The 144,179-nt window shown below is 40.9% G+C and overlaps 3 protein-coding genes across 11 annotated transcripts; 1 reads left to right on the forward strand and 2 right to left on the reverse strand.

The window, feature by feature from the left end:
- The first annotated feature begins 59,017 nt into the window (after positions 1–59,017).
- On the forward strand, positions 59,018–64,141 carry LOC306973674 (homocysteine-responsive endoplasmic reticulum-resident ubiquitin-like domain member 2 protein). The gene is made up of 9 exons (XM_079570663.1): positions 59,018–59,092; positions 59,475–59,768; positions 60,855–60,932; positions 61,320–61,424; positions 61,580–61,698; positions 62,131–62,244; positions 62,348–62,632; positions 63,015–63,123; positions 63,404–64,141. Exons 2-9 carry the CDS (start codon positions 59,622–59,624, stop codon positions 63,569–63,571), a joined length of 1,125 nt encoding a protein of 374 aa, XP_079426789.1. The 5' UTR covers positions 59,018–59,092; positions 59,475–59,621; the 3' UTR covers positions 63,572–64,141.
- A 3,604-nt stretch (positions 64,142–67,745) lies between these two features.
- Positions 67,746–109,794, reverse strand: slc4a7 (solute carrier family 4 member 7). Of its 8 annotated transcripts, none has more exons than XM_079570862.1 (26): positions 109,640–109,794; positions 97,411–97,492; positions 96,309–96,452; positions 93,826–93,964; positions 92,275–92,435; positions 91,997–92,185; positions 90,664–91,014; positions 86,911–86,990; positions 85,188–85,345; positions 84,648–84,735; positions 84,101–84,247; positions 83,700–83,806; positions 81,554–81,728; positions 79,210–79,343; positions 77,574–77,819; positions 77,269–77,377; positions 76,654–76,815; positions 75,421–75,534; positions 74,044–74,205; positions 72,801–73,052; positions 72,481–72,549; positions 72,070–72,243; positions 71,649–71,792; positions 70,761–70,840; positions 69,660–69,755; positions 67,746–69,004 (listed from the first exon to the last, which is right to left on the reverse strand). In XM_079570862.1, the coding sequence occupies exons 1-26, from the start codon at positions 109,679–109,681 to the stop codon at positions 68,920–68,922; spliced, it is 3,690 nt and encodes a 1,229-aa protein (XP_079426988.1). In that variant the 5' UTR covers positions 109,682–109,794; the 3' UTR covers positions 67,746–68,919. The 8 variants fall into 8 exon arrangements, with proteins under 8 accessions (XP_079426988.1, XP_079426991.1, XP_079426986.1 ...); XM_079570860.1 differs by having other exon boundaries at positions 67,747–69,004; positions 86,875–86,990; XM_079570867.1 differs by lacking the exon at positions 109,640–109,794 and adding an exon at positions 104,374–104,692 and having other exon boundaries at positions 67,747–69,004.
- A 10,665-nt stretch (positions 109,795–120,459) lies between these two features.
- On the reverse strand, positions 120,460–124,322 carry eomesa (eomesodermin homolog a). Of its 2 annotated transcripts, XM_079571125.1 has the most exons (7): positions 123,449–124,322; positions 122,977–123,131; positions 122,313–122,434; positions 122,062–122,220; positions 121,716–121,777; positions 120,894–121,609; positions 120,461–120,742 (listed from the first exon to the last, which is right to left on the reverse strand). In XM_079571125.1, the coding sequence occupies exons 1-7, from the start codon at positions 124,132–124,134 to the stop codon at positions 120,729–120,731; spliced, it is 1,914 nt and encodes a 637-aa protein (XP_079427251.1). In that variant the 5' UTR covers positions 124,135–124,322; the 3' UTR covers positions 120,461–120,728. The 2 variants fall into 2 exon arrangements, with proteins under 2 accessions (XP_079427250.1, XP_079427251.1); XM_079571124.1 differs by having other exon boundaries at positions 120,460–121,609.
- Between the last annotated feature and the right edge of the window lie 19,857 nt (positions 124,323–144,179).

Raw genomic sequence — 144,179 nt, forward strand, 5'->3', positions numbered from 1 at the left:
CATTTGTCTTCAGCATTCGATCCATTCAACCAGTGCCTCAGGACGAACCATCTGGAGCACTGAGCCACAGCAGTACAGTACAAACTTCACACAGGAATCTGTCCCTTGATCAACGGATTCGCCACAATGCTGATGAATAAAGATGTTTGAGACTGTCTCCATTCTTTTCAGCTATACTCGCTCAGACTACTTGAAAAACAAAGGTTCAGTACACAATGTGCACAACGTTTTGCTTTGTAGTCTCTTTATCGCCATGTTATAAAGGTGATGTTAACTTCAAAGCCGTTCTCTATTGTCAGTCATCGGGATTTCAAACCTGTAGAAGCGTAAATGACTGATTGCAGTGACCGTGCTGAGTTTAATGGGGTTGCTGTGATGTAAATAAAATCCTTTCCCACAATCACTCAGTTTTATTAGATAATGTCGTCCATTACCATAAAGCGCACCCTGCTTAACTCGACCTGAAATCTAGCTCTCTACATGAGGGCAGAGTGTGTGGTGTGAGGAGAGACGCCGCAACACTTAATGGGATTACAGGCTGATAAATATGCATCGGCTACAGTGACGAGAATATGCAGCATTATCACATTGTTACAGAAATAACACGAGAAAGAGCTAAATGTTACGAAGATGCTAAATGTTTACGTCAAGAAATTACGTCAAATCACTGACTATTTTGGCATTTCTTTGTGCGTATGTCATGTGTATTCATGCGGAACAGTGAAGAGGTAGTTCATTAGTATTATAGTAGCGGTGGTAGCTCCGGTAGGCCCAAAAGTTCACAGTTCAGTCCCATTGCTCATCAGAACATATTTCTGAGGTGTCAGGACACTTCATGGGCATTTCCATCTGTGTGCATTGATATTTTAATCTAAGTGTTTCCTTGAACGCCTTGAGAAGACTGTATGAATTGATACCATTTACCATTTAATGAAGCACACAGTAACAATACATGAGAAATACTGTGTTTTAAAGCAATTGCATAAGATAAAATATTCACTGGTCCATAATAGTCCACGAAGTAAAATGTTGTGTTGATTTTTTGTTACTCCAACTACTGGTATATTCAGTGCAAATCATTAGGGGAGAGCACAAACTTTTGCTCTGAATTTGCTGCTGATTCGCTCAAGTAAACTTTGTCTAAGTCGCAAAAAACTGCAAAACTGCAAATCATGTAAATACTTTGTTACAACAAATGTTATAGTGTTTGTAATAAGAGAAGAGGAGCAACACACACCAAAAGTGGCATCAGAGGTGCAGATGTTGAGGAAAATCTTTATTAATGAAAAAAACAACAACAGAATCACACACATCAAGTAGCTGATGTCCAAAAGTGAATTTATTCAACATAACGTTTCGGCATCGCCTTCTTCAGATCATTTCTTTTTTCTGTTTTGAACCACAGTGAACAGTGTTTGTAAGTCACATACCTTGTGTTATTCCCTCTTCACCACATTGTTTCAATAAAAGTGCTTCTTATAAAAGTGCTTCTTATTGTTGGCAAATGCTACACCCGCCTTTCACTCTGCAATACTGCCATGTGGATTTAATTTTTCAATTCTTCTGGGAACCTTGAGCGAGGTTCATAGTCAGGAGCATCTGGAGGATTAACCAACTGTGCAGGTTTTGGTTTGATGGGGGAAACCGGAGTGCCAGAGGAAACCCATCCAAACATGGGGAGAACATGCAAACCAAACAAGAATGGCATAACGATTGAGCTACTGTGCTGCCAAGTGATTTGCTCCATTTTCTGGTGTTGACAGTTGTGCTGAGGTTATACTGGGTCATATCAACAAACTTAGCTTCAGACACAGACAAGCTCCAGAGGGTTTGTCCTGCTGGCAGAGTCTGTCTCAAAGAGTTTAGGAGGATTAGGTTTTCTAAAACCCTTCTGGAATCCACTGCCTGCCTGTGACTTAGCATTTTAGAAGCTTCCACAGCTGAGAAGCTACAATCTGCAGTCTCACGTTTTTTGGATATAACAAAGTACAACAAGTAGCACCAGTGCATTAGTGAATAATACAGGGGATTTAGCTTCCAATGATCTTCATGTCAAGTTACTGCCTGGTTGGGTTGTGAGAATCAATTAGTAGCAGCTTCAGAATATTCAGAAATATTCAAAGCTAAGATGCTAAGATGTACTAAACTAGGTCAAATACATTTTTACTCAGTTCTTAATCTTTATGTAAATTCATTGATTGTCTTTCATTCACATACTATACCAAACAATAGTAGAAGTGAATTGATGACTTTCTGTTCATGTGAATGGCAGATACAAAACAAAAAACAAACAACAGCTCCTTATAACTTCAAGTGTGAACGAGGCGTATTGACGTGATCTTATGAACGGCTATTTTAAAACGAGCCCCTGAAATAGTTGTGTCTCATGCCACTCTTTTATTTCACTGTGTTGTATGACACTCATGTCCATGGACAATCTGCGCTGCCACTGGTGAGTAACTCTTTCTCAATGTGTAAAAGATCAGAGCGCTTATACAGTATGTGACACATGTACCAGACAGAATGTTACCCAAGTCATTCAGGGCCCACAGCTAATTACTCCCCCGCTACTGGTTGAAAGTGCACAGAAGTTCTTCAAGCTTGCAGGTCTTCCGAAGTACCAATATGAATCCAGTCCTGGCCTCCTTGGCGAACCATATCTCTGACGTCCCTCACTCAAAGTGCAAAAGACAGGACATCTGCTGTTTTCTATTCAAAACAAGCCAAAGTTCTGCACTGTACATGTCGCTTAAAATACATTTCAAGTACCTGTTTCCAAGTTTAACCACTCCACAGTTTAACCTACTGAATCAAAATACTGTCATGCATTGTTTCCTCCCGCTTTCATGCCAAAACTTGCATGAAACTTGCAACTGACTCCCACTATACTGCTTCAGCCCTTCCTTGAGTGTGGAGTGGTCAATATTATTTTAAGGGAGCCCTATGCTACATTTCAGTCATCAGTCCAGGTAACTAATATTTCAGTTGTTTACCTCTTTATTTCAAGACCAGCTCTTGCATGATGACTCTGTACATTTGGTAATGCTGCGTCTGCTATGTTTCTGCTGACATTATACATTCAAGCTTGATCAAGATTTCAGTGCAAAGAGGAAGAGATCCATCCTATTGCGGTGGTTTAGTTTTCCGCTCTGCTCTTGTAACGGTGGGAGTGTGACAAACGTTTCTGACCTCTGAAGGCGAGCGTCAGAGCCCAGTAAGGTGAGCGGGTTCACGGTTCAGCAGAAGACCTGATAAATATCAATGACATATGACGTTTTCACCAAATTTCACAAAAGTCCTGGGGTTGAAACGACTAACAGTTTCTTAGTTTTGTGTTTGTGCTCATATTCCCTGCACCACAATAAACCACAGGCCTTAAATAACTGGGGGAATTCATGTATAATTTTGTCCGGCTATTTCAAAAGAATGGCACCTATTTTTTTCCCAAATTCAAATATAGCACATGTTAAATAAAAGAGAAACCATTGTGGGTGTTAAGAATTGTGTTCCAGGCCTCTTGTTACGTGTAGCTCCAATTTCCATCAAGTTTTGACACTTCTTTTCACAGAGACAAGAATAGATGTGTGAGTGTGGATTAGACATATCTAAAACGGGAAACAAAAGAGGTGACCATCAATGAATGAATGTATGAATGATTTCAATGTACAGGTCGTTAGTGGATATTGTAGTTGCCATAGTAAGAAGCTCATAATAATGTATTGTCGTCTTTGATTAAAAGATTAAAATGGGTTTAATCATAATGAGACAAGAATTGGCCATTCCTGACCTGTTCAAGACCTCCGTGTCCACATTTCCACCATACAGCAGGGCATAATCATCCTATGACGCATACGGTTCTGAAGATGCAGTGACAATGGACCAGTAATGGACTGGGGGGGCGAATGTGGTGCAGATGGTAGAGCGGGTCGTCCCGTGATCGGAAGGTCGGGTGTTCGAATCCCCCCTCCTGAAAGTACCCCCAGTGTCTGCGTGCATTGGTGTATGAATGAGAGTATGAATGGGTGAGTGAATCCTTGCTGTAAAGCGCTTTGAGTGCCTAATGTAGGTGGAAAAGCGCTGTATGAGTTGAGACCATTTACCAAGAAGTACTTCAGCATTGTTAAAGTATTTCAGGATCACCCCTATCATTTCTGTTGCATGTTTAGTTGATTGTATGTTATATGTGGCCTATGCTATGCCCAATCCCGTCAGACCTTGGAAGCTAAGCAGAGAAGGGCCTGTTCGGTACTTGGATGGGAGACCGTTTGGTAACACTAGGAAGCCTAGCGAATGTAATGTGTGAGTGAGTGTGTGGTGGTGGTCAGAGGGGCCGATGGCGCAGACTGGTTGCCTCGCTTCCGTCAGTCTACCCCAGGGCAGCTGTGGCTACAATAGTAGCTTACCACCACCAAGTATGGAGTGAATGAATAGTGCAATGTCCACAAAAGCGCTATATAAAACCAATGCATTATTATTATTATTATTATTATTATATGATTAAAGCATTGCAGTAGGGCGGCACAGTAGCGCAGGTATGCTCTTGTGCTTCATAGCAAGAAGGTCCTGGGTTCGATTCCCATCTGGATGGGGCCTTTCCTAAAAATATGTACATTAGGTTACCCTCTGGGGCCAGGACTCCCCTGAAAAAGAGATTCTTAATCTCAGTGGGACTTTCAAGCAACAAGCAAACAAGTAAAGGTTAAATTGTAATAACTGTAATTATGCTGTTAATTATTTATTTACACTCTTTTAATTCTATAGCTTAATCTATTCTTACCGAAAAATCTCTTCATCTTTGTTAGTATGAATATTTATAGTATCATGCAACAATTATTGCTATCTGGCTTGGGTAAAATTGGTTTTGATAGCCACACTAACCCTGTTGGGATACACAAGTAAATCCGGTTGGTCCTAAGATTAACCCCTGAGGTACTCCCTTGAATCATTGTGTCTAGTTTGGCTTTTTGCAGTTGGAGGGCTAGAGCAAATAAATACATAAATGCATAAACTTGTTTATGAGAAGTAGAATGCGCGGATAATAAGCTCTCGCTTCAGCTTCTTCTCCTTTTTGGCTTTCATGACTGTGAAATGAATATATGTAAAAAATAATGCAACTGTTCAAATAAAATGAAATGAAAATACATTCAGAAAGAAGAAACAGAAAATTACCATGAACAGATCAGGGTCTATTATTCCTTAAATGCCAATAATTATGCAAAGACACACGCAGATGATTGCCAGAGCACTGGCAGATTGACATTTACACAAAGTTATGCCTCTGTGTAGATTATAATAACCTATAGCAACAGGTAATTACACAATTTAAAAGACATACAATGTTTAGTCTCTGAAAAGGTCAGAAGAAACAACTCAGAGATCAGAGTTCTGTGAAACGAGACACATGTAATTGGTTTGTCTTCTTCTGTCAGCTGATGTCAAGAAGTTCCACCAACACATACAGTTTGTCCAAAGACTAAAATGGCATCATGAAACTAGTAGCAGCCATAATAACTTTTAAAAGTTTATAATATAGTCCCTTAAAACACTTCAACAAAAAACTAAAAAATATACAGTATATATTGTCCTTGCTTATGAGACCGACTTTGTATTGTTCATGGCAGCTTTCTGTTCCTACACTATTAAATAAGCGATTTTTTTTCCTTACTAACTTAGTCACCAACTACTACTACTCATTCATAAAAAGCATTGGAAATAGCAACATCGTGTCCTTTTGGCAAAGTAAAGAACAGTACCACTACAGAAATAGAGGTGCAAGTTTCCCTGACGTCAGTCGCGTCTCCTTATGCGCGCTGAGAGAACAATAATGTGGGCTTTGTTCTTGGATCCAACAGCACTGTACACCACCATCACAACAACAAAAACTAAGATGTCACTCAAGACTGACTCATTCTGGGACTCGAGAACTTGTTTTTGCACCGAAATTGCGTGCAATGTAAAGAATAGAATCTATAAATATTGTATACTAAAAATGGTTCTGTCAATCATCTGGTCTCGATCTCTCTGTGCTATTGCCCTTTAAGGTCATGACAGTCCCCCTGCACCTGAATCCCAGAGTGCTTTAAAAAATACTTTAAAACACGCCTTGTTGAGATCCATTAGGAAGTATATGGCTCATAGAAGTAAAAATAGCAGAGGACATGGAGAGGTGGGGCTAAAAGGGGAGGTAGTAGACATGTACATGGATAAAAGACTAATGTAGTACCTTCTACAGAAGCACTCAGTGGTTATTTACAGCAACAGTAAGTTACTAAGTTATTCTTCCTCGAAAAGAGTGAGAATTACCTTTTTTTTTTTAATCAATGACACACACCCAATGTGATATTCCACAAACACAACTATGTACTTTAGTTGGCAACTGCACAGTGAATGAAGTAAAAGTAATATATGACCAGATCAATGGATATATACCAGGTGACAGAGATTGTGCACCACATACGCTCTGCTTATGATAGGTGTAATTAAACTCTGTCAAATGGTCCAACGGGCCTCTGTGTTGGAGAACATTAATGTTCTCCAACACATGTTCTCCTCGTGTCATATATGTACAATAGATTCCTGATTAAACAAAGGTAAAAAAAAACAACAACATACATTTGGCATCAATGACAAAATCTTCTTCCTCCGTGACATTTTTTTTCTTCTATGCACATTAACTCATAACTCCACCATTTCTGTTTTCTTCTAACATAACTTTTTTCCTCCCTCACACTCTCTTTTCTGTTAATGCTTCAAAGTGCAAACCGAAAGCATGATTTCTTGCGTGTGTGCGCGTGTCAACTTGTGTATCCAATAATCACTAAACAAACTCAATAAATAGTTGAAGCTTTGCTTGGAGCTGCAGCCCGGCATTTGAATGTGTTGCTATGGAGACTGTTTTGGCCACTCATGTTTTCTCATTAACATTTATCTATTCATGCCAGAGGTCTCATAATTCCCCTAAGCAACTATCTCTCCGAAAACTTCTGCCCTTACTTCCATTGCTGAATACACTCATAATACTATCTTGCTGTCACTGCTAAACAAGTGCTCAGAGTTATGCAAACGGTCCTCAAGGATGATATGTTGGGGGCATTTTGTAATTTGCAAATTCTAGTAACCCCACGAGGATTTGTTTTCACTGTCTATTTAATCCCACTGCACGTGTGTGGATGAGGGATACAACATTTCGTTTGTTGGAGCAAATTAAATCTTCCAGCATGCATTGAAAAGTGCCAGTGACGTAAATGTGAAAAATCTAATACACAAGAGAAAAGGATATCTGTGAAAAGAGGATTTTAGCTACCCAAACAGAACAGACCCACTTTGAGACTAGAGACAAGGACAAAAAAATAGAGATATTATCAAAAGGTAGAGAGAAATGGTGAGCCGGAAATGGTGGGCGAAGCACCGCTGCCGACAATTTGTAGTTTTGGTGATTTAATAGGGAGGATTTTTTGATATGAGAAGAGGAGCGGTGAGAGAGAGATGATGAGAGACCAACCGTCAGGGGATCAAAACAAGAGCTTTGTGAAGGACGCGAGGGCAGCGCGAGGGCTGCAGAGGTCAGACAATCTGTAATGAGTGTATTATGCACGGTCATCAATTAAGTGGAGCAGAGAGCGGCGGAGGGAGAGTAGCTTTCAGGCAGATCCCACATAAAAGACCAGGGAGGACACATGTTTGGGATTCTGGCTGTTTACAACAAGTTTGTTTAAAAAAAAAAAGGGGGGGGGGGGGGGGGGGTAATGAATTCAATTCTACTTCCTGTTTATGTTATTATTCATGTGTCATGATTTCAAAACAAGAAAAATACTACCTGAAGTATGAATATTAAACAGCACCTGTAAACTTATTTTACAAATGGAGCTATTACAACATCTGACTGCTTTAAACCACTACATTCATATGACAAGATTGTCCCTGCAGCATCATTGTTTCCAAGTTGTTTTGAGGAGCTTATTAAAGTAACAAAATATGATAATAGATGCAATTCCACTTCCTGTTTGGGGACTCTTTTGTATTTTGCTGTCGCTTATATTAAACCCATTTCAGACGCTGAAGAACCAGAAAAGCAAGATTTAGTTTAATTTTCTCTCGTGCTTGTAGTGCCTGCACTTAACTCACAGTGAGGCACTTTAGAGCATTTATGCAAAGCCCCTGCTGTTTGACATTCATTTCAATGTAGAATCCCTTCCTTTTGAACTTGAATGAGATTTAGCTTTCATGATGTGTGTGATCTGTTTCCTTGAGCGCTATAGGTGTTCTATATATGTCAAGTATTATGTATTATACCATAACCAAGAAAGCAACTGATCTTATTGATTAATTCTAAATCTGAAAATATATTTGTTATATATTTTTATTTTGTTGGGGCATCAAAACAAATCAATCAAATGCTTTTACTCATTACACCTACACATAACACCTTGCCCTGCCTTCAGAAAGATGGACCCACTGCTCCCACTCATTGAGAAGAGGTTTTTAACAATCATCTGACACTTGCAGGCAGCAGTGGGCATCTGCAGGGCTGTACCCGGGGTGTTCCTCTCCATCTGGAGGTACCGTCGAGCCAATTTCACACATGCACCCTCAATAGAACATCCTCCTGGTAATATCAGGGCTCTTGGAAAAACCCTGAAGTTAATCTGACATTGTCCTGCCAAGGGCTCCTGTGTGAATTTGGCTTTTGTCAGTGGTTCTCAACTGGTGAGTCGGGGTTTTGTCCCAGTTATGCCTGCGGATACTTTTCTATGATAATTTGCCATTTTGATCAAGACCTAAAAACCTAAAACCTAAAATAACAAATCTCTGCAAGGAAATGTGGAATTTTATATGTTATCGTAAAACACTCAAATTGCATATTTTTTTTTAGCTGAAACCAATATTTTTATTTGGATTGAAGTTGGGTCCTGATACCACTGCTTTAGCTTCATTGTAGCTTGTACATGAAAGATGCCCTGTAAATAAAGTTGACTCAGCTAAACTGTTTAAAGAGAGATGTTTGTGCATACCCACCTAAAAAAGCGTTACTACCTACGTTCGCCCCCTCCCTGACCTTTGACCCTCCGATGTCTCACGCTGTTGTAGCCGCTCCATCATGGCCGCAAGACTGGAGACCCAGCTGAGAGGACGATTAGGCGCACTAGAATCATAGTATAAAGCCGTCAAGGCCAGTGACTGAGAAGGGAAATCGTCGCATGTTGGTGGCCCTGGACTCCAGATACGGTTGTTGGGTTGGCCACACTTGAGTGGCGCAGATGCTGACACGGCTTCTGCGGGCAGTGAGCCTTTCCTTTTTGCGGGACGTAAATGGGCGCTCATGTTTGCTTCATGGTCCAGTTGCTCCTGTTTTTCTTAAAGTTACATTCTTAAATTATTGTGAACATACATACATAAATAAGATGTCTCTGTCAATTAGTTAAACCTACCTGTGTTGCTTGGTTATGTCTTGGTGCATTGGTTTTGTTGTTTAAATCAAACTTATTTAAGTTAATTCTCCTACCACCTCTGTTGGTCACGTTTGCCTGCAGTCTGTGTCTCCATGACAAAAAACTGCAGCAGACATCCTTTAGAGGCCAATATTGCTGGATAAAACCCTCAATGACTGCAGTACTAGACTATAATTTCAGTCCAGGATCAACCTTGTACCAGTCAGCACCTCCTTGTCCACATTCTTGTATTACTCCCTAATCACAAAGAGAACTTCCCGCCTTCAGTGCAATAACTCGTTAAAATGCTGCTCGACTGCGCGACGCTTTGGCCTCTCTCCGCTCCTCTCCCTTGCACTCTCCTCCCTTTACCATTTGCTTTTACACGGCTGATAACGCTGTCATGGCAACGGCTCAGCTTCTACAGGTGCACGGTGCATTATCAAGCACATGCATTTACATTCGCTTTTCCTCTGCTTCCGACAGGTTAATTGCCTTCTCGAGAAACCCAGCGACAAAAAGTTAATTAGGTGATTTCAGAACTTATGGGCCTTAATTGCCTTAAGTTTGCCAAGTGCCTCGATGCAAATTTGCCAAACGACACGGCTTCAGTTCACAAGTTGTCGTTACGCAATGCAACACAAAGGGGACACAGCTGATGCTCAGTCACAAACTTAATGGTAATAGCGTGCATTGATTGACAAAAGGGCAGAAAATATGAAGTGTCAAAGAGGGCATAGAGGATGAAGTGAGCTAAAATCGAAATGCCTTTTTGTGCAAGAGTTCAATGATGACTGGGAAATATTGACCGTTATTACAATTGCCAGGAACTACAGCTTTGTCAGTGAGCTCTATACTGAGTCTGACATAAAACACACTACAATGACTGTATTCTGGTGCCAGGTGACTTCGGGTCCGGCATTGGCTGGTGTATTTGCACATGGAGGAGATGGGCCACTCTTTTGATGGTGGGGATTCATGCCTGTTGGATAAAGAGCAGGGATGGTTTGGGGTAAAAGAGGCTGTTTATGAGAGATCCATGCACCCAGCATTCGGTGAGGGGGACTCAGGTTCCAGCTGTCAAGCACCCGGGACAGAGCCATAAGAAGAACGCTCAAGACACGGTTTGGATCCAGGCCATGTCTGTGGCTCCACCAGACAACATAATCTGACGTCACTGGAAGAATGCCATCCACACCTACATTTGATCTACATTTGGAGTGGGTGTTCGCCTTGAGGAAGCTTCTTATATTTTTTTAATTGAGGCAACTAGAGTTATGAGAGTTTGCTCTGCATGGACAAAAAAAAAATTAAAAGAATCAAGGCTTGTAATAAACTTAATAAACAACACACACCCTTGACCTACTGAGGATGTACAGTTGTGCTCAAAGGTTGACACACCCTTTCTGTTTTTTTGACTATTTTTCAGAGAATATGAATGAATGATATGGTCATACCGCCTTTGCGATATGACCATACAATAGTAGCTTACTACCACCAAGTAGGGAGTGAATGAATAATGCAATGTAAAGCGTCTTTGAGTGTCCAGAAAAGTGCTATATAAAACCGATGCATTATTCTTATTCTTATTCTTATTCTTATTTTTATTATTATTATTATTATTATTATTATTATTATTATTATTATTATTATTATTATTATTATTATTATTATTATTATTATTATTATTATTATTATTATTATTATTATTATTATATGAATGATAGCACCATTTTTTCACTCATTGTTAGAGGTCGGGCAAAGTCATTTATGGTCAAACAACTGAGTTTGCTCTTTTCAAATCATAATGATAAAAGAAATTACCAAAATGACCCTGATCAAAAGTTTCCATACCCTGGTGTTGCAAAATTTCAGCAACAACTGACAGGAAAATTGTGGATGAAAAGAAAAGCTAAGCGGTAACTTCATCTGAAATACAGGACTGGGAAATTGTGTAGCTGTTTCAAAATGCACAATGCATGGCCAAGTCGCCAGAAAAAAGCCATTACTTCGCAAAAGTATGCGTTTACAATATACCAAACAGCACAGAGACAAGCCCCAACATTTCTGAAACAATGTCATTTGGAATGATGAAACCAAAATGGAACTTTTTGGCCACAACCACCAACGTTACAACTGGAGGAGTCAGCAAGGCCTGTGATTAACGGTGCACCATTCTTACAGTGAAACACGGATGTGGAGCATTGATGTTTAAGGGATGTGTGAACAGGAAACTTTGTCAAAATAGATTTCAGGATGAATGTAGCATGTTATCAAAAAATACCGTAGGAAAAGTGTCTGCCTGGAAGCTGCGCATGGGACGCACTTGGACGTTCCAACATGACAACAATCCAAAGCACAAGGCCATGTCGACCTCTCACTGGCTACAGCAGAATAAAGTGAATGTTCTGGAGTGTCCATCTCAGTCTCCTGACCTCAATATCATTGAGCCACTGTGGGGAGATCTCAAACGTGCAGTTCATGCAAGACTGCCCAGGAATTTACAGGAACTGGAGGCTTTTTGCCCAACAAGAAATGGTCAGCTTTACCATCCAAGGAAATAAAGAGGCCCATCCACAACTACCACAAAAGAATCCAAGCTGTCATTGATGTTGAAGAGGGCATCACACAGTATTAAGAACTGGGGTATGTAAACTTTTGATCAGGGTCATTCTGGCAGTTTCAGGTGTCATTATGATTTCTACCGTAAATGGCTTTGCACAACCACTAACTATTGAGTTATCTTTCATATTCTCTGAAAAATTCACCACCAAAAAAAAAATCTTCCAGGTTATGTAAACTTTTGAGCACTACTGTATACCACTTTTGTTGACATTACTTTCATTTCTTCCTGCTCATCTGAACTATGTGGCCTTGAGAGCAGCCTCTGGTCCTGCCTCCTCTGGTGTGAGGACACCGAGGACCAGCTGTTCCTCTCACGGTGTATGAATCAAGGAATATCACATCCAGTTCCCGAGCAGCTTCTGAGATCTGACTACTGATTACTGCGTGGAATGATGGCCAGATATAGTCCCTCTTCATGGTTAGATCCTCAAAATAGCAGCTTTTTTTTTACTGTATGATCAAAAGCATATAATCAACTATGAATAAATTGTTCATAAATTGTTGATTGTATCTTGAAGTGTATCTGGTAGAAAGCAGGTAGTTTTGGTATTGCAAGGCATGTAATTGTTTTTTTGCTCTAGGTCTGCAAAAATAGCACTCATTTGTTCGGTTTTCTGGGAAGGGTTTTATGTTTATATGACATTCAATTACATATCAGAGGTGCCACATCTTTGAAGAAAATAGCCCGCGTATATTACACAATTTCGAGAAACAAATTGGTTGGGCCACTTATTGGAGCACAAGCAAGCCTGACAGTTAGATTTGTTTTCATTTAACGTGGACCAAGAAAAAGGAAACATAATTGATGGAGTCTGAAAATTGAAATACAAAGTGGTCCCTGTAATGGACGGGCTATTTTTTCCACCTTTCGAGGGCTTTTGAGCAATTTATCTGGGAAAAACAAGACAACAAACTGTGATTTTTGGTCCTTAATATCTGTAATAATCAGCAATGTAACTAAATTTAACTAAATGACCTACTGGTGTTGACTTTATGTAAGAGGTAGATAAACGTTGTTTCATAGCATATAGACTGGTTAATGCCATTTACATTTGGAGGTCAGATTTGGCCACTATACCCTCAGCATTCTTGCAGTAAGCCTCTGATGTTAATTTACTCTTGACATCTGTACAAACTTTCTTTACTAAACTTTGAAACCTGGGTGTAAGTGCGTAATCTCTTAACCCCCACCTGCACCGAGCACAGTTTCTCGAGTTCGTTTTTACCCAAATCTAAAAGGCATCAATAAGCATTTGCTTCAGCCTACTCCTTTTTGGGCATTATTATTATTTCTTTATGTCTAATAACTTGGAATTGCTCGACTAAACTAAACTAAACTAAAAGCTTCTTGAAAAAAGCATCAAAATAGCCACACAAAATGAGACAAAAACAAGAATGAAAGCGCAACAAAAAAAACGTAACCATAATCATAACAAATCAACCACAAAATGACAAGAAAGCGATGGAAGAAGTGGCAAAAAAGAGAAAAAAAATCACCAAAAAAAGTGATAAAGAGCAGCAAAAAAAGCAATGGAAAAAGTTTTTTTTTAAATGACGACAACACGGCAACAATGCAAAGATAAATTTCAGTTTACATCAGTTTTGTTGGTCTTAGCTTTCAAATGAGATGTTACACTGGCCTATATCTCTCCAGTCAAGAAACTTTTAGATTTGGGTCAGGTCGGCCCAACTGGAGAAAATGTTCATGATAGCGTCTAAAACCAAATATCTCTTAAGTTTATTTGGATAGATAGGGAGAGCAGGCTGGGACACTGCACTGAGGGAGGGCCAATGCTTCAACGGCTTTGCGGGTGTGACAGGTAGAGACAATGTCCTGAATGGAGGGGAGAGAGAAACCGATGATCTTCTCAGCTGCCCTTGGAGGCTCATACAGCAGGATGCAGAGCAGGCACCATACCACACAGTAGAAGAAGCGCATGATGGGGGCTGGGACTGCAGTCATTTCTTGCCTGTGAAGTGTAAAGTTTATGGACCAGGATAGGTTCTCTGTGATGTTCCCAGCAGCACCATTGATCGCCAGAGGAACACGCTGGATGTGCGCTCTCTGAAATTCCTCTAAAATCTCCTTGCCTTTCCAGATTGTGATGTGGGAACTTGTCGACAGTGAGCTGAAACCTTGAGCAGGTCACAAACATATGCTCCGTAAATACAAACAGCATTGTGATGGCAAATAAAGATTTCCTATAAATATGTAACATGCATCAATATTATGAAATGTCCATATGTTCTGTAGCATTTCTGTTTTCGGCCTTTAGGTGCAGGGCGTACGTGTGTGCGATGTCACCCCTGACTCCACGGCGCTGAGACTGGTGTGGCGCTGGTGTTGGATAAGTCACAGTGAGCAGATGTCCCGGAGGAGTTCAAGCCATCTGTCCCTGTGCCTCCCCCCCGCCTTGACACTGAATCTGAGAAACAGTACATACTGGGGGTGACAAAAATGCTGAAAAGTGTCTAAAATTACAAATAGAAGGTACAGGTTTTATAAATTGAATGTGTTACCAGCATAAATTGAAGATTTTTTGTTGTTGTTGCATGTGTGTATGTGTGTGTTAAATGTGTTTTGTCCTCTTGCTTCAAGGGGCTAGATGCAAGTTAGCCATTTTATACTCACTACTGCCACCTCAGGTCATACGTGTAAATGCACCATCTATATTAAGCTCGTGCATGACGGCAGTTCGGACCCGAATTAACACCATTTTGAGAGACAGTGCAGGATTTTAGAGGTTGTGGTGAATAGGTCTGGGCTCATTCTACACCTTAGGACATTGTTGAAACATGTCTGGGGAGGAAAATACACAATTTTGACATGTTTAAACTTCGTATAGTCTCTTTTAAGACTTTCATTTGTTGTACGAACAACAAACAAAAAACTCAAGTACAATATTAAGTTTATCAAATTGTCTTTTTTCCCTGGCACTTCCCTTCATTATAATAGAGCCTGACATAAATAGATAAAGCAGGTGTTATTAAAAGTAACATTATTGATTCACTTACTGTACTTCCACAAAGTAGATGAAGCTCTAACAGCAGTAAAAATGACAGTGATTTGACTTTTTCCCACGGCCGGACTGCGGTGATGAGACGAGTGACTCAGTGTTTAACAGAGTGAGGGACTGTGTGTCTGTAGCATTTGGGTCTAATCCAGGTGGAGCAGGATGCCTTCTGTGGGACAGGCTCAATACCCACAGATTTGCCCCTCCCGCTCCCCTCTCTCTCGCCTCTGCCGTCTCTGCTGTCTGCCCTGGTGGTACTTGGGCTTCTGCGGGTGATAATCAGCTGCAGTTTAAGACATTATTAATCACATTTAGAGATCGTTTCATTTATGTTTTAGAAATACAATTAAGTTTTGGAGTGTTTTTCTAGTTTGCATGTAGTTTACAACCAGTATGGACGTCATTAAAAATAGAATATATTTAGACCCAGTTTAGTCCTGATCTGATGTTGATGTTTCCTGGTGTTACTTGGAAGGTTAAACATCTCCTGAGATCGTCTAGACTAAGCCTAAAAATGTTTGAGGTCGACGCTTTGCAGGCTACATAATAAAGAATAGCTCCTTTATTAAACATAAGGCTTGATTATGTGGGTAGATGGGGAAAAAATTAGAATATCACATTTGACGGGTACATCGCTGTGTGTGTACATGTCCTGATCGGCACTGTGACTTAGCACCTATACCATGGCATAGGACTCCATCTTATCTATGTGCACAGCCCAGGTTTCCATGAATAACATGCAAGCACTCAGACTAAATCTTGTTAGTGTGTGAAATATATTTAAAGCGAAAGACCTTCAGTTTAAAAATATATAGTCTGGAGACACAGACTCAACATCCCATGAAACACGTAAAAAGTAAAAAAAAAAAAAGAAAGAAAAAAAAAAAGAGAAAAAGTGTCACTAATATGTAACAGGGAGCACAAAAAAAATCTATTGACACAATCCTGTAGATGGAGTGGAATGGTCCAATAAGGTTAACTTGGTCTGCTAATATTTTTAAGATTCTTTTGAGTGTGGTTTTCATACCTGCCAGTTTTGACTGCTCCCTCCCATCAGTCAAGATGCTCCCAGATCATGTGGGCTTTTCTCTGACTCAGCATGTTCCGCTGGGTCTCGGGGGGTCTCCTCCAGGTGCTCCACTTTCCCATCAACCCAAAACATACACAATAGGTGAATGCTCCAACTAGGTGATCTTGACCATGAACCAATAGCTCGCTCAAGAATATGGGTCCCCAGGAAATGCACTGCACTGCATTGCTCCTATGGCGTTGAGGTATGGTCCTAAAGCAGAGGACATATATCCCTATGGGGAAAATAAAGTTTACCTTAAAGGGATATTTCCGAATTTTTTACATAAGACCTCATTTCCTAGTTATCCAGGGTGCTGTTGATTTCTGGAGATACAGTATATATATTTATTTAATTCATGCAGTCCTCATTTTAAGAAGAGTTTAGTGGTGCTAAGCTAGCACATGTCTATGGTAACTAGTAGCCCCTAGTTTTATTTTATTTTTATTCATGCATGCTTGACCCAAGCACAGTGCACCTGAGGCAAATCAGCATTTAAAATAATTTATATTTGAGGTTGTTAGCAGATCAGCGGCGGAGTGATCTGCTAGGTTACCGGACCTACAGTAGTTTGTTAACCTGTGGTCGCAGAAACTTTCTACAAATCAGATATGGCAACGTTTGGAGACTAGCCAATGACTTTCCAGAGGTTTTTAATGCAGGCTACTAGTTACCATAGACATACACTAGCCTAGCACTAGCCTATCACTAGCCTAGCACCACTAAACTCTTCATATATAAGGACTGCATGAATTAAAAAAAAAAAAAAAATCTCTCTGGATAACTAGGAAATGAGGCCCTATATCAAAAAATTGAAATATTCCTTTAACCTGTTATCTGACAGCTTAGGGTTGGAGTTAGGGTAACCAATTTGCATATCCAATTCGCAAAGCGTATTGACAGGAGAGCTTGCAGTCTATAACGCAGGATTAACCTCATTTGAAAGCCAAGACCTTCTTGTTTCTTAAACTATGTGTAAGATCTGTGTGAGTGAAACACAACTTACATTACATTTGCCGTCTCTAACCCTAATCATAACCCTAACCCCTGATCAGGGAAGACGGCAAATAACAGGTTAACTTTTTGTCGGGCCTACTTTAAAAATAAAATATGTGTTAACTTATGTAAGTGTAGCTAAACACCAGGGTCAGAGCTTTTACTACACCCACAACCACAATCCAAATAGACCAGCAAAAGGGCTCTGTGCGTGTGATAAGCCGGAGGTTGAGCAGGGACGTGATCTGAACTAGTGAGTGACCATGTGACCAATGCCAATGACGCCTTTAATTAGACATTGCACAGCGACACAGTGAACCCTGATGGCCTTAGCTGGTGACATACAGTACATTTGCACAATTGTGTCTTTAAAAAAATAAAACATCATTAACAGAAAAAGAAAGATAAAGAACAGTAGACACTGCTATTGACACACCCTATAAATCAGTAAAAGAGACAGTTGATTCAGTGATGGAGAGTAATATGGACATAAAAGGGAGAAAGCTAATGTGAAGTGAGTGAATATGTCCTTGATGTCTGAGCTGCTCACCAGTTCATTAGCAGCAAGTTCCTCCTGCCTCCAAAAAGTCATGAAACCTATTTCAATATCAGACATATGCATGGCTAACTAGGGCCTACTGGAGCCTGTGGATAGGTTACATCAGCATGCAACAGTCGAAGCGTGGGAAAAAAAACACAAAAGAACTCACCAAATATTGACAAAGTGCGGGAGATCGTAGTGATGAGTAAGCAGTGACACACGGTCCACCCCACCTGGCCTAAATGTGTCTCCCACCTGTTCCAATGGACGCCTGTCGAGCACACGCCGTCCCACACACACACAGAGAATCACGCCTCGTCACCACCGCCATCGCACACCCACCTCGGCAACGCACGCTCCCACAAACCAAAAATAATGTCCATGCCAAAGAAAACATTGCTACAAACCCCTGTTACTTTGAACAGAAAGGAACATAATGGTGAGTTTAATATAATGAGTGATTTCTTCTAAGTACCACCAGGTCTAGATCAAATCAGGACTAACCCGGGTATAAAATAGGTCTAAATATCATGTCGGACCATGTCTAGACCAGTAAAGCCCTTCATTAATTGCTTCAACATGAACTGAATTAGTTAAAATTAATAAAGTCTAAAATTCAGCCTCCACAAAACTAAAAGAGGAATTTGCATGTAAAGTGAGTATGATCTTAGGTTTGCACTTAACTGTATCTGGGACAGTGGTGTGACTCAGCTTCATCCCCCGGACGATGTGTGAATGCTTTGCCCAGAGCTGAATCAAGGTACTGTCATTGCTTATAGTCAGGTGAGATATCTGCCCATAATGACCGGAATTAGCGAATAATAAAATGTCTATAAAACTGAAGCTTTTCTCTTATCTCTTTGTATGCCATGACTTAAATAATGTAAAAGAAAATCTGTCGCATTTCTTTTATTATTGGGGAATCCCTCATAGGCCGACCAGATGTATCAAAATGTTGCATAATAGTAAAAGCTACACAGCAATACCTACTGACTAGAAAGGCAAACACTCTTGGATTCTGTTCAGATAAAGTGCATTGTCTATATGATCTTTTTAATGGTCATTTTTGTATCATTTAGGTTTTTTTTCTGAGTCAGTGCGATGGTTTTCCTTGTACTCTATCTGGGGCAGTGCACTGACTCATAGTGACCATCCTACGCGGTGGACTATGTACAATCTGTGGCCATATCATGTGAGAAACAGTGGTCTCGTGTCCAGTTGAATCGTGACGCTCTTTTACTCATGCCCACTAAACGCTCCACTAGATCTGCTTAGCCTAAAAGCTGGTGTTTTGCTGTAAAACATGGTGGTTCCTCAGGGTTGGATTGGCGATGGTTGCAGCCACAACATGTAACAGTGGGAGGGGAAACAACCGGTGGAACAATGTCATTAAAGTGTTTAGTCCCCTCAGTCGGAAACAAAAGAAGAAGTTGTGTTGTAACTGTGTAATTGTACCAGTTGTGCACGTTCATGAGCACCTCCCACTTTGTGCACTGCAGCAGCTGATATAAAAGTCAAAAGCTTCATCATCAACCTTTTCAAAACACAATAAAAACATTAAGACTCATTAAAAGATTAAAAAATTATCAGAAACAATAAATACAGATAAAAGGTGATGATAAATTAGGTGTTCTGCTATAAATACATGTACAGGTTTGTTTCTTTCAGCAGCATATTGTGAATCTTTTGGCCTGGAAACTTTATTGTTTAGAACAACGCAATGAAAAAAATGTTATAGAGAGGGAAGAGAAGTAAAATATGTCTGAGCTGAGACACTGAGGACAGAGCCCTGTGCAGCAGCCTTAACCACTCATTTATCAGCTGCACATGAGCCACACGCTTTGTTATAAACTCAGAACGGCCTTATTCTTGGCAGAGAGTTAGTTTTGTTTTTTTAAATCGTATAGCAGTGTGGGGAGTGAAGCACACTGCTGTCCAATTACAAAATTCAAATTGGGCACGATAGCGACCCCTAGGATTACATGGAGAGTAGAAAATGTTGGCACAAAATCCCATCATTCCGGTTAAAAAAGCAAATCACATTCATGCCATATTTTTCACAGTGTTGCCATAGCGATGACCAGAACGCCCTATTTTATTCAAATAGAAAAAAGTTAAAATCACATAATTCAGGACCTTTTATTATCTCCTCCTGGGAAAACCTGGTGACAGAGAAGTGTGGAATCAAAAGTTATCCAAAGTAGTTGGATGCCCTTTACGGATTCTTTGCGGCGCAAAATTAATTAAAATGTATAACACACTGAAATATGCTTCAGTTTGCACAAATTGATGCAAATTCATAAAAAATCTTCTCTGTTTAAAGTCAACTAAAACTGAGTGCAGAGCGCTCAGCATTGTCAAAAAGCACATTTTCACTTTGTCAGGTACCAAGAGGACCCATTAGCGCCCCCTGCTAAAAGAGTAACTCAATCATTGCAATCACCATTATAGGGTGCGTCGCCCTCTTTTTGCTAAGATTTCTTAATTGATTGCTAGTTCTTTCCTGAGCAGTAGTTCTTTGCGTACATTGGTATTTTTTATTTTGGTTTTGTTTAAAGTTCAGTCATTAATGGGACATCCCTCAGTGAACTGGACACCTGCAAGTATTCTTGCACAGTCACACTAGAAAAGTGAAAGTCTCACAAAAGCTCCAATTAACTCAAGTCACTGTTCAATGTTAAGAGATGTTCTCCGATTGGCTAATGCTATGTGCAAATAGTCCAAAGAGGAGCATTAAGCTCCACATCAGTAGACACCTTTTCTTTTAATTGAGAACGTTTAGGGGATAACATCGACTATTCAGAATAGGTGAATTAGAAAACTGTGCTCAGACAAGAGTTGAAATGACTGGGAGTAACCTGTACTTGGAATGAGTGGTTTCCCAGCTCTCCACTGCCACCCACTGCTCAACAGAGGTATAGCCGGACTTCCGGTTGTCCTCGTCTTTTGTATTCCATCAGTGTGCAGCTCACCCTCCCCATGTGTCTGTGTTTTTCCTCTCCTATTCAGCCGTGCAGAGAGACAGGTGTACTCTGTGTCAACGCTAGAAGAGAACAAGAGCTCACAAAAGCCTCAACGGAAACTCTTAGGTTAAGGACTTTAGAAGATTTTAGTTTATTGCAGGAACAAGCACAAAGACTATGGTTGTAAACTCACAGGAGATGAATGCAAGAAATGTGTCTGTGATAAATCAATGCATGATTCAGCAGGGCAAGAAATCGGCAATACAACTATTTATGTGGAAAAAAATGAATGCATGTCATGAAAGATCTGCAGAACCACATGCACCAACTTCTAAAAGTCAACAGGTGACATTTGCACATTCCACAAATAATGCAATCAGTGCAACATCACCATTTAGGGCCAGACCATTATGTCTTGCAAGGGTTTTGCAACACATTGCTAATTTGAAACAATGCCATAAAATTGCATTGCACCTTTTGCATATGCACTCATGCATTGTTATAGAACTGTGAATATGCAAAACATGTAACACTTCTTCTATTGCAGTAAGACTAAAACTGCAGCTGTATTATTTTGAACATCTTTGTCATCATTTCCCTTTGCATTTACTATTTGCATAATTGCCTCAGGATAACCCCTCAGGAGCGCCTGGGGTCCCATCGCTAGATCTTAAGGCATGATCTTGGTAAGTATTACCTCGCTGCACTGTGCATACTGAACTTCGAAATATGCATGATTTGATTTGGTAACACCTATTCATCGTCATTCATTTTGGATGGAGTGCTTTTCTTTCTTTCAGACTTTCCCCTGTTGCTGTGGCACCGCAGTGACACAGCATCTCTCTCCCTCCCTCTGCCAGGCATATCTCACCGCTCACTCCAACCGGATGTTACTGAGTTGAAAAGAGAAAAAGGTATAACAACAACACCAAAAAACTTCCTCATTGTGTTGCTTGCATCCTCGAGTCCTGGTGTAAAACAAAAGGCAATGAATCAGTTGCATAATATGGCTTTTGAAACAACAAAATAGTGTGAGTAGAAAATCCCCCTAGGCCTTTGTTGTCATGAAATCTCTGCAAAATTTTGTAGCACGGATGGAATTCATAAACACAAAGGAGCAACAGTGTGCTGACGTATGAGGGACACTCTGTACGGGAGAGTGACTGAAACATCCTGAAGTTGTGAAATAAAACACAACTCCAGGTCTGTTTGTGATGAGGATGTAGCATTGTCACGTGGTCGAATGTAAAAATAAATAAATACATTTTAAAAAAACGTGATGAATACACGCTTTTCCATACTTTTGCACACGTTCACCGAATTCAATTATGACTTATGAATCTACGTATGTTCCTGCAAAATGTAAGTGATTCCTGGGCAAGTGTAGGTGGACGGCTGAGATTGAAAATTGAGCAAAGAAAAATGAACTATGAGTCAGCGGAAAGGAAGATTCTGGGCACTTTTGACTTTGTGCTTTCACTGCTGCTGCACAGTTCAAAGCAGCGGTGTAGTTTTTGACAGAGGAATATACTGTGCAGTGGCAAGGTCGGCTTTGTGCTTACCAACCGCAGTTGCTTTCAGATCCCTTTGAGAACACATCCGGCAGCTTTAAAAGCATAATGTTACTTAAAGCTGTGTGACAGGAATGTGCAACGACAAGAAGCACATTCTGTAATGCAGTTGAAATCCCCCAAAGCAATAATTGCCAAACGGTGTAGTCACAATATTTGGTTTTAAGAACTTAACAACATGAGGACAAGATCGCGAATACAAGCGGCCGAAATGAGTTTCCTTCGCAGGGTGGCTGGGCGCACCCTCCGAGATCGGGTGAGGAGCTCAGTTACCCGGGAGGGGCTCGGAGTAGAGTCGCTGCTCCTTCACGTCGAAAGGAGCCAGCTGAGGTGGCTCGGGCATCTGTTCCGGATGCCTCCTGGTCGCCTCCCGCGGGAGGTGTTCCAGGCATGTCCTAGTGGGACAAGGCCTCGTGGAAGACCCAGTACACGGTGGTGGGACTATGTCTCTGAGCTGGCCTGGTGTCGCCTCGGGGTCCCCCCAGAACAGCTGGAGGAGGTGTGTGTGGACTGGGAAGTTTGGGCATCTCTGCTGAGACTGCTGCCCCCGCGACCCGGCCCCGGATAAGCGGAAGAAAATGGATGGATGACAACATGAAATAAATGTCCAAATATTGACTGAGAAGGAACTGGAATCCATTCAACAGGACTTAACATGACTTAACATGTAAAGTCCAGGTCTAAACCCACATAAGTGAAACTGAAATGGACATCGTTCGGACCATACCAGAAGCATTGATTTATTGTGGCTAACTTTTCTTACGTAAGTCTTTTGTGTGCAAAACTTTTTTCACTCTTCAAAACATAAGGGATTTATCTTTCAGTATTTTATCCAAAGCTTCGGCACAAACACGTGGATTTATAAGCTTAAGAAGAAGAGTAAATCACTTTCTGTCAGAGCAAGTCAAATTGGATTTTTTGAAGTCCAGTATAAAGTGAACAGAGGGCACACAGAGGCTTCAATCAACTTTAAGAGCCACTGTTATGACTATGGAGCATCGGGCTAAGACGCACTACAGTACTTCAATATATAGCGACAGAAAAATTTGACTTCGAAGCTCTGAACATGTGATGAAATTGATGTCCAAAGTGCAGCTACTCTAAACTGATACTTAAGTGATCGGGGGGCACGGCGAAGCTGCCATTAGAGATAAGAAGATGTGATTTCTAAAGGGCTCAGCTCTCTGGGATAATGCACCCCCTGAATATGCACCAGCTACAGTGCATAATGGGGAACTGCTTTAACATTGGTTAACATTATTAATTTGATGTTTACTTTAAAGGGGCTAGATGCAAGTTGGCCATTCTACACCTTAGGAGATTGCTGAAGCATGTAGGGGGAAAATACTTACTTTTAACATTTTTAAACTCTGAATAAATAGTCCCTTTAAAATTGACTTCCATACAAAAATACAAACTTTTCTTTTTTTCTGACATTTCGAGACAACATTTTACTGGTATTACATCATTCTTTACATCTATTTTTAAAGGGATCCCCCCCCATTTATACTGTTTTGAATTCACATTTGCATTGAGTGTTAGTCAACTTAAACCAGAGGAAACAGATAGCCTGCTTAAAGCCATCATTACTTGTATTAGTATGTCACCACGTTACCAACTAGTTTAAAACAGTACTAAGTAACTCATGCCCCTAGAGGCCATAAGCGCCACTGCAGGTGTCGAAGCATTTTGTGGTTTTTGACTCATTAATTGTCCAGACAGAAAAAAACAAAGGGTGAGTGGGATATTGTACATCCAATTACACAATTTTCACAGCAACTTGGCTGTAAATACTGTTTAAGTGGTGCTAGCCCATAGTTAGCTTACCCGTTAGTCTGTTAGCTTGTTCTTTGTAATTCCATTAGTGTGTATTGGGGCCTCCGACCCAGAGGCAGGAAAGTTGCAATTGTGGTTTTCTGGCCAGAGACACAGGGGGAGATGAAAGACCCCCCCAGTCACTCCATCAACACTTGTATTACCCCCAGAGGGACTACGAAAATGATTTATTAAGGTAAACAAGTTCTTCTTTAATGCATGTCAACTAAATCTCAGGTGCTATGGAGTGAATTCAAATCCCTTTCAATTATGTGGAGTACTTTGGTGACATAACCTCTTGATAAATTGGACAAATAAACCGAGTTGGCTCTGACAACTTAAACAAAACTAAGTGTTCTTTGCGAAAGTTTCCTAAGTTTTTCAACAGTGCGGTGCCATTAACAGTTACCTCTTGGTCCCAACTTTGAACAAACAACCACAAATAGAATATGCACTCATGTGTCTCCTGTTTTATGACAATTATGAGTCATGATTGTCACATAAAAGGGATGTTTTGGACCACACAAGGTTGCACAGCCAAAACAACGCGAGGTATATCAGTGGGAGAATTAGGATTATCTGTCCCTGTCTGCCTGTGACGTCTTCCCCCGTCCTGTCGGCGTCATACCCGCTCCCCTTCTGGGCCCAACAGGCAAATAGATCTCTATAAAACTTAATGAAACCCCGAGGAACGATCTGGACCACACAAATAAGCTCACTTCATCAGATACACTGGCAAATGAACAGCAGAGTTTTTGCTGCAAATTGGACTTCGATTGCTAACAACTCACCGGAAATTCATAAGCACTTGCATAGTTTGTTTAGGGACAGTTGGTTTATTGGCAGGTTCATTGTTTACTGGTGATTCCGATTCAGATCAAAAATATCAGAAAAAATTTGATAGCAGCTTAAGAGAAAGAAACTACAAAAGTGTTGTTTTACACTTGCCTTCAATCACTCTATGAACAAACATACGCAATGTCAATGTGTACGTGCAAATTATTTGAGCTGTACAGAGTCGTTTTCCTCTTGACATTATCGACACACTTGAGTGACTTTAGGGACATTTGATGAGCTGAATTTCCCCTCGCCACCTCCTCCACTACTCCACACGTTTGTCATCAGCCGCTGTCAGTCACCGTTTCTGACAGTCGCAATCTGCCCCTTCTTTATTGAGTGATTCACAATGAAGCTATTCCGAGTGTACGGAGGCCGACTTGTTGATTCTCGTGTGGGAACAGCACCTTTTTCATTAAATTTAGCTTATGAATATACGCGAGGAACTGTGATGGTACAGTCTCTCAGCATGGTATGTCTGTAATTACATGCAATGCTGAGTGTGACATTGACGAGGTGTCTATAGGAAGGGACGTGAGAGACGGATCAGATGCGCGTGTGTCTGGGATGCAGCAGTTGTTCAAGGTTCATGTGAAAGTATTTCAACTTTGGACTTGCTCATGACTTCTGTAGGTGTGCCGCTGTGAGTCAGGTTATTGTTTGAAAATACAGAGCAGTATTTTGATGAAAAATGTATAACTTAAAGGAATATTTCAGGACTTTGACATAGGGACTCATTTTCTAGTTAACCAGAGTGTTGTTGATTTCTGGAGATAGATATTTTTCAAATTCATGCATATTTGAAGAGTTTAGTGGTGCTAGGCTAGTGCTAAGCTAGTGCATGTCTATGGTAGCTAGTAGCCTGCAATAAAAACAGTCTGACCCAATCACAGTGCACCTGAGGCAACTCACTTATAAAACCTAACTACTGATATAAATGTCTGTGTTGACTGAATTTTTTTTTTTAAATATAACCATTTTGCATTTAAAAGAAGATTTGAGCAGCATCAGCTTCCTGGTTGTAAGCTACGCAGCGGCAGAGTGATCTGCTTGGTTACCGGATCTGCAGCGGCATTACTACATGTGGAATTCACAAAGCTTTCTACAAATCAGATATGGCAACGTTTGGAGGACTACCCAATGATTTTGAAGAGGTTTTTAATGCAGGCTACTAGTTACCATAGACATGCGCTAGCCTAGCACTAACCTAGCACCATTAAATTCTTCAAATATAAGGACTACGTGAATTAAAACATAAAAATATTTCCAGAAATCAGCAACACTCTGAATAACTAGGAAATAAGGACCTATGTCAAAAAATCCTGTAATATCCCTTTAACTGCAGTCTTAAATGCAGGTATTGAAGCTGTGAAAAGGTGAAGATATTAGAAAACTATGAATACAATATGAAAATTGAAAATAGTATTTAAAGATCAAAGACCAAAGTCTCTTTATTCAGTACAGAAAATTGAAATCATGGGAATCGGTTCAGTGTGGAGAGGTCCAGAGTTTATGTATGTAGGTGGAAGCCCAGGAAGAGAGAGAGTTAAGCCTGGTGGATAAAGCCAGAGACTCCCTGAAGGCACTGTGTGATTTGTTGCGTGTTATATTGCACAAACCCAATTTTGTGGTATTACTTTTAAGGTGTAGTTCAAATGTATTGATGAAACCTGTCATTTTACCGGAATGCTCTTGTTTTGTCAGTCTGCACAACATGCACCGTGAAATGTTCATGTGACCTCATTCCCGCCATTCTTATTCAGTGCATGAATCAAACGTCATTCTTTAAATGGGTCTTCTCCATGGAGCTATAATTATGACTCAATCCAATGTCTTCTGCTGCTGTATAATTGCATTTTTTTGCTATTGTTTATTCCCCCCATCCGCTGTGCATTTTGGTTCCGCCATCAAAATTCCCCGTTCCTTAGGGCATAATCAAATCTGAAAATCAGAGACAGTCAATGCTCTATAGACATTTGTATGTGACTCACTCTTACTACAATGGGGAAACGACGTCAAACTTGGTCTTTGACTGTGATTCTTGTGGAGAAGCCAGGGATCCATTCTCTGGTAGTTTAGTCCTATGTCCTCCCGGCAACTCTAATTCGTGCCAGAGGAAATGACACATCGTTTGACCTTAACAACTCCTCCACGAATTCCTTCATAACGGCAGTGTCTTAGTATGAGCCAGAGCCACTTATCATTTTGTCATCACCCTGTTATTATGGCCGTACAAGAGTGCTCCCCTCATGTGCCATTAGCCACCTTCAAATAAGGGCTGGGGATCGCAAAGCATAGCTCTGTATGTGTGCATGTAACCAATTGAGGAAGGCAGCAAATTAAAGGTAGATTTGCCTCAAGTTGAAGCAGTATAACAAAGTCTGAGATTTTGGATGTTGCCTCACTTTCTCCAATGTCCAATACATATTACAACAATTAACTTTTGGTAGTGTTTATGTTCCATGCAGCGCTTTAAAGTCACTAGAAAGGCTTTGATTGTATATCAAATACAGCAAACGACTGCAGTATCTTCATCTTTAATAGATCGTTTACATGGAAAATATGCAGTTCCTCACTGATTTTCCTTGCAGCAGAAGTGCATACGTGGGAGGTTTTCCTCATGCATGTTTAAGATTATGAGGTGATTTGCACCTGTTTGTTGTGAGCAGGTGATTCTGACCATTAGCCCAGCTCGACATCTGGAGATGGGTCAAATGCAGAGGACAAATTTCATTGTACAGTTGTATAACCTTAAAGGAACAGGCCACCGTTTTTCAATACTGAGATATGTTTTGACCTGAGCTTGGACGAGTTCATGCGTAACTGTTTGGTCTTTGTGCGTGCGCTCAGCCACGCAAAACAAGCACAAATGTTGTTAGAATTTAGCCTCTCCTCCTCTCCTCTATGGGGCCAAACGGGGTGAAGTTAGAAGCAACCAAACATGACGATTTTCTACTCGGATTAAAAAGTTTTACCAACACCTTTGAAGCACTTTGACGTCTGCGCAGTAATATATTCACTTTACCTAAGGTGTTTGGCGCCATGAGGAGTGGAGACTAAATGCTAACAACATCTTTGGTCTTTTTGTGTGACTGACTGCAGGTAAAAAGACCAGACAGGTACGCATCAACTCGTCTAAGCTCAAGTAAGAACATAGATCAGTATGGAAAAATGGTGGCCTGTTCCTTTAACAACTTAATTATACATAATCCAAAGATATTTGAACAAAAATAAATAAATACATTCAGTCTTACACTAAAATATTGACGTTTATTTCTGAGGGATTGAATAATAAGATATAATATTAAAGATTACTCTCACTACTCTGATTGCTCTAGATCTAACAACAACAAAACAAACAGCAAAATTCAAAGCTTGCTCTATCCATTACTCGGGTCATTTTTATGCATGAAAATCATCATATACCATAACCTAGATCATCATTTTCTCTTGTGTCAGTAGTTTATAGGAAAAGTTTGAAATTCATTATTTATTTCTATTCACCTTAAGTATCTCCACTTTGCTTTAAAAAGACTTGAAGTTCTCCTGTCAGTGCTGTATCTTTGTTACTGTAACTTTCAGTTCCAACTCACATTTGCCCTGCACTTGGCTGTGTATTTTTAGTTGCTTACAAAAATAGTCATATCACCGGATCAAATATGTTAAGCAAAACAGAGATGTGTTTGCAAGATCCGACCAAGAACGATTTCTTCTTTAAAATCTTGATCACAATGTGCAGAAATTAGCTCTAATGTGGGAGTACATTCATGAGAGAACATCTTGGCAGGAGCTTCTGTCTTACGCACGCTCTGATGCAAATGTACATTTAATAAAGTATCATGGACGCAAGCGTGTCACATGCTCAAAACGCCCACCACCAAATCCCTCCTTGCAGCCAAAAAACTGGTCTGTTTTCCAGTGCGCGCCACCACCTGTTTTCAAATGGTGCACGAGGAAAGAGAAATGGTTTGCGCACTGCAGCAGCCTACGCCACTGGAAACTCACAGGGGTGCTGCGGGGCTTACAAGTTTACTGCTCTGACGTGGTAATCCCCGAGTTTTGACTTCAGGCCACCAGAGGAGAAGCACCACAATGAGCTGTGATTCACCACAGGCCTGCAGTAGTCGTAGTAGTAGTTGTTTTTGTTGTAAGAATTCCAAAAACAGAGAATGGAGAGACTGTGCAGACGTTTTTCAGAGCTGGCTGCCGGTGATTCCCCAGAGGTTGTGTAGTTTCTCAATGAAGTTTCTGAGACATGGCATTTTATTCATAAATTAAGTTGTTTTATTCCTCAAAACTCATATATCACCAATCACCAATTATATATTTATCAAAAAAACTTAAAACAGTATTCGTTAACATTGTTATTTAGTTTTACAATCTGGCTTATTACAACCAATTAATAAATGAAATAAAGATTAAACAAGCATGAGTAACAAAGTGATTCATATAAATGACAGGAAAGCACATATGTATTGCCGTACATAATCTTGATATACAGTTGCTCATTAATTATAACGTAAAACCAGGTAATAACATGGTTTTCAGGCAATATAGCAGTGGCATAGACCCCATAACTCTTTCATGTACTACGTGGGGGAAGTCTTCCCATTCACACTCTATATTAAGAATCCATTTACGCGCTTTCGTCATTGTCACTGGTGGTGGAGGTAGTCATTTCATTTTACTACGCATGTGCTATTCTTGCACATAGTCATGTAAGATGACATTTCCAGGCCTTAACACACTGGTAAAGGAATCTATAGGGGTTTGCACGTATAATCCATGGACTTTAACAATAACGATTTGGGAACAAATACAGTTTTCAGGTCAGGTCTTTAAACATATCAAGTGTCGTAAAAGTTTTAGAGAAGACTGAAATATGAACTGAACTATTCCAAGAATCACCTGTTAAATGTTTGAAGTCTACATGTGTACACCTTGTTTGTACCAGCTCCTATTTGTGTCTGCTGCAAATTGTCAGAGTGACATTTGTTTTCATAATGCTGTTTACATGGCGAATTCATTAAAAAATTAACATTGTCAATTCCGATAACAGGCTTTTCGTGTTCTGATAATACGTTCCGAATTAAACTTGAACAGTTGACATAAGTGTGTCTTTGGCAATATATTATAAACCTAAAACCACCTTTGTGAAAGTACCTAGTTGTTCAATAACTATTTAGAGAGTGCACAAACACTGATCGGGTCTGGATATCCTTTCTGTTAGTATGACCATTTTTGAAGCAGTACTAAGTAGCGCATGCCCCTAGAGGCCATAAGCGCCACTGCAGGTGTCATAGCATGTTGCGTTTTTTTACTCATTATTTGTCTGTGAGAGTAAATACTACGCTGATAGAAAAGACAAACGGAGAGAGGGATATTGTACATCCAATTACACAATGGAGCTAATTTTTTTTCACTCAAACTTGACTGTAAATGCTGTTTAAGCAGCGCTAGCCCACAGTTAGCTTTGCCCGTTAGCCTGTTAGCTTCTTCTTCGTGATTCTACTAGTGTGTATTGGTGACAGCAAAGTTGCAATTGTGATGAAATTGAGATGAAAGCCCCCCCAGTCATCCCATTAACACTTGTATTACCCCCAGAGGGACTACGAAAAGGATTTATTAAGGTGAACAAATTCCTTAGTACTGCTTTAAAGCTAAAATACTCTCACTAACAAAACAAAATCAAATGGAGCGCGCATTTGTACAGTTCATGTCGAATTCACTCGAAATGTTTGAATCCTAACCCAATGAAGCTGCGAGGAACATTATGAAAACAAATGTCACGGTGACACTTTGCAGCACCAGCATGGGTACAAATCTGAGCTGACACAAACAAGCGGCATAGGCAGCAATAGGATGTGTGTGGCCTGAAACAAAGCGGTTTGCACAGTGTTGTTATAGAGCTGTGCATGATCAGTCTCTGGACACAGTAGGTACACAAATATAGTGCAGCGTGATGTAATTTAACTCTTCAGAACTGGCCACAAAAGGTCATAAATCATGTTTTGCAATCTCAACCAAATCAATTGTAGAACACTGCAGGTCTAGATGATTTATAAGGCATAATAAGAAATATAACTGAAATCAAAAGTAGACACTGAGAGAAATTGTAAGGGCTAAAAGACTTACAAGTAATGGCTTGACATTTGTTTGTCCATGTATTGCGTCCACTCATTTTGCCCATTCTTCAACCAGTGCAGGACATGGAAGCCCATCCCTGGATCTTGCCAGGGATGAGCCAGGATTCTGATCTGGACCAGCTGCCTGAGGATTGGCCTGTCGTGCATGTTTATAGATGGGAGAAGCCTGGAGGAAACACACACAGGCTACCCTGGAGTTATATAGAGTAGTGTTGTTTCTGTAACATGTACCCCAGCAATCATGTTCTGAAATACGCAGATGGCACCATAATCCAGAGTCTTATGTACAAAAGACAATGATTCATTTGTCCATATTATTGAGATAGATAGTTTTATTTACTGGTGTGACAAAAATCAGTTTGTTTGGAATGTGAACAAAACATAAGAACCAGACGCAATATTGGTGACTAATCTTCTCAGTGGTTATCAAGGACCAGGCTGTCACACAAGTCACTTCCTATACACTTGGGAGTTCTCCTGGACAGCTGTTTCAACCCCTGCAGGCCCCATTTATATATTTAGTATTTTCAAAGTATGTTTGCTTCTGTGGAATCTGAGAATCTTTATGGGTCAAATAATCAACATTATATTTCAATAGCTTGTAATCAAAAGCATGTTTATTGCCTGGTTTACAATGTCTGGCCGAAAGTATCCTGTCAGAGGAAGTGAGTAATAGCCTATTAAAATAATAATAAACAGATTCATAACAGTCAGTCATGTAACTGAGAAAGACGAAGAGGCTTAATCAACAACATAAAGCTTATGGACAGAAGACACAAAAGATTGATGTTTTCGTTTTTTATTGCATGTAAATACATATGGAACACGCACATAAGGATGCAAAGAAATACAAATGAAAAATGTCGCATTGAAAGATATTTTTAAAGATTGAATTATAAAAGTGGCGGAGTTGTGCCTTTTAACATACAATGTTGTCGGTTCAATCTTTTCTCTCACTGCCCAAATTCTTACATGTGAAATGAATGAATCAACATTGGTAAAAGTGCTGCTGTCTATCAGTGTCCCTATTGTACTGTAATTGCTCATTATTCAGGCAGTACCTGTCAGTGTCTCACAGTTGTAAGAAGAACAATGCACAATTTAATTGTATGACATTAATTTATGATATTAATGTAACATGTGACATTTCTGACATACCACTGTGTAAGTATATTGTTTGGCTTTGTTCTTTAGAGATCCTCACAGCCAAACCATTATTGCCGTGTCACGACAGAAAGCCCATTTATGTGGCTTGTTTGTTTTTAAGACCATATTTTATGTTTTATGAGTGAATGTGAATAGCTGATTATTGGCACACTGATGTAATACATTAAACATTACCGCCTCCCTAACTTTTGGTGAACAAATTCCAATAAGTGTATCTTAGTGACCTGCCTACCAACAGTATTGTCATACTTGTCATGTGAGGGTAATGGTGGGTCCCGAAGCCATTCCACTTGAGTACCACTGCATAACCCTCACTCAACAAAAGCTCATCAAAATGCACAACCCTCAGCTCTGCACCATGCCTGCCTCTGTGAATGGGCGCACGTTGAAGAAATTAGAGCTGATTCACTGACGCTGCTGAGCTGAAGCTACGCTCAGTGCCATGTCTCCAGAACCCCATAATCCCATAAAGCCGTGGCATAAAGACCTGCAGCATGACTTTCACAATGGTCTCTGGTTTAATTAATGGGAAACTACACAGCAATAAAAACGACACAGTTTCTGGGATCACATAAAAACAATCCTCAGTACTGTTGATCCCATGAGAGGGGATTTGTTGCTTCAAATTTTCCTCATTTACCGCAACCCTGTGTGTAATGATCCACATGTGCTAAAAAAACTTGAAACTGAAAATAATCTAGTTATTATCCACTATTTGCTTAATATAAAATGCATACTGGACAATTTGTTACACTAATACGCTCAACCAAACCAATAAGTCGATTAAAAAACACATAATTTGTATACTGCTATCTGCACAAAGGCTATGATGGCGTTAACATTAATGATTATACATGAGTCAGTACTGTGTATGTGTGTGTGTGTGTGTGTGTGTGTAAGTGCGTGTGTGTTTGAGCCTCCGTGGTACATCAGCTTTGCAGCAGTAATTCAAGCCCTCATCAGGCGACTGCCACCTCAAGTCCCCCTCTGTGTATAAATGACGGCTATGACGCACAGGCCTTTCCCCAACACTCCTGTGCATATTCATTAGGTGCAATTAGTTTAGAGGACAGGAGGGTTCATAATAATGCACTAACAGGTCGAACATTTCCGGTGTGCCTGAATACAAACTGTGGGTCTGAATGTAAGATATTAAGTAAACATTTTAGTGCCATGTGAAATGTTCATTAGCAGCATTTGACAGCACCTGGGACCTCGGAACAACCTTTCTACACAAAACAGCGGGTGCACATGTGTAAACAGGGAACTACCCATTCTCCCTAGAAAAATATGTAAAATTAGGAATCTACATCGTAAGTGATCGTGGAGACAGTAAGGTCAAAATGATTAAACAATATCAAAACACTGACATGAGGATTGAAACAACCCGCATTAGGACTCTGTCAGGCGTGGTTTTTATAACACATTAAATTGGTCCAATCCCCCACCGTAAACAGCTTTTTAAATATCTGTTTTTGCTTTGAGGATCGCAAATGGAAGTACATAGTAGAGGGATGGAATACACCCTACACTGATAGTAGCCAAGCTGATCATTCATAGAACTTTATTAAAGGGACTATACAGAGTTTGAAAACATCCAAACTAAGTATTTTCCAGCAATGTCCTAATGTGTAGAATGAGCTCAGACCTGTTCACCACAACTGCCTTTAAAATCCTGCACTGTCACTGAAAAAGGTGTTAATTCAGGGCCGAAGTGCCGAAGTGCCGAACTGCAGTTACGCGTGAGACCTGAAGTGGCAGTAGTGAGTTTAAAAATGACCAACTTTCATCTAGTCCCTTTAAAGTGAATCTCCCTAAATGTTTGCAGACTGTGTTGAATGTGGGGAACAAACATGGAACTGTGCCCATGTGGCTTGATACATAATATAAGCTGCTTCTGAAAAAACAGCAGTTGAAGACTCCGGGAATGGGGTAGATGTTACTGACTGAATTAGCGGTTTAATATCACAATAAGACCTTCCTGTGGGCTGTACATAAACCTAGAGGATTGGAATTTGAATGTGCACTTCAATGTCACTTCAATCTTTCCTTTATGCTGCCATTCACTGTCGAGTGTATAGGTTTTTCTGCAATTTGGCGTTGCTGGTATAGGATTGAGCTCCTGGTTTACATCATTGAATATGTCAGCAGGCTTACTATGTCGTAAATCAATAGTCCCCCTTGTGCGTCATATGTCCTCTCATCAGTGAAGAAGGGCATCAGGGTCTTCATGTGCTTTCTATCAATGTCACTGATTTCAAAAGGCGACTGGCAAGTGTCTCTTCAGTTTGGTTTCAAGCATATTTTTAAACTCACCGTTGCATCACATTGATCTGGAGTGGAGGGCCTTTTTCTCTTCGATAAAGGGTCCCAAAACGACTGAAAACCCCTGCAGTAGAAGAGGACTAAACCAAAGAAACCAAGATTACTCATAACAGTGTATAATCAAGCAAAAATACTCCTCCGGGTAGTCCTATGCTTTTAACAAGGGAACATCATTAAAACCTGGTGAGAATCAAAAAAAAGATTGACTTTGCATGTCCCTTTTAGATTGGACTTTATTACAATGGAGCTGTTTCGTCAGCTCTCAAGAACATGCAGGTATAGTACATGTATATGGTCTGTAAAAAAAAAAAATGGAGAACAGGATAATGTGCAAACAAGTGATTGTTAATAGAGGTATCTTATATACAATCAGTAAAATTAACAATATAAATATATATATATAGATAATAAAAGATTAGACACAACATTGGCTACATTTACAGTCATCGTGCAGGTGACTGTAAATTGCATTGCATTGGCATTGACACAGAGCTTATTGCCTGTTTCTGTCTCCCACTGAAGGAGCTGCTCAGCTCCTCTGCAGTCCCGTGCAGTGGGTGGAAGGTGTTGCCCTCTGAAAATACACTCACGCTGTTGTTCTATGTCAAATTGGGGCGACGGTGGCACAGTTGGTAGTGCGGGTACCAGCTCCCGCAAATGCACACTGTTGTTGTGTCCTTGGGCAAGACACTTCTTCACCCTACTTGCCTCCAGTGTCTGCGTACATTGGTGTATGAATGAGAGCGTGAATGGGTGACTTTGCTCCGTTCTGTAAAGCGCTTTGGGCCTTATAAAGATTGAAAAGCACTATATAAGCTGAGTCCATTTACCAAAAAAAAAAAATCCTAGCTGTGAACCTGTTCAGAGCAGTAAAACCAATTCTGATTCCGATCCTAATTCTGATGGATAAGAGCTTGACCGACATCCCCCTGACCCTCCTGACCTGCGTGCTCAGTCTGTCCTTGTCCCGCTGTGTGCTGTCCGGGGCATACTGGATAGTGGATAGCAGAGGCTTCCCATGTCAAAGCATTGGCATTTCTTCTTGTACAGGGTGTTGTGGGACTAGTCCAGTTTATTGTTGAGGTGCACACCCAGCTTGAAACCACCGCTCTCAATGTCCTCCTCCTCCTGGATGTTCACCTGTGTGTGCGGTCTTGTCCTCCAGTCGTGAAAATTGTGTACAGGAATTCTTTTGTGCCCTTTGCCATCAAAGAGCTGAACAGGCTGTAATGTTGCTCAGTCTGTTCCGTTCCTTTTCTTTTGATGAGGTGAATCTGCTGCTGCTGTGTTTATTTAATGTATTTTACATAGTCCACAAATGTAGCATAAACTAATGTGTTATGCCTAGAAGAACAGACGATCAGAGAAACAAGATTTCCCAGATTCTCAAAGATTTTGTCATTTAAACATATTTTGGCTATATTTTGAGCAACACAAAGCCTTTTCAGTTATCACCCCCTGCTGAGCTGATGTGTGAAATTGGGCTTCCCGCTATCACCTCACTGTGTCTGTGTGCGCTAAATTACATTTCACTGTTGACCAAGGCCCACTCGCTCTCAGCAGGTAACACGACTGTTGTTTCCGACCCAAAAAAACTGGAAGAGACGGGACATCTCAAAAAATCAAGAATCAATCAAGAATCAATCAAGCCTCTGACGTCAATACATGCTTTTTGATTAGAGTTGAGTTGTTGATTCAAAAAGAAAGTGTTTATTTGCAGTGGATAAATAAGTACTTGCTCTGGGCTTGACATAAACTGAGAGGATTGGAATTTGAGTGGGGACTTCAATGTCACATTAATCATGCAAAATAATGCCCTTAAGCTGCTATCCGCTGTTGAGGTTTGACAGTTTTTATGAAACTTGGCATTTGCTGGCAGGATCTAGTTACGAGTTTACATCAATTAATATGTCCGCAAGCTTATGTTGTAAATCAATAGTTCCCCTTATGCGTCATCTCTCATTTCTACTCATCAATAAATAATAACATCAGTGTCTTCATGCGTTTTCTACTAGTTTTGACTGACTTGAACAGGCGACAGCGCAGACAAGTGTTACTCAAGTGATGCATTATTCAATATTTACTTCTGCAAATTTGTATGTGTCAGACCACTCGACTGTAATACACTTATGCCAAGATGCTTTTGATATTCAAACTGCTAAGGGCTATTCCACAGATACTCAAAGCCATATACTGCCATTCCAGGTCATAGAAATAAAAGGGAGAGCAGTGTTCGCTAGTAATGTATACGCGTACAGTTAGCAAGTAGGCTAGTCCAGGAGAATCAGAGTCCGTTAGCCTGCTCATTGTAGTTTCCTATAGCCGTTAGCATTGCAAATTATGAACAATCCAGATGTTTTCAGCTGTTGTTAACCCATCAACAACATTTACTTGAAGCCTAAGCCTAGTTAGAAATCATCAATGAATGTACATACCTTTTGGGATTTTACTTTACACTATAGCATATAGCAGTGTCCTCTAAATGCTAACTCAAATTCAGTTACGTTTCTGCTTTTTGTGGGGTCGGATACACATCCAGTGGCCACTAAACATCATTGTATAATATGTCAATGCTAAAGAAACCACAGAAAAGATAAATCCCATGAACAACAAAGCATACCTCTCCATGCATCGCCCCGATTAATTTGTATGGGAGAAAACGAAAAGTGCAGTAGAAAGGCAATTATACAATGTTATGCCCTGGTGAATAGCCATGCTGTTATATACATAGACTGTAGAAAATAATGGACGTCTTATGCTCACTCCTCCCCGTTTACCAGAATGACCACGGCCGTGGGGCAATTCATGGCGGATTTACAGGCTCCCCCTCCCCAGCTCTGACGAAGCATGTTCCTAAAAAGGACATACGGGCGGGATCTTCACCGTAGACTCGGCCCTTGTGTGACGTGTAGCTCGCGCTGCTCCAATGCTAACAGTCCGAGCCTCGTTAAATACGAGATTTCAAAAAATCATAGTACGAAAACCAGCCTGGTTTCATATATTGTTATTAACCCAGCGTTATCTCAGGAGGAAGATCTAGCCTAGTCTAGCGTTGAAACAATTGAAACCAGGCTTTAAAGTACACTGAAAAAAGTACCATGTTGATTTAACACAATTTAATTGTGGACATTGGTTCCACACGTGTAGTTTGTGTAGATGCTACATGATGCAAATTGTGTTGCATCAACATGAAGTAATTCTGAAGAATTGACACTATAGATTTATGTTCAGTATGCAGAACTAAAATGTGTTAAAACTACTCAATTTCAGATGGTTAAATCGTGTTACCCTTACATAATTCTAATCATGTTGTTCTTACTTGATATTAATCATGTTGTTCTTACTTGATATTAATCATGTGACTTTTACATGATTCTAATCATGTCACTTTAACAAGATACCTCAAATCTATCACACATCCTGTATTCTCATTAACCTTAACTGAAGTAAAATACAATTTACAATAAATGAAGGATGACAATGCAAATGAAATGCATACAAAATGAGAAACAATTTCAATACTTTTTTCACCTTTATTTGATATAAATGTGTAAGAAACATAGTGCCAACAATTGAGCATAAAACTGCACTTATGTACACTGTAAAATCAGTGTCAGTGAACACACAAAAACATATTAGCTGTGGGAAGTTGAACAGGAAGCTCTGAAAGTTCCTTGCTGTAGTGACATTTCCATCCCTCAGTTGAAGTTAGATTGAAAACGCGTTTGTCTTACCATATGCTATATTGTCCCATTATTCCCCCTTTTGCTATTTTTACTTCTCTATTCAAAATATAGGAGCCAACAGCAAAAGTCCAGCCAGACTGCATAAACCAGGTTCAGTGAGCCCCGCTGAACACTATGGGGATGCCACACAGACTTAGTTCATTGCTGTAATACAGTCTATGTTTGGAGTCAGGCTGAAGCTAAGCCCCACCCCCTCAGTCCAAAAAACACAACTCCCACAAATGCATCAAAAGATACAAATAATTGCTAATATATAAAACAATGTATAACCTTTAACCCATTCTGACCATATCCATGAGTGCTTTAGGAATTTAGATTTTTTTTTAATAGATGTACCATAGATTTCTCCCTCATCTCCTCACTGTCAAAAACAAGTCAGTCAAGACTTTGTCAAATGATTGTTTTCAGTAAACAATAATTCAATGCACAATTAGTCCCACATGGACAAAGCTCAGACCTGTTTCTTTGAGTGAATTTAAATCATATGAAGTCCACATAATTTTAGTCCCTTTTACTTTTTAGTTTTTGAGTCATTTTTGGTCTTATTTTTGTCAGCAAGAATATTACTGAGAAAAAAAAATGAATTTTAGAAGACAAAATTAACACTGAAGCATGGGGCAAAGTTTAAATGCTATACAATGTTGACAACAACACAATACTGAATCACAACTAATATCCCTCCAGGAGCCCAAAAAGACAAATGTTCATTTACATTTTCTGGACAGCAGAGTTGGCTCCAACTGCATGACGAGTTTATTCTCACTTCAAGAGCCACATTGTCCGAGTCATGGAGGACAACCTCACCTCAACACCTCAGAATACTCCAACTTTGGATCTTGCCTGGTGGATCCTCACAGCGGTGGCCTATTCTGAGCTTCATGTCCATGTTCTAGTGGGAATAAAAATAATAATAATTAAAATAAAACATGTTAATTTACAATGTTAGAAATTCATAATATATCTTGCATAAATATTGGACAATAATCCGTCTTGGGCCATTTTAATCGGTCATTAATTAATCTCTCGTTGATGTGAGCTTGCATCATGTTGGAACCATCAACCATAAAAGACGGTTTAGTTTACATATGAAATGCAAAGTGAAACTGCGTGCTGTTCCACAGTGATGTAGCTTTAGAGCAGTGCTGCTCTAAGTTTATGACATAAAACAATTTTCTGCTAAAATGTCCACAGAACAAAGGAACACGAGTGGGTTTTGAGGTAGCCTTATAACTACGCAATAAAACAGCACAACAGAAATCCACTGACTCCACTAAGTACTTACAGGGATTTTAGCAGCTTGGACTTCGAGCTTTATTCCATGCAGGCTGGAGAGCTTCCTGGACACCTTCAGAAGATTTGGAATCCAATAGTCCCGTTGTGACAGGACTCTTGTTGTACACGTGAACTCTGCATTTATCTGCAAATATACAATATCACACATTTCAACAGCTGAAATTACAATAAGAATAAAAAAGCCTCCAAACATTTACCTGAAATGCACTGCACATGTATCCCATCGCTGAGCGCCTCAGTGGCCGAGCTGCTTCACAGAGAGCAGGTGAGAAGAGGCTGCAGCCCTTCCTCGTTCTCTGTAATGAAGATATTTCACAGCCATGAAGGGAATACAGAACACAGAACTATTTCAAAAGGGGTTTTCGTGACTGGCTGATGTTAAAATTCTCAAAGGACATATAGCAGTGATCAACTCCAAATGAATCACTAAATATATATTTTCTAAAATGTAAAGCTTAGAATTGTGGAAACTATTACACAAAATTGCATAACTATATTGTTCCAGCACCATGGGCTGACTCTACAAACTACAGCACAATAAATCAAAATGTAAATTATAGCGTACAATGGACTAAATATTAAAATATTGTTATTTATACTTACATAAATGAGGGCATGGCCTGACTCCATCCCCAGTCATCACATGTTGTATCAAACTACAATAAAATAAAAACAAACTTGAGGACAAAACATGACAAATGTAGAGGTTATTGCTTATTCCAACTATACTATACCACATTTTATAAACAGGAGATGACAAAGTGCAGTGAAAATAATGAAGTAAAAGCTGGAGGACGCTGCTTAGATCGTCAGGTTCAGACAGCAGCCTCCAAAAACCAACCCAGGATAAAGCTCAAGACAATTAATGGTAAAACCACAAATATTTCTTACCACAGACGTGAGGGAGAGCCATGTTGAGTCAACTTGAGTTGAGCCGCGTTGTCACAATCTGCAACAACAACAAAACTGTCATCGTTCTCAAAGCAAGTGGCCCTCATCAAACATTAGATATTGTTTTTAACTCGTGTCGTCTATGGACAGTAGCTACTGCTTTGCACCAGACACATAACAGATTTCCATTTTCCCAAACTCAGTTCGATATGTAGGAAAGCTAACAAGCTAACATAGCAAAGGACAGCAGGAGTAAAGGACTTGACAAAAAAGCGCTTCAAATCCTCTGCGTCCTGATGCATGTCTTTGCGTGGCTGGAGCGAGACCGCGGCGCGAGCTTCCAGTCGGAGCGGGGATGCAGCACGGGGCTCCGCCCGGAGCGGGGATGCAGTACAGGGCTCCCCCCCGGAGCGGGGAGGCAACGCGGGGCGGAGAGCGGGGATGCAGTACGGGGCTCCGCCCGGAGCGGGGATGCAGCACGGGGCTCCGCCCGGAGCGGGGATGCAGCACGGGGCTCCGCCCGGAGCGTGGAGGCAACGCGGTGCTGCAGTATGGGGCGGCTAAGGGCGAGCGCGGAGCGGGCAGGGAAAGCGAGAGCCAGCAGGAGAGGGGAAACGCTTTTAAAAACAGTGACAATACGTTCTTGTAAACGCGTGTAAACTCCGCAGAGACAAGGCCAGCGCTCTGTCGAGCTAACATTAGCACTGCTGAAACAGCGGCAGAAAAAGACGTTGTCCCCCCCCCCCCCCCCCCCCCAAAAAAAAAAAAAACCGTTGGTCACTGAGACGAGAATGTGGCAGGCCATTTCCACAATTATGGATATACTTTAAGTACATGTACACAGCGGTCAGTTTATCTGTAAGGAATAACTTTTAAAAAAAGGGTAATGACCACAAACAAAGAAAATGTTTATATGAAATTTTCATTTCAAAATTTTCAATAATGGCGTATGACTCATTGGCAGAAACCACTTTTTCCGGCCGAACGCTTCTTTGACATTAATAATAATAATACAAAAAACACAACATTCCTTTATCTACTAAAAACAAAATTATGTAGCTCTCATAAATGTGTACTTACCAACTTTTGATAGTTATTATTCCTATTTTTTGCTGCTGCTGATTGTCAAGACCGCAGTCTCCGGCTGTCTTCTTCCCATGATGCATTGCAAAAGCCCGCCTCGGTAGTCTTCGGCGGGAAAATGAATTGCGTTACTGTAACATGGACTGTTCATGTTGAGCTGACACTTATCTAAGGTGTAAGCGCATTTTATCGCCCTTTGTGTCGGTTCAACACAAAACTAACGTGCTGAAACACAGAACATGTTACAATAGAGTAGACGCAGCAAAATAAAATTTAGTCAATTTAACAGACGGCCTTTCCCATTTCTTTCAGTGTAGTTTTTAACGTGTCTAAAGTCCAATGCTTTTCAATGGGGGCCTAGCGGCGATATGGAGGTACTGCAGCAACGGCGGAGCAATGGCGGCCCCCACGTTTGTGGTCAAAAAGCAGGGCAGCCAGCGGCCATTGGTTATATACCAGGGATCGGACAGTGATTGATCAAAGTAAGTGGGTTTTGATTGAAGGCTCACCTGGTCAATGGGATGACAACAGATGAAAACATGAATTATACAAAAATGGCTGTAGGAACAATGCATTGAGCAGGCAAATGGACTGTGAAAACTTTCCCTGAGTATCCAACTTGCTAACTGTCCACATACGCTATGATCGAGACGAGAGCTGCTTCTCCTTTTTTTATTTCTATGCTGGGGGATATCAGATGGCTTTCCATGGATTTAAAGTAGGCAGAAACTGATCAATATCTATCTCTGGAAGTTTGAAATTACATAATTAAACCAAATTGCCTTTTTGGCCCACAGCACTTCCATCCACACTGAAAGTTTCAAACATTTACACGGCACCTTTCAGTCGCTTGAAGACTTTTTATATCGCATTGTGCTAGAACTGTAAGCTATTCTCAGTAATAAAGTGGGGAAGGCAGGATAGATGAGTAGTTAGTAGCTTTGAATTCAGGTTTAGTTGGACATTACTTGCATTAGAAACTTTATCCAATATGGCAGCGAGTGTTGTTTTTGTCACATGACTCATCAAAAACAAAAGATTACAAATGTTCTCTTAATGCTCAGAGGTAGACACCAACAATGACTGATGTCTGTTGCTAAATGCAGATGAGTGTAAGACGTGACATCATGTTGGAAAGATCCATTACATGATCCAGCATGTTGGACAAAACAGATATTGTATGTGACAGTGCCTGTGATGATGGGGCTGCTTTGATCTACGTTTCCTGTTTTTGAACAAAGGGAAGAGCATGACGCTGTGAATTAAACCTAGTCTCATGGGGTCCATTTCCGTGTCCAGTTGCAGCTCTCCATTCATCCACGACAAAGAGGACACTCAGCCTCACAATGTCTCAACAAACGTAAAGAAATAATATACGTATACACTGCTGCATCTGTTTGCTTGCAATAGTCGTTCCACGTAATATATTTTTCAACCTGTGTTATATTCTGTTTCATATCGGCCTCAGCCAGTTAAAAGGGTTAGTTCTGAAGAGCCTTGTTTCACGTTGATGCTGGGACCTTAATGAGGGCTTTTAAATCTCTAATTAGTGCATCTTGATAAGCTCCATTTCAAGATCAAGAGTAAACACAGTTGTATTGACCCAAATAAAACAGCAGTCACCAAACAGCTCCCCTACGTCATTCCCCATTAGAGAGTCGGTATTATTGTGTTGCTAATTACTTTTAATCAGCAAAACACACAATAATTAAAAATGATGTCATCAGAAAAGAGTAAAATGAGGGAGCCAAAAGAAAACCTCGTCCCATGCTGTATAATGGTTGTGAGCATTAAATAAAAATGTGTAAGATTTCAGTGAGTGAACATCAAATTCAAAAGACGCAGGAATAGCTCAGTGGAATAATGTTACCCAACAAACATGAAGGTTTGCAAATTGACTTCTTCTCTGGTCAGCACGTACTTTTGTTGTGCCCCAGTGCAAGACACTTGGCGCTCTTTGCCTCCCGTGGCTGCACACTGATGTTATGAGCAAGTGCGTGAGTTTGTGAGTGAGAATATTGGATTGAAGTTGAAAGTTTTCAAGATTATCCTTTTGCATCTTTCAGGCAAAGAACTTCTCTTATTAAAATACATTAAGCTTTGTTAGGATTTCCACTTATGCGTTAGGTGCACTGAGTAATCCCTTGATCAATCTACCTGGTGGTGTCTCACAACTCTCCAAAGAGCTTGAGTGCGTCATTCTTCAAAGCTCGCACCTTCCTCTCTTTCTCCCTGTAGAACAATGTTCTGACTAAGCTAAGTGACAAAATGTCAACGCCTGCCAGCAGGAAATCCTTTAATGCAGTAGAAGTGAGAGGTTTAAGTGCCAAGAGAAAGTGCAATAAGTGTGATACGTAGTGGCTAAATGTTTTTGATACGTCCATTTGGGGCTTCCTGTAAAGTGCAACTGACGTCAAAGGAAAGTGAAAAGAAAGGTAGAAACGCAGTAGAAAAGCAGTTTTACTATTTTTTCCCAGGTGAAATAGCCGTACTGTTATACCAGGACCATCACTGATCAAAGTGAGTGGGTTTTGATTTTAGCAACTGAGCACACAGACAATAGGAATGACAGCGCTTGAGCAAGTGATCTCACAGAAGGTTCATTTTTAAGGCTTTGTAACATATGATTCATATGAGTTGTGGGTTGGATTCCCCCAGAGTTAGATGGCCTTTTGCTTTGGCCCTATGTTTTATTTTGCATTTGCACCTTTCATTAGACTCAGCAGTCATAGTAGTGGTAATGGCACCGACAGGGCGACAGTGGCTCAGTGGTTAGAGCATTTGTCGTCTAAAATCATCCAAAGGTCTGGTAGCTTGTTGCCCAACGTTTAAACAGTGAAATTAGCGACTTTTACAGTAAAGCGGTGTGTTCTTTATACTAATTGATGTAATGAAGCTTTAAATAGAAGACACAGGGAACTTCAATAAGTAATGTGGACACAGCTGGTCACAATAATAATGCCAGTGGAAAGTCTTTTGTACGTCACACGTGGGAGGAAGAAATATACTTGCCCATGTGTTGACGTGAGAAATACTGCGTGATTCATGGTATTGAGGCCAAAAATAAACAATGACGTGAATTAGCGCAGTACATTTCTATAAGTGACAGTAGTTTGAAATATTTGTCATGAGCTAAGAAACTTTTTATCTCAAAATCTGTAATTTTACCACAAAAAATAATTTATTGTAATTTTATTTTTTCATTTGTGTCTATGATAGTAAAATAGTGAAAAAGAAAATGAATGAATGCAGGCCTAAGAAGTTGCAGGTTTTGGCTTGAGCCACCCGCAAACACAGACTAGATGAAAACCTCAAATAAGATTAAACAGATGTGAAATTCCAACCTCTACTTGTTCATTATGGCCAACAGTGGCATTAATCAGTTTGATTTAATTAGTCGTTATTGCCTTCTTGCTCCTTTGGCAAATGTTGCTACCTCGTCACAAGGTTTATTTGGTAATTTCTAACAAGTGAGTTGATTATAGTAATTATACTGAAAACTAGCCTCAATTGACTCCACAGCCGTCCATTACAGAAAAGGAAACCGAGGATTGCAACGATATAATGATTTCAAATCTGCAGGAAAGGCAGCCATAAACAATCAGTCTCAGTCTAGACTCTAGAGAATGTTGCATGGACGAGAAATGGAGAAAGATTCTATGAGGTGGCACAGACATAGTTTTCCACAAATTAAGGCACAAGAGACTTCAGAAAATGTCATTTGGTCTCTGTGATAAGATCAACACAATTGTTTACACAAAAAATATGAAAGATGAGCAGTGCGCTGTTCAAAGCAGGAAGCCTATGGTAGTGTATGTTTTGAGCTGAAGTTTGAAAAGGGCCATGGTCTGAAACTGTGTCGAAGCGCCAGAACAATAGCAGTCAGGTATGTTCCTATTCTGCAGCTTTCAGTATTTCTGCAAAACAGTCAGGATACACTTCATAGTCGCTGTAATTACTGAATGATAACATAGTCAGGAGTTTGCGTCAGGGAATGCAGAGGTTACAGTGAGCATGTCCTCATGAAGTGTCCAAGAGCATTGCCGCTTTTGTCAGTGAGAGCAAACACAAAAGAGACCCACCACCGGACGCCCCTGACCTGAAAATACAGGCTGGGCCTCGCTCTACAGCCACAATACCAACAGATTTGCTTTCAAGTTTTGGCACAGTTAGATAACAACGACCTAGATCAAAAAAGTCACATTTCAGGCTTTTCGTTATGCTTTGCCCGATATTCACACCACATTTTCATTCTCTTTTGTGCCTTTCCTTTGTATTCACCCTGCTGTATACAATGACAAAATCCATTCACAATTCAATACGGACCCGCACGTGTGGCCTGTACTATCATTTTTTGTAGATATATGAATATATATATATCAAAAGTGTTCTGACAGGAAGTTTGCTTTGCTGGGCAGGTGTCTGGGAACACCTGCCCAACCACTCCAGACAGGACATGACATTGTAACATGTGCATCAGAGCAGAGATGGGCCCTCAAACGGCCTCCATTGCAGCGGGGACAAGGCATGCCTCTAATGGGTCGTCTATGCCCATTGACTCAACAGTAAACAACTTGAGTAGGAATGTTTGACAGTTTTGGTTCCCTCCTCCTGAGTCTTATACAGATCGCTCCAGTCTGGGTAAAAGTGTCTTTTCTGACCTAAAGAGCAGAGAGGAAGCTTCTGTGCCGAGAAGCGAAACATCCTCAACTTTACCAAAACCCAGTCCAGCCAGGCAATGATTCGACCTTTTCTATGATGGATACTCCCCAAATGAATGAGACCCTTCATAAACATGTATCCTTCGTAGCAAACATTGAAAAACTGCAGTAAGTTACTCAAGAAAACTTGCAAAATGTATGTAAGTCTTTTAACCGAACCATATGGGCGACACTAGTAAATCTTTTCCATTTAATTGTACACCTGTTGTGCATGCTGTGTGAGGAACACTGCATTCCTTTTCAATTGGCTTTTATGTAGCTATTTTTTTATTTCTTCTTGCAGAAGTTAACACCAGCCACAGTCTGTTGTTCTCTATCCTTCTGCTTTCACTTGTTTCTCTCTTATATTGCTCTCCCCATTTCTCCCCTCATGGCTCCAGTGCAGAGTGTCTAACTCCCAACTACGTCAGCCCCCTCTTCAATATTTAAAGTGCCTTCAGTTTAACATTGAAATGCAGAGGTGTGCCTTGTTTTAGTCTGAAGGGCCGAGTGTCTTCGCCTTTTCTGCAAGGATTTTTTTTTTAAAGATTAGCTTCACGCCGGCCAAATGACGCACATTCACCTGCAATGAAAAAATAAAAACACGGATCTGCTCGCTGGGCCAGACAGGTGAGTGGATGTGCGCTTTGTGAACCCCATGCTACGAGGGATTAGCTGCTCCTCTATCTGTTTACCGGCAAATGTAATTCCGACATCATAAACTGCATCATCAGTTTAAAACGCAGGTGTTGCACAAGTTATGCCGCTTTGGCGGAGACGTTTACTCTTCTTTATTTGAGAACCTTTTGTGCATTTATTTGTGAGTAAAGAGATAGTGCATCATAGGTTTAAATACACTCAATCCTTATCTCAAATTATTATGCAGATTTTTGAAATGTCTGTTTCATGTGGCTGAATTTGTTATTGCGATGATTTGTTTAAAGGTTTCTGATGTTTTTAATGATCATTTTTTATCCACTGCATTTACTGCAAGCATATAGTAATTAAGTATATCAGATCATACATAGGATATAGAATATAATACTATCAAAATGCATTGTTTCCTCTGTTGATTCAAGCGGTAACTATAAGGGTTTTATGTTGAGAAAGCACTAACTGAAGTAAAAACATCTCAGTCCGAGTTTATTTAATAACTATACTTTTCCTGATATCCTTTTTGTCTTTCAGAATCACTCCCATGTTGAGAACGCCTTGAGCCAAGTCAGTCAAGGTCAAAACGATGAGGCTGAAAGCTCCTCCTGCGTCACACAGTCAGAGCAACTTAGAAAATCCTCCGCAGATATCTCTGGACGTGCTCACTTTAATTCAGCAGAGAAATGTTCAGTCTTTAACAATACATTACAGATGCATTACTGTAGTTAGCACAAAGGAGGCTCCTCCGGGGCTCCAGCAGAGTTGTCGTGGTAACAGTTGTAATAATAACATATGGAGACCCATTGACACAAGTGTATTAGTGGGCATTGTCTTGTGATCACATACATTTATAGAAGGAGATTGATGTACTGTCCAGCCATTAAAAGACACTGTGATATTTGTGTGTGATGACACAAAAATGACATCACGCTGAAGAAGAGTAGCCTATTCTTTAGTAAAATGCTCAAGTCAAATCCAAACATGTATAAGTCTCGATGTTCTGTTTCGCCTGAGTAGTAGTAGTTATCAATCTCTTCTCAAATTTTCGCTCCAAGGACCACCTCAAAAAATATTAGATCTTCCATGTTCTGCTGCCAGCCCTAGATCAAGACAAAATCAGGACTGAACTGGCAGTTTGTAATGTGAAAATCCCATGTTTTTTGTAAGTTTGAATTGGGTGAAGTGGGTTGCTACTTGAGTGTCTGGGGCCTTTGTGGAGTTATGGAAATATTTGAGAGTGTACGTTGGAGAACAACTGCCCAAAATACACAAGTGGAAAGTTGTATACATTTTCCCGTTCTGCAAAAGTACATACAGCTGCAAACCTTACTGCAGAAAGCAACAGAAAGTCCACATCAGGTCACAGTATATTAAAATGGCATTAAAATTTGCTTAAAGGTGCACTATGCAACTTGACCTTTTAATGACATGGCGGCATTACGGGTGCAGCATGGCACCTTTGCTTTCCCTCACAGTGGCCCCTATGACGCTCCAGGATCAATTGTTTATAGGGGTTCATACCAGAAACTGTCCATAAACCCAAAAACAGTTAATTCTGGAGCGTCATAAAGGCCACTGTGAGGGAAAGCAACACTGCACCTACAGTGCTACCGAGCCACTAAAAGGTCAAACACATGCAAATGTCAAGTCTTTTTTTTTCACATAAAAAGTTATATAGTGCCCCTTTAAGAAAAGTGCATGTAATTGTACGGCTGTGAGCTTTTTTATTTTCTTTTGGTTTCAGCATAATAATATGTAATCATCATTTCCTTGTTTTGTATCTACCTCACAATAATATGTTGATAAATGTGTGCAGGAAATGGAGCTGTGACACAAAATCCGGACTTGATTTGAAAACTGCAGACACAGCGGAAGTGGCTCCTTTATCTGGAGTCAGTGAAGAGTCTTCGGTGTAATAAGACAGACATGCAGTGGTCATCTGTCCCTGCTCTCGCGCTTCCGGTTGCTGCTCCTTCGCTGAATACCAAAACTGAAATTAAGTAACCCGGCAACAGGAAGTGCTGTGCCCTGAGATTGTGTCGCTATAGGGCACTTCAGAGGTAACACTGACCCTTCAATACAAGGGGTTAGGGAGCATGTCCTCATCAAGCGTTCCTGACCAGCGGCCTGTCTCTGTGCAAGCAAGTACAAAAGAGGCCCAAAGGACGCCCCTGACCTTCAAAATACAGGCCACTAACCCACACTCCGCTACCTGAATATCAACTCATGTGCTTTGGAAGTGATTGCAGTTAAAGCCTCACTGCATAACATTTGATCAAGTAAGAAGGTGTAAAACATGCATTTTTCCGCCTCAGACTTTTTTGCTTTTTGTTTTCGCTGGTCTTGTGTATGTTGGGATATATACCTAACCGGAAATGTTGCACAATGTGGCTTTAGGTTTTGTTTGCGACTATCAACATCCTAGTTTTGTGCCCTTACAGAGATGTGGATGAATCACAAAGTACGTTTTGTTCGGGAAGGTTGCAGACTTCACCAACAATTGTGTTTACCCTACTTCTGAAGTGCATTTCATAACATATGAAATACATATAAAGAAATCTGTTGTGGAAAGCAAACTGTAATCATCGTTTACGGCAAAGTGATGATATTTCAGGTCAATTGCTCTTCGACAGTATGTTATACAAGCGTGTAATTGCAGGGTTTGGGAATGCAACCTGCCTCCATTGTTGTCAGGCTTAATGCATGTGCAGACTGGAGAATTTTATTATGGAATAGGATGATTTTCCTTTCATTCATTCTCACACAAAGCCAATCTCTTGCTTCTACCCATAATGAGTTGATTGTTGCCCTTGAACTTTTTACTTTTTCTTTGTAAAATCTGATGTATACATTGTTATATCCAAATATCCAAATCAAAAAACTAACCAAGTTCAACTGTCTGCATTGATCAATCTATGCATAACCCCTTCCTTCCATATGGAAAATGTCTAATACTACTACTAATAATGTATATTGCGTGCACTTTCAGACTGATTCGAGCCCTGCACTGACTAAAGCATACAGTGCATATGTTGATCTCTTCAGTTTAAAAAACCATCACCAACAACTTCTCCGAAGAGGTGGAGGTTATCAAATAGATTGCCGTTAATTGAACTTAATGGCCCTGTTTCTGAGTGAGCAGAGTGCATCAATTCAAGCTCCCGCTCTTGTCCTTATCTCTCTCCCATCTCGAGTGGAGCCGGTCCGGACGTGTCCCGCATCCCGATCGAGCCGTCGCCGTGGAAACGCTCCGCAGACGACCAAACTTATTCGATAAAACACTCTTTAAGTATTGCACCGCACTTTCCTCTTAAGTGCAGTTTTCTTTCGACCCTGCCTCCATGGCCATTATCCTCCATTTGATTGACAATAAAATGGTGCCAACACGAGCGCTCATTTCAGAACCTGAGCGTGCAGCCGAGAGGTTATGTGAATGAGTAATCAAAGCCATTGATAAATCCACCATGAATTCTGTTGCTCCTTTCGGGCTTGCTTCCCCGCTCATGTGCATGGGTGGACTATTTAAATAAAAGGGGAGGCTCACAAGTTGTCAAAAACCCACTGTGCAGACGCCTTACTTGTCTAATTTAATCTTGTGTTTAGTGTTTGGGAGGGAAGTAAACAGTAATTAGTGCGGTATTATTCAAGGAATGTCACTGTAGGTTGTCATGTCATGGATGAATGGGAAGCTAATCTAACAAAAGCCACGTTGTACAAGGAGAGCATATTATAAATAACAGCTAGGACCCAAACTTGAATTGTTCATTTATAGTTTGGCATTTACATTGTGAGGGAGCAAGGTTTTGAGACATTAAGGCAGTTCAAAAGACAGCAAATAGCATTAAAACAGGGCTGTGCGTACATAGACGCCATTCTGTCAATGGTTGGTCATGGCATCATAGTGTGAGAGTGATTCTCGGCTAAATATAAAGAAATCCATGGAACGCAAACTGTAATCATTGCTTGCTCCAAAGAGAAGATATTTAAGGTACAGTAAATTGCTCTGCAGTTTGTTATGCAAGCATGTAATAATCACAGGGTTTGGGAATGAATCCTGTCTCCATTGTTGTAAGGCCAAATGCAGGTGCAGAATTGTATTATACCTGGGGACCTGGGCTGCAATACATTAAAAGAAAACAATGCATCATAATTACACAATGCAAAGCCACGCCCCTCTCTCTTGGTACAGCTGTGTGGTTTTTTTGTCTTTTTCACATTGTTTTACTGGATGCTTTTGTACGTTTTTGCCTTATTTTTGTGTGATTCATTTATTTTTGTTTTTACTGCAGAGAGTCCATAATGGTCCTGAAGCTTTTTAAAAGTAAGCAAACAGCTAGCTTATGAGCTAAAGACATTTGAGACCTACACATTTCTTCTTCATTACAAGAGGTGCTACAGGAAACAAAAAAGGGACAAAGGAGAACATGGTAAAAGACGGAAGAGCGGAAGGAGGAGGTGGAGGAGCCGATGCACCGTTTCAGAAGAGATCGGCACGGTAGCACAGCGGTTAGCGCCTCCGCTTCACAGCTAGAAGGTCCCGGGTTCAATTCCCACCAGGACGGGGCCTTTCTGTGTGGAGTTTGCATGTTCTCCCCGTGTCTACGTAGGTTTCCTCCGGTTTCCCCTACCACTAAAAACATGTGCAATAGGTGAATTCTCCAGCCAGGTGATTCTGACCACCAGCCTGGCTCCACTTCATGGAGATGGGTCCCCGTGCGCGGCACGGCCGTCGACCACTGCTCCTTATGGGTCGCCCCAGCGGCATCGAAGGATGGGTTAAATGCAGAGGACGGGGACAATAAAGTGTACAAACAAACAAAACACTGAGGTTTCCTCCGGGTGTTACGGTTTCCCTTATCTTCACATGCTGGTCAGGCTGACCCACAGTCGCTGCGGCTCAGGACAAATAAAGCACTGTTGTATTTGTTGCTTTATTTCCAACTCTGCAAGTGTTATTTTCTTATTTTCACTATAATATCTGTGCTTGTTTCTTTGGACATCAATGAAACAATTTCTAAATAAAAAATAAAAAAAATTAGAAATAACAATGAATATTAATCCCAGAGACGAAGGAACAGTGCTGATTTCAGCCAAATCAACAGGTGATAGCACGAATACTCTGACAGCAGGTTGCTGGTTGTGATGGTTTGGAGGGAAACATCTGCATGTGCATTAAACAGATCCTCAAAACTCTACTTAAACTAAATTAAACAAACCAAAAACATACTGTTGAATAAAAAAGATCACATAATTTACTTATTATTGCATCGAAGTCCATCATGACTTCCATTTTAAACTTCAAGTACATGTGTCATCCTAATCCTCTACAGATGAAACTATTATCTTCCCCTTTCATGGGCCAGTTAAACTTGAAATTCTATTATAAGTAAATCGCTAAAATGAACTGCGATGAATGAACTCGCTAAGAATGTAATATAGGCCTATACTTGGATACATACAGACCTATGACAAATGCTGTTTTGACTTTGCGGTATCAAATAATAGTCTTAAGGCTCTTTTTGAATTGCTACTTTCCCTTTTAAAATCCCCGGGGGCTAAAAATACAGATGTAGAACTGTAGCCACTTTGAGCAACATCCCCAGTAATTAACTCTAATGTGGGAGACTCGGATCCAAGAACTAATATTAGCCACATCATCACGAGTGTTTTCTTACAAAAGGCCCACGCGCGCAAGATCCCAGTCAGGCTTTTGGTGGGACAAGTTAAGATTAGCCTCCGCGCACTAGCCATGTTATTTGAGGCGACGGGTGGTACATTCAACCTCATTGTGTCGCTGGGTCAACGCACAAACACAGTCCCAAAGCTTCTTGGGTAATCTACACTTCTTCTGTCCCCCTAAACACATAGACCCACATGGAAATTAAAGGGGTGTCGTTGGCTCAGTGGGAGCAGATGACCTTGCCTGTACATCTCTCCTTCCTGTGAGCATCCTGTTGACTCATGCTTATGAAAACGGCCGTCATGCGTTTCACCTTTCAGTTTTGTTACGCTATATGGCTAGTCATGTACAAAAGAACTCATCATACCAAAACAGTATGAGACAGAACATACTTTTTTGTATTTTTTTTTTCATGGGAGGTTAACAAGTCCCAGGTTTCTTTCCAGGGTTGTGTGGTCATTCTGTGTGGAGTTTACAAGCTCGTCCCACACACCACATTCAGGGCCAGGACCCCTAAATAATATCTGGGTGAAATAAATAAATCAATGAAAAAAATGAAATTACTTTGACTTAAGATTGAATAGGGACCATACGCATAACTTTTTATTTCAAATGATCACACTTGTTCTAGGGCTTTCCTTGTCGAGTCACCACATGATCATAATCTGCAAAAAAGTTTATTTCAATGTGTTGTTGTGTGAGGTTGATGCTCGAGAAGGCCTTTGCTTTGTTACATTTCAATCTTGATACACATTTCTCTTTCTTTGAGAGCAGTCAGATGTTTTATGAAAGATGGACCAAAGAGATTCTTCAGTTTGAACGATAGCAATGCTAATTTACTCTCTCATTTTTCCACATCTCTAACTCCCCTCCTCTTCCTCTCTCTCTTGTTCTCTCTCTATATATTTCTTTCACTCTCTCTCTCATTCTTTCTTTCTTTCTTGCTTTCTTTTTCTCACTCTTTCTCTTTCGCTTACTTTCTTTCTCCCTCTATTTTTCTCACTCACTCTCTTTCTTTTCTCTCTCTCGTTCTCTCTCCCTATCTCCCTTCTCTCTTTCTTTATTTCTCTCTCTCCCTCTCTGTCACTCTCTCCCTTTCCTTTTCCCTCTCTCTCCCTTTCTCCCTTTCTCTTTCTCTCTCTTTCTTCCTCCCTTTCTCTCTTTCTCTCTCTCTCTCTCTTGTTTTCTCTTTCTCTATTTCTCTCACTCTCTATTTCTTTCTTGCTCTCAGCCACTCTCTTTCTCTCTCTCTCTCTCTCTCTCTCTTATTCTCTTTCTCTCTTTTTTTCTCTCTCTCTTTCTTTCTTTCTTTCTTTCTTTTTCTCACTCTTTTTCTTTCTCTCTCTCCCTTTCTCTTTTCTCTTTCTCCCTCCCTTTCTCTCTTTTTCTCTCTCCTTTTCCCTCTTCTCTCTTTCTTCATTTCTCTCTCTCTCCCTCTCTCCCTCTCTCTCTCCCTCTCATTTTCTCTCTTTCTTTCTGTCTCTCTCTCTCCCTCGGCCCCTCCCGCCTCTGACAGGAAGCCTGTATATGGACTTTCTGCAGTAAAGTGAAGCAGTTTCCATGGGGACCGGCGAGACAAGTGCGTAAGACAGCCAACATCAGGACCAAAAGAAATAAAAGTTTTCACTCCTTAAATTTACAGCTATTGACACATAATCAGTTACTTAAAGCCACTTTTGCTGCCATTAATGTTTTAATGAATAGAGTGAATAGAGAGGTTGACAGCTGCAGGGCTGACTCCTGTTTTGCAAATGCATGGTATTTTCAAAGGAGCGAGGTCAAATTGAAGTAGTGATCACAGACCGGAACTGCGGGAGGACAAAGGGATACAGAGAGACATTTTGTAAGGTGATAATGGGAGTGTCAGAGTTGCAAAGCAAAGATTAAACTTTTTTGCAGAAATTAGAATGTATTTTGTGTTACTGTGCACGTATCGGATTTTTGATTAACATGCATTTGCAAAGCTGTAGGTGCACTTTGCATTTTTCAAGAAGACAACATGCATTTGCAATCAGTGACATTTGAATTCACAAGTTGGAAACACTTTTCACTATCAACTCTTTGACATTGTCTTCTGCAGTTTATGCAATCAGCTGGAAACAGGACACTCACAATGTATGCATTTTGTCTAAAAGTATAGTAAACTTGCCAACATTTTGCAGAGTCACACCGGAATCCCATTACTTTAGATTTGCATTGTGCATTAACATTTTACCAATCATCACTCAAACTCACAAATCTTTCGGCAAACACGAGGCAATTTAGACTAATTAGCATGGATTTTGTGTTTGTGTGATCCTGCAGAGAAAGTCTGTGCAGAAATTAAGTTATTCACAATGGCTCGTGCACAGCCTGCAAACTGGAGGCATACTGCCACCCAGTGTAAGAAACGGGTGTTGAAATTGGCAGATGATACAGTGTATTAACAATTCAAACATTTTGAGGTCATTTGATCGGTCTAATATCCCAAGTCACCTAAAAGGTCTTAAAGATTAAAAAATAAAAATACCGTAATTGAAAGAATGGCATTCTTTTCTTAACCATGGTGTGCACTCAAAGACCGAGAAAGGGCACCCAGTCTTTGTAATAAGCGAGAGGCCACTAAACAGGCAGCATGTGTAGAAATGGTCTTCAAAGTACAGAATATTCAGTCGTAAACTCTTTTATGTTAATGTAATCGATGCAGTGATTCATTTTGTTTGTGGGCTGCTGCAAACAAGTAACAAAGTGTTTAATTAAAGTCCCTAATGTGGAATACAGTCATCCCGGCAGACGTGCTTCTTTCCCTCTGCACCAGCCACTTTCTCTGTTCGCAGTGAGTCACTATGAGGTGTAGGCAACTGACATTAATTCCATCAATGGGAGCACAAGCTACAAAGCTACAAGTGCTAATTGACATCTAGTGGATTGCAATGTGGTTTTACTGACATTTGAGAGTCACCAGTCATAGGCTGATAGACTCAAAGGCATTGTCTTTTAAGATGTGTTTTATAAAATGTATTTGTCTACAGAAGTAGACAAAATTACACATTATTAAAATGTCAAATGAAAAGTTTTTTTTTTTTTTTTTTTTTTTTTTTTTACAATTCTTACTTTGACTGTGTATACTGGAATTTCTACAACTGTTAACAAAACTACAGGTTCATATACCAGATTGGATTTTCTCTTAGTCTTATCCACTTCCAACATATCCTTTTTGATGCATTTTTACTGATGTATTTGCTGTTGTTGTGTGAAAAAGTACCTTGTGACCATTTAGTACTGAAGTCATGTTACTAAAAGAAATCAAACTCATCTTTTTTCTGTACTCTTGCCATTTTAGAACTATTGATGATGACCTGAAGTGTCCAAATGAGCTTCCGGCGTTGGAAAGGTCAATGACAGGGGACATCTTTCCAGTTCCTTGAATGTTCTGAATCCACTCTGACTGAGGAGAGCACACCTGACATCAGTGCACTTGACGTAAGTGAAAACAAACTCTGACTTTCTCTGCCTCCGTCAGAGTGTGACTAACAACCGGCTCGACCTTAACTCCAGCTACATCAGCAACACTCATACAAGCTTCCACTTCAACGAGTGAGCACACAGCGCTGAAAGAAAACATGTGGGTACAACATTTCAAACACGGAAGGTGTTTGTTTTTCATGTCAGGGTTTAGAACAGAGGAAGGCAACATGAGGAGCGGAGGCCGAATCCAGCAAATTAGAGTCTATTGATCCACAATGGAAATGGTATTGTCACAAAAAACAAAACAAAAACAAAAAAACAATCCCAGAAATGAAAGAATATATATATATATAAAAAGAAAAGTTTTGTTTTGAAATATTCAATAAAGATTGTAAAAAGAAACATATAATGCAGTGTAAATGAATAATGAACAGGTGAGCATTGACATGGGTGATAATGCTATCTGTCACCGAGGGGTGAGTTGTTGTACGTGCTCCTGTAACCAGGGCCGACTTAACCTATCCATAGGCCCCTGGGCTAACCCCCAACCCAGGTTGTAGGCCCCTGGGCTCTGGGCTCCAGCTCAGGCAAGCCCAGTGGTGGAGGTGGCCCTGCCTGTAACACTCACTGTGGCAGCAGTGAACTAAAGAGAAAAAAAAAAATAGATAACATTTCCAAATGAGTAAGAATACTTACAGTAATGGATAAATGCATTTTGTTGTTATGAAGTTAGAAAATGTATACCAAACTCATCAGTTACGGCAACACAGGGACAAACATTCTTTCTTGTCTTGCACAGAAAGGTTGAGGAATTGGTAAATATCATATTTGGCTGACTGAAAAACAATAATTTTCCTAAAAAAAAATAGTTGACAAATTTCCCTATCAAAAAAGTATACCTTAAGTACCATTATGAAGTGAAGTAATTTATGAAACTCACTTTGTCATATAACGTAGTCTTATACATCAGTGGTCATATCTTTTAAGAGACTGGCATGATACCCTTAATTAATAAACACCCAAACCCCATAATAAACAAAAGGCATTGATCTCAAACTTAACCTTTTCCCTGAACCTCATTAAAACCTCCCCAAGCCCCTGACCTTTTCACATCTGACTCATGACACAGATGTGTGGGGCTGCATAATTCAGTGACTTCAGAAAATTGTTGTTTGCATGTCTTTTTCCGAAACGTGTCAAAAGGCAACATGCTCGTCACAATTGAACATGTTTGGGAAAAAACGCGAGCTGTGACACCATTGTCTCACTGAATAAACACAAGAGTGAAAGGTTGTTTGTGACGATTCTTTTCTTCTTTGGACTGATTGTCCAAGAGCGTCACACATGATTTTATTTTACTGAAGACATGAAGTGAAAAGGTTAATGGAAGTTAAAGTCATTGTCCCATAGGTCTCCTGCATTTGACCCATTCGACTGCAGGGTCTCCAGACCTTTCGCTCGGCCCATGGTCAGAATCCTATTGCTGAAGGATTGACATATTATTGTGCATCCTCTTGTTTGGTATTCCTGACCGAAAGACTGGCTCAAGATCCACTGCAGTCATTGCTTCTGTTTGGTTTCCCTGACGCACTGGCTGGAGGATGGATGAAATACAGAGGACAAAGTTTACAACAACCTTTGAAATTTATGAAAAAGGGAATGTCAGAAAATACCTAGCAAATAAAATGATGTTTTCTTTATGAATTTGGGTAATGCCTTTGTCTGTGGTCTTTGCCCTCCCTGCATTGCCGCAGGTAAAAGAAAGCTTGTGGAATATTATCTTTGTTCATCAAATCCGGCCCAGCTTCTGCGAACACTGCACACACCCAACTATCATTTTCTACCTTATCCACATTTCCACCCCGAGTTCATTTTGAGGCTAAACCAATGTGTCATTGACCTGATCTTTTACAGTCACAGGACGCTCTATTGGGGCAGCCTGACATTTGACAGGTAAAATAAAATGGGACAAAGATGAAGATACAAAATACACACACAGGGACTGGATTCGCCTATTTCCGGAGTGAAGTGCCCAGTAGTCAGAAGCTTTTTTTCTTAGTGGCGCTCTTGCTAATGGCTCAGATGGAGGGTTTTATTAGTCCACCGAACAGAACGGGAATCTGTAAACACAAGAATAAAATCAAGGCCTTCTCCAGTTTAAGAGAAATCATACCTTATGTATTTTTGACCTGAATTTTCTGCTTCCCCTTGTATTTCTACCTCCAAAATAATATCATGAGACTGTGCTAAATAAAGCTACACAAGTGCACTGGCATGATTAATAGGTCAGTACTCACACAGAGAAGGAGGTAATGAAATAAAAGGGGACATCCGTCTAAGGCGACAGACCTGAACAGTACACAGCGAGGCACCGTGTAAACAGCTTGAAAATAGAAAAACACAGAAAAATACAAAAGTTGGACGTCATAAATTTCACCCTCCCAATGAAAGAGCAGCAGGAAGTTCTCAATGAGTTTATTTCGAGGCCATGGGAACTAGGGGTGATGTGGGTGCTGTATCCCAGACTGTAATAACAAGTACACAAATCTACATTTCCTTCTTTCATATTATAGTTCTATCTAGACTGTATAGATGTGCTGCAAGTCCTACATATGGTTTCTACATTTCAAACTATGCAAATAAGGCCCCTATGAATGTGACATTGAATAGATATTTCAATTAAAATCTTCATGAAGCCAAAGGTGCATGCTCAGGTGTTGTAAAGGCATGTATTTTATGGAATAATAAGCTAAACAGAACCTATGCATTTTTGTTTCAAAAGCAATGTTCAGTTTGATGAGTCTATGAAAGTTTATGTTTATATCTGAAAAATAATTCATATGAACAAAATGACTTACCCAAGGCATATGATAATAAAAAATAAAAATTATTCAACCAACAAAGTTTTCGATTTCAAAACATTACAGTGGTTGAAAACAGTCACATAATATCATCTGCAGTCACCCCATTTGGCCACAAGGAGGCCGTCTCATAAGAATTTCGTCTGTGTTTCACAGCTGCTCTTCCCCCGAAGAAGAGCAGAGGCACAGATCTGGCAGAGGGGCTTTAAACGCCACTGTCGTTTACCAGGAGTAAACAAGGTACGTAAACCAGTCATCTAACCTTGTTTTCTTTTAAAACTAAACACCCTTCCGTGAATGAATCCGCTATGTTGTCTACATTGTTTAATGTGTATTTCTGTCCTGTGTGAGCTCACATTTACAGCCCATAAGCGTTTGCAGCTAACACTAGCTTAGCTTGTTGCTAACAAGTTGGCTAACGCTGCATTCTCTTGTCTCTGCCTTTTAATGGTAAAGTTTTGTAAAATACACTGCGTCTTCGGGTCTCTTGCCATTTTCTGTGATGTAGATTTGGTTAAACATAACCTATATGCTAGTATATGAATCCTACATAAATTTACTGATCCTGATTCAATCTTAGCTACTTCATCTAACAGATTTGCTTCTCTCGGTTCTGCCCCAGATCCATTCAGATCGACATCTGTAGAAAATACAGAAATAAAAGAGGCTATGAACAACATGAGAATTTGTTAAGGACTTGTTACAATACCCCAAGTGGGTAGTTGTTTGATCCGAGATATTTAGTACCACACCCAAATGGTCAGGAGCCATGGACCCTGGTGTTGTGGACAGTCCCGTTACTTTGGTGATCAGAGCCCCAAACCAGAAGTACGGTGACCAGACCATCAACTGTTTCCAGAACTGGACCGTGGAGAAGCTCAAATCCCACCTCTCTGATGTCTACCCCAGCAAACCTGTAAGTTTCACCTCACGGAAGAACTTACACAGTTACAGTCCCCATTCAAGAAAAGTCAGGGTGCCTCCAACATACAGTAAATAGAATACGCTGGTAATGTTTAAGCATTTTTAGGGGGACATTAAATTTGTACTTTTCGGATATATGCTGCAAATTGTAGTGGATCTTCTATTCTTTAGATTAAACATCATATTGTTTGAGATGGCAGTATCCATAGTTAACCCTGTTGCACTATGCTAATGCTTTTGCAGTCCATTTTCATAAAGATAAACCTTAAGATTAGCCTTATTAGTAGCTTGCATTGTTTTGAGTATTATCTTTATTACATCACCCTGAAGTTGTGTACGTAACTTGGCTACTAATCTGCCTTTCCCTCATTTGCCTCTCCACTAACCTCGTTACAATACAATCACCGTGAGCATTCGGGGACAAAGCACTCCCCTGTGGCACTATTGGGCAAACTTAGAACGGGATTGCACCATTAATTAGTGCCAATTGTCCTAAACAAAGCTGCCGTCTGAGTTTTTATTTGAAGGTTGTCCATGATTTATGAATGGTTTTAAAGGGACTGTACGCTTAAGGAAGGCACACTGTAACCCTGTTGTACGGTTAATTCTTCTCTTAATCCCATTGATCCTGACTGAGGTTACTGTGATCTCGTCCTCTTACTACACTTATCCATTAACAAACACTCGACAACCTTTGATCTAGATACGCTATTTTTCCCCCCTACATTCTATGTTTAAGACGATCAATACCTTTGTATTTAAAAAAAACCAAAAGTAGATTAAACCAGAAGATCTTCTCCACCACTGGATAATTTCTCTCATATTTTTCTGGCACACAAATACTTGGATCACAGTGATTGCTACTTTCGAAAGACCCCAGTCTATTTTTTTTTTTGGCTATGGACAAGCATTTGCCCTTGGATGGTGTGTTCTCATTGCAAGCTCTAATGTATGTCGCTAGTGCCACTGCGTTGGAGGTCAATGAAGCCGTTGACTTATTGTGACCTCCTCACACAATCTGATATTGTCCGGGAGTGATGGTTGAATGCGGTTCATGCTCCACTGTTTCTGTTTTTAGAGCTGCAAAGACCAGAGGCTGGTCTATTCTGGGAAGCTGCTTCTGGATCATTTCACATTAAAAGATGTGCTTCGAAAGGTAAATTTAACATGATTTGTGTTGTTTGTAATTTTGTTTGGTTAAATATTATCACTTAGCATTCTAGTATTTATCTTTGGTTACTTTTAAATGCATTTTACTTTCAGAGATTATGAACTGTATGCACGGAATGGCATTACAAGAACTAGAACTAAAATGGTTTATTTGTCATTTTACACAAGTACAATGAAATAATTAGTGATGATGCCGAATGTAATGAGAATTGATAGTTATCACATTCGTAAGTCCACCCTATATGTACTCATTCAAGGGTTTATTTAAAATTAACATAATTTTCTCATATTAATTAGCAGTATCTATTGCTTTAAACACAATAGTTCTCTCCTCTCTCTAAAAATGTTGATAATTAAGCATTTCCCTCTGCAGCAGGACGAGTACCACATGCTCCACCTGGTGTGCGCATCGCGGACTCCCCCTGCATCTCCGAAGCCCAGCGCTAACAAGTCTCTGAAGAGCCCAGATGGTCCCACGGTGGGTCACATTTCTCTTTATTTCGTCAGCACCGACTTTCTTTACATCAGCCACTGTTTTGCTCTAACCACCCACTCGCGTGACTCAATTCATTATGTCCTCTGTGTGAAGATCAAGCTTGATTTTGTAAAACTAACAGTGTTTGTCTTTTTAAGAACTCCAATAGCACTACTCCTCTTGAAAATGGCCCGCCATCACCAGAAGAGACAAACGATGGGCTCAGGCAACGACCCACCTTCCCCTATCCACACATGTATCCTGGGTACATGCACAGGTAAACATATGTGGCAAAATGTGACTAACTCTTACATTTTAAGTGCATACAAGGCATTTTCGCATTACAGAAACCTTTTGTTATTCTTGGTGCTGTTTTAGTGCCAGCTTTCTTTTAGATGCACTTTCAGACAGGGGGGACTGGGGTGCAGGGTCACTTTAGTAGAGGGTAGTAGTAATAGTAGAGGGTCTGTTTCAGCTCCTGCACCGGTGTTAGTGCTTTCCCATAAAGGAATGTTTTGGTAACATGGTTATGTCATTTGGCAATTACTTTTCATACTTTTCATGATTGCTGGTATTGCAAACCACCATAATGAGAATAGATCTTTCAATTTCAAAGAAATTATCTTTCTTCTTTTTTGTGATACTGTACAGTTTTGTTTTCCAACATAACAGCAAATGATGCCAACTACTTTGTCTCTTTTCTCTGTAGCTGGGCGCAGATGTCCTCTCAGACCCCCCCTTCACCACTGACGCAGCCCTATTACCACCCAATGAGCCTAATGTGGTGGCAGCAGCTCTATGTCCAACAGTACTACATGCATTAGTAAGTCCCTCATCTTCCTTTTGGGATTTTAATTTATTTAGTTGATCTGGACAGCGCATATTCATGAACTCGTCATAAAACGCTCCTTTTTCTACTTCTTCAGTCACTTAATGGCCGCCTCCCATCAAATGAGACCAGACCTGCTCGCTTCCCAATCCGGTCAGAGCGGTTCCCAAAACCACAGAGCTCCCGCTGATCGGCATGGGAACGCGGAGGTGCAGATGAACGCCCAGGGCGGGGAGATCCTGAATGAGGATGAGCTGAACCGGGACTGGCTGGACTGGGTTTACACCTTCTCACGGGCCGCGATCCTCCTCAGCATCGTCTACTTCTACTCCTCCTTCAGCCGCTTCGTCATGGTGCTCATCGCCATGGTGGTGCTCTACCTGTGAGTCCAACTGTGGCCTGGTCCTAACAAGGGCTGTGATTGGCTAGAACTATGTAGTGATCAGTTAAACAAAAAATAAAACACTAATCCTAAAAGAAAGGGATCAAATGACTTTTAAGTGTTATGAGTACAAGGCCTTTTTAATGTATAATATCATAAAACAAGGGATGCTTTCCCTATTTAAATGGGAAGCTATACCCTCTCTCTCCATTGGGGGATTTTTCCTTGTCTTCTTTCCAAAGATTATAATTTTCTTTTTACACTCCTCAGCGTTAATCTTTTTCCTATGTTGCTCAAACTCCAGCCTAAACCCATTTAGTATTTTATGGACAAATGTTGCGCTTGATGTTTATTCAGATGCATGTCTTCCTGCTTGCTACAGGCACCAGGCGGGATGGTTTCCTTTTAACCTGGAAAATGATCTCCCTGAAGACAGGCCAAACCTGGACGAAGCAGAGGGAGAGCCACAGAATCAAGATTTGCCAGAAATGGTATTGCACTTATTATTCAAATCATATTCAATATTTATGTATTTATTTGATATGGACATTACCCAATTACTTGCATAAGTGTTGTTGAAAGACTCATTTTCAACACAGTACTAACGTGTAAGCAGCTTTGTCTTCAGTCTGCAGTTTTAGGTTACTGGTAAAGAAAAACATCCAGCCTAGACAAGTCTTTTCCAATGCATCTTTTTTTTTGTCTCTCCCGACGCAACCCTGAACATCTTTGCTCCTTCTATTGTTTGAAGTGACTTTTGTTATGTTATAGGACAGGGCAGCAGACGAGGGCTCAGACGACGACGGGGACAGCGGGACAGAGGCGGGTGAAGATCCAGATAGCGGTCCCCAAAACGGCTTCCTGTCTTCTACCTGGTCCTTCATCATCACCTTCTTCATGTCTCTAATCCCAGAGGGTCCCGCCAACGCTGCTAACTGAACAACGAACATCTGATATGAACAAATGCCTACAAATCCTCTGCGTGTGCGCAGGGAGACTGGTTCACTGCTGTGTTAGATTCCCCCATTGACTGAACAGACGGTTGACATTTTACTGAAGGAGGGAGACTTAGCTGGAGCAGCTTTAAGGACTGTTAGTGATGCCTCGTGATTATAGAAAACAATAGTGTGCCAGTGCTTTGCCATTTGAAACATTTCAGCAGGCACAAGATTTTATTGAGGAATATAATTTAAAAGTGCTTGTTTTGAATTGATGTAATCCCACTTTTGTATGCACCTGCAGTATTTGCTGGAAAGTTTGTTTTTGATTTGAATGTTTCGCAACATACGACAAACAGCCACTTTAATGGATTTTTGTGATTTTCAAATGTAGTTACTGTGCAAAAATCATCAGCCTTTGTAGAGGCTATGAACAAAGAAATGTGCGTCAATGTGAATCAAAACTAACAATGACACAGATCTATCTTGGTATCAGTGATAGGAAGAATAATAGTTAAATTGACAAAATTAATTAGCAATCTTAAGTCATGTCTTGAATATTAGTGCAATAATTTAATCCTTGTCAAACTGTCATAAAATATTTGTTGACTTAATGCCAAAACAAATGCCTAAATAAGGACTAAATAAAGTAATTGTGAATGTAGTTTTTAGACTGCAAAACAAAGATTTTGGATTGTGTCTGCTAATCTTTCAATATATCGTGCAGTCCTAATTGACAGCCTCGTCTACATCCCACTGAAACTTGCACCGGTGTGTAAAATATACTCAGTCATGCAGCACCTTTACACTATCCAGTCTAAAACTAACACTTTCTACTGCCTGTGAGTGTATCTTATGAAGAAAGGGATGTCCTGAAAGTGCAATGATGGGATCCAGATCAAATCTAATGGGAAGAAGAGTTGATTTACCCTTTACACGTGGAACATGAAGAAAGTTGTGAAAGTAGGCCAGTGTCTTTATCGAAATACATGAGAGCGCTCTGTAGTGAGGGGCGGGGCTGATCTGGAGAGGCTACGTGTTCAGTTTATTCAAATGCCTGTACATGTTTACTCAAATATGCTGTGAACAATAATAGCAATGTTTATTAAAACTTAAATTAATGTATTTTGAGTGCTTGTCTTGCTTGAACACACACAGATTGCAATTTCTATCTTTACTTTGAAATGAGGGACGCATTGGTTATGGCATTGTGTAAACGCTTGAGGTACAGTATTTGTCTTATTCATAGAAAACTGACCATTAAGTGCCTGTAGAAGAAACTCAATGACATATGACTGCAAAGTTTCTTCTATAGACACAGCTGTCCTAGGAATGCTTTTTTTCCCTCCACCTCACTACATTTTCATATTCATGTACTCCACTCACAAGTTAAGTTTTAATGCCTTTATACAACTTTTTTTGGACCGTTTTTTTTGTGTTATTTGTACATTATAACTTGAGAAGCACCAATTCATAAACCAGCATGTCTTGCTCAATAACATAACCATTATGCTGCTGTGGGGAAGAATCAGCTTTCCGACTAACAAACTGTCTGCATTCCTTCCTATAATGAAGTAATTCAACCGAAGTACTGAGGAATAAAGGAAGCCGGAGCAGTCTGTGTCCACTTTTATTGCTTTGCACCAGTCGGGCATGACCAGGAGTCATCTTTCAAGACAACAGTATGTTATGTGCTTTACAAATCAGGTAAGACAAAAATAAATATGCTTGTCGAAGTGAAAATGAGGATACACAGTCCCCACATTTAGCTTCTCAATATCCTTCAACGGGATATGTCAGTCTAAGTGCACATTGGAGATAGGTACAACATAAAAGAAGGGGAGACGTACTCAAACGAGCCACATTATATGGCACATCTGTTTCATCCAAATATATGGCAATAAATCAAAAACATGTTCCATACCAAGTAAATAGCAAAACTTAAAATTGAGGGAAAAGGCTTAATTTAATTGAAATGTTGCACTCGATGGCAAAAAAACACTAGTCTCTTGCGCAATCTACAATGTCTCAAAAAGTGATCCAGTGAATGGCGGCTTTGCGTACAACAGGTGTACCTAATAATGTGGCCCCGTCAGTGTGTTCTCAACGTGAGCCAGTGACGCGTCAGTCTGCGGCGACGCCTTCACTGGCCGAATGGGAATACTCAATTATTTCATTCTTCCCGTTTCCCCCCCAGAAAAGTCTGACATTCAAAGAGATTGTTACCAAAAGTACCTCAGCGTTATTCGAACTGTACACAGCTTTGACGCATGTGACGAAACCAGTGAAGTGACAGTAGTACACACAGTAACAGTACTAAGTATTTTGTAAAAGTACATGTTTTCAGTCAATTGTTTGGGATCTTCAACGATATACTTTTAACACCACGACGGACGAGAAGCGAAATGAACAACGTACTAAGTGAGAGGTGTCTTTGGCGTTGTCGTGCCACGAACTTGAAAGAAAATCATCGATATAACCAGACATTATTACATAGAGCTCAGACAAGGCACATGTAGAAGCTATTGTCACTGTTGCTACACACCGACAAAAGCCAATGAAACACAAAGTCACAATTATTTATCTTAGCTAAGGTCATTCCTATAGCCATACATTGCACTGTATGGGAGACTTATTGCTAAAACAGGACCGCACTTACTCAATAGCAAAATAAGAACGACTTCATATAGATTATAACAGTATTTTTTTTTTTTCCGTTTACATTTAGTGTAGAAATATCTTGCATAAAATGATTTGCAACGCTTAACAAATTATCTTTACACCACGCACACACACACAATTACAAACAATGATACAGACAGTATAAAAAACAGATGCCGCTATAACAGGAGTCACACCAGTAATTGCTTTTTTTTATGACCAACCCTGTTACTTACCATTATTATTATTACTAAAATATTCACAATGAAATTAATACAATGAATAATTACCATTGCCTTGTGAGAATAAACATATCTAAATGAATGCCAGAAATCCTCACGATTCCTGAGTTTCAACAACAGCTCTACGGATACTTTGGGCGAGGGCTGGATTCTTTTTTTTTTTCCTTTTTTGTTTTTTTAAACACGGCTGCCCATAAAGTTGGAACCATTTGCTCAGAAAATGTTATTTAAATATGATTGATAAGGAAACTTTATTTTACAGTACCTTGATACATTGTACCAAACTAAATTTAGTACTATGTAATCTGCTCTGTAACAATGTGTAATAACTTGTATCTGTGCAGTACATACACAATGGAATAATGTGTATTAGTACTTTGGAGGTACATAATGTAATAAGACATAAGACCCTTAGGGTTAGGGTTAAAGTTAGGGTTTAACCCTAACCCTCGATTCCCACCGGGACGGGGCTTTTCAGTGGGGAGTTTGCATGTTCTCCCCGTGTCTGTGTGCTTCCTCTGGGTACTCCAGTTTCCCCTACCACTAAAAACATGTACAATAGGCCAAGATGAATGATGTGTGTGTGGTCAGAGGGACCGTTAGTGCAGACAGTGCTTCTGTCGGTCTACCCCAGGGAAAACTGAAGCTACAGAGGCAGCTTACCACCACCGAGGGTGGAGTGAATGTAAAACTGTCACATGTAAAGCGCTTTGTGACCATGTCTGTGAAAGGGGCAACATAAATATAGCTCTTCTTCTTATGTCTTATTACATTATGTACCTCCAAACTACTAATACATATTATTTCATTGTGTATGTAACACAAAGGTATGTTACTACTCATTGTTACATAGAACATTACATTGTACTAAATGTGGCAGGTTAGTGTCAAATATAGTTGTAGTTGTAACCATTACAGTCAGGACTTGACATTAACTTTGTATTGCTCACTGTCGTAGTCGTAGAGTTGAGTTTAAGATTTTTTAATACAATGTACGCTTCTGCTGTGTACTCTAAAGTTCATTCATCTTAAGTCTTTTAAGTCTTAATGGAGAAATCAATGATTCCCCTTCCACTAAAAACACATACAATAGGTTTCCCACTTTACATAAGAAGATCGCACTATTTATGGCATAATTTAAACTCGCTTTTATTTTTGAAAACTTTTGGAAACCAGAGGAGACCGGGCTTTTGCCGTTGCGGCTCTGAAACTTTGGAACAGCCTTCCCTTAAATGTTAAAATGGCCCAGTCTCTTAATGTTTTTAAGTCTTTGTTGAAAACCCATCTTTTTGCACAGGCCTTCAACTCATTATTGTTTAATGTTGTATAATTTGCAACAGTTTATGTTTATTAATTGCACCTTATAATGTTTGTTGAAGAGCACTTTGGGCAGATGTCGATGTTTTTACATGTGCTATTTAAATAAAGTACTTTTACTAATCTACACCTAAGCAACTGCACAGTAAAGATTTAGTTGTGTTTTGCATAAAATCCACCCAGTCACATTACGAAGTGGGCCTCTAAATGTGTTCAAGTCAAAATAAAAATTTGCTGGCATTTGGCAAGTTCTTTTAACAACGCACCTGAACTATATTTTTTGAAAGAGCAAACAGAAAACAAAAACATTGCACAAATGATTCAAACTTTAAGGGCATCCGCGCATTAACAGACTATATTATGTTGATTTTGTTTAGAAATTATACTGGCAAAGTGCTTGTTGTACAGTACAGACTTTTCAATATGGCCTCTGAAGTCACATCGAATCAAATGAACACAGTGTACATACATACAATTATAATTATTTATATAACAGCATATATATCGAATGAGGTTTACACAATGTGACTTTTGACCTTTTGAGCAGCAACAATAACACTGAAAGTTTTCCCGGCAAAGTTTTGTTGTAGTGGTAGTAGTGTGGCGACTGCAGGTATATTCTTTTTGTATAGCGGGAATTTGTATGATATATGTGCCAGAATTACCTTGATTGACAGTAAATGGCTTTATCTATAATGACTTTGATGCTGGTGTTTTTTATTTTTTTTTAAAGACTCACACAGTACAAATGTGAGCGATTAGAAGAAAATGTACAGCAGCTACAACACACGATTTGAAAATAAAAACGAGTCCATAACGGTCCTTGATCCCCACCAGTGAGGCCCTTTTCCTTTGGCATCTGACTTTTTAAAAATGGATAAATTAACTTGCTATAAAACACATACAGTGTACTGGGCAGTAGCATCCTCCTTCATGTCGGAGATGTGCACGCTTTAACGTCATGGCAGTCGTCTTGTGTGGCCCGTCGCTCGGTAGCCAAGAGCTCGGCAGGTTTGTGCTTCTCCACGTTTCGTTTTAGTCGTCCCACGGTGAGGCAGCCCAGAGGAGGGGTGGTGTACCCAGAGGAAGGGGGTGTCCGGTCTGTGTAGGGAGAAGGGCCTGCTCCAGGTCACAGGAAAGTTTCAGTCGTGGAGCCGCCTTCGGGGGAATCTTCCGGACTCATGTCGACCCTAACACAAGCCACCTTCTCCTGGCTTTGGAAGACAAACGGGGGGAGAAGATGTCAGCGCTTGTCCAGAAGGAGAAGGTGAAGGATGATTAGGAACTGAACTACCATACAGTGGGTTCAGGAAGGTTTCATTTTCCCTGTTTATGCATAAGCCTGATAATGAAAACTTTGTTGGAAAACGGGTCGGAAAACTTTCTGAACCCATAAATCATAAAAAATTGTATGCACCATTTTCAAAAGACACAATTTCTTTTGACAATGGGAGTCAATTTTTCAATAATCAAACCCAAAGGAGAATCATTTAGTAAACAGCCATAAAATACAACATGTTCAATCAAAATGTCATTACAACCAAAAATTTAAATTAGAGTCAACAAGTCCACTGTTAAAATGCATTTTACTTGACTTTCCAAAGGTTTACTACAAAGCAACATTATTTAACCTTTACAGCAATTTATAGCCTGTTCTTGAATAAACCTGTCTTTATTTCTTCAATAGTGAAGCTTTGTGTGACTAGACACTACAGCTGGAGCTACAGTATGTGAAGTATAGAAGTGCTATTGTCACACATCCTCCAAGTCCCAAATCTTTAAAAAAAAAAAAGTTAAGTAATGTTGCTTAAGAGGGTATTAATCTAAGAAGACGTTCTAAATCCTATTAGACGTCGAGTGCATAGCTACCTGCCACCACTGCTCACACGTTGGGAGCTCGTATCTGCGTTCGGGCTCGAGCTTTTAGCCTTTTCATCTGAGTTTTTTACGAGGTCAGATTCTGAACTACACACACCAAAATGCAAACACACACAGACACACACACAGACACGCGGAAACAAAGAGAAGACATGTGGATATGAGAAGTCAGTGAGGGACACTTCAAAACAGACACAACAACAACACATGCAGAGAAACCACAGTGACGGCCATGTGCAATACAAGAGATACATGTTAGACAGATAGATGATTCTACAACAAATCTTAATCTTAATTAAATAAATAAAAGTCTTAGGCCAAAGTGTTGCACTAGAAATGTATAGATCATACGTTGTTGTTTAAGGCCAAGCCCCTAAACTGACCATGAGTGTAAGGCATGTAAATTCATTTCAATTAGAGTATCAAATATGTCAAACAAACCAAGCGATTTGGTGACCTTCCCACTATTTATATTGAACTAAAATAGATTTTACTATTTCTTTTTCAAGAGCTGTTCTCTTTTAGGCAAATGTGGGGTGTCAAGGTCAGTTCAGTTCAGTTCTTGCAAACATGTCATATTTAGGTCAGTTTTAAAATCTAAAATCAAACTTTAATTTGTGTGCATTTCAAGTAAATTGCATCCTGTAGTTAGCAACATAACTGCATCATTATAAAGCAGTTTCTGAAAGCACTTTTGGCATTGAAAGCAAGAGTAGAATGAGTTTTTCTATGATGGTTAGTTTGACAACAATCACAGTCACACAAAATGTGATGCAAGACAGAACAAATGTCCCCGTTAAAGCTGAGCCAAAACAGTTCTGGCCATGCACTGAGTTTAGGCCTCAGTGAGCAGGGTTAGACAGCAGCCAGTGGAGCTACACCAGGCAACACCCTGCTACCTCTGGGTCCACCTCCGGCCTGTGGGTCACTACTCCTATTCTGTACGATCTGTCCAACACAACAACACAGGTCTGACCGGGACAACTACTGACACCAGCTGATGGTGTGTTTTGTAAATCTGGCATTATTTTATTGAAATACTACAGTTGCAATGAAACAATTCTGACTGAGAGTGTAAGTAAGCAAACTTACTTCCCCGTGAGGGTCTTCACTGGGATGTTGAGCAGGTTTGATGTTTCGTAGGAAACTTTTAGCCCCCTCTTCTCATCGTCCTGTAGAGGAATTATAGGAGTGACATAAGATAATTCACAATACAAAACAACATTTTTTTGACCACTCCAAATGTCAAAAGGATGTTAAAGGCACACTGTGTAAAATTATGAACTGTACTGTTGCCATCCACACAAAACAGGTTCCCAATGAACAGATCGATACAGAATATGCTATTTTGCAGTGGGTAAATTTAGTCACATCTGCATGGAGACGAGCTGGAGACGTACCCACTCCCAGTAAAGTTACAGCCAGGTCTTAGGAGAGCTGAGCCGCTCACAGCAAATGCTCATGTTTGTTTGTACATTAAGGAGGTGTTTTTCAATTATGAAAATATCTATCATAAAACAAATGCTTGTATTGCAATATTTTTTATTGGGTAAAATTGTACACGGTGTGTCGTATCATGTTTTTTACCTAATAATTGCCCGTTAGAGTAAATACTACGCTGACAGAAAAGACAAAGGGGGAGAGGGATATTCTATCATCCAATAACAAAATGGAGATAATTATTTTCACTCAAACTTGGCTGTAAATACTGTTTAAGTGGTGCTAGCCCGCAGTTAGCTTTGCCCGTTAGCCTGTTAGCTTCTTCTTCATGATTCTATTAGTGTGTATTGGGGCCAGGTGGTGGCAGGGAAAGTTGCAAGAGTGGTTTTCTGGCAAGAGACACCGGGGGAGATGAAAGACTCCCCAATCATCCCACTAACACTTGTATTACTCCATAGGAACTACTAAAAAGGATTTATTAGTTCTCCTTTAAGTTAACTGTGATACCTTTGATCATGTGTGTGTTGAAATGACACTTACCACTAACACCAGCTCTTGTGCTTTCTTTTTCTTGTCATCTTCTTTTTTCTTCTTGCTCTCGGGCATCAGGTCGTCCAGCCAGCTCAGCTCCCTCTTTGTAAAAATAAAGTCTAAGAGCTTCCGCACAAACACCAGCGCCAAAACCTAACGAGGAATAGAAAAGTTTGTTTTTACACATATTTTAGCAGTATATTGATGGTGTATAACTAAATGACCATGGTGTCGTGGTTTTATGTTTGCTCCTCTAGTGGGTGGGATGAGTCAGATAAAGGGGCGAGTTAGAAGGACAAGGAGAGTACAAGTAGTGAATGAACAACAGTTTATTGTAATACTTTGAAAATGCTTGTAAAGTTAGAAGCACAATAGAATTGGTCGTATTGTTTTGCCTAATTCCTGTTTCATGCTGATCACCATGTCTCACCATCATGGGGAAAACCACAGCTGCAGCAGAAGCCTTGATGACCCAGAGCAGCACTAAGCAGCTGAGTTGGACCAAAGTGAAGATGTGCACTTTCCACAGCGGCACGTAGCGCAGATAAATTAGGTCGGGCTGGTGCTTGGCTGGCATCCCAAATAACTTGATCCTGTCGAAAAACTACAAACGAGAAAGCTTGTTTAACACGAAAATGCAAATATACTATAAGGGGGTAATGTAATCCATTTTCGTGGGAGGAGAACCGTTTATCTGACGCTTTGGAGGATGTTGGTTTCCCCTTCCCTATGATCAAAGGTTTTTAACTACAAGAGGCGAAGTTATCTGAACTAACAGCTCGAGACTATGGAACGCTCTTCTATAAAAGGCCCATATTATCTTCAAAGAGCACAGACTTACTTGGATGCCTTTAAGGGATGAGACGCCCATGTAGAGAAAGACCCCATACAGCACTGGCATCGGAATGAACTGCAGAGAAAATGCAAGACGTCAGGTCACAAAACACTGAAAGAACTGAGAATCTAAGGCACAAAACTCAAACTTATGCTGGGATTTGTCTCAGCAAACAACTGACGATATCAAAGTAAAAGGGTTTTCAAAGTCTAGCCTCTTTAAAAAGCCTCTTTAAAAAGCCTCTTTCAAGATCTTCATGCTTTTAATATGGAATAATGAAACAGTGTATTCCCTAAGCATTTTTAAATCCAATAAAAAGTTCTGACCTTGAGTACAGACGTCATAAAGACAGAGCAGCCCATCAGGACAAAGATCATGAACCCAGTGACCCGCTGTTCTCTGATTCCCAGGAATTTGGGCTGTTCCCCCGGAGCGGAGCATCCCGACTCCACCTTCAGGCTGTTGACGTGGGAGATGGAGAGGACGGTCGCAGCCACGAACCACGGCAAACCCATTATGGAGCAGATACCCAACATCACAGCGACTATGAGCAGGTCTAGGTGGTACCCACAGCCTTTCTGATGGAGAGATACAGGAAAACCAGAGTCAAGGGGCTGCTTTTGTTTTGACAACTCCTGATAATAATTGAAAATGAAATGTATTTTGTCTTTAGTAAGTCCAGCTTCAAGAAACTACAAGCCAGCATACTCTTTCTGCCAGTCCCAAGTAAAAGATCAGACAACTCACATACCTTGCCTCTGATCACTGATGCAGAAGTAGAATGTGGCCAATTAAAATCAAATACTTTTCAATATGTTTAGTGAATTCAGATATCTCACTTAAACTTAAACTACTGATCTCTCTTGACATATTCAATCTGTAGAAAGGCTGCTTTCTCAAGATCCAAGGTCAACAGTTCAATTAAAAAATGCAAAGTAAGTCCATCAAGTTATAGAGAACAGAGAGGGCACTCTGTTTAACTCTGAGTTAAAAGTCCATAATTTTAACCCCTTAACCTCCACCTTCACCAAGCACATTTTCTCCAGTTTTAGGGTGGTCCAATGGTAAAATAAAGGACATTTAACTAACAGTAATAATAGATACTCTTCTCTGTTCTCTAACAATTCACTTTGCACTTTTCAAACACATTCAGGACTATTATTATATGAGAGATCTGATACATGAACTAAGCAATATCTCCATGCATTTTTGCACATGGATATAAGGCTCCACACATAACAAGTCTCTCCCCATTGTTGTTTTCAAAGGCTTTTGCACTGTCTAAATAACAGCGGTCAATAACTCCAACCAGCAAATGTGAAATGGCCAACATTACATTTTATTTCTCCTGTACATACTGTAAATTGTGCAGAACAACAAGTGAATATGCTTCTGTGTAAAGACATGACTTAAGAGATATTCGTTTACAGCTAATATTAGCCGAGAGAACAGGAACGAAAAGTTAGAGGGAGCACAAAAGCATGCAATCACAGATAAAGTTAGTGTTTTGTTTTCCCTTCGCACCAACCACAGTAAAACACTATCAAACACAGACACACGTGGGCTCACCTTGAGTTTGTGCTCCTTGCGGTTGATGATGACGGCAGTGATTTGCTGGTCCATGAAGATGAGGATGGTGCAGAGCAGAGCAGGGAGCACAGCCACCAGCAGAGTCCACCACGGATTATCCCCCAGCGGGTCCATGAGCCAGCCTCTGTGCTTTGAAGTGGGCTGTGGGGGGAAAATATTTTTAGTATAAGCATTAATTACTAATAAGAGAGTGGAATTCATAGAGGGTCGCCCTGAATGAACCTCATCAACACCTTTTACTGCTTTGTTTGATTTACTTTACACCAAGGTCTTAATACAGTTTATATACCTTTCTTTTGCTTCTAACACCGGTGCAGGATTTATCAGCGCTTCAGTGAGGCAACAAAATATTTCCATACCTTTGCGGCTTCTTGTTCCAAGTCTGTGGCTAACATGTTCTGAATGCATGAGATTCTTGTATATTTTGCAGTTCATAGATGTGATTGTTTTTTTTTACATTGCATATCACATCGCATTTCCAATTTTTGTCAGAAAAAGTAAATTAATTGGACTGAGAAGAAATAATTTGTCGGTGATTCTCAAAGTGGGGTCACTAGAGGGGGCCCAAAATTTCCCAAAACTTATCTACAGAAGTACCAAAAAATTTGTTTCAAATACATTTTTAATGCATGTTTGATTGTACTACTTTAAAGCTGAACTAAGTAGCTCACGCCACTGCAGGTGTCATAGCATGTTGCGTTTTTTTACTCATTAATTGTCCGTGAGAGTAAATACTACACTGACAGAAAAGCCAAAGGGAGTTAGCTTTGCCCGTTAGCCTGTTAGCTTCTTCTTCGTGATTCCATTAATGTGTATTGGGGCTCCCTGGTTGGAGGCAGGGAACGTTGCAATTGTGGTTTTCTGGCCAGAGACACCGTGGGAGATGAAAGACCCCCCCCCCCCTCAATTATTCCATCAACATTTGTATTACCCCCAAAGGAACTACGGAAAGGATTTATTAAGGTAAACAAGTTACTTAGTTAATCTTTAAATCTGTTTTTTTTTAATCATCCAGGGTTATTTGTCATTTTAGACGTAGTTTCAAGTGTTAAAAATAAATTAGATGGGGGTTTTTTATCTCTCAAATAGCCTATAGTTAAACATGTATTAGTATAGTGAAGGTTTCAATCATAGAAATATATCTAATAGAGGTCGACCAAAAATGTTTTTTTCCATGGCCGATGATTGGAGATTTTGATTGGGATAGTATAATAGTGATATTGGCATTTTTCTCGGCCGGTATCAGGATTGATCAAAGGGCTGTGATGCTTCAGACTTTGATCTACATTATTTCACTTTATGTTTCTGTAAAAAAAAACTTTTATAATTTCACTCACTGCGCTTGTGTTCATTTACCTCAAAGCGATCCGGGACGTTGAGTTTTGGCGACGGGATCCCCATCAAATAATCCACCAGCACCATAATCATGATGGTGATAAAGACAGCGAAGTCACTTATTGTGGAGCGCACCTACAAATCAAAGCACACAAAAAACTGTTTTCATTTTACTACTGTCATCATGTCAGTGCGTGTTCACACAGCTCCTAGACAGATGCTCCAGCTCTAAAGGTTTCTGACAGGTTTAACCGAAGTAATAATTACACAGTGTCGGAACAAGCTTAAATCAGACGATGCCAACACTTGCCTCCACAGAGTGATAACAGACTGCGGTATGTGGAGGCCTGAGAACATCTCCTCTGCTCTTTGAGGTGCCTCATGAACACTAATGATGCAGCAGACAATGTAAACAAATGTACTTTTTCTCACTGCAGAAGTAGCACAGCTGCAGGATAGTTTTTCTTCATACAGGTACAAGTGCTTTATTTGTCATTAATAGGCGAGGGAAGTCAAGGAACATTTATTTTGGGGCACAAATCCTACAGAGTGATTCTACTTGCAATAAACATGCATAATTTGGACATTCTTTACAGTTTAAAATGAGCTTAAACATTAAGCACTTTAATTTGTTGTTTAACCCCCTCTTTAACTGAGCACATTTCTCCAATTTAAGCTTTACCCAAATCTAAAAGCTTCACAAAAAGAATAGCATCAACGGAAACGCAACAAAAATGTGACAAAAAAAAGTTACGATCACTTTTGTTAGTCTTAGCTTTCAAATAAAGTGTTACTCTGTTGCTCTGCAGTCCAGAAGCTCTTAGATTTGGGTAAAGCCGAACTGGAGACAATGCACTTGGTTCAGGAGGGGGGTAGGAGGTTAAAGTTCTGGTTGTGATGATGCAGATTGGGGGGCACTGAACCAAAAAAGAAGTAGTGTAAATCTACAAATGTCAAACCTGTCAGTTACCACGTCTCTCGCTTTCTTCTAAGGATGCAGCTCAACATCTTTTGATTAATATATTCTGCATCCCTCAATCAACCAAACTTTATTAATGGAGCACTTTTCATACAAAATGTAACACCAGATTACAGATTAAAATCACTCCACCCCCCACATATACAGTAAATGACAATGAACACACGATCATACACCCACGTACAGACAACCACACATCCCTCAACTGCACCCACATCCCAGTCAAGCATTAGCTGTTATGAAGATAATGACTGGTTCGTAGTTCAACATCTTACCCTGGTGGGAAAGTATCTCTCTGTTTTAAACTGCTTGAGGAAAGCGGACAGAAAGAATGTGGTGAAGAAGAGGATGACGGACCAAAACAGCACATCTGGGATGTATGGGCCATGGTGGCCACAGGCTGGGCCCAAAAACTGCCCACGAAGCTGCTGACAAGTCTAAAAAAAAGGGAAATATAAAAAGTGGGGAAAGATAATTAGTGTTCAATCAAGTAAGAAAGTAGTACTCGTAAAGAGAGAACTTGACAAAATGTATTTTACATTTTCATGGCATTTTCACTGTGGTGTGTGAGTGAGTGGTTGGTTTCATATATAGCTTTACACAAGTGAACATGTAGCGAATGAAAAATCAGCCGTGTGAAGTGACTTGTGTGTCTTCTGAAAAGCCTCATACAAATAAGATTTCTCTTTCCAAAACTAAAAATGAAATCTGAATCCGAATGTTAAATCCCGTCCATTCCAAAATTTCACTTTCTACATGCGATTACATTTTCTAGGTAAACAATTCCTAACTTTAACACCTGCTCAAACTATGCCGTCTTTCTTGTTTGAAGCTCTATGTGATGCAACTACTCCGTTTCGACACCAGAGGGCGTTGTGTTCCGTACTTACAGAAACACTGAGGTTGCTCCAGGGGATTGAGTCTTCATCATTGAATCCACTCTTGTTCCAAACCTCTTTAATGTCAGCTGAGGCATTGTTTGGAGGAGTACAATGACACCTAGAAAAAAAACCATTTATGACAAACCTGCAACCCATCCCTTACCGCATTTAATCATTAGACAGCAGAATAACATTTTAGAGTTACAGCAAGTAACAAAATGCTGATTTATTTTGATGCTTTATTGGTGATACTGGATTGATATTGCAGGCTATATGTATTTTGTATCAAATTGTGAGGTACCCAGGTCACTTACGTATACGATGTGAGGTTGTCCAAGTCGTTGTGCATGTTGACTGGGTAGTGTTCGCCGAGGTGGAAGAGTTTCTCCAGAGCCTCGTAGATGAAGATGATGCAGATGAGAGCAGCAAAGGCCTCTTCAGTGAACCGCGTGATGTAGCAGACCAAGGAGCTGGCATCTGTCGCCACCAGCACTAAGCACAGGAAGGCTGTCCATAGACCGATACTCGTGCGCAGGGACAAGTAGGACAGGCCGTAGTCACTAGAAAAAAGCAAAAGAATTTGTCTTCTAATTTGCATTTATTTGAAGCATGGGGCATTTCCTGTCATTTCGACCCTTGTCAGTAAAAAGCCGTTCGTTATTTTCTTCAAAGCCGACCATCTGCCTCCAAGCATCCAGTGATTTGCATATTGATTTGGAACATATGTTGTGCAACAGTTATCAGTGGTGTAAAAGAAACAATGTGGTACATATATGCTTAAAAGCCCTGTATTTGATATTTGTCCAGGTAGTGGAATGAAATCATTTTTTTCCTCCTTAAGTGATTTGTAAAAGAAGACACATTTGTGAAAAGACACTGCATATTTAGTTAAAACACTTTCTTTCCCTGGCAGAGAAACTGTTTTCAGCATTATTGTGACCATGAGCCTGTAAAAGTGACCCTGAAAACTGTGAAACGGGCTTATAAACTTGTCCCTGTGAAGAACTGGGATGTTAGAAATGCGCGAATGAGTTTAGACACAAATAATTATAAAAAATGTGCAAACAATGAAAAAAATCAGGTATAGGGCCTTAAAAGCAGAACTAAGTAACTTGTTTACCTTAATAAATCCTTTTCGTAGTCCCTCTGGGGTTAATACAAGTGTTAATAGGATGGGGTCTTTCATCTCCCCCGGTGAATCTGGCCAGAAAACCACAATTGCAACTTCCCTGCCTCCAGGTCGGAGGCCCCAATACATACTAATGAATTCACGAAGAAGAAGCTAACAGGCTAACGAGCAAAGCTAACTGCGGGCTAGCGCCACTTAAACAGTGTTTACAGCCAAGTTTGAGTGAAAAAAAATATCTCCATTGTGTAATTAAATGTACAATATCTCTGTCTCCCTTTGTCTTTTCTGTCAGTGTAGTATTTACTCTCACGGACAATTAATGAGTAAAACACATGCTACAACACCTGCAGTGGCGCTTATGGCCTCTAGGGGCATGAGTTACTTAGTTCTGCTTTAATTAGATTTAAGAAGAAATACTTTTTATTTTTACTTCACTACATTTTAGAACCCCTGTCATCACTTTTTATTCTGTTCCTTTTTTTTTCATTAAAAGTAAAAGTAGTTAAAACATTTTTTTAGTACAAACTGATCCAATCCACTTCTTGCGCTTGTGGCTATATTTGTGCCTCCTTAATATTCTACCACTTTTGCATACATGACCAGCCTTAAGCAAATTATGAAAAGTTATTTTTCCCAGCTAAGATCACTGCTTAAAAATGTTTCTGGCCTGTAATGTTGGTTTAACACTATCTGGTCTGTGTCTATGTATAATGATATAAAAAGCACTGTACCCTTTAAAATAAACAAACATAAAATCGAATGTGACTTGGCTTTGTCAGTATGCTGGGTATGTATGCTCGGGAACACATGCTTGGACTCACGTGCAGAACTTGAAGAGGATCTTCTCAAATACTAAAACCGGCCCTGTGCTGCCGAGAATAGTGAGGGGTTGTCCCGCAAAGAGAGAGTATGACACTCCTGTCAGCGACGCTCCAAACAGAGACTCGATGGCACTCTGCAGACACACACAGACGAGAGGGAGAGGAGGGGAGGGTGAGAGAGGAACAAAACAAACTCATCCCCGGGAGCACTTGAAGCAGGAGTCTCCAACCATGAGCTACAGCAGAGAGATACTCTTGCTTTGAGAATACCTGAGTAACTGTGGGACAGAGTACAAAGAGGTGGATGATATTTCAATGTGCACAAATAAAAATGGATCTGTGGCTGGATATGAGATGTTTTGCAAAGGTAGAAGTCACATTTGACAGATCAATGGATTGGGCAATATGTCCAAGTTTAAAAGAGCAGAGAGGGTTAAGCTCCTTGCTCCTAAATGAAGCAGCATTTTAGTTGTGTTGTTTTTTTTAATTATATTTTGTTATTTTAGTGTTGATAAAGCCTTTGTCGTGACAGGGGAAACTTCCACTGCTCTAAAAAAGAAAAGATTATAGCTAAAAACCCTGTTTTGTTCTTGAAAATCGGTTTATTTTTCATATGGAAAATAGTTCTGCACTGGCAAGATAGACTATTTAAATCAATGGTGCCCATAGTGCGGCCCATGGGCCAAACACGGCCCTCAGACCAATTTTGGGTGGCCCTGAAGCTTCTTGTTGATTTGGCAGAAATTGTACTTTTTAATCATTCTGCCCGATTATAGACTCAAAAACGACATTATTTTCTGGGAGACAGAGCTGCATTAATCTTCAATGTCTAAATAAAGGCGTGTGTTACAGAGTTAAAACCACTCTTAAATGCACCCAGTTGAATGTTTCACTGCATTGACCACCGGTTTGTGGCCCTCAACGGCAAATAAACTTCAATATGCGGCACTCAATGGAAAACGTTTGGACACCCCTGATTTAAATAGATCTCAGCTTAAAAACAACAACACTTTCCACTTCAGTGCCCCTTTAACACAAAGTACTTTCCATGTTCTTCTACCAAACCCTAACAAGTTCCTGTTACTGCCATGGGATTTACTGGAGACTTGTCAATTAGAAGCCCCAAGCCGATTGAGATTTAATTAAAACTTGATTGATTGCACTGATCAGGCTTATGTAGAAATATAGAAGGCCTTTGGGGCACTACTTGGAAAGGGCTGGAGAGCTACTGGCAGCTTCTGAGAAACAGGTTGGAGACCCCCGACTTAACGGAACAACTTCAGGAGGAAGGGAAGAGGACAAGACGGAGGGACCCCCAAAGAGAAGAGTTTTATTAACAGGCGGGGTGTGAAATACTGGTCCACCCCGCTGACTGTGCTGCACGCTGAGTGTACTCAAATGCACCAGCACACAGCTCAGTGTGCGCTCAGAAACCACAGGCACAAAGAAACAGCTAATGCAGTGAGGGCATGAAGGTTTGGTTATTTCAACTAATTCTCCAAAGGGACATTTTTGGAGAATTACAGATGCTTATAGATTTAGAGGGACTTTATTGACCCACATGAGAATTTGCTTGACAACAGTAGCTTTGCACATCTAATGCACTGGTTAGAAAGGGAAAGCGCTAAACGTGCTTAAATAGTAACAATAATAATAAACATGGTTAAAGAGCATCTTTCACATTTTCTAGATATACAAAATTACAAAGCAAGAATTGACTTCACTTGAGCAACGAAACACACTACTACAATTAAGACTAAAAGAATTGTGTCAACTGAAAAACAAACGTTCTGAGCCAAGTCATTCAATTTGTGGAGTATGAAAATTACTATGTTGATAGTCAAATGGTCAAAATATTATTCTAATTGAGCCTTCAAGATGTTTTATCGAATTTGAACAAAGCCACAGACAAAAAAGTTACAAAAATGCAACAAAAAAATTAACAATAATGCTAAAAAGTGACGACAACATGGTAACAACTCAAGGAAAAACGTTTAGATTGATTTTGTAGGTCTTAGCTTTCAAAAGAGATGTTACATTGGCCTATAGGCTGTAAGCTAAAAGATTAAGAAGTTTTTAGATTTGGGTAAAGCTGAACTGGAGAAAATGCACACTAAGGCAGGGGTTAAAAGATTAAGAACGTATTTGATCAAAATCACAAAATGTACATTGCTCTCGTAACATTTTGAATTAGTTGCAGTGCGTTAGAGTCTGTTTATCGCTCAAGTAAAGATAATTGAATTAAAACTTCCATTAATTCAATAGTCCATTAGTCACGATTAAACCGATTAGTCATTGCAGCGAATAATAACAATAATAATAATGAATAATGGTAGAAACTCACGATGTTGCCTTTGGTGGCCTCCCCGAGCAGGCCCCCGAAGGTGATGACGGGGGACATGCAGGCGCAGTAGAGGAACAGGACGGAGGCGAGACACTGCAGACTGAGCGCGTCCCTGATGTCGCTCCAGTAGAAAGGAATTTTTCTCTTGATGTCGAGGATCAGGCCCCCAAATATCCTGCAAAGAGGGGCAGGTTGTTTTAGGCCGTATTCAAGAAGCACAATTTAGCCCAATACATTCTTGACAGACTCCTACAGCAACGAAAGATTCACAGACACGCTTCACTTTCAAACAGCTCTTGACCTTGATCTGCCCCATGGATCAAATCATTTCTATCCAGACTTTCACTTTTTCCTGAAATCTATTCTCACTTTTCTTTTGCTCAGACACCTGCGCGATTGCTCTGCTTTGAAGTCCTCTTTGGGAGAGTTTTCCCCCTCCACACACCCCTCGGGATAACTTCCACTGTTCTGCCTTTCATTTCTGCCCCGGCTCTGTTTTCCATTTCCTTTAGATTAGTCTTTTCGTTTGTTTGTTGTTGTGCCATTTCGGATGCTTCTTTTGTTGCCCCCTGTGACTTCCTCCGAGTATAGGGCTTTTTATAGCTGCTGAATAGAAGAGTAGCTGTGTAAATAATACAAAAGCCACCTGATGTGTATGTCTGCCTCTGCCCCTCTGAACTACAGAGGCTACGCTAACCAGACGTGACGACAACAACGACGTAAGACTACAGTAAAAGTATTACATTTACATGAGAGAAGTTCTGCTAGTTCTACAGAATAGAGTTTATAGTTCATTTGCACAGTACACCAAAGTTGCACTATAAATTGCAGAGACTTATTTCTGCCTCAATTAGCAGCGATTACTCACGATCGCAAATGACGAAGTGAAAGTCTAACACATGAGATCTCGAGGCAGGAATTTCACGGCTGAAGAACTTGTCATAGTGAGTATTTTTGCCCCCTTTAGCTCTGCTCTGATCTGGTGATATCTCCAACGCAGAGGCTGCTGTACTATGCTCCTTTACCAGAGAAATGAGTCGAGTCATGCCACATTTATCAAGCTAATAACACTAATGGCCTCTGTGTAATGTGTAATGTTCAATACGCCAGAGTGAGCAGCTTATGTTATGAGAAAAAAAAGTTATTCCCTCTGATTGTCAGATATAAGGCTTTGTAGAAGTTAATGGATGGAGTATTTACCCCTGAACTTATTTGTTTTGTGTTGGTACAGACACAATAATCCAAAAGCTTTCCTATGAGCTAATTTGAAAATAAGCCTGTGGCATTCTTGGCATTCCAGCAATTCCCCGTAGATGCATAGTCAGGGTTTCTAGGGTGGCAACAAGTCAAATTCAATGCTTTTTAATGCCATTTTAATGCCTAAATACTATAATTATAATGTCACAAATGCAAAAAAATCTCGGCATATTTAATTTCATAAGATTTGTAAAAATTCAATCAAACAGTTAAATGAGGGGAAATGTTTATATTCAAAACTAAATTAGACACAACAGGCAACTTTTGATCAAAAAAGAGAGCCATAACTGCAGCTGAATTTGACAGTTTTTGACAAATGTATGCAGTAAAAATAGTTGAGCGTCATTGTTGTGGGTTCTGTGGGTAAGGAAACATTATATTTTCTAAAAAAAAAATGTATATAATGCCAGTTTAAATCTGATTTAATGCTTTTTAAGGTAACCTGTATAACCAGGGGTGTTGAACTCGTTTGGGTCGTGGGCCACATATATTGTAAAGGACTGTGGCCTAATAAATAACTACTATTGTAGCCACAGCCGCCCTGGGGCAGACTGACCATTTACCACTTGGCTATAATATGCTGTTCTTATGTATGTGTAAGTGCCCTCTGTTTGACATGTGTGGAAAAAAGCCTAGACGACAACACAGCAACAACTTAGGGAAAAAGATCCATTTAGATCAGTTTTCTAGGTCTTAGATTTCAAATGAGGCGCTACCTTGGCTTATAAGCTCCAGTCTTAGATTTGGGTAAAGCCGAACTGGAGAAAATGCACTCAGTAAAAGTAAGGGGTAAGAGGTTAAGCTTAAAGCCTTCATTTTGGCATAATTAATTTAATGCTTTTTAAAGCCCTGCGGACACCCTGATAGTAACAACTTTTTAAAATCCCACCGTCCGGTTCGTTGCAGCTCCGGCCCAATTTGATCGTCGTCCGATTTCTCCAGCTCTCCAGAAGGGGACGCCGTACCGTTGGGCTGTGGCGGTCTTTTCCTCTTCATCTACAAGTTCAACATTATAAACAGACCAGAAACATTTCAGACCTCTTTTGATTATTACACCAACACCAAAATGATATTACTTTCTACTGGTAAAAAAGTATATCCTTTCAGTATATATATATATATATATATATATATATATATATATATATATATATATATATATATATATATATATATATATATATATAGTTTTCAGTGTGTACTCCTATTGCAACATTGGCAGCTTTTCTGATGCTGTAAGTAATCTCATTCTCATGTTCCCACTCTCTCCCGTTACAAAGCAGTGTTCACCTGAGATGGGACATTCTTGGGGGGCTCGATTCGAATGGTGGGGTCCCATTCGCCAGGAGGGAGAACAGTCACTTGATCGAGGAATTCGTCAATGCCAGAAAGAATGTCTGTCCTGTCTTTGGCCTTGTACGCCACGTCATGGAAAATCTAAAAAAGGAGCGGGAAAGAGGAATATGCTCATATTAGCAGATACATTGGTTTTCAAACATTTCAAACATATTTATACAAAATAACTTGATATAATAAGAGTTAATAGTGTAAACAATACAGATTTCTAAAGAACAATTTTGAGCATCAAAATCATAACTAATTGTTGTCTTTAACATAGATTAATAAATTGTGACACTCAACAGCCGGAATAAATCATGACTAACCTTCAACACCAAACCAGTCTAAAAAAAACATTCATCTGTTATGGTTTTCTTTTAAAATAGAAATAGGCTGCGTACATCAGTCTGAGACCCCCTGACACAGACCAAATGTTGCAAATGCAGCAAAATCTAGCACATCATAATTAGACTTGGTTATTTTCCATCACATTTCTCACCTCGTCCGTCATCAGCGTTGCCATCGACCTGCCAATCTCGTGGTACGTGGGACCTTTTCCATGAGGTCCCAGCAACAGGAAGAGGAATCTTCAGAGGAGATTTAGGAATAAATTAAAGTCGGTTATTAATAAATAATATCATCTTGGGGCTAACAGGCTTGTAATCCTTTCTTTTTTGTTTTGTTTCCTGTTTTTAAAAGGGAGTAGAGCCTCAGGGGAGCAGCAAAGACAAGACAATACAAATACTTTTGTTTTATGCAACATTACTGTAGATACTGCAATGATACTGCATACTTTATCAAGGTATTTGTTTTTGTTTGTTCGTCAGACAACTAAGGAAATAAAAGCTGAACTCTGTATTGTGTACATACAGTGTATGTATTTGACATAGTATGTATTTGACAAACAACATTTGGATTCTCCATGTGTGCATATAGAACAATTTAAAGCTGACAGAATAGCCAATGTCTAGCCAGTATAAGTTGCAAGAGAAATAATCTAGAGCCCTACGTTTTATGTAGGTCCACCACGTTCTCATACCTTGTGGGCACAGGCACCTCTGTGAGCCCCGTGATGAGCACAGCAGGCGACAGTCGAACGAAGGCAGTGATGGGCTTCTCCAGGAAGTCCACTTCTCCCACCAGGACATTGGATGCTTCAGCTCCAGGAGGAATCTTCTTCATGAAGTTCATGTCCACCTGTGGAGACAACCGAAGTCAGAGACTGGGTCTATAATCAAAGTGCCTATGACAGTTTTTTGGTTATTGTTTTTTCTTGATAAAGCATGTGGTGAGAACTGTATTTATTGTAGTTTTACATCAGTGACGTTTTTAGTCTATTTTAAGACCAGGGAAAGCGTGGCAAATTTTTGTAACTCGTCTGTCATAGGCACTTTTTCAAATCATCTTACAGCATTTAATGAAATGGAAGATAATGTGAAGAGAGGAAATGCAGAAAGCAGCAGGTCGATGGAAAGCAGAAGTGAAATTGTGGAAAAATCAGGCAAAACATTATATCTATAACGTAATCCTTGCACAAGGTTGGTCACATACTTGTCGTGAACAAGTTAAGAGTTTGAAAAGAGGCCAAGTATAATGAATTGAGGGATTGGCCATATTGTGGTGGGCTGGGATGCATGTAAAAACTGTAAATAAAGTGGTAAATAAAGCACTCCCTGAGCCCACACTCAGCCAGGTGGTCTGAATGTAACGGCAGTTGTCCATTAGAAAGACCATTTTCACATTTGGTTAAGTCTTTTGTTTGGCATGGTAAGTTTACAGCTCTTTCTTTCCCTGTGCAAAAGAGATTGTCCTGTATCAAGCAATGACTCATCTAAACAGTGCACCTTGTTTTTGGCAGTCCTAATGGAAGGTTTAATAATAACTGTGCGCAGCAAGCTGCTATTTTCTTTTATGCTCCAGGAACTACAAAATGTCAACATGGATGAGAGCCATGGAGGAGAAAGTAAACTCAATCAAACTTCCCTGATCAATTATAGCAACTACAGAAAAAGCAGGAATTCAAACAGCTCTGGATAATGTTGTTTATGCAGGTCGCAGCAAGTCTTAAATATAATTCTACGCTGGCATACATTGTTTTTTTAAAGCCTACTGTATATGCAACAAATCTATCCATCTTTGTACGTTCTTGTGTGAATTTGTATACCGCACTTTGATAGGAAACTGAGATGTTCTATATTATATGTTACGATGTTCTATATTATACGTTATTCAGGCTTTTACTGACCTGGCCTTGACATTTTTTCTCATATAACTTGTAATAACGTACTGTACATGTACAGGAAAAGGTTCTTAGGTTTGATGATATTATAAAATGCAGCTATGCTAAATGCCAGCAGAGAGTGCACTTTCTCTTTTAAGACAGAGAGTTTGGCTACTACAAGGATCAGAACAAGTTTGATGAAAGCATCTGGACCTTAAAACACAGGAACTTCATTAAATATCCCTGGGACATATATTGAAGCGTGCATAAATGGAACAATGAGGGTGAATGAGGGTTTAACGCGATGCATGGTTAAAACCTCAAAAAAGGAGAATTTGCACGATATAGGACCTTTTTATGCTCTTAGTGCGTCACAAAACCCCTATGGGTTGCATAGTGTTTTGTTGAAATGTCAGACGAAGCCCAGAAATGAAGGAAAGATACTGATAGATAGAAGGCCTGGTGCTACAAGGGACCAGGAATGCGCTCAGTACTGTGGTTATACCTTGCTGAAGTCGACACTGCTGCCTTCTCTACTGACCCCAACTTTGGATGGTCGCCTCTCCACGGCCTTGTTGCCATCCAGGTTATTAGGAACAGAGTGCGGCGACACCATTGGTCCTGGGAGGCACACAAAGGAACAAAATGATGGAAAGTGTGCAAGGAATACATGTATAGCAGCCTTAAAGTGAGGGCTTCGGTCTATAATTGAGCATACAAACACCGTTCAGCTATTTTCAACAAACGGGAAGCAACGCCAAAAAGTGGAATTCTTGTTAAGTAGTTCCTGATACCTTCCAAGTGGAGATCATGCTAGGACTGGCAGTCCTGTTGTTTTTCCAATAAGAATGTCCTGTTGTTGTGCATGTAAATAATAGCACTGTATCTTTCTAAAGCTCATTAGGCATACTATTAGATCATGCGCTGTACACATGACTCAAGTTTGGCATGTATTAACCCTGTGTCTTCAGTCATCATTATATGGAATGCGATCTCTAATCTCTGAATGTTCAAGGAAGTGAAAGCCAACCCTGATGAAGCACACTGTTCCCTGTCCTGGCACAGAGTGAAATGATGACTTCCTCTGGCTTAATGCGGCACTGAGCGCCGAGGCTGTGATGTATCTCCACAGGGAAGATCTCATATTTGACAATGAAATAGTGATTGCTCCCCATCTGTTGAGCTCATTATGCTGCAGCTGATCTTAAAATATATGAGCTTCTGCCGGAGCTGAGAGAATGACAGGCCATCTCTCTTCAGCACCTTCAGACATTGACGCCTCAAGGTTTTCTCTGCAAAACTTCAGCATTGACTTGAGCCATACAAAAACGCTAGCACTCAAGATGACATGAGAGATGTATGATGAACGAGGGATGCACTTGATCTACAGTAAAATGCAAGTGCAGTTTTAGCCCTTTGTAAAGAAACAGTTCTTTTACCAACTTTTACATCAAATGACATCACTGTCACACGTACACGTGAAACCCTCAATGCCCAGATCATTGAATTTCCGATTGTTACTGGTCCAAACTCATTCCTAGCTTTCCAAATGCATTTCTAACATCCCGGTTCTCCACAGGGATGAGTTTATGAGCACGTTTCCCAACTTCCAGATCAGCAATTCTATCACAATAATGTAAACAAAAACAAGCTGCAAGTTCATGATGAATAAGAAAATCTTTTTAAACAGATGCGAAGTGCACCAAGGTCTTTTCACAAATGTCTGCTTTTACAATATACTGCCACATTTCATTCCAGCAAAAAAAATTAGGTAAAGGGCCTTTAAGTTGCACACCTATCACTTTGCATAAAATCAAACATCATTCCCACCAATATGTGTAGTCACTGATCCGTACCCTTGACCAGAACCCGAGCTAAACCCTTCATACTGGGAAACTGTGAACAGGAGCATGACTGCCCACACTGCCAACAAAGCCTCTTGGAATAAGGGGGGGATTAGCTGAGGTTGCATCCACCAACGAACTTCATTCAGGAACGCTAAGCCCTGGAATTCTCTCTCATAGCAGGCTGGTACTATGACGTCACTGCAATACCTCATTTGTATGCAAAAAAATCCCGGTATGCAAAATGATACTGCATGGAACTTGATATTGTATTGCACAGGGTCGTGGTGTTTTAACGTGCTATTGGCTGCATGTTAGCAATTGCAATTGTGTACTATGTACACACTTTGCAACGAGCCTTAATTCAGGGTTTATATAGGCAGAATCAATTATTAAATATATGGTCAGTCTCAAATATTGGCATGGGCTTTTGAATTAAACCTCATCTCCAATAACCCAGTCCAGTTGATGAATTTGAAATCCTTTACTACGATGGAGGACTCCTGGAGAGCTTGCACAAACAGATTTTCCAGGGATAAAATGGAAACTAGTAAGTTATTGGCACTGGAGTGGTTGTATTTGAGACTTATTGTGACATATCTCACTTGACACAACTTAAAAAAGCAATATTTAAGTTGAATCTACAATGAATATAAATCTTTTGGAAGAAAAAATATTTATTTATTTATAGTTATTTTCCATATTGCCCAGCCCTGGTAAAACCCATGTTTACCTGGGTAAACCTGTCTCAATACAGTATATACCGTATTTTCCGGACTATAAGTCGCCCCGGAGTATAAATCGAACCAGCCATAAAATGCATAATGAAGAAAAAAACATATATAAGACACTCCAGAGTATAAGTGGAACCAGCCTTGGCAACTACCTGGGCATGGAGGCGTAACTGCACCGTTGACAAGCCTCTCCCGGCAGCAAGTTGTTCAAGCATCCACTTGTGAACTCTCTTCTAGAAGCTTGTGGCCATCGGGCTTTTAGCCTGCGATAAGCTTTTTTTGATTGCAGTAAAAGCTACTTCTGCATTTCGCCAGTCCCTCACAAGTTTCACACTCACTCCAAACTTTACTGTTTTTGTTTATTTTCAGTGGTACAGTAAGTAAATTAAAGTCGCACCCCCAGCAGAACTATGAAAAAAAGTGTGCCTTATAGACCGTAAAATACGGTATGTCAGGCATACCATTAGCAATTAAAAACTACGGTTTCTAAAATAGCAATAATTTTGTTGTGGCATGGAGCGTATTGTAATCTTCAGTGCTAATAATAGAACTGATTAAAGAGAGAACCCCAGTGAGTGATCCCACGCAGTCATGTGGAGATGTTTTGAAATACAGTACATTTTCTCAGAAGGGGTACAAATACAGACCCTCCTGCGCTAAAATAAGACCACTCCAACCTTTCAGAGCCCGTGTCAGCCCAGATATCAGTCTTCAAAGGCCCACAGGCTGAAACCGAGCCATTCCCAGGGTGCCACCAGCACCGATATACATATACGCACACAGTCTATTAATAAACAAGCACGACCGGGTTTGGGCAGAACAACAAGTCATTGTAGGAGTCTCATAGCGCACAGACACATGCAGGTGTTAGGTATATAATTCGAGGCTACTGTTTGGTTTCATAGCTCCACTACTGTAAAATTTAGGTAAAAGAATGTTTATGCTTAACAAATGATGAGATTTCACAATGAGGCAGCAAGAGTTTGATGAGGAATAACAGCAGATCGCATGTACACTATGATTTTTTTGTCTTAATGTTGAAATCAACCACAAGACACAGTGTGAGTGTTTTGCTTTAAAACTGTGCATCTGTTTGCAAAGCGGAGTCCTTAAGCATTTCTCAGCTCCATCTGCTCACTGTAGAGTCTCTTTGTCCTAAGGATTATTCGACTTAGACTGTTGTTGTTTTTGATAAATTGTGATGTGACTTTCTCATTTCTCTGTGATGTTTCTATCACTGATAGAATGGAGCAGACAACTATCATTTAAAAAACACTGACAGCTTATTTAGTTGGAAGTAAAGTGGCAAAACAAAAACACGTATGTGGGGTAACTATGGAAACACTTCACATGGAGCAATTTGATACAATACATAATGTGGTCATGCAAATAAAGTATGAAAACTACACACCCAAGCAAGGCATTGACGCTGACGTTTTATAAATGTGTAAAAACAGAAAAACAGCACACATAGAAACGCAGATAAGATCAAGTGTTAGTAAGTCTTTGTGGTCATTAGAACCGATGCAAGGTGAATATTGTAGCTAGATTAAAAACTCTGTGAGCACACAGTGGGAGCAGCGTCTGAGCCTGAGCCTTGCTGTGGGTTACTGATGGGATGGCCGCAGGGCTGTAGGTTAACAAGAAGCTCAGCGTTCATGCTAGTGCTAGTGTTCTCAGCCGTGACTCACACTGGCAGGCTACACAGATATTTGCCTTCTAAGGGCAGCATCTCGAGGCCCTGAGAGACAGAGGACCCTCGACGGTTGAGCTGGGGCGATCCCGCTTCATCTTCGGCCGAATTGTGCACCTCATCGTCCTCGGGCGGAGATACCACCACCTCCGGGATGCCTTGTGGACCTACGCCATAAGTCCCACTGTGGCCGTCAGCCGAACGTCGGAAAGATGAGGGAGTATTGTGAGGAGTGGACAGGGACGTGTTGGAAGAGGGGAGGAGATGGTTGAGCAGGATGGACACCTTGGACTCTCGTCTCTGGGAAAGGTTGGAGCCAGAGGGAGATAATCCCGGCTTGTGGAGAGAGAGGCGAGAAGAGGACAGGCCCTCTCCTAACAGAGGAAACAACGGTAGAAGAGAAGAGGGTGAAGGAAGGAGAGGAGGGAGAGAAAAGAACATGAGGCAGGGCTCTGTTACAGAGGACTATCTGGAGGAGGCACAGCCGGGGAGTGAGCAGTGCAGAGAGTGCAGTTAGAGGAAAAACATGAGAAAAAAGCATGGTCTGAGCTGAAGACATTACAAATGACTCAGGGAGGCATGTGGGAGGCTTATCAAGTGTCCAAAAACCAACTCTAGACCAAGGTCCACGCTTCATGTGGCTCAGGCCAAGCAGAACTTGGGACGTAAAGAAGCCATGCACAAGGTCAGTAACTGCAATGTCAGTGCACTGTGGCAAACAGGTGCTTCACACCAATTATTCTGCACATAAATGACAAGCAGTTTCATCCACCAAAAACAGTAAACAACACATTAAATATCAGGACCATTAGGACCAACAGGAACAAGCCCCGAAGTGATTATTCATATCCTTTAAAACGCTTACAGACACTTGTTATAGAATGCAGGGCATGCTAGCTAAAACACACCCAGTTTTGTGATTGCAGGTAATGCTTTAATCCCGTAAGAAGTACGTAGATTAAACTGTTTGATTAGAGAAAATCCCACACGGTTTGCAATTGTAGTCAACGACAACTGCCATGCTAATTAATTCAGAACTATCCATGTTTAACATTGCCATAGAGAAAAAAAAAACATGATACTGTTATCGTATGATACTGTTAAGCTGCAATTAGCTTCTAGAAAACCCGAAGCCATCACACATATTAGCAGCTATTAGCACCCAGATTTCTCTTCCACTTGGGTACTATCCACCCAAAAGTGGTCAAATCTATTCATATTTTTCAATCACCTTCGTCACTCTCTGCCATTGAAGAAAATAATAATAAAAAAACATTATTATGGATAAAACAGTTCCCCATACGCAGGTGATAAATTTACAGTGAAAAAGAAATTTAAGTGCGCTTTTGATCTCACCGTTTTTTTCAAGCAAGTGTGGGTCAGATTGTTTCTTGCCTATGTCAGCAAAGGAGCGCACCAGCGGTATCCGATTACTGAACTTTCTCTCGTTCTGGTGGTGGTGTTTCTTCAGCATGGCCTCCCGTAACTGGTCGCGTAGATCCTCTTTGAGCTGCCCCGAAGCCACCATGCTGTCTATTACCATGTCTGAGTCACATAATAACACAGAGGTTAGATGCAGCACGTGGAGAGAAAGGCAGTAGTAAAAATGACTGACAAATCCACGGGTAAATTACCAGCAATTTCCTCGATGGTGCTGGCTCTCATATCCAGCATGACTGTGCCATTGAGGATGCAGCTGCGCAGTTCAAACAGACTGTGTAGAGACAGAGTGGCCACATAGGGCTTACTCCATCTCTCCCCTCCGTCTTCAACGTCCTCCTCAAACTTCAGCCACCTGTGAACAATATTCCAAAAGGATTAAGTGTGACCACACAAAAGGATTTACTGAAATTCAATTGAAGACTACGCAATCTTTTGTTTTGTTTTATAACGCAAGCAGAACATAGCAAGAAACTCACAAGTTATTTACTGATTTCTTTTTATTGGCATTGACATACAGTGGGAAGAAAAAGTAAGTACACCATTTGGAATTTCTCACATTGCTGCCTAAATTGGTCACTAAATGTGGGTTAAGTCTAGACGCTCACAACAATCAGGATGAATCTTGGACCATTTCTCTTAAGAAAACTGCTGCAGTTCAGCGAGATTCAGACGGTGTACTCACTTCTTCCACGCTCTCCTGTGAATGTTTATGTGTTATGACCAATATAAATATGATGAAATGTAAATGTTTGGGTGGTATAAGTTAAAGCAGACACTGTTAAATCATTGTTATGATTTTGATGAAGATCAGACCACATTTAGGCAGAAATGCAAGATATTCCAAACAGTGTACTTACTTTTTCTTCCCACTGTAAATGTATTAGTTTAAAAGGGGATGCACAGTAGTGAAACATAGGCCTGTCACAATAATTACTAAACGACTAATTGTTCAATAAATGACAGACAAACAATATATTCTCGGGCTCAATATTTATCAAAAGTACATTAAGTGTAAGTACTTTTTTTTTCAAATAGTATCGTTTATTGCAATATATTCTTTCTGCAATATGTTAAGAGTTAAGAGCGAGAGACATTTAGCAAACTATGACTCTTATTATTCCTGATTTTATTCAATTTTATTAATTTACTATCATACCTGTGTAAGGACTATGTATTTTATTTTGAAAGTCACTTCCCTTTCTTTTAACTGGAAATGTGTGTTGTTAAACACTAGCGTCTGATTAGAATGGGGAAAAGGGGTAAAATGATTGACTTTATGAGTGTACTTCATTGTAAAACTTTTAATCTTTCATATGGTATGTGCTTTTAGCTCTTATGGTGAAAACATTGCTTAGAGAAAAATAAAGCGGAAAAAGGCCACTTGAATGTTCATTAATTCATTCCATTGGACACTATACTCTGTCTGAAACCCATTTATGCAGGAATGGAGTTAATTGAATTCAGACCCAATAAGAGAGTAAAATGGTCCCGGATGTAGCAAGTGGCTTTAGAAGTTATGAAGTTGCAAATCCTGCTATTTAAACTACATTTTTCTCATACATAGATCAATGTTAAAACACAATAAGCATTTATAGAGTTAGGTAGAGGCACGGTAAATGAATCTGACATCTGTAGGTTCCACTAATGTACAGTAATCGAATATGAGGATCCCATTTACTCTCACTGCTCTATACCACCAGTGTTAATGCACTTATGATTGACCGCCTTCAGCTGGCACACACCTGGCCGTCTCTCTCCACTCCGTCGCGCTGCCGTCTCTGAATGAAAGCTCGTCCAGCTCGGTGAAGAGGTCGTGCGGGACATGCTCCAGGTCATCGTCCTCGGTCCCCAGAATAAACTGCACCCGCTGGGACGGTGTGTCTACAGAGCACAGCAGGCAGAGACTGGAGATCAGGCTCATGGGGATTAGCAAAACAAACTCGCTACACGCAGCATAACTGCTAACTGAGGACTTTCAACTGCACATGGTGTTAGAGAGGAATCAGGAATGCATTTACTTTATGAATTACAGGTTAAAGGCTATTTTAGAACAAAGCAGTTACATTGACTTCACTACATTTGGAGGCATTACTGTGGAGTTAAGTGGGGCCAGTGCCAAGTAGTTCAGAAACATCCATTACGACATACTGTTGTCATTGACCTACAAAAAACAGACCCAATAAATTACTGCAGATGTTCAGGAATTGCATACAGTACTTTTCACACATTCTTCAACGGTTTCAACACTCAAACTTGGCCCTTTCACAAAAATCTGTATTTATTCACACACTACATCTGTTTGGTATGCATTCATTACCATAGGCTTTTATTCAAGCAAGAGATTTCAGAATCTATTTTTTTTTAGGGGATTTCTGGCACCAGAAGGGACAGTAGAAACCTAAGCACCCCATGCAGACACAGGGAGAACATGCAAACTTCACACATAAAGGCTCATTAAGTATATAAGATAAGATAAAATAAGATAAGATAAGATAAGATAATCCTTTATTGATCTCACAAAGGAGAAATTCACTTGTTACAGTCGGCGTTCAAGAAGATCACTCAGAGTTAATAAAGTGCAGCTGATACAGAGATTATTGCACATGTTACTTTACAGTCTTATTGTAAAGTGTATCTGTATTGAGAGAATTAAAATGCTTTGGGGTCCGGACTTAAGCCTCTGGTCGAGAATCTGGACCTTTGTCCACCAGTTGGGGACCCCTGACCCATGAAGACAAGATACTTTGTTTGCACAGGATCTTATACAGACATTATACTGTAATATGCTCAGTGCAAGAACAATCAATATCAATTGATACTAATTGTCCAGTCCTAGTTGTGCATATCTCTAAGGGGGGATGATAAGGAGTGTTATTAATGAAAAAGATAACTCAATCAACCTTTGTAGCAAATGATAGCGTGTTTATGCAAGGGTCTATAGCAGACACTTTATGCTTGTTTGGGCAGGTTTGCACAGGACAATCAAAGTGCACGAGAGAATAATGAAAACTCGAAAGCTTTCCAGCAATCTCCTTTTTCATGTCTGAGTGAATTAGAGACAGATATCGGGACATCTGGAAGCCGGGAGGAGACGGAAATAGATATGTCAGATTACACCCCCACACGCCGCAGGCAGACACAAAGTGAAAGACTAGAGGAAACGATTTTCTTTTAACACATGGGATCAGTGTCTGTGGTTGCAGAGAGTGGGCAAAACATTATGACCACTGACAGGTAAAGTAAATAATGCACAGATTATCTATTCTGGATCCTGTGAATGGAGGGAAAAGTATTAAGGAGCAAGATTTCCTTGTGCTCGAAGCCGTAAATGCCAGGTATAAGGATTTTTGACAAAGGGGGTATTGTGATGGTTGAGAACTGGGTCAGTGCATCTGGATAAGGGCAGCTCTTGTGGTTTGTTCCTGATCTACAGAGGTCAGTGAGTATTAGAAGAAAATATGAACTGCGGTAGGTGGTAGGTATTGCAGATGGAGAGGCAAGGCCACCCGGATGGATGAAGAGTCTGTAGATGCAGTTTAAGTAGTTTTGGTAGCAACATTGAGACCATAATATGTGTAAACACAGCACTGACCTGTTTCACAATGTGTCTCCAATGTACAATGACACTTAATGCTCTGGAGGATTTTAGTCTAAAATCCAGGCTTGTCAAAGTTAGCACCTTAACAGTCTGATTAATCTGATTATAAAAAATAATCCATTGACAGCATTACTAAAATAACAATAGAGATTGAATTGCTCCCAGTTGATGCTAACTATAATGAAGGACACAGGTCAAACCTACAGATTATTAATGAATGTATCAGTTTATCAACTGATGAGGCAAGTCCTCGTGCAGTCTGTGTGTGCAAATGTCACAGCCTTTAGACTGAGTCGGAGGCTGGAAGCTGGTGACATTTCAGATTTTTTTTTCAAGGGTTAAAGTTTGGAAAATGCATTCAAGGGTTCTGAAGGTTTGACATTGCTAGTACAGACCAATGAACAATGAACAATGACTTTTACCATTTGTTACAATAAACAAAAAAGTCTGCCATTTCTAGTGATAGTGAAATATAATATAATAAATGCACTGAAATAATAGATCTACAAAACATGAAGGGAAAATCCAAATCAACACTAGCAAATGATGATATAAATCACCATGGTTAGAAGGCAAAATGTTAAACTCTTTACCCGGATGAATGTAATGAGAGAGCATGGCACATACCAATCGGTGAGTCGCGTCCATCTCCTTTGCCTTCGTCGTCTTTTTCTTTCTTCTTTCTGTGGTGTTTGTGTCCTCTGTGACGATGCCTTCTTCTGCTCTCTCGCCCCAGCGGCACATGGACCCCGACGTACACCGCTCTGTGGCCTGAAGGTATGCAATACACAAACATTACTAATGTACACAGAATCAGAGAAGACTTCACTTGGTTTAGTACTTTCACGCAACACAATACCCGTGTTTTTTTTTTATATATATACAAATACTGATGCAAACACAGTGCCTATTAGAAATATTGCTTTAACTTGTGTAAAGTTGTGTAACAGGCACACTTCTCTCTGATCCTTTTCTTGTTGCAGAGAATCTTGAGCCTGAAGAAAGCCAGATGACAGTATTTAAATTTTTCGCCCATCTGTTTTGCCCCGATGTTTAATCTACTTCCTCTTGATGTAAGTACCACCCGGCAGCGAGTAGTGATACGCATAACGTCCCTCTCGGCTTTTTTGGCCTCCATTCTCTGCCAATCCTCCAGCTGTGAGTCATCTTTCTTTGATTTCAGAACGAAACCAGGGGGATGCATCGGTTCTCAGGGGAAGGCACACTTGTACACACTCAGCAGATTAAAGGAAGGCCAAGAGGACGGGACGATGGAGGGACGTGAGGAGATGAAAGATTGAAAAATTCAGTGAGGTGCTGAGGACTAAACTGAAGGCTGGCATTAAGCGCTGGAGTGCGGTGAGGCTTCTCATAGACAAAGAGAAGCGCGTAGGAGGACAGGAAGTGACACGTGGCTGCCTCAAGTACTGGTTTCTAAAGCATCAACAGCATCACAGCTCTTTAAAAACAATGCTTCAGCCATGGCCTTCGTGATGTGAGGGTCTGCTCATTCGGACAGTGACGCAGGTTATGAAACAATAATGCTCAATCTTTGCAAAAATGTACAAAACCTTTTGAATTAGATCAATTATTCCATCAAATTAAAAATGCTTTCATCCAAATGACCGATCTAAAATCTTTGTGGCTTTGCAAAACATGTGTAAAAGGCAGGGTAAAATCTAAATTAAGTGAAGTTTGAAAAAACAATGTGTAAAAGTTTCTATCTTACTTTCTAGTTCATCTTTCTCATAGTTGGTTTGCGTGGTGAAACTGGTCTTCCCATGGTCAACAAGTGCCTCCTCATCTAGACCCTGCAAAAGACAATAAAAAGAATAATAAACATTGTGATAATGTAACTACAATACTTAGTAAATACCCAATTTATAAATAGATGGTTAGGCCCCAAAACACAAGGCATAATGCAAAAGATGTGATCATGTGTCAAGCATTTCAAAGCAATCCAATCCTAATAAAATTATAAACATTTTCGACATTGTTCAATAACTTGTTCAATGAAAGGAACAGATTAAAACTGCTTTGACATCGATGCAAGTTCCAGACAAGAAACAACAAACATGAAATTTTAAACATTCTGTGGGCAAAAACTTCTGAACAAGCTGTGAAGGGAATTTCTGTTGCCAAAGGAAGAGCACATTTGCTTGGTTTGGTGAAGTGTCCAGAATGTTCCAGCGTTGGCTCGAGGCAGTGGCTTTGGTTCCTACTGGAAGGAACACTGTGCTGCTTCAGTCAACAGTCTCCAACAGCTTCCTCCGGAAATTTGGAACAGCTTTTCAAGATCTCAGAAACACAGCAATCTTTGAAAACTATGCAAGAGCCCAATTTAAAAGTCCAAAGACTAATTGCGATACTCATTTGCTGGTCAAGCGAGGGCTCCAAGGGACATGTAGTTCCATTATTAACAATATGGTATCGTAATAAGTTGTGTCGGAAAATGACAACGATTACTTTGCTAGAGGTTGACCGAGTTTTTGCAAGGCTTATGCCAATGTTGATTCTGGGGGATTTTGATGCTGATGCCAATACGCACAACCAATATTTTTCCAAATGTCTTGTCTATAATCCTGTGTATGATGCTTTTATACTGTAAAGTACACGTGTCAGTGTTGAACTGTGACAGTAGGGGGCACTTTATTCGGGGCATGTGGGGCTGAGTTGTGACCGATTTCATTGCAATTTTTTGTCAGCTCCTCTGTGGTCTTGGTTGTGTGGAAGGGCTCATTTTAAAGCTCTGACTGCGCTCTTTTCAATGCAAGAATCTGTTCCAGAGATATTGGCCCTTTAGCAGCATAAGATCAGCCAAATATCGGCCCGATATACAGCATATCAGCCGGCTCGACTTCTTCTGAGATCTTGTGAATTGCTGGACCATGAGACTGACCCCTGTCATTAAAACAGAGGTTACAACCTTTGAGAAAATAATTAGCTGACAGCGGTGTCATAGAAGATCTAGAATGTAAAGCTGCCCAATTAAGCCGGACACGAGAAGATAAAGATAGACACCATTAACCTCTTATCAATTTTGCTCTGTATCAACAAATAAAATGCACAGCCCCTTGCTAAATGTTCCCTGCGAGTAATGTTTGTGCCGTTGTCAAGGCAGTTTCATTCCTATTGACTTACTCTTTATTACACTAGGCCAATAAAGTTCAATTACAAGCAGGTTATTAGCTGTGCCACTGACTCGCTGCCCTTACACTGTGTCCAATTACAGTGCAACCCCAAGAGTGTTGAGGTCACTGCGGGTCTCCTAACAAAATATGGCAACATGATATCCTTCTTACAACTCGGCCCAACCACAAACAAACCCTTTAATAAGAAATTCCCTCTGGTTCCTTCATTGCATGCAAAGAAGTCGCATTTTACACATGATAGTTATTATATAAACATAAATCCGGCGAGCTAAAGCGAAACAGACCACAAAAGGACCCCGGGACATGCGCGTACATTGTTGGATAATCGCATTTGGCAGCTTAAACAAAACCATTACAAGCAGATGTGGCTATAAAGAGAAAGGAACAGCTTGCAATCGATATGTAAAGCTAATGTTGCTGCAGTGGGGGATTTGAAGAAGGTGCTTGCTTATTTTAGACATGCTGTCATATAGGCCGCGTGGACACCAGTGGGGCGCGGTGACGTCATGCAGAGATTTGTGACGGGGGTAGGGCTGTCACGATAATTACTAGATCGATTTATCATTTAATAAATAGCAGATAAACGATAAATGTTCTCTTTGTAAAACTTTGATTTCTAATTGAAGCAAATTAAGTTACATTATATTTCAAGTTCATTGCAAGCTTGTGTGGAATTTTAGGATAGGATTATGCACTTTTAAGGTAATTTTTATGCCTGAGAGTTGACGGTATCTTGTGTTGCTAGAGTCAATAATATCGTTTATCGCGATACTTTCCAGCCTCAATATATATCGAACTTCAAATTTGTGATCGTGACAGGCCTAGACGGGCGGAACAGAAATGACAACTATGTTGCACAGTCAGGAAAGAGCTTCCGATTCCAAACACCTTGGGTATTTTTTTGATAAACTCTATGTTATCGTTACCGCAATATTAGTATCTGTATCGTAAGTCAGACGGATTCTCTTCCTGATTCTGCCTTATTTTGGTCATTTTGTCACAGTTGACAATCAAACAAACTGCTTCAGACCAACTTTTTGCAAATTGCTTCAGACTAACATTTTCTCTAAACAACTGAACCACAGTCTCCTTGGTAAACTCCTGTTAGTCTCCTGTTCTGGGCATTTTAGGTTAAAGGAGCATTTGGTGTGGTACAGAGGGCAGTGGCCAATTAGCCAATTACAGGCTTGACCTCGAGACAAAGAAGGGTCAGAATTAAAACTGATTAAAGCTGATTAAGGGTGCTGGCTGCCGAACATACTCACTTAGCCAGCTTCTGCATCTTAAGTTCGACTCTTGACTGTGGGGCCATTTGCTTCACGCTGAACTGTTTCTGTCTGTTCGTGCTATAAACGTTTGCTCTGATGACTTCTCCAGAAGAAGGGAAAAGTCTAAACTTATTTCTTAGTCTGTTGATCTAATGCACCAGTCTTTAATTGTTTGAGTAGTTTAATTCACACAGTCAACCAGTGAAAGCTCGGCTGATAGTGCTGAGCAGAAGAGAGTGAAAGCAAAAGGTGTTGATGTAAGCCACATGCCACGGTCTCTGTGCCCGCTATGAGCTCCTCTGTGCCTTGATCCGACAATAAAACTCTCAAGGTTCACTAAAAACCTGTTTGCTATGCTCCCGACACAGCCCCAGTCTTAGCCACTGCATTGCTAATGTCTTAAATGCTTCTGATTTGTGGACAGAGCATTAACATAATAATGCATGTTTCTCCTGGATGAAGGAATCTGTTGCTTGTATGCCGTGTGGACTGAACCATGGATTGTGGCTTTGTTGATTGAGAATTTGCATTATAATTACCTGAGCTGCTCTGTGACAGTGTCCTGATGAGTAGCAATACATTAGCTACACAGAGAAGGGAAAAATCTATTTCATTCAGACTTCAAGCCGCTCACGAACAAACAGCAAAGTCCAAAGATGAGAACAAAACAAAATGAAAGCAAATTCAGCAAATCACCAAACTGTGTCACAACAGTATTTCTAAAAAAAATCCAAAACAGGACCAAAACAAGATGTGGTATGTCCACAGTTCACTCAGGTCTGCTGTTAACACTTAATGCATATGTACATCTGTAAACACATTCACACTGTTGTCCTGTGCCAAATTATTTTTTTATCTACTTTATGCATGCCCTTATAGTCTTATAGTTTTAAAGTTTTAAAATGTTTATAGTTTATTATTTATCTACTAAGCTACTATATTATATGTTTATGTTTCATGTTGCACGATTGAACCGAAAAAAGAATCCTACTTTGTGAACCTGTTCACTAACAATGGTAATAAAAACAATTCTAATTCTAGAATGGAATTAAATTATGAAAATCTTGAACTTTGACCATTTTAAGTTATAGTGTTTTTGCTTTAGTCTGTGTCAGCAGATCAAAGACCTCAGCGATTTTGCGATATATTGTGTCGCTCTAAGGTGCTGTTGTGAAACTTTCCCAACATTGTTCTGTTCTGCATAAGCGGATCAAAATACCACTCCACAAATAAGTAGGACTTACTGCGTCTTACAACTGTTTATGTACAAACATATATTAATATATTGAATATGTTGTTGACTCCAGTGTTTGTCGTCCAAGGAGGACCACCACATGTTGGCTGCAGGCGTTGCTTTGTTAAACATCTGACCTCATGATGTAACCTGCCTGCGCCACAAAGCTTCAGAAAACATTGTCTGAAGGGGCCACCAACAGACCCCGCTGTGGAGGTCAGAGGTCGTCGGGCCTCAGAGATGAACAGTGGCTCCAGGAGCAGAGCCTCTGTGTGGACTGCAGCACAAACACACTGGTGTCAGGTTCAAAACGCCGGAAGCTTTTCCAGCGTAGACCTTCAAAATATCTATTGTCTACAGCAGCTCAAAAATGAACTGGATTTGCCATCCCAATAAAGCAAAGTAGTACTCATTAATTGTCTGTGAGAGTAAACACTACGACAGGGAGAGAGGGATATTGCACATTGTGTCACAACTCAATGACACAATGGAAATACTTTTTTTACTCAGACTTGGCCGTAAACACTGCTAAAGTGGCGCTAGTCCACAGTTAGCTTTGATTTCCCCTCAAATGCAGATCTAGAGACTTGTCAACAGACAGTATCAGCTTTACTGTCTTCATGTCTGAGGTGTTGCTGTTTACAGGAAATGGTTTACTTTTTATTGTAAATGCTTCATTGCTTACTGTATGAACGCCAGCACTCACAGAAAAGGAGCACAGAGAAGCTGCAGCTCTGACATGCTTTTTCCATGACACTGTAAATATAAAGCTAAGCACGTCTGCCCTTCACGAGTTGTTTGACACTGCAGAGCCACATTACTGAAACGCCACATGACCATAATAACACACTCGCAAACCTGGTTAACACTGAGCCACATTGATGAGGCCCCTCGTCGTGTCCAGAGGGGAAACCCACCACCAACTGGGGAAGAAAGTAGTTCAGACGATGTAATGTAGTGATTACTATATCTGCACTGACTCTGGCTTTTAGGACACGTAAACTTACTCATGATATTTGTAAATGATTATATTGAGTCTCAACGATAAAAACATAACGTTGTCAAAGATGATGAATAGAAGATAGCAAAAGGCAACAGACAAAGTCAAAATTTGGCGACCACAATTAGCACTCTCGCCTCGCTGCAAGAAGGTCACAGGCTAGATTCCTGGGTCACATGAGGTCATTTTGTGTGGAGTTTGCATGTTCCCCCACACCAAAAAATTAAGTAAAATGGGTCCCTTCTGGGGCCAGGACTCCCAAGCTGAGGATATTCTGAATCAGTGGGACTTTCCTGAATAACGGTCACATAAAAATACATTATATTTACATACTGCACCAATCTTGGTTCTGTTGTTTTATTACGATGCAAGTTGTAACCTATTGTAGACTGTGATAATGTTGTTTGGTAATTGAATCACAGACTAAGAGCATGTTCATCATTATTTTTAGCATCACTCCCTGTAGATCAGTCCATTAACAATACAGCTGCTCCAGCCAAAGGTGCAGAGCTGTTGTCTGCACTATGCAGTAGTAGTCGTCTCATACAGTGTCCTCAGGTGCCCCCAAAAGCTTTAGCCGACATTAACAGGTAAAGTGAACAAGGCTCCCTGTAGTACAGCTAAACCCTGCATTAAACACATCTCTGTGGCATTTCTCTGGTGTGTACAGATTAGCTTTAAGAAGGAGAACGCGTATGTTTTCTTTGTTTGTGGATTACTGGTTCACATGAAGTATACCTGAGGATTAAAACCGAAAATGTAGCCTGTATTAAACATATCAGAAGTTGTGTTTACAGAATATCTTGATCCTAGTTAAACAATCGCTACAACATTTAATTGAGTGTCGGAAAGTTAGTAAAGTTTAAGTAATTTATTGCATTATGAATATAAGGATACAGCCTTTTGGTTGTCTTGCTTTCAGGTTCTAGCCTCCGTTTTGATTCAATTTTACTCTTCTTTAAGGATAGTCCCCCTGAAAGTCAAAATCTTTTTCAGAGTTCTGGCCCCAGAGAGTAGCCTGTTGTTTGTTGTGGTGGGAGGGAGCCTGAGCACCCAGAGGAAACCTAACACCGGGAGAACAGCCTCTACACATAAAGTCCCCACTAAGCCCGGGATGTGAACCTATGACTTTCCTGCTGTGGTGACAAGACAACTACCTGCTGTACCACCACTAACCAGGGTAGCAATATTTCAGCTAATGTAGCAAGAACCGTCAGCCTACAGATTAATTTCTTGAACATAACACTGTGACCGTCAGTTGGACAGGATTTGCATGCTTTGTCAGAGATACCTTTGAAGTCCTCCTCTCACAGTGCACGCTCTATGCAACTAGTTCCCTTCCCAAAATAAAACATTAAATTATCGTTGTTCCACATGCCACTCCGATCTAGTTCAAACAGTGCAGATAGTGCAGACAGACTCAAACGCTGAAGGGCACAAACTGAATGATACACCAAATGATCGTGTTATAAACTAAATTAAGCTCAAAAAGGAAAGAAGCTCATCCCTGTGTTAAGCAATCAACAGCAAAATGATTTCTGTCATTTACCACAGTGGAAGCCCAAAACAGTAACTCTATTCTTGCACAATCTAATTAAACACTGACAGTGATACATGCACTGGCTAATTTCTACCTCAATGCATTTAACCCATCGCCCATTACTGCAACAGCCTCAGATTTTGAATGATCTCCAGTTGGTTTATGACTGTTTCTTCAAAATCCCCTGATGTGTCCTTCTTTGCTCCACTGTTCCCCTTGTCCCGCTCCTTTAGGCAGCCATAACTGGTCCGTCTGCCCCCCCTTCTCACTCCTGCTTCTAATCGGGGAGCCAAGCAGAATCATGCTTACATTCTGTTTTTCTTTTCAGTTTTCATTCAAGTTCAACCCCAGACCACCTGCCCCATTCATTGCACTATAGCTGAAGAACATTGAAGGACATCCTATTCCTAAACCATAACAACACACTGACTGACTGACTGACTGAGCCGCCTGGTCCCGCTCAAGTGACAGCCTGCGCATTGTCAAAAGCGCACGTACCGTAAGAACATGCTCCCCCTCCGAATCATCCATCTGTGCTGAAACATCCACAGAGCTGAGACGATGTTGCTGGTGCTATGGCTTGCAAGAGGACGGGATACGTGGCGTGGGGGGAGCTAGCTCGGTTAGCGCTGCACTTGTCTGTTGCTTTTTTCCTGCGTGCATCTCTTTATAGACAGAGGAAGAGAGAGGCGCACGAAGCAGGCAGCCCGCTCTCCCTTCGGCCCAGCCAATCCCACCATGGCATCATGAATATTTCATCCTCGAGCCAAGAGCTTTAAAAACACACACGCACGCGCCGCCTCTCGTGCGCTAACATTTGGAGGGCGCACAAGAGCTCACCCGCAGTGGCATTCAGGTCAAACAGACGAAGACCCCCAATGCGGTGAAGTGCAAGACGCTATCACGTGGGGCTGCACAAAGAAAAATAAATAGCGTTATCAGATGAATATACTGGTGCAGGTGAAAAAGAAAATCCTTGCCCAGTCAGAGCTTCAAAGGAAATTTGCTGGGATCCAGTATTATTTATGACTAGTTTCATTTTCCATTTAGTTTTTATTGAAATTCTGTCAAAAAAAAGTATAGCCTGTCAGTTCAGCATTAACATTGACATCACATTACTCAACATTTTATTGCATGTCACAGATTTTGAAATAACCCACAGCCCTATTGTGTGAACTGAACACGTCTCATGGGGGAGGAGAGAGGACAGAGCCCGGGCCAATTCATTTGAAACACAAATGGCTTTTTTAACAATGACTCTCTCACAGTCTCAAGGTCAAACATGGCTGTCACCAAGATGTAATTTACCCAACAATCACAGGCAGCGCAGATGAATGAACAGAGCCGCAACAACCTTCAGAAACTTTCAAATGGATGTCTCTTTCTAGTTCTGTGAGTGACATGTTCTCCGAAGGAAGTAGAAGGGTCAGCGCAAATGATGAGTGCTCATTTTTGAGATATAAAATATGCAGGACTTGAGACAGAAAGAATGACGTCCAATGCAGATGAAATGAGGGGAAAACCTGTGGACTCCGGCTTATTCTGGGTTTGAAAGTAGACTAAACCATCAGACCCAAAAATCAATACCAAATCAATAAGCCAATTTCGGGTTGACAAGAATAAAGCAGCTGGACAGAAGAGACTTATTTGCCCGCTGTTGCGTGAAAACTAATTCATTCCCACACTGTCATTGACTTTTTTAAATCACAAAGCTGGACGTATTACATTGATGACACTGACTTTCGATCATTGGCAGACAGACTGACTCGATATTTAGCTCACTCCATAGTAACCAAAGCATGTGACGACTCATGACCAATACTATACAAACCACTATATCATTCATCATCATGACTCAACGAGCTAATTGGCCGTGCATAAGGAGATGGGATTTCCCTGTAATAGGATGACTCCTTCAATCCTCTTTGCTCACACAATTGATAAGAGCATTGTGCTTTGTAAGTCTTGCATATAGTGTTGTGTGTGCTCCCAGCTTTTCTTTTGCATCGACTCTGCAGGAGATCCCACTGTTCCTTATCGCAAACAACACTTTAAGCCAATAGAGAGACAGCATGTGACAGTGGTGCTTATGTCAATCCCAGGCCTCCAAAGGTATGTGCTTCCCTCAATGAAATGAGCCTCTACACTTCAGACTGTAAATATAGCTACTTCCTGTTCAGACCTGACTAAATCGAGGCGCCTAAAAATAAAGCAGGTATGTGCACTAACTGGCCATATTATAAGGTACACGTGTATATCGACTTGTAAATCAATAAATAACAGATAAACAATATATTTTTGGGCTCGATATTTATTTTTCCTTTGTAAAACTTTGATTTTTAACTGAAGCAAATTGAGTTGTATTATGATTCATGTGTATTGCAGCTTGTTTGGTATTTTAGGATAATACAATGCACTTATGAAAACTAAGGGTTAGTGTCATTTTTATGCCCGAGAGTTGACAGTATTTCAGTATCGTTAGAGTCAATAATATAGTTTATCGCGATACTTTCCTGCCTCAATATATCGAACTTCAAATTTGTTATCATGACAGGCCTATGTGTTGTGGCACTTAACTCTTTTATGATCTGGAGTCCAGACATCCCTGTGGGTAAAAATCTCAGAGCCAAGTTTTTTTTTTTCACAGAACAGTAACACAAGTGTACGATCGTTTAGCCACCAACACTTCGCTTTTTCCCTCTGTTTGACATGTTTTGTGTGCCTTCTGTAGTTTCAAAACTGATATGTCCCAGCTAGCCACATAAATCAGTGGACTAATTTTTGCAAAGCTTAAGTTTTACCAGGGTTTAACAACGGAGAAAGACTTCTACGCAATATGCCCTTCCAGTCACAATCTGCCGCATTTGTGTGACTGGAGTGGGTGTTTGGGGTTAAGTGTTACAATAGAGACACAACAATTAATACTATGTCGAACCAGCAACTTATTATTCCCCGACAAATGCAGATGAATGTTGCAAAAAGTAACCAAAACGGCAAAGAAATAGTTCTGTTGAAGCATTGAGTTGCTTCATGTGTGATACACTGGCTGGTTATTGTGATCCTATATACAACACACAGTCATTTCAAAATCATGCACACATTCTTAAGAAATTGATATTCAAAACAGTTGTAAATAAGAAGGAAAGACATTTTTCCCACAGAGAGAGCTTGTCCATGAACCAGTGAAGCCCTCTGTGATACATGGTCCCATTAGCATATAGCTGTCTCATATTATCATAATAGTATGGCCCGAGCACAACAGAGCCTCAGACGGGAAAAGGAGGCTCATTTTGACTAATTACACGTTCAAAGTGATGCAGTATCAAGTGAGTAAGCTTCATACAACCCTCACTAGCCCTGGCCTTAAGTGCTGGACCAATAATGCAGCAGGTCCCACATTGGAGCCTTTCAGCAGTGAGACAGCAGGATGCACAAAAGCCTTTCCTGCACACTGCCCCGCGATAATGGACTGTCTACAACAGAGCTGTCATAAAAACCAGGATGTGGATGAGAGTGAAGGTCAACAATGGGACAAAATATCTGACACAGAGAACAGGATTCAGACAGATATTTTGGAGATAGATGCAGTAATAAGTTTTATGTAGTCCTGGGGGAGGGCTGTGACATTAGCATTACTATAATGCATTTATTATGTTGCCAAAACGACTGATGCCAATTTAACTACACTGCAAAAAGGCAGCAACTTTTAATGTTCTAAAATTCCTCAAAGCTTTGTACCATCAACATGTCAGCACGAAGGGCAGCTTCAGCAACAGAAAATATGTATTCTGCCACAGACCATGTTTGCTAACAGCAATTCAGCTGTATCAATAAAGTAAAGCAAACCAAATGTATTGTATCAATGTGTAACAAGTGAACTCATACATTGTTAAGCAAAGAATGTTATCTTAGACTTCTAAACATTACAGTAGCCATTTTGTAAAAAAAATAATATATATATATATAAAAGTACTACTACTAGCTTGGGCTGCACAAGACATTGCTAAAACTATTGTTATTGCACTATTAGGTGATCCATATCGCAAGAAGCAAAACAAAATAGCACTGAGACTGACCATCTGAATGAGTTTTACGTATTGTTGACACAGCCTACAACAAAAAGTATAGTAACTTGTTGTTATGGCCCCAGGCCTCCAGGCTCCCTCCTGTTTGTATAAGTTATATGCATGTCTTAAACGTGTGTATTTTCCCACTATGTAAATTCGATGTTGTGGTCCTTGCCTGTGGTTGGTGGAGTGCATTGGGAGTCCTGACTGTTGCCTGGTTCGGGCTGTGATGCTGGCTGATTGGTGAGGCAGCTCTACACCTGGCCAACTCCTATATAAGGTTGCACTTTCAATCATTTGGGGCAGCTGGCCTTTGTGGCAGTATGCTATTTCTGTCTGAGTTCCTTTGTTAACCCTTTGTAAATATGTAACTAGCCTTAGTTTGGTTATTTTTGGTGACCCCTTTGTTAACATTACGTTCCTTTTAATAAATTACAACTTTATTTAACCTTTTTACATCTTGGTTTTTTTCACACTTATGCTTTGTGTTTTTTTTATTGTATTTAGTTCAATTTTTCTCATTTTCTGCAGCCCTGAATCTAGCTTAGGTCTACCTATACATTTTTCAACATCTGCATATTCCTCCTACCATGAGCTACTATAAAAATGTGACATTTCTTGGAATTGAAATCAACTGAGATGACACAAGTCTAGGCATATTGGGACCTAAGGTGCTAGCGTTACTTTCTCGATAGTTCCAGTTTCACATTCACTGCACTGACGTGTGGCCCGGGACAGTCACGGGGACAGCATCTTGTATGGAGGTCAAGTTTCCAGACACTCAGCCGATGGTTATGGAGCTTACAAATGAATGTACCCAGTATATACCACCTAACGCTACACATATTTGGACCTAGATGTTAGTTATGTTCTTGTAAGCGTGTCAGTGTGAAGTGACTGAGCTCACCAACTTATGAGCAACTATCGAGTTTACACCCAGCAGACACAGGGCAGGATGTGACTCTCAACCACAACTTCTGCTGAAAGACATCAAAACAGTAGGATGGTTGTATGGGAACTATGTGCGCCAATAAAAGTACTTGTTTTTGAAAACTTCACAGCCTTTTAAGGTAAAATTAGGCACAGTTTTAGACTTGGGAATGTCACACAAGAGAGTTGGTCTATTCTTGGTGTATATTGATCTAAATGTGACCTTATATGTGCGTCCTAGATGTGCCAACATAGATTATTTATTGCTAATTTGAGCATCTAGAAGCAAAACAACATAATTATATCACATTCAAAGAGACAAAGAGCTCAAGGGATAATAAGGTGCTTTGTGGCGTATGTTGTTACCAAGAGGCATTTTTGTGATCATGAAACTAGTCAAGTTCACTATCACAGAAGCATGATGGCTCGTTCATAGCTTGTGTATTAGCTGGTAATACCTGAAAAATAATGACAATGATCGCCCAAACTATTATAACGGAAGGAAACGCACGCATTACCAGGATACGAATGCGTAAACACGCGTTCGGAGTTGTAAAGACGCACAGAAGTCGTCATTTACAGTCCTGCCACGTGTCAAAAGTAGAAAGCCGGCTAACAATAGCTGCTGCCGGATGGTGCCACACACGGACCCTGACTCCTGAAAGCATCCCTACAAGAGCTTGTCATAACGCACGGGGAGAGTGGAAAATGCCCGACCAAACACAAAGCACCAAGCCGCTCACGTACCGCGCTGTCCGGGCACTTACTGTTCTCAAAAGGGGCCTCATTTGCTCCAGGGGTTCTTCCATTTCACCTGCCGGGTGGGTTCTCTAAACCCTCGGCTAGCTCCGTTTTGCCGGTTAATGCTCAATAGACCGGACTGGCTGTGGCTGGGAAACTATGAGGACTCGTTGTGCTCTCCCTAACGACGCAGTGGAAGACACGCCTCTGTTATCACTGACGGACGCGTTAGGCCAATCAGCGCAACAAGCCGGTCTTTTCAGCCAATCCGAGTGCGCAGCGTCACTTCCAAACCTGGGGGCCGTTTCCTTGTCCCCTGTAGTCCCAAGCGGGCTTTTTGTGTGGGCAATTCTTCAAGCTAATAACCCAGACTTGACCTTTGGCTGCAAAATGTAGGCATATATCTTGTAAAAGGCGCCTGAAGTCCAAACATGAGAGAGGATCGATGTTAGCCTGCTGTATGTCTTTCTTCTGTGTGTGTAGTGCATTAGGGCAGTTGGCCACATCACTGAAAATAAAACACATTAAACGCCTTATACCTCTGTTAGTTGTGTACAAACAATGAAACAGAAGTGCTTTAAAAAGAAACTGTTAGTTGTGGCTAAAACTCCTTTCTGACTTTCTAAGTTGTATACCTGTACCCGTATAATGAATACTGAATTCTGAATTTTGAATTATTGCAATGAATATGCTGTTTTATAATTATGTTTTAACACTGTGAAGCGCTTTGTGACTCTGTGTCTGTGAAAGGCGCTATACAAATAAAGTTTACTTACTTACTTACTTACTTAAGTTATCCACAGGGATAAGTTCATTGCACTAGCCTGCTATAGTTCACAATTATATTTTAAAAAATGAATATTAAGTTCATTCCACAACTAAAAAGCCGATATAGGGGGATTCTTCAACTATAGGGGCAAGACTCTAACTGTACAAATCTGAGTCAACTCATGGCATTTTACTTGGTGTTTTTCTCCATGATGGAAATGACTGATGGGAATGACAAAACATGACACAGGCCTACCGTAGAAAAGCTTAGCTCAACTAAAAAGATATCGATATCTGTGTGTTCAAAAGACATGTGAGCCGTTTGGAAATAACAATCAAAAAGTGTTATCTTGATTTTACAAACTTTACCCCAGTGTGGTCACAGTCACATTCAATCCAGTGTTTGGTATTGAAGCTTCAAAATGGACCCAGGGACAAGAGGGGCTTTCAGTTTTAGTGATTTCTGTGTGTAGTCCTGAGGAGTGGGCTGTGACATTACTAACGGATTAATTATGTTGCCAACATGACTGATGCCAATTTAACTATACTACAAAAAGGCTGCAACATAACTAATTTAATGTTCTAAAAGTTTTTTGTGATTTCTACCTAGAACACAAATTTCAGAATCACCCAATCAAATTACTTTTTTTGGTTCCCAATTGTGTATATTGTAACAATATTCTGGTACTAACGAAGGGCCACTATATTTATTTGTCCTGATTTTCCTTGAAACTTTAGGCTACATAGGCTATTCACTTCAGCATTGCATGTCTTGCAAAGCCATTTCAAAAGTTTTACAGTATGTGGGCAACTTATTGATAAAGAAGATGTGATGTCAAATATTTGCTCCATAGGCTACCGAAAGGATATAGTTGTGCTGTAGCTACATGACCTAAAATTAAAATATAATGTAAAATCTGTTTTAGAAGGGGCTTTCTGACCTCTAAGATATTTTTTTTTTTATTAATTTGAAGTTTCTAGTGGGTTTTTGCGGTTGGTGGCCTTTGTATGGGCTACTCCATTAAAAAAGACAGCAAGACAATGAAATGAACACGAGTGTGATGAATATGTTTGACCAGCAGAGGGCGGTGCTTGACTAGGCGCAGGTTGTCAAGTTCAGACGCATGGGTTCAGACCACGCCATTTGGTTTAATTTGATAAAACAAGACAACTATTCAGTAGCTATTTTTAATAGGCTAGCTATACTATTTTACGCGCAATATAGGCAGTCTAGTTTTGTGTCTTTTGTTGTTAATTGTTTTAGTCAAATCCTGCCTTTGGAATAACCTAATAGCCTAAAATTCTCTCTCTGACCCTTGACAGTAAAACTTCCCTGTAACGATAAGCCGTGGCATGAGGCCTATATGACCCTGGTGAATGATTGAATAACAAACATGACAGGATTCTCGTTCAGAAGTATAATGTGCATTTCTTAAAATATTCCCAGCTCCTCGCCCGCGCCGTCAACCTCCGGCACAATCACGCGCCTGCTCTGAAATAGCGCGAGGTGGGAGATCAAACTATCACCTCTTAATTGTACCCCGAGTCTTAAAGATGCTGAGAAGCCCATTAGCGCACCAGAAGCCAGCCCCTGAAAAGATGCTTCCGCGTAATGCAACATGGGAGGTGAGTCGGAGAGTCACCTGTTTCAGGACCACGGACGAGGACGGGGAAGATGGAGATCTGGGGGAAGAGAAAGAAAAGTTAATTGGAGTGTACAATTGAATGTGCAAATATGTAAATAGAAATCATAAAAGGGCTTATCCAAAATGTCCTCTTATCCTAATACAATTACGCATGACATGTGGATGTTTTTTCAATCTTCTTTTAGCTGAAAGTTTCAACTATAGAAAATCATCTACTACCAATTCAATTCATCCATTCAGTGCATATTGTTCTGTCACACATGCCCCTTCTCTACAACCGTTTGATTTAATTCTATCATAACATAGCCTACCTCAACTGCTGTTTTTAATTGAACACGTCACCAAACTCTTCAGTGTCAAACACATCATAATTAACAGTTACACACTAGAAATACAAATAAACTGGCTGTATGTATGATGAAGAAGAGCACCATAGCAATGAAATGGGGCTATTTCTTTGGAGACAGTGAAGGGAAGCTGCAAAGGACTTTTTATATGATTTCATGGCTGGGGACTGGCACAGAGACTACTGATCTATGCTGGTTTTGAGTCCATTGTCCCGTTGTCAATGCATTCGATTACTACCGCATCAATCTGTTTCTTGTCTTTAGGTAAAGTAACACCGTTAGACACAAAGGTGCTAAATGCAAGAGTCAAACATCATTATAGAAAAGGGACTGAATGAATATTGATCGTGTCGGGTTTTTCCCCCTTGAAGCAATTGAAATGAAATGCTCCGGGCTCCCATAAGGTTTAGTGCGTGTTGTTCTGCGGTGGCGCTGAAAGAGACGTGAAATTCCCAAATCTGTCGGAGCGGCTCCAGCAAAGTGCCAATGCATTGATTTTGACCACAGATCGTGTCCGCCTGGCTGCCTCCGCGCGCCCTTCCCCGCACACTGCTCCGTCTTGTGGGAACCAGCTCCACTCTGGCGGGACCACGGGGCACGGGGGGGGGATGATATCACACACAAATATTCATCTTGTTATGAGCAGTTTTATTTATTTATTTTTTAATGAGAAAAGGGCACATAAGTTTAGCTTTTTGATCCACCCAGCAAAGCCCACAATTTTTGAACTGACACCAAACTGACAAAGAGACAGGCCAACACCACATTCTCACTGAAAAGAGGTGATAAATAACTGCTGCATTTCTTTTATAAATTATATTTGTTTGATACCCCCCAAATGGCTGTTGGCCTGGCCTGCGTGTGCAGTAACAGCCCAGTGTGGCCGTCAGTGTTGGGCAAGTTACTTTAAAACTGTAGGCTAATATATTCTGTATTAGTAGTTACAACTATAAAGATGTAATGTAGCTGAGTTACACTACTTTTAGTTACTTTTGAGTTACTTTTGGCAAAATATAAACTGAAAATAGTAACAGAGGAAAACTGCAAAGATTTCCTTGTCCTTCTCTTTCTCCCACTCTCTCCCTCTGTTTTGTTTTGACAACAGCTACACACAACTGCACATCTTATACACCAGTGTCTATTATTTGGGGGGAGTTTGTCTTTTTTTTCCTTCGTACAATTCAAAGCACTTGTAACTCAAGTTACTTGAACTGTAATGACTAATATATTCCGGTATTTTGTGTATGTGATACGTTATATTCCTTAATCACTGAAAAAACAAATATATTTTTTATAACTCGTTACTTTTGTAGTACGTTACCGGCCGCAAAGTGTTAAAACTTTTGCCCAAACCTGATTTGGGACAAAGGTGGAGCATGGGTGTGGCTTTGGGACTAACCAGGGCTGTTCATCCAAACGCTGTCAATCTTTAAAACATTTTTTTATTCATGGCTTTCTACTCTGTGTAATCAAATTGATTTAAATATTTTATTTTGCCATTATTCGAGATTTAGAGCGTTATGCTGCTGCGCAAATAATCATTACAAATGTAAATGATCTATCAGGGTTTTCGATGTTTTCGCTTGTTTTTATATGTGGGGGGAAAATTCAGTCCAAACACAAATACAATGCTTTTACAGACAAGTTGACTCAAAATGAGAAAACTATAAATGAAATCAAGTGTAACAATAGGTAAATCTAAACTTGTCAACTGTTCTAAAAATGTGAATTAAGGTCAATTATGAGTTCTCCTTTGTCTCAGTGCAGGGACCGTCCGGCTGCAGCCTGCTCTACACGAGGCTATTGCTGAATGGTGGGGGGTCAGAAGGGGACAGGGCCAGTTACAGGAGGGGGTCTGTGTATTCGCTGTGCCCCCTGAGATGACGCAGGGGTTTAAAATCAATGCGCTGTTAAGTGCTGCTCTGAAGTATTACCCATGCACCAGCGCGTCAGGCTCGGGACGAAAGCCGTAGCTTTATCACGAGACCCGATCCCCTCCACATCCTGCCACCTCGCCTGTGTCTGTGCCAACACTCTGCCCCGAACTGAGCTGGTCCCGCGAACAAGAGGCTCATCGCACCTCTGCAGAGCTGTGAGGAGACACTGGTGCTGTGGGATGTCCCGCTGTAGACACTGTTACAACAGGTAATGATGCTAAATACAGACTGTGTTTACAGGCTATCAAAAAAAAGTCATCTTTTTCTCACATTAAATCAAGTCTATTTTAATGACACAATGCTGTTGCTGTATTACGGTTAGGCAACCATTTTTCAAGACGTCATTCTGAGATACGCAAAGCAGATCTGTTGACTGCTGATTAGCATTATAACATTACATTTCACAGTCTTGTCAAGCCTCATGACAACCTTCATTATACTTACTTAACGGCCTGTCTTGGGTCTCTTCTAAAACTATTGGTGAAATATACAATGGAGAAGGTTACAGAGCCAACACAGATTTACGTATTTCATGTGATCAAGCTGCAAAGTGTTTTTTAAAGTAAAATGTTTGGATTTGGGTCTTAACTAGGTGGTAGGTGGGTCCTGAAAGTGCAGTTGAGAACTTGTAAAAGACTATGGAGGGGGCCGTTACATGTAGCATGAAAAAACAGAAACAATGGTAAGTTGTTGATATATGAATTTCTACATGGTGAACTGGGGAAACTGTAAAACACTTGGATATGCTCAACAATTATCACCATACAGCTTCAGAATCAATGAAATAATTCAACTGTTATACTAATAATACCATACTGGGCGGTGGTATGTCACAGGAATCTCTTGCACTCTCAGTCCATTAGCCACCCCACATAGCGTGTTGCCATTATGATTACAATCACAGAAACCTCCTGTCACCTTTTTAACCAAAATCTGAAACTGAGAAAAACCCAGTAGTGACCGAGACATTTTAGCCGCGATGCTAACATTAAACATTTAACAGTGGTGACATTAATCAACACATGACACATGAAAGTGTGTGGCGTGAAGAGGAAACGGCATGACCGCAGTCGCCATCTTGGCTCTCAGAGGGTTCCTCCTGACCCAGACACACGGCTCGTGCCTGTGGCAGCATTTAGTCGGCGATAGCAGTAATAGTGTGTGACTTAAGGTGTGGAAACTGCCCCAAGGCGGCTCTGCTGCTCACATGTCAGACCTCCTTGGGTACAATGTCTGTATTTGTGATTTCTTACATGCAATCTTAACATGCACGGCCCAAGGGAAGGGCAAAGGCATGCAAAGAATAGAGGAAGACAGAAAAACTTCAGCAAGTTTTTTGAGGTGTGTCAAATAAAGTGCTTTTGTTTTTCGATTTTTAATATTATTGACTCCTAACTATTTCTATTACTTTTTAGAACAAAGAGTTAAGTATTTGTTCATTCATTTGACAGTGACAATGCAAAACAGAATTTGTGGTTGATGCACAAAAAGATGTATCTGACAAAAACACAGTTTGGTACAATGATAGTAAGATAGTGATTAAAAAAAATTATATTGCTAGTTCTCTTGACAAATTTTTTTCTCTGACTACTATTGTAGCCACAGGCTGCCAAACTGTGCCATTGGCCTCTCTGACCACTACGAAGCACTCACTCACACATGCCCACATTCATACACGTGCAATATGAGTCAAGTGCCTTGCCCAAGGACACGGTGACATCATGCACTTGTCCGAGGAGGGACTCGAACCGGCAACCTTTCTGTTATGAGATAACCCCACTTTACACTCTGGGCTACCGTCAAAGGAAAAGGCATGTGAGATGCGACAAGTTACCGGAAGTGAAAAAATAAAACAGTAAAATACAAAAGTTAATCAAAAACCTACAAAATAACAGGTCGTCTTACAATTTAGAGAAAGCAGCATAAGAATGTATTATGATGATGTATTGTATTTGTGAACGATTTTCAGCTTGTCAGGCCAAAAATGTAATAACCAATAACGTATTCATTATTACATTATCGGCCAGTAAATCGTTATTACGTTATTGGCTCAACAGGGTGGTTACATTATCGGCCATTATTATGTTATTAGTTCCTACAAGGTTAAACATAAACATCCAGTGGGAGGAACGTCAACGTGTACTGGTACCAACCATCTTCGATTGACTGAATTTTACACGTACTCATAGTTTTGCACATGAACAAACGTTTGATAAATCACCCCAAAAGAGTTAGTTAGTTGAGAATTAGCACCATAAACTCTCACATCAGCTACAAATTCTGTTCCTTAACTCTTTATGAATCTAGATCACCAAAGTAAACCATCTGTCACACTCTTAAAGTAAATATGAGTGTCATTGTGTGTAAAGGTTAAGTGGCTTTTCATAGCCTGTCTGTCATTTGCACCGTATGTTAACCAGAGAGGTCGTTGATTCCTCCAGGCCTATCCCTATGCGCATATCTCCTTCTTCGATAACATGATCTGAATTTGTGCAAGCATGCTGTGCAGGTGTCTATTGATTAGAGCACGTCCTGCATGAATGCTCAGTAAAATCAAGTTTATTGACATAAAGCTGGAGCCTGCAGTTGCCAAAATCAGTGTTATCTTTAATTCAGTTGGCACAAACACGCTTAGAAGAGGGTTATTGACTTTGCCTTCTTTCAGTTTCCAGTTGTCAGTGGGCACAATCTAAATCTTGTGACATTATGAGTTCAAAGCAGTTTCACTAATGACTAATGCATTTCAAGAGTATTGCCAAGATGTTGAATGGCTTCACCTGAGATGTGCGTATCATTGGAGTTTCTGTCCAAGCACAAAAAGCAGATCTTTTTTACGGTGATAAAAAAAAAGTTGCTTTCCTTCCTTGTATAATAGTTTATGATTGAGTCTTTAGCACATCGACCTTACATAATCGTGTTTTTCCGGTGAGTGTTATAGCAGATGAATGTGCCTCTGTTTACTATGTGCTGCCCCTCATTATTTGGACAATGCATCACCATAAAACCTGCTGCCTGGAACGATAACATTTGAATACAATCCATTGCATTTAACCCAGTTTCTAATTAAAACTACAATGCATCAGTATTATATGGACGCCACGGTGGCTGAGTGCTCAGTGCACATCCTGGTTTCAAATCCCGGACCGAGAAAATCCTTTCTGTGTGGAGTTTGCATGTTCTCCTTGTGTCTGTGAAATATTTTGTTTTGGACATTCTAAGACGCTTAGCTTTGCATTATTCATTTACTCCACACTGGTGTGATCAGTGCAGTAGAAAGTACAATAGAGGTAGCGTGTACCCTGAGATCTAATTAAAAGTGGGACGTTGTGCAAAAGGAGGAAGTGCGATACAGATAAATTTGTCATTTTCCGGTTCACAAGTTTATTGTCTGTGCTCAACTCTCTCTGTATGCAACTATCTTCCGCCTGTGTTGTCCAATTGTATGTAGTCTGTGTACATAACGCCTTTGTGTTTTTATGTTGTTTTCAACCTGCCGGGGGGTCTGCCGATGGAAATGAAAAGCTAGAATCTATACAATCTTCACTGTTCTTAATATGCACTGTGGAGTGGACTGAAACAAGGCTGCCAATCTGTGCCATCGGCCTCTCAGACCACCACCAACCACACACGGGTGGTGAAGTCTCTTGCCCAAGGACACAAGCCGCACCTGTGTAAGCCAGGATTCAAACTGCCAACCATTTTGTTCTCAGACTACTGGCATTTGTACATTGGCAGAGCGTGGCAAGAGGACGCTGGAGTGTCGTCTTTGAGGATGAATGAATGAATGGCCAAATGGTGAAAAAAAAAAAAAAACTGGCTGCCCGTAGCTCCTAAGTTCTGTCTTTCTCCGCTCCTAATAAGCCAAGGTCAGAAGACAGGGCTCCAACAAGTAAACAGTCTTGCGCACGGAAATACAAACTGCTGACGCTGACGCTCACCGAAGTGCAAACATTTTGATTCTCCGGCTTTGAACCCCCCCCACCACCACCACCACCACCACCACCTCTCCTCTCCCCCCCTCGAGCCTGTTTCTTACAGCTTTTCCTTGAGAGGCCGGGGCAATCAAGCTCTCTACCTTGTTAGGAGGTGTTAATTGGAGTTAGTCAGACTCCTCACTTTGTCAAGCAGTCTGACAACAGAATTAATTAGGATTCAAGTATGTAAATCAATTCAAATCGCGGGGTCCTTATGGGGGAGGATTTCAAAAGTATTTTCAAGCCGAAAAGCGAAACAGGTGCCGCGAACACGAGCCAAGTCAGTGTGAATATTATGACTTCTCCTTTCAGGCAGTTTTTTTGGTGGTTTGTGCAAAGCCACTTTTGGACCATATAAATAGAACTGTTAGCGTCTCACCCTCTTTCGTTGGACGCTGCACACCCTCCAGTAAATTTAGTTGGTTTCCTAGATCTCATTTTGACAAGCCAACCCGGCGTCACTTAAAGGTAAATTATAAAACGTGTGAAAATGCCATGGTAACAAACAGAAGGGGTACGTGCAGGGGCTGTGTGGCTTTAATTGGATTTGTTTTGAGTGGGGTCGTGGGACTAACGCATATAGTGTTGCCTTCAGATGCCTTTTCTTGCTTAAATAGATTGCTCAGTTCTGGAGAGTTTGAATGAGGTGGGAAAAGGGGCATTTGTGAAACAGTAGTAGTAGTTTTAGTGGTGAATTCCTTTAAACATTAAACAAACATTTTCATTCTGTGTACAGCACGACTGAAAGGGTGTAGGCTGAAGTTAATACATATTATGCTGAACCCTGTTTACAAACTTACAAAAATGTACAATACACAATTTATATGATCATTATTTTAAACTAAACTAAATCATGTCATCATTTAATTCACTTCATCCGTTATGGATCTATTATTGCCTTTTCAATAGCTGCTTACTTTAGTCATCCTGAGCTTATATATTTTTTGAATTTTAGTAGATTCCTACATTTTTTTGAAAGCTTTGACTGTTTTGGACTGGTCATTTATCCTTCAGGTCATTCCACAGATTAACACATCACACAGAAATACATCTACGTTTTTGATTTGTTCTAGCTTTACTTTGAAAATGCTGGTTCCTCTGAGGTCATACTTTTCCTATGTGAGGAGGGAGGAGATCATTATGTGCCTTGTACGCCATCACTAAAGTATTAAGCTCAGCGAGATCATGGATTTTCAATAGGGTTAGCTCTAATTTAGCTCTAAGTTATGCCCTATCATTATGCTTTTCACAAAGTGGCACAGCTCTTTATTGTCTAAGAGCTTCCATAACAAGTGACTTTCTCCTCTCTGCAGCTCTATCTAATCTTAAAATCTCTTAAATCATCGTCTCAAATCCCCAATACAACAAACAATGGATGATGCTGCTGGATGGCCTATAGGTTTGGCCAAAGCACATATGCCTCTGCATCGTGCGATCGATTCCCAGCACCGGCAGCTTCTCACTTATTTCTTATTTCTTTATTTCTTATTTCTCCTTTCTGTCCAGTCCAGTAAATCATATGGCGCCTAAATCTCACAATAAAAACGCAATAAATCAAAATAGATCGACCTCATTGCATTTCATGAATTGATAAGCAGCAGCTAAATGTGTTCTGTTTGCATCTGACTGTTTTAGCATCCGCGCTGATAAAATTGCAGGCCCTTATTTTACAAGTCCTCTCACTTGAATTCCCATTTCTCAATTTGAAACGGATTGGATTCCTGGTGCAAACACCTCGCTCTATTTTCCGCTGAGGAAGTGTTTTTGCAATTATAATTCAGTGACAGAAATTACCACCATTACTAGATGTGAAAAGTGGGTTTTTAAGCAGCTTTGGCGACTCTGACCAGCCTCATTAACTCTGAAGTGCCTTTTTTTTTTCTTTCTCCGTATGGTGTAAAGTGGAATAACATGTTTTGAATGGTTCTTTAAACAGCGTAAAAATGATCACTCGATCACGGGCAATCCAAATGTAGACTTAATGTTTGCAAATTGTATGTTTTGAGCCCTGGCAGTTTGTGAGTAAAAGTGACGTGTAATATAATGGAAGGCACATCATTTTAGTCTAATGGAGATACCAATATAACAGAAGACTGGACAACATTTTACAAAAAGCTGTTTTATTACCCATTTAATAACACCTCCATGAGAAGACACTTTGTACAAGATACATCACATTCTAAAGTGCACGAATACTGTACAACAGAAAATGACTTAAATACGCAAGGAAGAGGGGGAAATATTCACATTTTTAAAAAATAATTAAAAGCTGTAATCAAGTTGTTTTTTTTCTTTTTAGAACTGGGGCGTCATGCTTTTTTCCCCCAAATTTGTAAAAACAAAACAAAAAGGCCCAACGATCACTATGACTGTTCGGGTATGTGAGGGGGCGTGGCCTGCAGGGGTTATAACCTTGTGCAGCTTGCTTGGGAGGGGGACAACACTAAGCTTTGGCACCTTTAGAGAAAAGAGAAAAAAAAAGACATTAAGGAATGGAGAGCACTTAATATGATCAATTATATTAAACCAAAAAGATTTATATTTTGTTTTGTCGTGTTCAATAAATTACAGTCTCAGGGGCTCGTGTAGAATGCATAATAGCCCATGCCTTTTGGGTTGTCCTTGTTGTATTCGTCCGAAGTCAAGTCTTCACATTTGATGGTCGGCGAGTTCTCGTTGCTGGAGCCCCCGGGGGACATCCTGCGCCTCTTGCAGGCCATGGAGTAATCGCTAGAGTCCACTGCTTTGAGTGTGTGGGACGTTTCGATCCAGGTGGAGGCCGGCGGGGCGCTGCTCTCCTCCGGCAGCTTGTCTTTCGCCGTCGCTCCCGCTAGCTGCTCGTCCGCGAACGCCGGCGGGCTGGGACGGGGCGACCAGGGCAATCCGGTGGTCACTTTGCGCTGGTAAGAGCTTCGCGTGCCCCATCCCGCCGCCATTGATGCAAAGGCGGAGTCGGGGTAGTAGCCGAGCGCGTGGGACGTCTGGAGGGACAACGGTTTGATGCCGTAGGACAGCAGCGAGCTCGTGGAATAGTCATTTTCGTAGGACAGGTCTAGCTTGTTAGCGCCGGGTTGCTGGGGCGACACGAACCAGCGTTGGGCGGAAGCGGCGGCAGAGGGGTCGTCACTCTGCGGCGACAGGAGGCTGTTCGTCTGTGGCACGGCCCGCTCGCTGGTGTAGAAGCGGTTCTGAGGCAGGTTGTTGACAAACTGGTCCTGGAAAAAGGGCTGCATGGCGTAGCGGGCGCCCGGGACGATCTGAGTGGAGCGGGGCGAGTCGGTGGGCGAAGGTGTCAGTCGGTCACTCTCCGGAGCAGTGTACATCCTGGTCAGGAAAGAAAAGGAAACCACAGAAAAAACAGTTAGATGCATGGCCAGACAAAGCAGGAAACCAACATGGAGCGCGCAGCTCGAAGTGCGATCACACTCACGAGTCATAGTTGTCCCGGAAGCCTTTTGCAAAGGGGTTGTGGTCTATTTTGAGCTGCGTGATCTGCAGAGAGAGCGCAGTCAGAATTAGACTCAGGACATTTGACAGTTCAACTAACTAATTCAAACTATTTCAGAGCAATTAATTGCGGTGCCAGTGATAGTAAAATTATTATGAGCTGTTCTTAATAGTTTAGCACAATTTTTATTTAAATGGGAAAAATAACTAACTCTAATAAGACTAGACTGGAAATTAATAACAGCAACATTAAAAAAGCAGCATAAAAAATGTGGGGAAATTTTGTAGCAAAGAATTGAAGAAAAAAAATAAAGGGAATCAATTCTTACGTCTGTGTTTTGGTAGGCGGTGACGGCGATGAACTGGTTTTCGGGGAAGGTGAACGTCTGTGTGCGAGACTCATTGCTCATGTCCTCCACGCCGTCCTCCGTCACCTCCACGATGTGAAGCCGCGGCTGGTACTTATGAAGAGACTGCAAAACTATCATCTGAGAAAACAGGAGAACGTACGCGTGACTCTCTGCAGAACGGTGTCGAACAATTAAGCTATTTAGTGATATTTGTTTGTAATGTGTCGTACCTGTGTGTTGTTGTTATTGGCCCCTTTGTTGTTGGTCAGCTTCAGTTTCCCAAAAGAGATCTCCTGTCTCATCCAGTGAGCACCAGTGTTCGGAGATTCAGGATGGACGTACATCTTGTTTCCTGAAACAGAAAAAATAATAATATTGTAATAATTTCCAAAATGCTATTTTCAAAATGTTACAATTTTATGTCTTATATCGAAACTTAAAACAACGTGTGAATTCACTATTTCCGTCAGTAATTTTAAATGAATTTCTAATAGCAAAATGTATAATTGTATTAAAAAAACAATATGACAAAAATATACGTTAAATGGTGTAATTATGCAAAATGTTTTTTTTAAATTAATTTTCAAACGAACGAATACAAATTTACTGCATTCCAATTGCGGTTCATTTTCCCACGCAACTTCTTCTTGAGGTGATTTGACACTTCGACAGTTTATTATAACACCTTGTGAATACGATACTGCAAATTCAAAAGGTGAATACACAACATCATAAGAAACTTCACACGGAAAAAAAAAACTAAATACATTTTCATCCACACACTCAAATTTGACACGGGCCGTCAGAGCGAAACAATTAAAGAAATTAAGTCAAAAGAAAATCAGTAAAGAAAATCCAAATTCGTTTAATAACGGGAACAAACCGGTCACTCACCTTGCATATTATTGTCCGCTTTCCCGCAGGTGACCCACTTGCCTCCCTGAAAGCGCCAGTGATTTGGATCCGCCAGAACAACCTCCACGAACACGTTATAATGCGCAGTGAGGTTCAGGCCCGTGATGTTGAAACTGAGGAACGGAAACATGCGCCTAAAACCAGAAAGATAAGCGAGAGGATATTTTAATATATATCAACCTACAGAGGAGAAATAAATAAAGATAAGATAATAAATAAAATCAACACCGCGCATTCTTTTGCTATATTTTAGCGCATTTTGTAAATTCATGTTGACGAAATGAAAAAGCCACAGTGAGCGCATTAATTTAATAAAACGAATCATGCGATCGTGGGTGATATTGAGAAACATTTCCATTTTAAATACATTAGATACTACGTTCCGCTGTGGCCTCTATTTTCATGCGTAAATGTAGTGCGTAAAGGCCTCTTTACGCGCGCAGCTTCTTACCTGCCCTGCTTGGTGATGATCATCTCCGTCTGGTGTCGGTGGAACTTGAGCCACAGCGGCCGGTTGCACAGATACACCTGCGCTCGGGCCCCCGCGCTGCCCCCGGACAGCGACATGGTGCCAATCCCGGAGCCCGTGGACGGATAGGACGGGTACAAACAGCCCGGACCCTGGCTAAACTGATACCCTCCTCCGCTGAACTGGCCCCTGCTGCTACACACCGAGGAGGAGGAGAAGCTGGCCGGAGGCAGCACTGACCCGTAGTGAAGAGACGCCGGGTACCTGGACGCGCTGGTGCCAGAGTAACCGGTCTGGCCCGCGTACGGGAACAGCGAGCACGGGTTTGTCATGTCGGAACCGGCTTGAGCGGCCGACGAGAGGAAATATCTATCGGTGCCCAAGTCGTCGATGTTGTAGCGCCTGGAGCTGCTCAAGTCATCCTCTCCCAAAACCGGGGACCCCTTCCTCGCGGTGTCCCCCTCCGCGCTCTCCGTCCCCAGCATCCCGTTGCCCAGGTACTTCTTCGCGGCGCCTCCGCTCGACTCGGACTCGCCGCGGTCCACCTCTTGGTACTCGAGCTGAGACGACGGCCTGGGACTGGTGTTCGCGCTGTCCGACGAGGAGAGGTTGTAAAAGGTTTTGGGTAAGTTGATGGTCGCGCTGGGGAGGATGTTTTCAAGCTGCATGGTTCGGGAAAAAAAAACTCTCTGGGGGTCCCACAAACAAAAAGGAGAAGAGGACGGTCCACAACCAGCGACTCTGTTGGTTGTCTTGCACTCCCCCTTTTTGTTTTGTTTTTACTTCAAGCACATTCACGGATCAGGTTAGGTTCTGGGTTGGACCCCTTTGATCGGCGGCTCTTATAGTTCTTGTCCAAACACAGCGGCTTAATGTAGCGCGAGGGGAGGAGCCTTTGAAGATGCACGCGGGGGCAGCTGCTTTCCCCGCAGCCAATAGTTGCACTGCACTAATTCAATTATAAACCTACTGCTACTGTAAAAGCGCTCGCCATCTTCAAATGTTTATAAAAGCTGTGCGTAAAATACATTTTTCTTTAACCCGCCAGATGGCCCGTGCTTATAGGCTCTAACAGGGAAAAACAAAACATTTCATTAATAAGTTAAGCTAAAAAACAACATTTCGCGAGCACATACCTATAAACGCACATTATCACTTCACGCATATTTCTTTATAAAACATGGGGCACGAGAGACCCTGCTCAAATGTTCGCACGAGCCTCCAGCCGCTTCGGATCTGGCAGAGTCACATGTGCACCTTGTTTCCTATAATTGGCCTCCGTCACCTCTCGCCTCCTCCAGCTTCAGTCGCTCACATAAAAGATCCGAGTAAAAAAAAGAAAAGAAAAAGGGTTGAATTAAATAAACCCCATTGCGTTTAAAGTCATTTCCCGTTGCCAAACAAAAAGACAAAAGATTCAAACGATTTACCGCAAGCTCAACTTACAGTAATAAAATAAAAACTATGCAGTGTTCGTATTTAACGGTGCATTATTCAAATTATTTTAGCACAAAATAAAGAAATATAGCATTTATGTGTTCGCTGCTTTAAAATATAAAACATAGGCCTACAATTAATGCATGTTATTTTTAGCTTTTCAAAGAGAAAGCGACAAGTTGTTGTGGTATTAAAAAAATGAGTTTGATCTGTGCGTAAAATTAGCAGGCTATTGATCCACGCAGTGAAGATGGGGATCCAGCGTCACTGAGCAATGACCTAACGTATTTTTTTTTTTGGTATAATAAACTCATATTCTGGATGACGACGTGCGTGATGAAATACTTGCATAAAGGCTTTATGGGTAAACGAAAACAAGCAGAAGAGTTCCTTTAGTTTATTCAGAGCAGGTGATTATTTTTGGACAGCGCCCTCTAGTGTATTGACGATTGAGCTTTTCGAAGGTGCCAGTCATTTATTTTGTTTTTATTTCCCATCTCTTCTCTCCCACTTGTTTTTCACTTTGCATCATTCTCAGTCGCAGTGTACTCAGCGTCGGAGTGTTGTGCGCTCAGAGTCTGTTAAGGGGAGTGGGAGTGGGAGGGGGGAAGTGGGGGGGGGGGGGTTTGGGGGTGAGATGAATTTGGGGAAAATGGGGATACAAATCTGTGAAAAGCTGAGGGGCAGTCTCGGCTGGAGGCAGATTGGCTTGTGTCACAAACGGGACAAGCTCACGCGCCCATTGGTCCATCCACGAGCAGCGCGGCGCTCGCTGCACGCTGTCTGTCAGTCAAACTCTGGGTCCCCCCTCGCACAGATGCAAAACAAACATCTGACTATTCAGATGGAGAGGGCTTTTTCAGAATTTCTCATTTCCACTGATTTCGCTCATTCCTTAAGGGACGAGGCAGCCGAAACAGACCAATGTCCTTTGAGAGATTTGTCAATGGACGTGAAAGACAAGTCAAACCCTGCATCATTAATGTTGGTATTTATGGTTGCATCATTTTTGTTGTGCTGTGTATTATTGGTGGTGCCATTACATGATATCTGCAAGCAGTTGTTTTGTCCTCAATAATCCCATTGGAGTCGCACTGTGAGAAAAATAATCAATGTAAAGTTACAGAACAAGGACTAAATGACCGAGAATGACAATTGCAGGTCTGAGCATCTCCCAAACTGTACTGTGTTGAAGTGAAGTGACGGATGTGTGGTCCGGTCTAACATGAAGGATCTTGCCCTGGCCTGATGATGTTAATGCTGATTCGGAATGGTGTCACAGTTGCCGGAAAAACCTACTGTGTCTTGTTGTTGGTCTCATTGATAGTTTCTAAATCGGAAACAGAAAAGTTGCAGCAAATAAATGAAAGTTGTACTTTTCTAGCACTTGTGACGCACGTTTGACAGGATCAATTTCCAGTTAACAACATTTTATTTTCCTTCATTTCTTTAAAAAAAAAATATATAGCATATGTATATATATATAACACTGTTGCACTCAAGACCCTATTGAAGCATCTTTGTTTAGTTCCTTGTAAAAGTGTTGGGTGCCGCCCCTGTTTCTGCAAAAGAAGAAAAAAAAAAAAAGGTAGATTTTAGGTTCCCAGGAGACTAGTAAAATGAATGACTCGAGACAAATGAAGTACAGATAACGCAAAGGCTGAACCAACCCTTCTGCAAATCTAGACGAATGACCTATAAATTAGTATGATGGCAATGATCATATTATATTATATATAATATTATCATATTAGGGTGCATAAGATTGGAGAATGACTCATTTACTATGAATAAACTATTTTGGACCAGCATTTGGTAGAAAAGGGTATTAAGCTAATTAAGCATTTAATCCACTTTGACACTGTTGATATGAAACATTTTACTCTAATGCTCATTGATAAAACAGCTCTAAACTTTTGCAGCCTCCAACATGACACAATATGCAGCTTATATGTTTACATTTTCTGAAGTGTGCAAACCTTTTTCCATAGTTTAAAATCATGCATTTATGAAAAATAGACCATTGTGCACTATACATTAAATCATAAAGCCTTTTTATTATTGAATAAGCAGGCTAGGTGCTTTCTGAAAGTTGTGAAAAGTGCTACTGAACTAATCTGTGTGAGGAATTGGGATGAAATGTGTGGGCAACAATGAACAATCTAAATGACATTTTTGTTATCTGGTCTATTGCCTTTAGCTTGCTTGACATAGCTTAAACAGCCGTAATATGGTTTGCACAGCTCATTGCACCGTGTATTGTTAAACTTAACAAGACCCACCCGTCCCTGTCAATTTTTACCATCTTCCATGAGACCATATAAGTCAATTTTCACTACTTCTCATTCAACTTTACAGCCGCACGTTTCACAGTCTTTTACAATCCCGAGGAGAGAAAATCTTGCTCAAACAAACAGTAAAAACACAATGCTGGCCCGTTTTTAACAACCGCCAAACCCACCTCGACTTCAAACCGCACACTCCTGAAGCCATTGGAAGAGCTTAGAAAACAAAATAAAGCTGATTTATTGGACGCCTATAAATAAACTAATTCCAAATGAGGGGCATGTCATAAAGTAGCTTCCACTTGTGACCTGTCAGCGTGTTCCTTGACCACCTATAAAACTGCAAGTACGTTTCGGATGACCCTATGTGGCCCCTGGCTCAGCTCGGCTCGACAGGGGTAGGGAAGTCTCGGCCATTTTGTTGTCAGAGTAGATCATCAACACGGCCACATGAAAGGGGCGCATTCCACGTTTTATGGCCGCTCCTGCCCCGAGTCCGGACTGGATTCATGTCGCCCATTGCAAGGATTAATAACACGAGTCTCATTAGACATCCTTGCCACCGAGACCCCTGGAGTGAGCGGGTGCTGGGAACAAGAAAGCCAGCGCGACGGAGGGAAAACGTGCCAGCGCTGAGTTCCTCCGCAAATCATCGCGCCCAAGAGAACGTTTTTATTGGGAAGAATTTACTTCACGACTTTATCAAACATGTCTACCAGTATATTTCCCCGGCGAAGGGCACGGTGCTGACTTTTAATCAAGGGGAAGCTTATGTTACAGACACGCAGCTGTCTTCAAACATGCAGAGGTGACAGAACCATGAATTTTACATTGGACTTACATATTGCTTTCATCAGTTCCTTTGGCCTTGTCTTCTCTTGCTTTGTGATTTACACGGTGCTACAGTCCCCCCCTATTTAAAAGCAGCACACGGTAGAATTTGGACTGAAAATATAACATTATTTTTGTGTTAGATTAAAGCGCTTATGAGGGATTTTCATATACATTGATCAGATAATACCTCTGGTGAGTATTAGCAATAGTTTTACATGAACGAAGAGGACAGTTAAAGTGGCAATTTTCCTCAAATGCAAAGGAAGAGACAGAGATTTCAAGGATAGGACTTGCTCAATTGGTACAGGATTGTTGCAACAGTTGTAGAAATTGTCCGAACTGGGTGTTTATTATTCTTGGATATTATTCAAATGGTACTTGTGCTTTTCCAAAACTTCCACGTCTTACTTATTCCAAAGGACTGCTCGTATATACTATGCACTGTAACTCATTGGAACACAGGCCCAGGCTTCATTGTCCCCATGGGGATATATGTATGTATCCGCTTGTACAGCACAACAGTAGGAACGCAATTGTAACAGTGTGTAAAAGTGAAGATGAGTTTGCTAACCGGAGCACACCTAATGTACGTATCCTAACACCGAACGCTCCTTTCTGTCACTACTACGTTGCACTTCTCCGTATTTCCATGCCCTTCCCACCTGCCGTTTTCACGTTCTTATTACCTCTATCTCTTAGGTTGATCACTGTGTCACTTTGACGATTGTTATCGCATAAGGAAAAGTGACTATTTTTGGTCATTTCCGCGCACTTTACATATGGCCTCCCTGCTGCACATCAGTAAGGTAAAGAAACGTATAGTCCTCACTCAGCCTATCAAAAGAGATCACCCTACAGCACAGGTCCCACTACTGTAACATTTGACCAATCAGCAGAGACCGGTTGCGTTCTAAACTTCCTGTTTTCTCGGCAGTCTGAAAAAGACCCAAGTCTGGTTAGATTCATGATACATTTCTATACATAACTTGAAAACTAACCATGGTAAGTTGATGAAACTCGCACATTTTATTGGTGAATAATTGTGCTAAGTGATGATATATGTGTCGGTTTTGGAAGACGTGAAATAAGTGAAATTACAGCATGAAAAGGGCAGGCACCATATTTGATCATACGCCCCTGTTCACTTAAACCTAAAGTAAATTTGTTTTGTCCATATTTGGACATGCCCGTTGCACCTATAATTCATACATAATGTTGTCTTGACAAAGGAACCAATAAACCCTAGGACTATGTTTTCATGTTGCCAAAAGTTATTTTTAGTATTTTTTTTTCATTTGAAAGCTAAGACCCACAAAACTAATCTAAATGGATCTGTTTCTTCGCATTGTTGCAGCATTGTGGTCACTCTCTTTTTGTCACTTTTTTGACACTTTTTTTTCAAGAAGCATTTCCATGAAGCCAAACTGGAGAGAATGTGCTCTGTTCAGGTGGGGGTTCAGAAGTTAATGGCGCATTGAGTTGCCTTGTGTATGAAATGCGCAGTATAAATAAACATGCCTTTGCTTAAACCGAATTTACAAGCAATGTGCACTGAAACTTGTCTTTGTCCATGTCATGAAACCGCTCTTCTATTGGGCTGGTTTTCAAAATGATCAACCACGGAGCACTGAGAAGGCAAAATTACATCGTGCTTCTTTAAATAACACCAAATGAGATTCATGTCCCTCTGCACAGACGGCAAGACCTTTTCAATATGTAGAATGTCTATTTCAGATGCCTCTGCCCGGGAATATTATCATAAAAAGGAATCTAGCTCTTGTGCAGCCAGATGCATTGATACCTGTGGGAATTCAGTCCATAATAAAACATATTCAAATTGCATGAAACAATCACTATTTTGTCTTCTTGCTCACAGTAGTCATGTACATTTGTGCCTGTCTCTGTTTTTGACCCCAAACAGATTAAATGCATCCGAAATGTGGTCATGCTATACTTCTATCGGGATTTTTGCCTTCAAGGGGCAATGCTAATCCGGTGTGTTAGGGCAAATCTTTGAAGGTATACCGTGTGCATTGAGAGAAATAGGATTGATGTGGCTGTCACTGTATTTGAATCCCCTCGGGGCTTTGGCAACATGCTTTTTGGATTACTGCATTATAAGAAGTATCACCCAGGTCCTGAGGGAGGAAGAGGGACATCGTACAGTCTACAGTGGTCGTTGCTTCAGGCACTCTGCAAGGATTTATCCCTTTTAATGAATTATTACATATAGCTTACTGTTTTGTTGTATTGTCACTAAGAAAAGGGGCTCATGTAGACTGCTTAAAGTGCATATGACACATTAGACAATTTGTTTGCTAAAACACAACTACATTTAAGGTTTTGATAAAGATTGTACCCAGCTTTCTTTAGTATGGCCATTTCTGTGATGTTTATAGTTTCACTTCATTATTGGACACTGACAGGAAGTGACATAGAAGAAGGAAAACAATTTGAAACTGTTGCAGTGCCGACCATGTTAAGTCAATGGGAAATGAGTGAGTCAAACTGCTATGGGATGTCACCTTCTTGCCTCATTCCGGTTTCCAACCAAGTTAAGCAATAAGCCAATCTCATTTGATGTCATTTCAAATGTAGCTTTTTCAGTTGGGGTTAATCAGTTACTCTTGTTGTTTTACTAATGTTTAAAGGGGGGGTATTATGCAAAATCGACTTTTTCAAGCTTTACATCATGATATTATGTCATTCCCTCATTAAAAACATGCCTGAAGTGTTGCCTTGGCACATTCACGTATTTTTGAGTAATTTGTAAAAACTGTGATGGCAGCCATCTTAGGGATAAGTTTGCCTGAGTCCTCCAAGGAACGCCTCCACCTCCTGGAGACGATTCCAAGCTTTCGTCACCAGCCGAGTAACCAACCACTGCGCCTCAGCAGAGCCCACTGATGCCACAGACAGCGTGTGGAGCGGGCGTGTCGGAAAGGGTCAGAGGTTCTTAAAGAGACAGAGGCCTATTTCAAGACATTCGCTACAGCCATTTTGAGAGAGCAATTTTATACAAGGCAGTTATTCTAATTTACTGCATTTACAGACCAACAGAAGGTTTCATCATCATTGTAGTGTGCTGTAGACTGGTGCTATGTGATTGAAAAAAGCATAATACCCCCTCTTTAAGGTTAGGAATTAAGGTTAGGGTTAGGAAAAAGAATTTGGTTAGAGTTAGAACAATGTGGGGGGCGGGATCATGGCGTCACTGGATTGGAAAGCGGAAAGACAATACCTTCATCTATGTCACTTCCTGTCAGCAGCTTAAAAATTCAAATTTCTGCCCAACATTTCGTCATCAAAATAAAATGATAATTATGCAACTGATGAACTTGCAACTGATGCTATCCTTCTAAATAAGTCGAATTTTCAAAAGCATTCAAACCTGTCATATGCACTTTAAACTTGCCCCATGGCCTAGACAAATGAAGGGTTGTAGAAAGTGTCTTTAGAACTGTGCGCTCAAAAGCAGCAGCAACACAATACCTAAATATGACGCACCAATCATGTTTTTTCTTGTTGTGTACTGCGACTATTCGACCACACTGCTCTCATTGGATCATCACGCTCAATTGAGGATGACACTTGATTGTCACTATATTTGGGCAGAGCATTGACCCATAAATCACGCGCAATCTTCTGTCCCCCTTATAACCTTTACGGGCCTACTTCTCATCCATTATTGGCAAAGACTTAAACACAGGTGATAAGACGGATATAGTAGACATGTAGTAGACTAGACTCTGCTTACAGTGTTAATGTTATTGTGAATTGACATTTTTCTAAAGCCACAAAAGAAACCATTGGTCATTAACAATCACAATGGATGGGACTTTTTATGCTGTTCTATCCATTTTCAAATACTTAGCTGAAAATGTACTTAAAATCTGAACGTTTTCTAGTACTATCGTCTTTATTGTGGGTTTCTTTCGTTTCTAAAGACACCAGTTCCCCTCATATTGTTGTGATGTTATTTGCAGAAGTCTGTGGGTAACAGGTTTTGGTAGAGACAGCCCTCACCCCTGGATGAGCCTCCCTTGGCCCCGCGGTCCATTAATTTTTCCACTGTCTATCAACGCATCGACGCGGCCCTGCCCTGTAGAGCTGTTACCTCCGAACAAGACGGGCTTTTCTCACTTTGCCCGGCCTGACTCAGAAACTGCATTTCAGGAAGCCGTCTTTTCATTATACTTTTTTATTTATTTATTTTGGACACAGTGAAACACAAACAGATTTACACCACAGGAGTATTCGGCTGCTGTCTCCTGCCTCAATGTGGTTAAGTCGGTGAGTCAGAAGTGAGAATGTAGAGTTTTAACACTTCTCTCTCCTGCCCGCTGCAGACTCAGAGGAAAGCCCTAACTGTCTACCGACCAGGCCATATGCTGCAAGAGAGAGACGTGATTAATGGTTTAAGGTTGACCCCTCTCAGTAAAATGGGGATGAGGCCGGGCATCTTCCGACAACTCTGGGGAAAGGAGAACACATTCACACTGCAGTGCAAGCCCTCGAGGGCCCTTTTTGCATCATAGTTTGTGTGATGCAGTCAATATTAGAAATACTAAATATTCACTGAAGTGTTTGTGAATTCTACAAATAATTCTTTTTTTTTTTTTAAGAGGATTGAGTCAAATCAAAGTATCACTTTGGACATGAATCAGATCTCATGCTATTTTCCAAAAGCTATTTTGCCATTGCAAGTGCAGTTGCCTCTGCCTCACAGTGACAGAAGTACAGGCTCCACTCAGCGCAACTAGCTCCTCCCTTTAGTTACAAACATGATCCCAACAATTGTTAAAAATGAATGAGATTAATTCTTCCCATTAACATGGTTTAAGCAGATGAAATGCAAATAGAACATATTTTCAGAGGAAATTAAGTAAATTTAGGTGTTATATGCCAATAAATACTGGGGAGATTCCTATATTTGCCATGAAGAAATGCATCCAGCAGCCATTAGATATAATTAGAGAGCACAGAATGCTGTTGTATTAAAACATTAGCAGTAATTTGGCAGCTGTATAATTCTGCTGCACTGGATCATGCCATGCACATACATGACAGCAGCCACAGCCCTTCATATATGCACACACAGAGGGACCCTTAGTGCACGGACACCTTCAATATTGAACCAGACCAGGCCTGGACGCTCTATTTACATGGGAATGCTCTACAACAATCTGCGGCCTGCGGCTCTGCCCCGCTCCGGCTGGGCCCTGGGACCGAGCTGCCTGTCAGATGGGCTCCTGCCGATAGGAGCCAAGCTCGCCAAAGGAGAGGCCTGTGCGCCTGGCAGCCACCGGAACAGCAGGGACTCCCACATAGCATGGAAGTGGTCCATGCTCCGACTCCTTGCACAGAGCAGAGAGCAGAGAGCCATGTATGGGACGGGGCTAAGATCAGGAGGGCCGCTCCACAAGGACAGCTCTGAGCAGGACAATAGTCAGGCCACAGAGCACTGCTCTGCTCCTGAAGAGAGGTGTCATGTGTGACAAGCGTGTATGTGGATGTGGACGGGTGTCAATAATAAATGTGAACAGCAGTGAGCATGCATTTCCAAGTCACATGTCTGCGGCGAGCGGGTGTATTTGTTCTTACCGGCGTCTGTCGAGTGTTTGTGTGTCCTTCTGTGCTACTGGGTCAGACATGGTGGAGGTCTAGACACATGGACCAAACATTCTGTCTCTCCGAGGGACACTCCCCGAGGTTCATCTGAGAGTTTAGACCTCGATAGAACGGACCAGCCGACACGTGCTGGAGCCTGCCCAGAGCTGAGCGCTCAGACTCTATAAAATCTGGAGAATAGACAGACACTGACTATAGTTGTTTTATTATGCTCATGAGCACAAACGAATACTGTCCGGAATTGGAGAAACACAAAGTTATTCAATTTGTCCAAACAAAGCTGTACTGCGGCCAAAGTTATTGTGAAGTTCAGTGTCTCAAAACAATTCCACATTGAGGCCAGTGAATTTCTTTTATGAAGATCAGACAGAGAGTAGTGCGTTGATACACATTAATGGTTTTTTTTTCTCACCCATCTGAAATATTCGTTCATCTTGGTGCCCCTGAACAGGATCCTGACTTAAGATTTGGAAAAGGAACTCAATTGACTCTGTGACATTTTTTATAAGAATATTTATAAAGTATTGGCTGGTGTTTTTGTATTTGTATTGTATTTAGATTGTACCTTTTAACACCTAATGGGCCTCATTCTGAAAGCATTGCTATGACACCACATAATGGAAACGAGGGATTTCCTATTAAAACCTATTTTGTTATGATGAAACTACAGTATTGAGGAGAACCCACCTCACCTCATGCACTGCCTCAGGTCTGTCCCCCACCCCCGCTCCGGGCCTAACCCAGCGCTCACACCTCAGCTCTGGAGCGGGACTCTGAGGGAAGCCCCTGGGCGGCTGTGGTCTCCACAAACCAGTACTTTGGGGCTGTGTGCCGCTGCTGTGCCGCTGATGCTGCTGTGCTGCTGCATGCAGACGTGAATATCTCATATGGGGGGACAATGCAACACTTAAACCAATGTGGGAGGTGTGAAGACAGGGGCTTGCAGTCAAAACGAACCGGAGACCAGACGCAGCCTGTGCTTTTGTTTGCTGTCCGTGTGAAAAATGCACATAATTATGATCATTGTCAAGCTGTATGGTTTTGCTCTTATGGTGAAGTCAGACCGCACACTGATGCCTGCCTGCTCTTGGCTTTGGTCGCTCATCGATGGAAGTTTTGAAAGAGGGACAAGCTGATGAACCCTGACATTTGAGATGTTGTTCTGGAGTGGTGGGTGGAGAGGACAGAGCCGTCACCTGTGTGGTGTGTGGTGTGTGGCTGGGGATGACAGTGAGTCACCGAGCTGCAGAGGAAGTGAGTGGGCAGCGCCATACACCAAAAAACACGTTATTTTCTCTTTCACTTTCTGATCTCAATTTATGATGTTAAATTCCAATACCTGATAATAATGTGATTTAAAAATGATTATTGAAACTTTTGTAACATGTCTATGCACGATCAGGACTCCAATATAATCATAACTCCTAAGTCATATGTCATTTTATGAATTTTATATTCTAAAAATGATAAAGGCAGAATATTTGTATTGTTGATTGTAATTAAAGCCTTCTGATTGGACACAACAAAGTGCTAGCAAAAGATTCAACCATGTTTGGAGAGCAGAATGAGACGAGCGATAAAATAAAAGGCATGGCGATGGAGAGATTCATTAATAAAATGATCCTTAATGAGGTAATTTCACAGTCTCTATCAACAGTTATGCTCATACTTCGCCAGGAAAAGGGGTCACATCAATTTGATAAAGATGATTGATTGCTTATTCAAAATATAATTAAACTGTATTGTTATAGTTCAGCACTGACAATGTCTGACCAAAATTTATTTCTGTAAATGTCTGAAGTTTGCTCAAAACATCACTTTCAAATTAAAAGATTTTGAAAGTTAAAGCAGTACTAAGTAGCCTAACTTGTTTACCTTAATAAATCCTTTTCGTAGTCCCGCTGGGGGTAATACAGGTGTTGATGGGATGATTGGGGGGTCTTTCATCTCACCCTGGTGTCTCTGGCCAGAAAACCACATTTGCAACTTTCCTGCACCGACCTGGAGGCGCAACACACACTAATAGAATCATAGAATTTTTTTTTCACAAAGATGAAGTTACCAGGCTAACGGGCAAAAATAACTGTGGGCTAGCGCCACTTAAACAGTATTTACAACCAAAAATTATCTCCATTGTGTAACTGGATGTACAATATCTCTCTTTCCCCTTTGTCTTTTCTGTCAGTGTGGTATTTACTCTCATGGACAATTAATGAGTAAAAAAAAAATGCAACATGCTACGACACCTGCAGTGACACTTCTGGCCTCTAGGGGCATGAGTTAGTTCTGCTTTAAGTTGAACATGAGCTGAACTGTTGAAGACTCTTCAAAATGAACCTTGCAAGTATGACTTTCTAAGCTCAAACAATGACAAAAGAATATCCGCCGTCCAAATCCACAAGGGGTGGCTGCATTTCCAAACTCTTCCCTTTTCGCTCTACCCTTGACTTGGTGCCAGTCTTGGCTCCGCTCTCTGAATCCTATCACTGGTGCTTGTTAGCGGGGCCCTTGCTCTGCGATCGAGGGTCACTAGTTGCTGCCTCCTGCTCCTCTTTGCCCCCTCCTGCCCTTGTGTTGTATGGGAGCCATGACTCGAGCATGCAGTCTCATACATGTGTGCGTGTCATCCTGGCTGCAGTCCCGACCGAGGCCAGAAGGCATGCTCCCTGTGTCCTGCCAGCCCCTCCACAGCCGGGGCCACTGATGTCAGAGAGGCAGGAGTTGCTGGTGGGCGGCTGCTATTACTGAGTCCTCTTCACGCCGGATTTTGGAGTTCCATCAGCTGGTTGTGTAACTGTTTCTTGGAGGACATTTTGGGGCGGGGCTGGGGTTTAGACACTTTTTTGGGGCATTTTTTGTATTGGTTCTTCGGAACTTCATGCAGACCTGAGGTGACATTTCGAAACCTTTCCCATGCCAAGCCACTTACCTCCGAACAGCTGTCCTCCCCGCGCCTTGTGCAATGGTTCGGTCCTCGCCTCCCGTACAGAGCAGCAGCAGGGGCGAACCATCACATTTGGTGCCCAGCGTGGGGGCGGTTGGTGAGCTGTCGAGCGCCCAACTATCCCATGGAGCTTTTCTTCTGTCTTTTCAGTACAATTTTGACTAACCTCATTTGCATCTGCTAATTAGATCCTGTTAGCATAATTCATACACATGACACCCTTTTGAAAGCTAATGAATAGATACATCTCCAGACAACTCGCAAAGCGCACTTAATGAGAGGCAACTCAAACTCCCAAAAATGTGCCGGCAACTGCGAAGAAGAAAGTTGAGAAGTAGAAATTGGAGGTATTACATCGTGTACCTCCAAGTCAGGTGGGAGAACACGGGAGAGCAGCAGAACTTGATAATATGATGCTTGTTTTTCACGCTGAATCCAAAGTTTTGAAATGCTATACCACAGTTTGTCACAATGCGCCAGGACCCTTGCAGATTCTTTGGTATGCGATAACTGACATCCGTCTCTATACTCTTAAATAAAGCTCTATGCAAAACATGTCACTTGAATATTCATACGGCAAAATGGTAAATAGCCGATGATTCATCACGTACAGCTGGGTATTATTGAGATTGTGAGCGTTTCTGTCGGGTTGTCAAGCGAAGGGAGGAAATGCTGTACATAGGGAGTCAAAGTGAGAGCCGCTGAAGTCTAAATTATCGGGGCAAACGGGTGATGAGAGTTCACAGTCTCAGCAGCGCGGTCGCTCCAGGAGGGCAGCCCATACCACTTATCACAGATAACCAGGCCTCATTATAAGAGCCTATTAAAGCAGCATCAGGACGGTGAGAACAAACTTTATCCACCGACAGGAAGGTGTGTAGAAGATTTTGAAGGCTTTGTGATTAAAACAGAATAATTCATATTCATTCTGTAATGCCGGTACATGTGCACACAAACAGAACAAATTCTTCTTAATTACTTTACATGCGTGGGAGGTTGGTATTTGCTGAGTCTGAGATGGATGGAGAAGATCTTGTAAAAGGCATTAAATCTTACTTGTGCCTGTCCAAACAGATAGTGAGTGTCCCTTGAGCGTGCTCAGACTTGGCCGTGTCTCTGATGGTGCGTTGGAGTGCTGTCACTCTGCTGTCACTGTGTGAGCTGCACCTGCCCGTGGAGACAAGCGCAGCGGGGAGCTTTGAATCATCGCACTTAGGCTCAAGGCTTGGCCTGGCTGGAGCCCTCATGATGTGACACCAGCGCGCGCCAGGCCTCTCTGTTCTGCCCAACCACTCTGTGTGGGGCTATGTGTCTATGCACTGTGTGCTAATGTGTGTATTTGGAATTGTGCACGCTCCCATGCACGTCCCTGTGCATGTGCACCCGCTTGTGTTGTGCTCCCGTCTGCTCCTCCAACCGGTTGATCTTTCACATTTCGCACGGGCAGGAGGGACAGGAGGCTGCCAGGCTGCGCCCGGAGTCTGGGTACAGTACGGTTAGCAGTGCCCGGCATTCATTAGCACCTCCCAAGCTGTCTGCACTTTACCAAACGCTCGAGCTAGCTAACATGCACTGGCTCCTGCTCCTGCTCTGTCACCCCACTGAAGGCCTTCACTGTTGGCTCTGCTCTCTCACAGCTGAGGCCTCCACTCTTGGCTTAGGCTTCGTCAACTTTGTTACACTTTGTTCAGTGCTACACTCACGCTTTGTCAGAGTTCAACTTCAGAAACTTTTTACGCTCAAGACATCATGTTTCATATGTGGCTGAGAGGCTGAGGGTACTTGGACATATCGGAGGGAAAGGCCCATAGCCTATTGTGGAATATTACACTATATGACTCCAATTGCCAAAGAGTTATTTTCTCCATAGATTACTCTCACTTTCTAAATACTTTCTTTATTTTGAAGCAAAAATAAACATTTCCTGAAGGGATTTGCTCCAATAAATAGCAATAGTCTTGAAGATTTCTGAGATGGGATGTCCTAATTCATTTTCGCACTTTTCACACAATTTTTATTCATAGTAATAGACAGAAAGCCAAAACCTACAAACAAATATTTGAAAATGATCATTAATGATTGGAGCAGTATGAATGGAATATGTCAGTGTAACCTGAAAGTGGATAAGTGTATAGAGAGTCTCCACAAAACACTGGCTACTGAACGGTTTACCACACGCGTCTGACTGGGAGTATTATGCATAGCACCCTTGCAGACGCGTTGTGGAGACCTCTCACTTGTGTTTGGCACTGCGCTGAGCAGGTCACTTGTTTTTCTTACACTTTTCATGATCATATGATTTAATGGCAGTTGTGGTGGAGGAGAGAAACAGTGAGGCGGAGGTGGCAGGGAGCAGACCTAAGCGCTGGAGCTGTGACTTGGCCACATGCTGCGTTACACAAGCCCTACCTCGCCTCGTCACTCCTGTCTGGAGATTGGATTTACGGCTTTTTAACGGGAGCCCAATCTTTTTCTGCTTGTGTCACAGAGCCGTTAAAAAAGACTGGCTCATTTTTATTTCAAGACGCCAGGCTGATAACTCTTATATACTCTAATTATTATCTGAGATCTAATCAGGCGCAAGTTTTGACTAAAAACACACTAATTTACAATGTACCCTGAACTTGTTGCAGTTCCGTTTACAGCACAGTTATACTATGGTAAAAGAAAAGTAATAATGGTAAAGGGATGAAGCATTTTGCAGCCCTGTTATTACCAGGAAAAATGCTTGCCACAATACCTAATTATTCCTAGTTATTATTAAACTGGGCTTACACTCACTTACATCAAACCAATTGGGTGATATTCAGATACCGTGCACTTTTAGATACAATGCTACTTTGTCTGCTATTCCAAATGCCTGGGCCTGCTGTGATGTCGTTATCCTGTGTTTTTGTGTCTTGCCTGTGTCTCATTCAATGTGTGTACAGTAAAACTGCATATAAAAGCAAGAAAAAGATCTGTCTCTTTTCACAAGTGAGATCTGTTTGAGCCGTTCCCTCCTCTTTCCTGTCCCCCGGTCTCCAGTCTGTGTGGGACACCGGTGTAATGCTCATAGTGTCCCCGGCTCAACAGTCTGGGAAAACCTCGGAGAGCTGCGACCGGGGTGCAAAGAACCCAGCAGGGCACGCTTGGCACTTCTTCCATTTAGAGGGCCCAATACTCATGACTCAAAATCACGCAAAACACAAACCTGCACAATTATTTTCAGTGATTTATGAGATTTATTTTACTTGACTTGAAATGCTTTTTTATAAAATAGAACGGAATATTCATTACAAAATGCATTTACAAACTATATATTCTGCTTTTTATGAAACAAACGTCAAACACACTCTTAACCGTTTCTCTTCAATAGAAACTGTCATCTTGAGTCAATTATAATATTTTAACTGCTTATTAGTCAATTATTATATTAAATTTAACAAGTTCTGACACTGTGAGGTACTCAAGCTTTATCCAGTTCCACCGACCTGCCAGACTAAATGAAATACATTTAAAGTGACTTGGAGTTATCTGCTCAAGGTTTATTCAGCCGTGACAATTGTAATTCACTTTCATTGCTATTTGTCGCTCCCAGTCTGGAGCAGCCGGACGCATGCCTGCAGGCTAGCATTAATGTGGGCCTTTCTACACTGTGTTAATAGGCACTGAAGGTTTGCTGCAGTTTGATGGTGGTTCAATCTGTTCCTCTGAAGCTGAGCGCATCTGTTCTGCTCAACACTCCTCTGAATGTAGTTGGAGGCTAATCATCCCAACGAAGACAAACTGAGAAATCTGCTCTGCACATCCTGCAGCAGGAGGCGGTTAATGACACGAGCTGGAGATGGATTTAAACATGGCCCGTGTCATTTCTGAGGCTCTGATGGAGAGAGCAGAATATGAAAACTAATTAACACTTAAGTGGATAACAAGACTGTCTGCTCTGCGATGTCGATAACGAACTACTTAGATTTATGGTGATATAGGCTCTCACTTTCCCTACTGTACGTTAAGAGATATGTCTTTAAGTATGAATTTCCTTTGTCTTCCCTCCGAGCTTCTTCAGTTTGCAAAGTATAAAAAAAATAAAAGTGCACGAGACAAAGCTGTTTGTTAGATTTACAAACATCCGCAGTGGAAAAGCTGCAAAAAGGCCACCGCTGACTTCAACTAATTTTAGGTGACGCCATGCGCGCGGGACAACCTGCTGGGCCCAAAATGGGCATTGGCCATGCACTGACAAACAAGGAGTGGGCGACAAGAGAAAGGGAAAATTGATAAATGCAGCAGCCCACGCCAGTTTTCTCCTCCAAGTGAACAATAGCATCATTGTTCAGCGGGGGCTCTGGCACCAGCCTCGTGGTGGCGGCTGATTGTTTTGTAAAATCAACAACTTAGAAAATAGAATTTATGAGATTTCTGGCTCGGCTTCGCAATGTGGGAAGAGTCCATACATCTTTTTTAATACAGCGACACTTCACCACGCAGGCAAACAGGAACCACAACAATTCCAACATAAACAAGTAGAAATGTAAAGACTGCATAGCTTCTTTCGTCGTGCAAAACTCCTAAGGCCTCTCGTTTTGAAGTCAGTCAGTGTTGGCCTGAACACTTTTGGGCAGATGCGGAACACAAGCGGCCTGACCCCACAGGGCCCGGGCCCCTCCCTCCCTCTCTTTCAGAGCATCAGCCTTTGTGCGCTTTAATTGAGCCCTCTCCATGTAATGGTCCTTTAATACTTATTGAAACAGAGCAAGTGCTGGAGGTTAAATACATCTTAATGCACTGCGCTAATCCTCTGTGTTAAAGACATGTAGGACGTTTGAACGAGCCAAGATTGCCTCCATTAATTAGGCTCGGAGTGCCCCCAGTCTCTGTGCGTCTCTGCTGCTGATGGGAGACAGGCCGGCGGGCCACAAGCTGCTAATACGACTGGTGCAAGTACATAAAGGACGGGCTGAGGCAATTTTGTGAGCCGTCAAAGGGAGCGATGGTTGAACAAGTTTATATAAAAAGCTCTTTGGGGAGATCTCACAGTTGTTGGTAGGAATGAGGCTCAGGACAATAAACACTGAATGAAGATTTTTAGGTGGGAAAAACACTCAAGTTGTGGTAAATAAACGCCTTGGGTCCATTGAATAACTGCGCAAAAAATGAAATCATTTTGCACATTAAAAGTGTTCATAATCAAACCGCACGGGAAGCTTTTTGTACCTTTTGCCTGATAGCGCTCCGTCCCGTTCCTTTGTTTGTTTTTCACAGGGAGGAGAGTTGGCACGACAGTATTTTGATCCCTGCGCCGCTGTGCTCCTGACTCCTGCTCTGAACGGGCCGTCAGTGAGGGAGGCCCCAGCGCTGTCTCTGCCTGGGCTCAGAGCCACCACACTGTCTGTGTGTGAGGGCACCCCTACACCCGCTACAACCGCTAGACCCCCCAGCACACATTCGACACCCCCATCAACCACCACCAGGCCTAATATTGAAGAAACCTCTGCTGCTATTTACACAAGTGTGATTACAATGTGTCCTCTTGTTAATGAGTGTGTATCAATAACGTTCACATTTAAAATCGCTGCGTGCCAGATTTAGAAGATTTCAAAATGATATGTACAAAAAGATGCAGACTTAGCGTTGAACCTTGAAGGACACCAGGCTGACAGTCATGTTTATACTGATTCAAAGGGCCTGAAAGCAACAAAAATGATAATATATATAATTCATTCATCATGTTTTTATTATTTGTGGAAACGCTCCTACACACACAAAATAGAGCGAAGTAAATTAGAAATATCGTCTACTGAATTATCAATTTAAAGGGGCGGTGTATCAGTTTGAAATCAAGTTGGCCTCCCTGCAGTATAATGTGATCACAGACATTAATGGGGGAAAGAGACCACTGCAAACCGTCTGCAGCAGATTAAGAGTGATCTTGTTAACATTACCGGGTCACACTGCTCCTTGAAAGCTGTGAAACATGCTTATGCACTCGAAGAATGTTAGAGACATGTTAGGGAAATGCACTGGCTCATCGAAAAAGAAGGGGGGAAAAAGGGAGTAGGAATAACCTGGGGGAAATTGTTTCAGGACCTTTCAGTTTAGAAATAATTGAAAAGCCAGAAAACAAAGGCCCTGCCATGTCCATGTCTGTAACACTCAAGTAAAAATGTCCTTCATGATCTCAAACGGGAGGACGGGGGGGTTCCGCTTTTCCTTTTCGTGAGATGCCCCCTCCCTTATAACAATTAAGCCACTCTTTTGCACACATTCACAGCTGCAAATGGCCCGCTCCGTTTTCCGATGTGCCTCGCAGCGTAACGGGGCGAAGCCTGCGGACCACTCTTCCTCCAGAGTCACAGAAGCAGATTGCAGTCATGTTGAGCTCCACCACCGCCACCACCACCACCACCACCCAATCAGCCCGGGCCCCCCACCACCACCACCACCCCTCTGCCCCCTCCGCCACCCCCACCCTCCCCTCCGCCCTGCTTCCCCCGCCCTGCTGCTGCTGCACTCCGCTTTAATTTCATGACACTTTGAAAGCTCTTCTCGCTGTATATTTTATCACTTTTTCTTAAGACTTGCGCTCAGCTACGCCTCAGCTCCTTTTAAAATACAGAGCCAAAAAAACAAGACAACTCGCTGCGCGGCTTGGATCCTCTCTCTCCCTCTCGTTCTCTCTCTCTCGCTCCGTCTCTTGTGCCTGAGCTCTCTCGTCCCATTGTGAACAGCCTTATTGGAAAGAGCACACTTAACAGAAGAAATTCACACTGTATTAGAAAAATGCATCTTTTCACACCTGTAAATATCTGCTCTATTCTGCTTGGTAACCAGGCCCTTGTGCGGGAGGGCCACATGCTGTAGAGCAGAGGGAAGACGGAGGAATTTGCATCGACTGCCAGCATGGGAAATGTTTTCATGAAATTAAGGGAATAAATTACTGCACGAGATACAGTTCTATCTGATAACACGCACTTCAGCTTCGTCTAAAATCGTTTATCTGTTCCTCTGACTATAAAGGCCTGACCTTGCATGACGCTACATTGATACATTCGGCGGGTCAGAACATACTTTAAAAATTTCATGCGACGGAGAGTGAAATGTACATGCATTTACAGATCTTGGCGAATGTTTTTTTTTGCGAGGTGTGAAAAATACATAATTTGTCAAACACGTTTCGTTAAAATTTCAGAATTGAGTGGATTGGGCCAAAGACACGATTATAAATGCTGGTGTGAATCCAGATCTGTAATGATTTCAAAGAGCCTCAGAGGAAGATGGATCGATGTATTGCTACTCAAAAGTCTGAGCATTTACCCCTGAACTGAAAGAGAGTGTCTTGACCACCAATATCAACTTCTTGAATATTTTGGCTGAAATTGACCTTTAAACCTGAAGTAAGATGTATATTTATTTATTTTCATTATTTTATTTTATTATTTGTGCCAATCATTATTATTAATTTTATTTTTACAATTGCTTTTCAATTTACACCGGTCTGTGAATTTGTTTCTACTCAACCGCATGTGCCTTGACATGCTATGAACTGTTATGGCCTTACAGTTTGTAAATGTTGAATAAAAAGTTTAAAAAAAACATACTG

Source organism: Gobius niger, assembly GCF_951799975.1.
Source record: "Gobius niger genome assembly, chromosome: 14".
In the NCBI taxonomy this organism is placed as follows: Eukaryota; Metazoa; Chordata; class Actinopteri; order Gobiiformes; family Gobiidae; genus Gobius; species Gobius niger.

What these genes read in the sequence shown, in the direction of transcription:
- slc4a7 (XM_079570860.1), bottom strand. Translation starts at nt 109,681, where the DNA reads ATGGAAGAACCCCTGGAGCAAATGAGGCCCCTTTTGAGAACA. An exon ending in CACCATCGAGGAAATTGCTG is followed by an intron (nt 92,186 to 92,274) that starts GTAATTTACCCG and finishes TATGTGACTCAG; the next exon opens with ACATGGTAATAGACAGCATG. An exon ending in CGAGATGCTGCCCTTAGAAG is followed by an intron (nt 86,991 to 90,663) that starts GCAAATATCTGT and finishes TGTGCCTCCCAG; the next exon opens with GACCAATGGTGTCGCCGCAC.
- LOC306973674 (XM_079570663.1), top strand. Translation starts at nt 59,622, where the DNA reads ATGGACCCTGGTGTTGTGGACAGTCCCGTTACTTTGGTGATCAGAGCC. An exon ending in ATGTCTACCCCAGCAAACCT is followed by an intron (nt 59,769 to 60,854) that starts GTAAGTTTCACC and finishes TTCTGTTTTTAG; the next exon opens with AGCTGCAAAGACCAGAGGCT. An exon ending in TAAAAGATGTGCTTCGAAAG is followed by an intron (nt 60,933 to 61,319) that starts GTAAATTTAACA and finishes TTCCCTCTGCAG; the next exon opens with CAGGACGAGTACCACATGCT.
- eomesa (XM_079571124.1), bottom strand. Translation starts at nt 124,134, where the DNA reads ATGCAGCTTGAAAACATCCTCCCCAGCGCGACCATCAACTTACCCAAA. An exon ending in CCAATAACAACAACACACAG is followed by an intron (nt 122,221 to 122,312) that starts GTACGACACATT and finishes CTGTTTTCTCAG; the next exon opens with ATGATAGTTTTGCAGTCTCT. An exon ending in TTCCGGGACAACTATGACTC is followed by an intron (nt 121,610 to 121,715) that starts GTGAGTGTGATC and finishes TTTCCTGACCAG; the next exon opens with GATGTACACTGCTCCGGAGA.